The sequence below is a fragment of the Orcinus orca genome, chromosome 19 (genome assembly GCF_937001465.1).
Source record: "Orcinus orca chromosome 19, mOrcOrc1.1, whole genome shotgun sequence".
Lineage (NCBI taxonomy): Eukaryota > Metazoa > Chordata > Mammalia > Artiodactyla > Delphinidae > Orcinus > Orcinus orca.
In genome coordinates, this window is record NC_064577.1 from 52,060,414 (window position 1) to 52,201,572 (window position 141,159).

At 50.9% G+C, this 141,159-nt stretch overlaps 2 protein-coding genes across 5 annotated transcripts; both read left to right on the top strand.

The window, feature by feature from the left end:
• Window positions 1-6,309: 6,309 nt before the first annotated feature.
• Window positions 6,310-83,159, top strand: CUEDC1 (CUE domain containing 1). 4 transcript variants are annotated; one of them, XM_049701684.1, is made up of 11 exons: window positions 6,310-6,426; window positions 62,264-62,827; window positions 67,087-67,214; window positions 72,098-72,224; window positions 72,916-73,108; window positions 74,185-74,268; window positions 75,888-75,959; window positions 76,802-76,895; window positions 78,208-78,266; window positions 79,108-79,178; window positions 81,581-83,159. In XM_049701684.1, the coding sequence occupies exons 2-10, from the start codon at window positions 62,495-62,497 to the stop codon at window positions 79,173-79,175; spliced, it is 1,158 nt and encodes a 385-aa protein (XP_049557641.1). In that variant the 5' UTR covers window positions 6,310-6,426; window positions 62,264-62,494; the 3' UTR covers window positions 79,176-79,178; window positions 81,581-83,159. The 4 variants fall into 4 exon arrangements, with proteins under 4 accessions (XP_049557641.1, XP_049557643.1, XP_049557644.1 ...); XM_049701686.1 differs by lacking the exon at window positions 81,581-83,159 and adding an exon at window positions 81,235-81,574; XM_049701685.1 differs by lacking the exon at window positions 6,310-6,426 and adding an exon at window positions 59,648-60,093.
• Window positions 83,160-91,969: 8,810 nt separating this feature from the next.
• On the top strand, window positions 91,970-96,491 carry MRPS23 (mitochondrial ribosomal protein S23). The gene is made up of 5 exons (XM_004271785.4): window positions 91,970-92,135; window positions 92,976-93,146; window positions 95,250-95,327; window positions 95,633-95,759; window positions 96,112-96,491. The coding sequence occupies exons 1-5, from the start codon at window positions 92,092-92,094 to the stop codon at window positions 96,262-96,264; spliced, it is 573 nt and encodes a 190-aa protein (XP_004271833.1). The 5' UTR covers window positions 91,970-92,091; the 3' UTR covers window positions 96,265-96,491.
• Window positions 96,492-141,159: the final 44,668 nt, after the last annotated feature.

The window sequence follows — 141,159 nt, forward strand, 5'->3', positions numbered from 1 at the left end:
CAGACTTTGCAGCCAGACCACCTGAGTTCCTCTCCTGCCTCTGCGAAGAAACTTGGGCAAGTTACTTAATCTCTCTGTGCCTCAGTTTCCTAGTCTGTAAACAGGGCCTAATGGTAGTACCTAGCACAGGGCCGTTGAGGAGTAAATGAGTTAACAATGTAAATGTTAACTGGTATTATGGGTTTAATTTATAATTATTATAATTGTTATCTCCAGGAGTATAGTGAAGTGCATGGGCTCTGGAGTCACAGGCTGGGTCTGTGTCTTGGTTCCATCACTTATTGCTGGACCTTGGGAACACTTTTGACCTCCCTGTGTCTCAGTTTCCACATCTGTAAAATAGAAATGGTAATAACGCCTGCCCCTTGGTGTTTTTCTGAAGGCCAAATGAGCTAAAATGTGCAAAAATACTTAAAACAGGGCTAGACATTGTAAACGTTCAAGAAAATTTATCATTTATTATTATTATTTTTAACCTAGTGGGGAGAAAGGTGATATTCTTATCATCATTTTAGAGATGAGGGACTCAGAGAGGTTAAGTAATTCGCCCAAGGTCACCCAGCTTGTAAACGGATACAGCTGAGATTTATTTGTACCCTGGTCTGACTGGCACAAAGGTCTGGGCGCTTAGCCACTACGCTATACTTAGGAGGTTAGAGGGAGTTTAGGAGGAAGAAGGAATCTGCTGCTTCAAGCTGAGATTGAACATTTAACCTCTGTGAATGTTTAACTCCAGGCTGGCTTTCCCCAGGAGCTGGTCTGGTGCAGGACCAGGGGACCACTGCCTCAAACTCTTGGTATTGTCAAGAAAATAAAAATAAATGTTAATATTCTATTTTTAAATTCCAGCTTGTGCCTTCTCCGCAGATTCTTTAGTGTGGTGTTCCGGGCCATCCACTGTCACACCCTCCTCACCTTTCCAACTTCATTTTGCTACGTTACCCACCACCCACCCTGCAGTCTGGCCACAGTGGATATTTACCCACATCCAAATACGCCTCAACATTCCCTCCTCCATGCCTTTGCTTATGCTGTGCCCACAGATGGGAATGCCCTTATCCCCAGCTAAAATCTTTTTCATCTCCTGCCTCTTTTGCACAGCGAAAAAGCCAACTGTTCAAAGGTGCTCTCTCTGACCGGTCCTTCATGAGAATTAACCTTTTCCTTCCTGAGCAGCCCCAGAGCCCTCTGCTTACACCTTGATTTTAGTAAGTGTCACACTCTGCCTTGTATTATTTTGCTAGCTGCTCCATATCCACCTTGCCCTTAGATCTGGAGTGGGGGTGAAGAGGGGCTACATACTGTTCATCTTTGGGGTCTCAGTATGAGTACACGGGAAGTCAACAAAAATGGTCATGCAACTGGATTGAAATAGTCAAAGTTAGACAAAATTATGGAGGAAAGTTACTTATATTTCACTTTCCTCTTTGCAGTCATATATAATGATTTTTTTGGTGGGGGGGCACACTGCGCAGCACATGAGATCTGAGTTCCCTCACCAGGGATCGAACCTGTGCCCGCTGCAGTTGGAAGCGTGGAGTCTTAACCACTGGACTGCCAGGGAGGTCCCCATACATAATGATCTTGAAAGCTATATATATATATATATATATGTGTGTGTGTGTGTGTGTGTGTGTGTGTGTGTGTGTGTGTGCGTGTGTGTGTGCGTGTGTGTGTGTGTGTGTGTGTATGATTATAAAGGAATGTATGTTCGGTGTAGGAAGTTTGGAAAATCTAGGAAAATATGAAAAACACTAACAGTAAAAGTTACCTATAAAACCCTCATCCAACAGTTGTTAACATGTTGGCATGGTTTTTTCTATGTTTATAACTAACTAAATAAAAATTACTAAATAGCCTCACATTGCATATGCTGTTTTGTAGCCTTCCTTTCCCGTAACATATTTTGGATATTTTAACAGACATTTAATATTCTTTAAAAACAACTTTAATGGTTGCACAGAGTTCCATTTATCTACACCTAATCTCCACCCCACCACCTTGTACAGGACAAGCTGACAGCCTCTGAACAGAAAGGCAGGACACCTGGAGCCTTACAGTCAGTTACCAACGAAGGGAAGACACATGGTTTTTGTAAGGGCAAACCAGGCATGTCTCACCACCTGTCAGAAGTCAGTTCTTTGGCAAATATTTACTCACTCATGGGGCCAGCCAGGCCTTGGGCTGGGAGGTGTGGGCACTGAGACAGAAGACACCCCCTACCTCCCAGGAGCTCGTTCAGAGACCAGCTACAATACCATGTGCTTTATAGAGGCTGGCAGGATGGACAAAGGGACGGCATGGGAACAGTTTGTTACACAAGGGCAAGAGGGTTCAAAGGAGGTGCCACAGGCGTGACATTGGCTGGGGCGCTCTGGGAAAGGGTAAGCGTCCCAGGGAATCCTTCTCTCAGGTGGGAGCCAGACTGGCAATCCCACAGGCATCCATTTAGTTATTGTCCGAGAAGGGGGTCATTTACTCATTTTGGGGGGCCACTGTTTCCACGTTTCACCCATGTGTTCTTTCAAAACCCCGAAGTGAAATTACCAATTCTTTAAAAGTTTCCTCTGAGTTTCTTAGTCAAATCAGTGAAGATGGAGAAAGGGATAGGATGACGCAGATCATCTGGCTGTTTACCCCACTTTCTTTCCCACTTTGGGCCTTGTTAAGCTACCTTTGGTGGTTCGAGGAGGGGAGGGAGTCCCCTGATGGCTGGGACCATGTGGTTGCTTCCAAAACCTCAGCCACACGCTCTTGTCACCATTCAGGCCTGCCATTTGTCCTGGGCTGGGGAACTCCCCAAGGGAAACATCCTGTTGGGGGAAGGGCCTCCCTAAGGCATTTAAATTTCATTCTCCCAGCCCTGGGGACTCACCCACATCTTTTCAACAAAGCAGAGACATCACCAGTCTATGCTTTAGAAAATAATTGCAAGCATTGAGGACGACGGATTGAAAGGCAGGGGACCTGGTGGCCTGAGCAGTGGGAATGCAGAGGGGAAAGAGTCCAGAGAAATTCAGGAAGTAGTAAGCCCAAGTTTACTTAGGGGTGTGAACGTGGGAGAGGAGAAAGGCAGTGTGTGAAGTTGGTGGCTTGAGTGAATGGGATGTGCCTTCTCCCAGGACAGAGAATTCTGGCACAGGAGATGCAGAGATGAAGGGTTCCGGACCAGCCATGCTGAAGGTGAGGCAGTTGTGGTGCAGCCTGTCCAATCAGGAGTTCAAGAGAGGGGGCAGGTGTAGGAATGGGCCATCAACACACTCTTTATTATACCAATACCAGCACTCATTGAACATTTAAGGTGCAAGGCACTGTTCTGGGCACTTCACGTGTGAATTTGTTTAATTCTCAGTACAATCTTTTGAGGTAGGCACTGTAGTGAGCCCCAAATACAAATCAGGAAACAGGCACAGAGGGAGTTAAGTAACCTGCCCAGAGTCATGCGGCAGCAGGTGGCACGGTCAGGGCTTGGTACCCACTCTGCTCTCTTCCCTCCGTGAGAGCACCCTGGGAATTGCAGGATTTATGGAAAAGTGAAGAGGACTGTGCCCTGGCAAAGCCTCTGAGGCAGGCAGAGCTGAAGTAATGAAGGAGTTGGTTGGAGTTCCCTGGCGGTCCAGTGGTTAGGATTCTGCGCTCTCACTGCCGAGGGCCCGGGTTCAATCCCTGGTCAGGGAACTAAAATCCCACAAGCCGTGTGGCGTGGCCAAAAGGAGAAAACAATGAAGGAGTCTGTAGAAAAATCAAGAGGATAGGAGGCCTTGGGGGTGAGAGTCCCCTCAAGGAGGAGTTAACGGCATCCCAGGTGACAAGCGGGCCCAAGGGTGAGGTGGGGAGGAGGCCAGTGGGTTGAAATGACCGGGAGCCGCTGGTGCCTCCCATGGAAAGGTTATGATGGGGAAGAAAGCTGGATTTCGAGGATTGAATGGGGACTGAGGAAGCAGAGAGAGGATGTTAAGTCTCCTGATGAGTGGGCAAGAGAGAAATAGGGCAATGGCCTGAGGGTAGGGCAGGGTTGGGGTACGGGTGTCTTACCAGGGCACATTCTGTAGTGTTTGTGGGTATGAAGCGGGGCGGGCTGTGGGGGGAGGAGAGAAAGAACTGAAAGCAAAGGGACATCTCAAGCTCTGAGATGAGCAGAGACAAGAGGGGCCCAAACCAGGGTAAAGCCAGGGAAACAAAGGATGGGGAGAGTGAGGAGGAAGGAACAGGCCTCCATAACCAATAGACTGCAGGGGAAGGGACACTTCGGACTGAGGTTTCCAGCTGTGAAGCCAGGGTTGGGGTCGGGGGGGCTTGGGAAGGAAATGCTCTGGACCTCTTGCCTCCTTGCATTTGGGGTGTCCAAGGGACCTGCAGGTGGAAAGCCTCTGTAGGCAGCTGGGTGTGATGGGCTGGAGCCCAGGAGGGTGGGCTGGCCTGGGGTCCTGGGGAACATTCAGCTCAGATGCAGTGGTGGGAGCAAGCGAGGTTACCCAGTGGGGTGTGAGAGGCAGGGAAGGAGTCTGAGGAAAAGCTTCCAGGAAGACAGCCCGGAGAGGAAGAGTATGTTACCAACGCCTAAGAAGTGTTCTTCAAGGAAGAGCGTCCATTACGGTGATCGGTTTCATTTGATGACTATATGAGTAATACATGAAAAGATTTTGTGAGCACTGGCCTCCCAGTGTAAACAGCAAAATCTCCAAGTTTGCAGGTGCATTTTCCCAGCTCCAAAATGCCAAGGTGACAGGGAGAGGAACTGCAGAGGGATCTTGCAAGTAAGCAGAAAAGTGACATGAACTGCACTGTGGGCAAGTGTAACATAATCTAGTGAGTGAGCTCTCGGTTACCACTTTGGGAAAGGAGACAGGAGTCAGCACGGAGGCATGGGTCAGTCCCTCCAGATTAAGGGTCTTTAACCTGGGGTCTAGGGACCACCTCCTGGAGTTTCAAGGGCCCCCAAAACTGAATGTACCACCAAGTGAGGGGGCCTGGGGACAGGTGGGTGGGAGAGAGGAGATCCCCGGGAGGGGGTTGGGAAACTGGCCCTGGAGCTCAACTCCACACGCTAGTTACTGCTGGGCCTCCCCAGAGGGTGTGGTTCTGAGGTTTCTCCCTCTCCCAGGTTCCCAACCTGCTGAAGAAACTTACCCTCGACACGCAAATGATGGAAACACACGGGTGTCTGGGGCACTCTGGTTTGTGGTTTTTACCTTCAGATGTCTCTGTGGCTGAGCACGTTGATTTGTCTCAGCTGGCTAGGGGACTGCAAGCCCTCAGGGGAGGAGGGGAGAGGGAGCTGTTCCCTAAGATCTGTACCCAGATGGGCAAGTGGGTCTCTAAGGCACGCTTATCCAGGAGGAGGGTGCAGGCCTTGGCAAGCTGTCTGGGGGCAGTGCTGGACGTGCATTCTGGCCATTGTCAGCCTCAGATCCCTTCCTTAGGTAGCTCCTCTTCAAAGCTGGATGCTTGGCAGGTCACCCACCACCTGCCCCACCCTACCCACCCCCCAGTTGGAGTCTGAAACTAAACCATGTGGAAAAGAAGAGCCAAAGTTGATTTCCCATTTATTAAACAAGTTCTTCTGTGGGAGATCTCAGGGCTCAGACGCCCCTGAAGTGACCTGGTATGTTTGAGAGGAGATGGGGAGATGGCAGGTGACATCTGATGGTGTGATTGGGTACTACTTTGATTTCTTGACCTCCTCCCCACCATCTCCTTTGACCTCAGCCTTTTATTTTGTTTACTTTCCTGAGCCCTTACTCCCGGGGGGCCTCCCTCCCCTCCACCACAGGTGTCCCAGGTCCCAGATGCGTGTCCACATTCTGCACCCTCTCGGGCAGTCCGGCTCTTAGGTCTCCCCCGCCCCCAGCCGAGGTCTCTGGTCTCCCTCCCGGCGTCGCTCCCCGAGCAGGGTGGGGGCAGGACGCCCCGCACCCACTCTGCCCGGGACCGAGACTCCCCGCTCACGCCCTCCGGCCCGCCAGCCGGGAGTCCCCGCGGCTGCTGCGGGGGTCCGGCGGGGATCCGCCTCGTCTTGGCCTGGCAGCCCCCGGCCCCCGCGACTGCGTTACTAGCGGACCCCGATACCGCTTCCCTCCTCCCTCCGAGGGGTCTGCATCGGAGAGGGTCTGGGGGCCGCTGCCCGGCCCGCGCTCGGCCCGCAGTCCCGCTCCTCCCCGCGCAGCCCCACTTGTGGCCCCGCGGCGGCCGCGCAGGGACAGCTGCATTTCGCGCCGCCCGCCGCTAGGAAGCCGGCCGCGCCTCGCTTTCCCCGCCTCCCGCGCCCCAGCCGCGCCGCCGCACCCGGCCCGCCGCCGCCGCCGCCGCCGCCGCCGCCGCCGCCGCCGCCGCCGCCGCCGCCGCCGCCGCCGCCGCCGGTCGCGCCCCTCCCCCAGCCCCCGGCCTCTCCGGCCCGCGGGGAGCGGACGCGCGCGCGGCTGCTCGGTAAGACCTCCCTTCGCTCCCCGCCGGCGCCGCCCGGCCCGCGCGCGGCCCCGACCCGGCCAGGCCCCACCTTCCCGGGCCCGGTCTCCGAGGCGCCGCCGGGAGGGCCGGGCGGGCGCGAGTTTGATTCCCTGGGCGGCCGCCGCTGCTGCCGGGAGCCCGCGCAGCCTCAGCCTCGTGCGGCGGTTCGGCCCCGCATCCTTCCCGAGCCGCCGCCTCCTCCCGGGCCGCGGGCGCGCGGGGCGAGCGGGCACCTGGGGGCTGGGAGCGGGTCGCGCGGGGAGAGGGGTGGTCGCGGGCGGGCAGCGCGGGGAAAGCGAGCGAGGCCTCGGCGAGCCGGCGCCGCCCGGAGCCCCTTCCCCGGCTGCTCCCCCTTGTGTGTGTGGGCGCCCCTCCCCGCTTGGCCCGGGCCGGGTTGGGGGGGGCGCTGGCTGCTTGGCGACGGCTGGCGGGGGGGCGGGGCGGGGGGCGCCTGCCGGGGCCAGAGCTCCTTTTAGGAAAAGGGGAGGTTCGCTTCCTGTCCCCGCGGATGTCACAGGTCGGCTCAGCTTTTTCTGGTTCCACCCGGTCCCCTGGGAGCTGCATCTCTCGTGGCTCGGCCAGGGAAAGTTCACCAGGCACTGTCCCCGCCCCTGCTTCCCCCCCACCCCACCCCGTCCGGCCCTAAGTGCCCAGGGCTCTAAGCTCCAGGGGGTTGGTGTCGGCGCTAATTCTTTCTTTCCTCTTCATTTTCTGGTTGCATTGTTGTCTTACACCTAGCACGGGCTTGCCCGTTTCTTTTCCCGTTAAAAGAAGTTTTAGTTCCAAGAAATGAAATTCCGGGAGAGGAATTTGATTTAAGCGGAGGGAGGTTTTAGATTTTCCTTTTTGTGGTTAGAGTGGAGGGTGACTGGGAATTTATTAAGTTGTCCTAGAGGTGATAGAGGATACAAGACCTTCTCACTCCCCACCTGACCCTCCGGCAGGAGCATCGCTGAGCACGGGGAGGGTGCCTTCCTGTTAGTTACCCTGCAGTACCCTGAGCCGCCCTGCTCGGGAGAAGGGACTCAGGGAGGTGCTTGGGCCTCTCATTCCTTTTCTTTGCCAGGCATGCTCATCTTTACAGCCTGGGTGGAGCTGGCCAGGTGTGCCTGAAGGAGGTGAGGGACACCAGGAATTCTCTCATGAAGGAAGTTGTCTCACCATGAGATTTGGCCCCCTTGGGATCAAGTGTGAAATGGGTCCCTCTCTGTTGTTGGCAGTCGAGGCCTTTGGAACCTCAGTTTGAATGGAGGATGGCATCCCTGGGCTGGAGAGAGAAACCTGGCTCAGGTCACCAGGAAGCTGGAGGGTGTGTGAGGGACCCCACCCCAGCTCACGTTCTGCAGCTGGAAGGAGCAGGAGACAGGGGATCAGGAGTGGGGCCTCGGGCCTGGGCACATCCTTAAATAGGAGAGAGACCTTGGGCAGCTAGGATGGTCTAGGGATGATGATATGATGGGGCGGGGGGGAGGGACTTGGGGCCAGAGTTGGGGTTATGTGTCCCTTTGAGAATCCGGTGACAACTCTAACTCCCCCCTCCCTCCCTCTGACACGTGCATGTGTGTGAGGACACATTTTGTATGTAGTATCAGAAGGTCACTGTGCCCCTTGGAACTGGGGCCCCTGTTGAGACCCCTGATCTAGAGTCTGGTCCAGCCTAGGCCATTCAGAGCAGTTCTCTCCTTTGTGTCGGGTCAGTGAATAGTCCCAGGGTGCGGAGAGCAGACCTCTCAAGAGGGCTTTTCTCATGACCTTCCGATGCGACTTTGGGCCGTGGCCATAGAGACCTGGAAACCCTGGACCAGATCCCAGCTCCCTACAGCTAGCCAGAGGATGGGGGCTGATGTGGTGGCCCTTCTCCAGGGGCTGATTTTGCTGTCTATGTGGTGAGAAGGCTCTGGGCACTAACTGGGCCAGGGCCACAGAACTGTTGAATTAGAGGTAAATACAGGGACAGGGTGAGGGATGGATATTCTGGTGTTTCAACAGAATAGGAGCGAGGTACTTTAATAGCCCCAGCTCATTCTTGGGGCCACGGGGTTGAGGTGGGAGAAGGTGCTTCAGTGGAGAGTGTAAGCATGAAAGACAGTCCTCCTTTTGAGGAGGTCTTTGGGCAGAGTTGTTCAAGGCCAGGATCGAGGTATTTTAGGTTCCTTAGATCCTTCTGGACTAGGCAAGTCGGGGCCAGAGGGAATGGCTGTCACCATCCCCAGTGCACCCCCAAGGAGACCTGGCCTGCCTTTTCTTTCTTAGCCAAAGCTCACTGGGCCCTGGGCTGCTGCTCAGGTGTTGGTGGCATTTATACTTGGGGATCTGGAAGAGCCTTTAGGAGGGTCTGCTGTCTGTGACTTCTCTGCTTGGTACTGAGAAGCCCTTCTTAGGTTCAGGTGCCCCCAGACAATGGTAGTCCATGGAGACTTTTCTTTGCCTAGCAAGCAGTGTTGAGCATGTGGTAGCACTCAGACTAGTCTGTTCCTTCAGAGCTTCCTACATTTACTTTGCCCTATGGATTTCCCCGATCCTGGCAATAAGCAACATAGGCAGGTGTATTCTGGAGCCTTGGGGGGCAAGAAGCTGGGAGTCAGACAGGGATCACCTCTGACTATACAAGGTGGCCTGGAGGAGGTGATGTCTCTGTTTTGTTGGCTCTTAGACTTACAGGCAGTGAGAACCATAAAGGGCTTTGGAGACACTGTGGTCCAGTGGTCCCTGACTTGGAACTTGGAAGTTGTGTTGGTGGGATGTAAGGGTCCCGTTGTGGTGACTAGAGATTCGCATTCATCGGTGGCCAGGACTTGTCTGTCGGCCGCTACACCGGCTGCCACAGGTTGGTGAGTTTAGAATGCTGGTTATGTCGGCTCACTCAGTTCTTCTCTGATGCTCTCTGCTTTTAACCTCCCAGTAGGCATCTCTGATGTGTCAGAGTAATATAATGGACTCCTAATAATGCAGCTATGGCTCTTATCTTTAAAACAGGTCATAAATAATAAATAGAGTAACAATGCCTGTCAACATAAACTCCCTTTTCATAAAATGTGAAATGCACTGAGGAATGATTGGTGGGATGAAAACTTTCCAAATCCCTCTAACCTCCACCCCCAGGAGGCAATCCGGCCACTCTGTGCCCATTTCCATAATAGCTTAGTGGTTTAGAATGCAGGATCTGAAGTTACATACATATTCCCAGTTGCAATTCCAGCTCTCCATCTTACTCTATGACTTTGTAGATGCTTCAGTTTCTCAGCTTTAGAAAAAATGAAAGGAGATCTATGCCAGACAGAAGCTACTATTATTATTATTATTATTTCTTCACTTGGGTGCTAATGTTCTGAGGCTTCTTATTGCTAAGGAAGATCTTTGGTAAAAACTAGAGGCTGAGGCTGGCTTTTGGAGGGGTGGAATGGGATAGGATGAGGCTTAAATTTTGAGCAGAGGGGAGATGACGAGCTGAAATGTCAAGAGATGACAGAGAAACATAGTTGGGGGCAGAATGACCCGGCGTTCGTAGCCCTGCTGTGGAACCAACTCTTCTCCCTTCTCTTTGGAGGATTTGCCCTCTAAGCTGGTGGGGGTGGGGTTGGGGGGAGGATCATAATCAGTAAAAAGGGTTGAATGGTTTTCTATGTTAATGCTAATATTGGTCCTGGAGGAACTGGCAGAAGGGGCCTGGAGGAAGGGGGTCTAGTGGGGGGTGGGCAAGCCCAATGTCAGTCAGGAGTGGAAGCTGCCAGGGGCAGGTCAGGGGTTCTGTGAAGCAATAGGCTTGGTAAATAATAATTCCAGCTCTCACTGAGCACTTGCTGTGGGTCAGACCCTGTTCCAAGTGCTTCTCATGGATCAGCTCCTTTCATCCTCACAAGGTCCTATGAGATATTATATCTATTTTTCAGTGAAGAAACGGAGATATAAAGGGGTTAAGTAACTTGACCAAGGTCACATGGCTAGAGACTGGCAGAGCCAGGATTTGAACCCAAGAGGCCTGGCTATAGAGCTTACATCGTTAGGAAAATTCTCAGAGAGACCCCTGCTGAGCCAAGGGCTGAGAGGCAGGGATGCTGGGTGGGGGGATTGGAGGGGTTATGTGCTCCGGGTGAAGGGCTGATAATGCAACATTCAAGCATCATTGGGACGCGCCTGGAGGGTTCAGCCTAGCGCAGCCTACTGAGAACCACTAGCTAAGTGCCAGACACTCTCCTGGGGCCTGACCCTGAGTACAAAGGTCACTAAGACATGACCCCTGTCTGGGAGATGGCTATAGTCTAGTTGGGGGGATAAATACGTCAGCCTAGAACTCTAGCTGCCTTGGCAAATGCTGCACTGAGGCGAAGCGCTGAAGAAGGGGATGCTTTTCCAGCCAGAAGAGGAACTGGGACAGGGAGGGCTTCCTGCAGGAGGGGGCACTTGAGCTGAGTGAGGGTAAAGGTGGCTGCTGCCCCATGGGCTTTTTTTTTTTTTTTTTTTTTGCGTTACGCGGGCCTCTCACTGCTGTGGCCTCTCCCGTTGCGGAGCACAGGCTCCGGACATGCAGGCTCAGCGGCCATGGCTCACGGGCCCAGCCGCTCCGCGGCACGTGGGATCTTCCCGGCCGGGGGCACGAACCCGTGTCCCCTGCATTGGCAGGCGGATTCTCAGCCACTGCGCCACCAGGGAAGCCCCCCCATGGGCTTTTGATCTGACCACAGAGTATATCGCTCTTCCACTCTGTGAATTCTGAGTAGAACCGAGGGTCGAATTTTCTGGATCCTGCAACGCCCTTGCCTTATTTGGCTACCTTGATGCTTTTGTGGTTTTTAAAGTCACCTCCTATACTGCCTGCAGTGAGCATGCTGAAGAAGAAATAAAAATCTTGTAAGAGTTGTTGCTCAGAACACAGTGATTCACTCTTGTCTCTCCGTACTTAGAAGCAGAACCAGAGGCAAATGAATGTAAACTGCAGAGGAAGGACTCGAGTAAGGTCTGAGGACAGTGTTGCAGATAGGATGTGAGATGTGAGAACAAGTGACACAGGAGCGGAGGGGAACCGCCATCCCCGAAGGTCTTTAGAAATGGGAACAAGTTCCATTTGTCTCTGTGGTTTAAGAGGTTTCATCTGGAGACAGGAAGATGAAGTAGAGGCCCCTCGAGATCTGTGTCAGCTCAGCAACGGGAGGGGAAGAGGATCTGGAATTTTTGAGCTAGAATGTTGCTCACATCTGGCCTAACCCCTCCTTTTACCATTGAAGTGACTGAAGAGTGCCCATCACCGTAAGTGGCTCATTCATTAGTTAATGAGCCAAGACACAAACCACGTCTGCCCAGCAGCTGTGTGCTGCCCCGTGTCAATCCCTGTCAGAGGGGATGCATTCTGGGGGCACTCCGCAGCCCTACTGGGTGGAGTCCACGCCTCGTGAAGAGGGCTGCAGGAGACCTGCAAGTAGTTGACCGCTTGTCTGGCCGCTGGCACTAGAGAAAAGCTTCAGCTCCTAATCACAAGATGTTTCTGAGAATGGCCCAGTCGGAGCTAGCGGTCATCTTATTCACCCTTCTGGCCCAGCACCTAGATGAGCTTCAGGCATACCTACAGGGCCTTCAGTAAACCTTGTTGAATGAAGAGTAAATAGCAGACGATCCACAAGTTATTACTCTTCTACCAAACACTTGTTGGGCCAGTACATTTACCATTTCAATTCTGTTTTGCCCAAGCCGACAACTGAATCCTTACACGATGCCCCCAGCAACAGAGGAAGGCGTCCAAAAGCATGCTGGGGGCAAGAATGATGAACAGAACAGTTTGGGATTTTTCTCAGAATGTATAATTCTTTGAAAGGGTTTCAAGGGCAGACCTTATGTTCATTTATGATGACTTGCTCTCTTTGTTCGTTTGTTGTAGTTGTTGTTTTTGTTCCCAGCATGAAAGTAAAGGCTGCATTTTTCGAATTTAGGAAAAGCATGTGGTCTAGCCATCTAAGCTGCGTAGCAAGCAAGATGGCTGCAGAGATCTCCAAAGGGAGCAAGGCTTGCTCTCAGAAGAGAATCTGCTTAAGAATGAGCCAAACACGAACCGACGCTGGAAAAGGAATTTAAAATACTGGGTGGTGAACTTTACTTGCTGGGGTGAATTTAAATTAACTTGTGCAAATTAAAGAAAAGCAGCAGCAGCAGAAAACCCTGTGGAGGATCTCTTCCTTCCTCCTGCCTGTTCATTAAGGAAGCATCGGGTTTTAGCAGGCACCTGCAGAACTCTGTTTTTCCCGGCGACCAACACGCTAGATCTGGAGCTCTGCGGAGAAGATTCCTTGTGGTCGTGTAGGATGATCAGGCGTAGGAAATCGTTATTTCACTTCGTTCAGGTCTGAGATTAGTTTCGGTTTCAGGCTGTACCAGGAGCTGAGTGAGAGAGAGAGAGAGCACGCGCGGGGAGCTAGGGCGAGTGAGAGAAGTGAGCTGGGAGAGTCTCACCATTGGCTGCCACTAGTGGCAAGGTGGGTGGGCAGGGAACTCCTGTGGCTGAGCAGGGAGAGGAGGAAGATGAATCAGAGCCGGAGTCGGGGAAGGCGGCCATTGAGCATGTGTGTATCTATGGGCTGGGAGGCAGCGTAAGAAGGAAGATAGCAGCAGGTGTGCACAGGGCAAAACCCCGCACAGTTACAGGACTACTGAGCTGGGAGGTTGTAGGGAAGCTGTAAAACACGAATTACCTGGATGAGGTGGATTTTCCACGAGCAGGTGCAGAGCTGAGAGGAAAGCCAGGTGTCAGTGTGCCATGAGGCTTACACCCACCTTGTACCGGTATCCTTAAAACTTGCATCTTCTTGTGTTTGAGTTTCCTTAAAAAAAAAAAAAAAAGAGACAAATGAAGGTTTGAGAGCTGATAGTTGAGAACTTGCAGACCTTTGCAAGTTGGAGCATCTTCTAAGACGCTGTCTTCAAGCTGTCGTTCTTCCTGAGACAGTTTGGGGCCAGTCTGGTGGTTTCACAGGGCATCATTATCCTAGAAAATCAGCACTTTTCCTCCCCGGACCGGATGTGGGTGTGGCAGACACAGATGTTTCATCCCACCTTAGCAGTGCTAGAGCATCATTGCATTTTATTCCTCGAAGTCATAAATTCATTTTATTTCTAAAAGAATCACTGAATTTCAAAGCCAGAAAGGATTTTGAAGATTATCCAGACGGCTCCTATAGAGGAATTTGTGGTCCTGGGTCATTAAGCACCTTGAAAAGAACTATGGTATGTAGTTAAGAACTGCAAGTGAGACTGCCTGTGTTTGAATCCACCCTTGCTAGTTGCTGCTGTGTTCTTGGGGCAAGTTACTCAAGCTCTCGGAGTCTTAGTTTCCTGACCCATGCAATGGGAGTAGTAATATCCCCTATTGGTTGCTAATGAGGATCACTTATTAAGCCCTTAGCACGTGCTTGGCAAATCGTAAGTTCTCAATAAACGTTAGCTGCTGCTGCTGCTACTGCTGTTGTTATTATTATTGTTATTATCATCATTTCATGAAATCACGTGGCTAGTTAGTGGTAGAGCCAGGGCTCCAGTGCTAAACTCTTTTTACTCCTAGTTCTCTCCAGCATGGCCATAAGATGATTTCATCACAGTCTTGAAATACACAAAGAGCACTGATGAAAGTACTTGTGTAGAAATCTTCGAATGAATGAACATTCATAATAGAGCTGGAAGAAATGGGCTCAATCCATGTATTAGATATAGTTAGACTTCGGGCATGAGGGCATATGTTTCCCAAATAATCTGTGTCCACAAACATCCTTTACTCGTGTTCAGAGGTTTCCTAAATGCCAGAATGGTTACCTCTGCTGGAAAGGTTGGGGTGTTTCTCGATGTTTTTGTTGAGCTCTCCTCGAATTGGAAACATCCATTTCAATGCGTTGTGGTGGCAAGCAGGCTTTCGGGTGTGATGGAAATATTTCTGTAGCCTCGCTGCTATTTATCCAGGGTGAAGACAGTGCATGGTTTTAAAAACTACGGGCTTGGTGGAAGTCTACATGTCTTAGGCCAGGCCTGCACAAACGCCTTCCCAAATGATTTGCACTGACCTTTTTTGCAAATTGCTGACAGCCTGGGAGCCTCTCGAGGGAGCCTGAACTATTGCTGAGGTGGGTGTGATCCTTGGCCTTGAGGGGTCTTTTGACACCTTTGGTGAGGTGGTATAAGGCCGTTTTGGTATATTTTCTTGGAATATGAAAACAAATGGAAATTAATTTTGTTTGGCAAATCCTGCAACATTCCCTTGAGATACTGCCACTCTCTGGGGCTTATAGAATTGAAGTCTGTTTTTGATGCTTATCCATGGGACTTCTCAAATTTCCATGCCTGAGGAAGGGAGCGTGTTAAAGTGTGAAATTTCTGAGTGTGCGATTTGGAGTCCAAGATGAGAGATCCAGGCTGAGCTCTGCCATGTATGGACTGTGTCATCTGTGTTGTTCTGAGCAGATCACTTAATTTCTTAATTTGTACTTTTCTTGAGGTTAATCTATTATTGTACCCCGGCAACAAATGGCTTTTGAACACATCTGTTAACTAGAGCTGGTAATAATAATCCCTGTTGCACTAGATGGTTGTGATGGTCTAATAATTATAACATTTTTATTACGTATTTATTGCATGCCAGTCACCTTCCTGTGCATTTTAAGAGTATATATTTATTTACTCAGCCCCGTATGAGTATAGTATTATTTACCACTTTCCGTATGAGGAGACGGAGGCCCAGAGGGTTAAGTCAACGTGCCCAAGGTCACACAATTAGGTAACCGAGGAGCTGGGATCTGAACTCAGAAAGCCGGGCTGCTGAGTCTGTAGATGGTGTTTCCAAGAGGGCTTTGTTGTCGTGTTGTACTTCTTACTCCTTGACTGTTCCTCTTCTTCTTTGACAAGCTGAGGGAGGGATAAGCTGAGCCTGGAGGTAGATTAAGTGTACAGATCACAGTGTTGGAAAGAATGAGGAGATGGGGCATATGAGAGCTTTTTTTGGAGTTATAGGGAAACAGCTGTTTCTAAGTTTGGGACAGAGCTGAAGAGAGCCGACAGGGACAGAGAAGGACATTTTCTGGGTGGATTTTTACTCTCTGCCGTGAGGGGCTGCGCTGTGGATTTAAGGGCCATGTGTCTCTTTGCTCTCCTATCACTTTATTTGGATAGGGATCTCCTATCACTTTCCTATCATTTTATTTGGAAGCCTGTCTTTACATCCCAACTCAGCCCTCAGCTGTGACAGCTTCAGAAACTTAGAACTAACTGCTATGGATACAGATAGCAAATTCTTGACACATGAAAGGCAAGGTGAAGGATGGGCTTTTGAGTGGAAATTCTTCTTTGTTATTGCATCTCTCTGAAATGCATATGGGGGTGAGCCATGGAGTGGCTGGTGTTCAAAGGAGAGAGAATTGGGAACCTGGGTGACTTCCTTTCTTCTCATGAGTTGACTTAAGAGAGTGAATCATCCTATTAGCTTTCATCTTGGAAAAGAAGAAAGAAAAGAAAGGACGAGTGAGTGAGGTGGCATTTGACTGAAACCAGAGGCCTTCTGTTTGGGTATCCCAAGGTAGAGGCCAGGCCAACGCAGAGGGTCTTGGTGGCTCGAGCCAAGGGTGAGATACCCCCAGGGGATTTGGGAAGGGCTCCCAGCTTTGTGCCACTGCCACCTCCAGCCCTCTCCATCCCCGTGAGGCTCTGGGGAAGGAAAAAGCCTTAAGGGGAAATAAATTGGGGGGTGTGTGTCATTTTTAAATGGCAAACCACTGGTGAAATTCATACATAGCAGTGATAATTTTGAAGATAATAATATAAAATTCATCACATACAACTAGAGACACTGCAAACATAGTTTTTGACCTTTAGGGACGTGAATGGCCACTTGGACTCCACCCCATGAAGGGGGTGGGGCCCTCCCTGTGCTAACGCCTGACTCCCCTGGGACATCTTTGGGGACCTCTTGTTCTCTTTAGAACTCAGACAGGAGCCTTCCAGGTGTGAGTACTCCCTGCCTGCCCCGCCTCACCCAGAAGCCGCCCTGTGTGTCTCTGAGTTTGCGAGGAAGCTGGGGGGCGCATCCTTTTCTGAGCCACTCTTTGTGACCTTTCTGTGGACTGTCATTTGGATTGTGAGCCGAGGCTGGAGTCCCCAGAGGAATTCAAAGTCCACCTGGGAGGGAGGTATTGCAAGAAAACTCCCTCAGATCAGCCCCCCTGGAAGCCCAGTTTAGGAATGGTAATACGGCGGCCGTTTTCAGACACCCTCTGGCTTCATGGCGAACTTTCCCCAGAGCGGTTGCTTTTCTCTGCAAGGCCCCGCTGCCCCCATTTCGCCTCGTTTTCCTTCTTGCCGCAGCCATCAGCAGTAGCTACTGTTAACAGCTCCCATGTGTAAGAGGACTCACTCGTTTCAAGCATTTCACTTCAGTCATTTAATTTAGTCCTGTACCAAACTATGAGCCAGGGATTATTGTCTTTTTAGGTGTGGGAACCAAGGCTGAGGGCTAAGGGGTAAGGTAACATGCCTAAGTAATACAGCCACTTACTGAGTGGGATGTGGTTTTTTTTTTTTTTTAACTTTATTGTAAAAATTTTCAAATAGACTCCAAACTGAGAGAGGCTAGTACAGTACATTCCCACGGACCCATCACCAAACTTCTTCGCTTCTTGTGGAGAAGCCCCTGCTCCAGTGCTTCTGGGGCCACGGCATAGAGCAGACACCTGTGTGTGAATTAGAAGAAGGGACCCTTTCTCCAGGGTATGCAGCTTGGTAAGCAGAGCATAGGTTGGATTCCAGCCCCATTTGCCCCTTTGGATGGGCACCTTGTGCAGTGAACAGCCCGTACAACTCTATGTGGTGGCCCTACCTGCCTCACTTGTCTCCTCATCTAGCTTTTGGCAGAAAGAGACAGAGTGATGATTTCTCTGGTTGGCCCTCAACTACATGGGGTCAGGGGAAAAAAGCTCAGCTGTTGGGGACTTTGGGGGCTAAAATAAATTAAGCAGGAGTGTAATTCCCAGAGGAGATAACTCTTGCTGCAGAAGAGGGTGAGGGCAGATGAGCCGTGTCTTTTGCTGCTCCTGTGTTCTGCCAGCCACCTGCTCTCTTGATGACTCCTCCTTGATGCCCTCTCCCCTCTGTTCTGTGCCCAGGGCAAGGGAGGCACTTGTGTGTGGCCGCATGGCTGGCAGGAGGGGAGCTGGTACAGCCCAGGGTATGAAAACCCGGTGCGAACTCAGTCTTGGCTGCTACCCTCCCGGAGTTGCTGGGACAAGCTGTCTTTGCCTCCTGGAAGTTTACCTTTTCTTGGGCTCAGTTTAGCCAGTGGCTGGGTGGGAGGTCCTGCTTTCACACCTGTAGGACTGCTCCTTTTAGTGCCAATGTAGGGCCTGTGGGTCACCAGATAGGGCGCATCTTGAGGAGAGGGATTGGGTCTTTTTCACTACTGTGCTCTTGGCTGTATGGACACGTTACAGCATCTAGTCTTGATGTTCTAGAAATATTTGTTGAACAAATGAATGTTAGACAAACAAATACAGCGTCCTGCAGACCAGAGAAATGTGCTGAAGGGCCCCGGTTGAATGATTCGTGTGTTTCAGCCAGGAGAGAAGCTAGACTGTGCTGCAGTAATAATCAAACCCTGACATCCCAGTGGCTTGACACCATCTAGGGTTCATTTGTGCTCATGGAAAGTCTGACGTGGGTTAGACAGCCCTCCCCCACCTGTAGCCACACCATCTGGAATATGGGGCCATCACAGTTCCCCAGCCCCTGGCTTTTAACTGCCTTAGCAAGGAACTGACACCTGTTACTTCTGTGTGCATTTAATTTGTCAAGAACTGGTCACATGGCTCCAACCTAACTGCAAAGGAGGCTGGGAAATGTAGAGGAGCAAAGGGTTGTCTTCATGGTTTCAAAGGAGAGGATTTTGTATTTCTTGTCTCTGGCTTTAAACCACTGGAGTGCCTCCAGCCTAATCACTTATCCTCAGTTATAATTTTTTTTTTTTTTTTAAACACTAACAAGAAGGGAGCACCTGCCACTTTCTTTAATCCAGGGAAGGAGGCAAGAGATGGCACTGAAGGAGAGTCACTTCGCGGGGATTTTAACCTCTCCTTTACTACATTTTGGTCATGTGATATTCATTTGGTCACTCCACCTTTGTGAGCCTCTTTCCTCGTCTGCAAAAGGAGGATAATTATCCACCCATCTGTTAGTTCAGACTCTACTGACTGCAAGTAACAGAAGCCAGCTTGAGCTATTTGAAGCTACGGGGGAATGGAGGAATCAAGGGCAGGAAATACTGCTGGCCTCCCAAGTGCCTGGAACTGGAGGATGCCACTGCGTCTGTGGATGTGTGCCAGATGTCATGGGTCCTCAGCCCCCAAATATACCCATCCTCCTTCCAGTAACTATCAGACTGAATTGTGTCTCAGAACCTTGATTCAAATTCCTGAGGAAAGAGTCTGATTGTTCCTTTGTGTCAGCTGTCTCCTGCTGGTCCAAGCAGTGATGGTCAGGAACACATGGTCATATAGTACCACCTGGCTTGGGGGCTGTCCCCTGTGGATGGTGGTGGGGGCAGTCCTCAGAAAGGTGCTGGTGCTTACCTAGTTCAAGGGTTGTCGAGTTGATTGGATGATGTCTGTAAGAGCGCTTTGAGAACTATAAAGTGCTGCATAAATATGAGCTGGCAGGGTGGTGTGGGGTTTCTCGTTAGGAGTCTTGGAGATCGCACTGCCCTGGAGGGGGATGGGAGAGATTATAATGCTGTGGGAGAGGGTTTAAGTTTTGGTGGAGGCAGGCGAGCTGTTTGTTGGAAGGTCATGGAGCAGAGACTGGAGGGAGTGGACAGGACTAGCGTGGGGGCATTGCCAGGGGTCAAGCTTCGATTATAGGCCGTTAGACCGTAACGTTGTAAAAGAGGGAATACTTGGAGTGTGCTCTCACCTGCCTCGGTAGTTGACACTGTGATTGTGGAAAGGATGTTAGCCCAGATCATGGCATTTCAGTCCTCGTCCGACACTGCCCCGGTGGGCTGTGTGACTACGAGCAAGGCTCTTCACCTCTTCGGGCCGAGTTCTGCTCTCTGAGGATGCTGTGTGCAGCGTATGCTTGGGCCATGTAACATGGGCATTAAGGCTTGCAGTCTGCAGTGAGACAGCTGGGTGTGAATCCTTCACTTGCTAGCTATATGACCTGGGGACATTTCCTAACCTCCTCCAGTCTGTTTCCTCACTTGTGAAATGAGGATATTCATAGTACCTACCTCATTAGGTTATTGTGAGGGTTATATGACATGAAGGCTCAGTAAAACATCAGCTAACATGATTAACGGAAGCCAAAGCTGCCTGCTGCCAGGGACCTGTGGCCGCGTGGTAACACTGTGCTCCAGGCCTCTTGAGTCAGACTGAACATCAGGACTGTGGGGAGGGAGGGTGGGAAGCTGGGGGGCAGGGGCTGGACATGGCCCACTAGAGGCAGCCTAGGGGGCTGATGCTCAGGGCTTTCTAGTAATTCAGTTCCTCCCTGGAGGCCTGCGCCCTCCTCCCGACCTGCAACCGCTTCCCAGCCCTGGCGCTGGGTTGGCGGTTGGCTGGATTCTGGAAGTTCAGTGACCCCCTTCCCTGCAGTCCTGGGAGGCCCCGGGTCTCAAACCAGATCCACGTTTGGGATTAAAGTGCTTCCCGTGGTGAAACTGCAGATCCTGGAGAGTTAAAAAATAAATGAAGAAACCCTTCCGACCACAGAGCAATTTGAGGGCTGAATTATTCAGAGGCCCAGCTCCCTCTGGCTTCTCGGAGGGGGGCGGGGGGCGGGGGGAGGGACCGGGAGGAACGTGGGCCTGGCGAGGCTGGAGCTGCCCGGCTGCCGCCGTCAGGCCCGGGGTCCCGGCGGCCCGCGGCTTCAGGCCGAGGCCGAGCCCAAGCCGGCCGGTCCCGACCTCCCTGGCCGCTGGGCCCCGGGCACTGCGAGAATGAATGACAGAAAGAGGTCGTGCGGGTCCCTGTCCCCGTGAGCGGACGGCCGGGCGGGGAGGCAGGGCCCGGAGGGAGGCGCCTCCGGCCTGCTCCGGGGGAAGCCTTAATCCCCTTTCGTCCCTTTTAGGAGGATGTTTTCTGATTTGAGGAAAATCGGCGCTTCCAGCAGCTGCGGGGTGCAGGAGAGGGGTGTCGGGGGCCCGCGGGGCCCCGGGGAGGGGGTCAGGACGGGTGTCCCGGCGCTGCGCCGGCTCCGGGCTGCCGGGAGGACCGTGGCCATGGCAACCCCGGCCGGGCTGCGGTCAACACGGACTTTCAAAGGGGGCCTTGTTCCCTGTGGGAGCCCTTCAGTTGCAGCCAGAGGGCTTTTCAGACCCGGGGAGGAAAGGGGGGCAGCGGGGAGGGGGTGGCCTGTTGGTGAGGAAGTGTCACTCCGGGTCCCCTCCTCCCCCGCCCCAGGCTTGTTTCCTGGAGGCCCCAGTTTCCACAGATCCTGCTTCTGGAGAATGAAAAGAAACGTAAGCATGAGGAATGTGTTCAGTCTCCAGGCAACAGGGTGTGTGTGTCTGTGTGTAACTGAGGGGAGGGAAGGAAGCTTGGGAAAAAAAAAAATCCCTATCCTGCTGGCCTCCAAGAATGGAAGGCCTCGGTGTCCTAGACCAGCGGTCCCCAACCTTTTTGGCACCAGAGACCGGTTTCGCGGAAGGCAGTTTTTCCACAGACGGTTGGGGGGTTTGGGGCACGGTTCAGGCGGTTGTGCGTGCGATGGGGAGCCGCAGATGAAGCTCGGCTGTCTCGCCCGCCGCTCACTCGCCCGCAGCTCACCTCCTGCTGTGCCGCATGGTGCCTAACTGGCCGCGCGGGTGGCTACCGATCCGCGGCCCAGGGGTTGCGGACGCCTGCCCTAGACGGATTTTAGCAAGCTAGCCAGGGCCACCGAAGCAGATCTTTAAGACTCACGCATCCTTTGGGCAATGAATAGCAAATGAGAAAATACTAAGTCATTCGTTCAGTGTAATGTAACCAAATGGCAATTTACATTCTTATGTATTAGCCAGTGAAATTTAGTGAGAAAGCTGATCTTGGGAGCTTGAATAGCCTTTGCTGTCTTTGGGGGAGCTTGGCCGCTGGATTTCCCTCCCTTCATTTTGTCTTTAACTCAAGTATAAAAATTGGGAAGAATGGCATGTCTGCTCTCTAAGCACCTGTGTCACTTTTAAGGTAGTCTCTGTACATTTGTTAACGAATGTGTGAATGATGAATGCATTTCCACTTAGGGCGGCTAGGGGTTAATAGCCAGATCTTCTCCCTTGACACTCCATCCCTCTTTGGCCTTGTCCGAAGGGGTGGCCAGCAGGGGCAGCCTCAGGTGTGGGGAGATGGGGAGGCAGGACATGAACTTGACTACATCAGTTAACTGTTAACACTGGCCAGGCCTCTGTCAATCAGCTCTCCAGATCCCCCTGGGGATCCTCGAGCGAGGTGTGGGGAAAGATCCTAACCTTTCCAGCTCAGAAAGGAGCGGATTCTGGGCCTGCATTTATTTTCAGGTCACCGTCAGCCTGAGGAAAACAGCGTTCAATCAGGTAGACTGGAGTTTCTACTGCTGCTGCTGCCCCCATTCTGGTCAAGAAAAGTGGGGGGTCAATAAACTTGAGTATACATAGGTGGGTGTCTTGGCCATTTAGCAAATGGTCCTCAAACCCACAGGAGAGCATGAAGGGGGACTCATTCAGAGGTTGGACACTGAGACCCAAGTCAGGTGGCTGCATTCTCATCGGCCCCCATCTCCTCTGTCCCCTCCTGCTTTTGAGGTTTGGAGGTTGTAGATTCTTCTTGTCATCTACTGTTGCATCTGGGGGAGATGGTGCCATTTGAAGTGGCTTCTTCATTTGAAGTGGGGGTGGAGAGGGCTCAAGAACTTTCCAGACTCTTCTGATTAGCATAAAATAGGCACTGCATAGAGCACTGTCTGGAGCTTTGTGGAGAGAGGGAAATAAGAGATGTAGTTCATGCTTCTGGAGAGAGTCAGTCTAATGGATGAGTCAACCAGCACATTAAAGCAACATTAAGGGCCTGTAAAGTGACAGACATTCTTGTTTACGTATAGAATCATAGACCAGAATCAGAATGTGTGTGGGGTGGGACCCAGGCATGGGTGTTACTCATGCACAGCCAGGGTTTCCGGCCATCCCTCCAGTGCAGTGTTTGCAAATGGGGATGATTTTGTCCCCTAGGAGACATTGGCAGTGTCTGGGGACGTTTTTGGCTATCACAATTAGGGGTGGTAGTGCTACTGACATTGGTGAGAGCATCTTGTAGGGACATAGCACATGGCAGGGTTTGGAGGTAGGAGAATGTGGTTTGCTTTCGCAAAGAAGAAAGAGCCTCGTGGTTTCATGAGAGTCAGCTGAGATCCGGAGTTGGTTTTTCAGCCTGATTTTCCCCAGAGTTGTGTCTGTGTCTTGTCCAGACACTTTTGGTTTGGACGTCAAGCCCCTCTGTGTTTGCTGTGTGTGTCAGTAACCCTCAGGCCTTTCTGCGCCCTGTTGTGAGTCAAGTCAAGGAGCCCCTGTCAGGTACCATCGGCCTCAAGTGCCCAGCCCCACCCTCGGACTGACTTTCCCTAAGTCCATGCATATATGAAAGCTACTGTGCAGAAGCTCGCCTTCCCGCTGGCTCCAGGAAGATGCAGTGCCCCTTGCCTTAGTTAATGGCTTGGCTTCATGGCCCCTTCGGTCATTTATTCCCTACTTCTTAGAGAAGAGTGAGGAAGTGTCCCTCGTCTTTCGAGTCCATCATGGTACCTGACACATGGCAGTTACCCCATAAATAGTTTTGAATGAAACAGTGAACCCCTGAATGAGTGGGAGATCTGAGCCTTTTACTGTGAATTGCCCCTTTAATAAGTACATAGTCTTTCAGTCCTTGGGCCATAAGTTAAATTAGGAGAGACAGACTGGTAATAAGGAGGAAAGTCTCTACGGTCAAGAACTTCCAGGGAATAAGACAGGTAACCTGAAGGAAGTGGGAACCATTTCCCCTTGGAGTTTCCCTACTCGTGGCCCTTTCTGGCCACAGGAGTGGTCACTGAGGAGCCATTTCTGCCCTCCTGGGATGACCCAAACACACGTGTGTGGTAGTCCTCCCTGGGCATCACTGGCTGAGATCCAGCTGCAGGGTGGCATGAGCAGAGCTGAGGCAGGAGGCACAGTTTAATCAGAATACCTCCTCTTCTCGGGTCTGGTTATAGGGAGCAAATTCCTCAGAGCCGCTCTTCTCTGCCCTTAAGGCAGTTTCTCTGCAACTCAGGAAAAAAGGGCCCCTGGTGTCCCAGGCTCAGGTTGGGGTGGGAAAGGTGTGTTGCTAGAGCTGCCTGTGATAGGAACCCGGTCCCATGCAGGGCCTTCTGCCCCCTCACAGCCAGTGCCGGGGGGCGAGCCTGTTCTCGGGCCCTTTGCTGGGCTCTGGCTGGCTTTGTCCAGTGGAGTTTCTGGAACCAGCCTTATCTGCCCCTGTGTGATGTGCCGTTAGAAACTTGTTCCTCAAGTCGGGTCCCCAGACCAGCAGCACCCACGCCACCTGGTGAGAAATGGAGAGTCTTGGGCCCCACCTCGGGCTGCCCAAGTCAGTCTGCATCTTAACAAGAGGCCCAGGTGGTTTGCGGGCACGTAAAAGCCTGAGGAGTGCCTTGCTAGAAGACTGCTCGCTGAGGGGGGCAACTGCGGGAGTGGCCTCATTTGAGGGGCGTAGGTGCCCATCCTTGCAGAGCGCTTTAGGGCAGTGCTTCTCAAACTCTGAGGTGAAGGACAGGTGGTTTATTTCATTCTTCTGGGGACGGATATGTGGCCCGACGAGCATGACCCTCTGCACAAGTCTTAACTGGTCTATATGCTTTCCCTATTCAAAGAGGCAAGTCTCCCGTCGCATGCTTGAATGTGGTAGCAATATCAAATTGCTAGAAACGTCTCTAAATCCTTACTTACTCTCTTTTCCTGTGCTTATCTTGGATCCACGACTAACAGTTTCTGAATGGTCTGCAGACCTGCTTTAAGTGGCCCTGGTCTAGGGCCCCATCTTTGGGTCAGATAGACTTGGGCTTGAACCCTGGTTCTGTCACTTAACTTGCTGTGTGTTCTTGGGCAGCTGTTTAGCCTCTCTGAGTCTTAATTTTGTCATCTGTAAGTCAGAGATAATAACGCCTCTGCCTCCTAGGGTTGGAGTTAGGGTTAAATGAGGTAAGCGTGGGTGGAGCGCAGAATGCGTGCTCGATAATACTGGCTGTCAGTTGTGGGCAGCAGCAGCACTGTTACTGTTTGCTGTCTTGGAGCATCTGAAAATGAGGACAGTGGCTGCAGTTAAGGGAATACCATTGCTTTTAGATAGACAGCTGTCTTTAAAAGTGTAGAAAATTCGTTTGGAACAGAAACTTTCTTCCCCCTGTGAATTTCTGATAGTTTAGGGCTGCAGGTAATGTATTTTCCTCTGTGTGAATCCAAGCAAAACCAAGGATCAGGATTGGGACAATGTTGGAACTTGTTTTGCAGCGGTGGAAAGAAGTAAGAAGCAGTGGGTAGGAAATCCCTTTCACCCGCAGGGCCGGACTGTTAACTCTTCCCTCTCCTCCCCCACAGTGTATCTCTTGGATCCCCTCTCCCAAGCAGGCCGGGTGGTGGATTTTCAGTGCTAAGTTGCCTAATTCTAAACGGCCAGCGCATCATCTCTTTGCAGAGAAATTCAGCTTCCCGCTTGGATGTTTCATCAGAACGAGGAGATGAAGTGAAAGAGTAGGGGACTCAAGTTAGAAGGTCCGTGCTCTGGAGTCAACTTAGCAGGCATGGATTGGGCTGTCACCTCACTGGCCCATGTTCGTTAACCTCTTTTTGGGTTCCAGACCCCTCTGATAAGCTAAAGAGAACTTCGACACCCTCCTTCACCCTGAAGAGCGTATGCACACCCAAACACATTCAATTGTGCATTTGATGTCGTTGGGGGGAGATCCCTGGACCTCATCGAAACCTCAAGGACCCTTGGCTAAGAAGCTCCACAAGGCTTGTTACTAGTGTACTAGAATATCCAAGTGGCAGGTTGTGGAGTCAGAGTGCAGGGCTCTGGATCGTTCCTCTGCTGCTTGCTGGCTTGTTGAACTTGGGTGCATTAATTATCTCCTCTAAGCCTCAGTTTCCCCATCTATAAAGTCGGGACAAGGATAGTACTTACCTCATAGGGTAGTTGTGAAATTAGATGAGGTAATATTTGTCAAATGCCTACGTTGCATTATTACTGTTTAGCTTACAGAATGCCCATTGCCCTCTGGAGGAATCCCACCTTGGTAGCAAGAACTTGTGCTGTGCTGATTTGAGAGCAAACAGTATTTGGACTGAGACCATGAGGCTTTCCTTTGGATGGGTGTGGAGTGGCCCCCTGACATACCTCTGGGAAATTTGGAAAGTTGGACAGCTTTGGAGCAAGGCTTCTAGAAGCCCTCGCGGCCCAGCTGCTCCCGTTCAGTAATTTCCATGTGCCATTGTTGGTGTTGGCTCCAGGCTGAAGATCCCTGCCTCTGGAGCTTCCCTGAAACTAGACGCCCGACCCAGAGGAGCAGGGAGGAGGGGAAGGAAGAACAGAGAAGCAGACTTTTTTTCTCTCCTTAATTAACTCAGGCTCTTTTGCTCCCTGGGCTTTTGGGCTCTCGCAGCCCCAGCAATTAGTGGGAGTGTTAACTGGGGTCAGGGCAGAGGCCGGCCTTCAGGGAACTCCCGGGGAAAGTACTGGGGAGAAGGAAGTGCCTCTCAGGCAGGAATGAGGGCTTCGCCTCTGGCCGCCTGGGCCGCTGCCCCCTTTTAGCTGAGCCGCCCCCAGTTCCAGCCCCAAGTCCGGGCTCAGCTGTCCCGGGAGAATAGCGAGGAGCTAAAGGATTCCAAACCTCGGCCCCCACCTACCGGGCCTTAATTACATCAACGCACAAAGCCGGGGTGGCTGCTCAGCCTGTCCTGGTGAACAATCGCATCCTGTTCTCACGGCCTGTTTTCCCCCAGCTGCGCCTCTCTTTCATCTCGGCCTCTTTCCCAGGGACGCGGGGCTCGTTCCCAGGAGGCCAGAATCTGGGTTCTAACCTTCTTACTTCTTCCCTAGTCTCGCTGGTTTTGTTTACTCCTTTCTCCCTTTCCCTTTCCCCTCCGGTTCAGGAGCCCCATCCTATGTTCCTGAGGCTGCCCCATCCAGTCCTGTTTTAGAGTGTGTGGGTGAAGGGCTTGAAAAACAAGGCATGTGTCTGTTTTTGCTTCTAATTTGCATGTTGTCATGAGAGAGAAGCAAAATGCCCCCGCTTTATAATGACGCCCCGCTAGTCATAATGCCACCTTCCATTTGTTTAGCATCTGATAGTCTTAGAAATACCATCGCATGCATTTCTCGTGGATCTGCACACGTTTTGATGCAGTAGCGAGGATGGGTACCGCTTACACCTAATTTAGGGGAGTGAAGCGGCTTGGCACCAGCCCCATGGCTAGGAAGCCACAGAACAGGGACAAAACCCGGGTCTGGACCCGGGCGCTTCCTACCTCCTTGGCTTCCTGAGTGTGGGCCTTTTTCAGTCCACTCCAGGGTCTCAGCAGAAATGCCTTGGGCAGGAGGACGTCCAGGGCCCACCCCCCGCCCCCACGCCCCGTCAGTGATGGTGAACTTGAGCTCCTTGCCGTGATGAGCTGTGAGCTGCGAGTGAGGAGCCCCTGAGAACTGGCATTTCTGGTCTCTCCACTTGACTCTGCCCCTTCCCCAGCTTCAAGGGACAAGGACGTCAATTTTTTCCTATTTTACTGTTGCTATTCCAGATACTTAGGTCTTTAAAAGCTCCAGAGGGCTTCCCTGGTGGTGCAGTGGTTAAGAATCCTCCTGCCAACGCAGGGGACATGGGTTCGAGCCCTGGTGTGGGAAGATCCCACATGCCACGGAGCAGCTAAGCCTGTGTGCCACAACTACTGAGCCTGCACTCTAGAGCCCGCGAGCCACAACTACTGAGCCTGCACTCTAGAGCCCGCGAGCCACAACTACTGAGCCCACGAGCCACAACTACTGAGCCTGCGAGCCACAACTACTGAAGCCTGCACGCCTAGAGCCCGTGCTCTGCAACAAGAGAAGCCACCGCAATGAGAAGCCCGCCCACTGCAATGAAGAGTAACCCCTGCTCGCTGCAACTAGAGAAAGCCCGCGAGCAGCAACGAAGACCCAGTGCAGCCAAAAATTTAAAAAAAAAAAAAAAAAACTCCAGAGAAGGAGCTTCTCAAGTCCTGTCCACATTCCAGTGTCTCCTGGCCCTGGCCCGCAGCCCAGGCAACTGACCCTGTGATGGGGACGTCTCAGTAAGCAGGACCTGTGGAAGTTGCTTTCTGGACCTGGGCTTCCCTGCCCAGTTGGGTGACAGGCCTGCAGCCCATCCACAAGGCAGCAAAGCACAGGCGGCCGGGTGACTGCCGGGCCCCTGGGAGGATCTTTGCTTGCAGAGCCCGGCCTGGTGCAGGCGGCACAGCCCCTGTAATTAGTGTTGTTTTGGCGACAGCTGGTGCTGTTCCTTCACTTTAAACCTCTTCCCTCCTTCACATTTGCACAGGGCTTAGGGACCTGCCATTCCCCCTCCCGCCGGCATTCCCAGGAGGCTCCTGAGCCCCATATGGTGAAGCTCAGCTCTCTTCTGTCCTTGTGCTGGTGGGGCTTTGCAGCACAGGCAGGAATCCTCCTCGGCCGGGAGTCTCGAGGGACGCTGGAGCCTGCAGTGGCAGCTGTCTGCTGCCCCCAGCGTGGGGCAGAGCACCTGACTGCACTCTTTCAGTAGGCGCCTTTCAATAGAGTCCTTTAGAGCACTTTAAGGATTAAGGGGCTTTTTGTTATATTCCCTGGAGAATTCCAGCCCCTTGGGAAGGGTCCCCCACTGGCCCGCTGGCCCAGGTCTGAGCACCATAGTCCCGTGGCCTTGGACTGCAGATGTGCCTGTTCCATCTCATTGCTGTGAACTGTCTCGCCTGGGCTGTGCCCTGTCTGCAAGTCTTCATCCTGACTCCTCAGACACACGGACTTTAGTCAGAATGTGCTCCTCTTGTAAATCAACTGTCCTTCAATCAAAAAAAAAAAAAAAAAAGAATGTGCTCCTTTGACCCCTGTGTAGTTTACCTTCTACATTACATTCCAGAAAAACTGGAACATGCTTAATTTCCAACAAAAGTGATCATTCTGATCACTTAAATGGTGCCACCAATAACATTTGATTGTGTCTCCCTCTGTTCTTCATCTTTTTTTTTTTTTTGCGGTACGCGGGCCTCTCACTGTTGTGGCCTCTCCCGTTGCGGAGCACAGGCTCTGGACGCACAGGCTCAGTGGCCATGGCTCACGGGCCCAGCCACTCCGCGGCATGTGGGATCTTCCCGGACCGGGGCACGAACCCGTGTCCCCTGCATCGGCAGGTGGACTCGCAACCACTGCGCCACCAGGGAAGCCCTGTTCTTCATCTTAATGTGCATAGATTCTTAAACAATCAGTTGTAATCTTACTGATGACATACTTCTGCATGTAGCTTTTTCAGGTAACACTGTAGAATGAGCATTCTTAATGAAATGGTGTGGTTTTAAAACATTTTCAGTGGCTACACTGCTTCCTTGTGCATCCCCTGTTGTTGTTCCCCTCCATCTCCAGCTTGTCTGTATTTTAAGCCTCAGAACTTCACGGAGCTGGATGGTCAGGAGCCACTGTCGGGGTTGTATGGGTGTAATATTAATCCAGAGCTGCCAGGGTGCTGGGAGGAGGGGCCTGGGGCCAATGGGACAGAGGCTCCCAGCATGGCCTCTTTGGCCCTTGGTGCTGTAGTCCTTGAACGGCCCCTGGCTGTTTCAGGAAGCCTCCATGACTTATGCAGGGGTGAGGCGATGGGGCACAGTTTCAGGTTGGCCCTCAGGGCCCATGGGCACATTTCCAGCCTTGGGCCTGGCATGGTGGCCCGGGTGCTGGGAACATGCATCTGTGACTCAGCTCCGTCTCCTTCCTTGAGCTGTTGGGTTTTTGGACCCTAGCTGTATCCCACAGCTGGGCCTTCCCCTGAAGGCTCCTGTACTCACCCTGGAGTCGTCAGGTGCATTTCACCCTCCCCTCAAGGGCCTGGGGACCGCAGGGGTCTGGGCTTAGCCACCTGAACGTCAGGACAGACACCAACCGTTTCTCCCAGTATCTCTTAACTACACTTCTGATGAGGATAATGATTAATAACGAAGCCACTTTCAGTTCTGTTCATTTATACGCTTTTCCCTTTCTTGTGAAAGCGTAAGTTGAGGCATCGAGAGATTTTAAGTTTTGAGCTTGGCTTCCGATCCTGACTCTGTCCTCTGGAAGTTCCATTACTTATCCACTGAGCCTCAGTCTTCTCACCTGTACAATGAAAGCAGTGATGCCTGACTTGCAAAGTTGACGTGAGGATCCAATTAGAGTATTTCTGTAAAATGCTCTGGCACGTAATAGGTGCCCCGTCAGTGTTGGGTTGTTGATGTTGTTTAGGGTCACAAAATGCGCCACCCTCAAAGCCGGAGGGACTTGCCCGTCCAGCCCCTTCCCACCTCACGTTTCCCTGGAGTCCCTTCAACTGTGCACTTACCTAGCCAGCTCCAGGCAGGAAGCTTTCCTGCTTGGCTGATCAGAGGAGGCAGGCGGACCAGAGGCGCAGTTGTTTTCAGCTCCTTCTGGATGGGCCATGGTGCCAGGTCGGGCCATGCCCTCCTACACCCCGCCGATCTGAGCGAAAGTAACTAGGACCCTTTCCTTCTGGCTTTTGTCTTCGACGGTGTTGAGAGGGCAACTCCACAGGAATGCGGGGTGCGGTGTCATGATTAACTTGCTAGTGTGCCTTTGTGGCCACGCGTGTCTGCAGGGTCTTGCTAAGACCACCCCTCCCTGCCTCACCCACCACCGCCAAAAAACAACAACATGAAGCCGAAAAGAGAGTCATCTGAGGACAAGCTCTGGTTCTGGGTCCTTGTGCCCCAGTCTGAGGGCATATAGTTGGCTGTCTACTTCCAGGAGGCAGTGAGCTCTAGCCTGGCTAGACAGAGCCAGCCTTTGAGACTTCCAGAGAAGAATCTTATAAACTTGCCAGCCATCTGCCCAAGACCTTGAGTTTTGGGTGCCGTTCTTCCTGAGGCCATGAAGCAGTAGCACTGGCGTCACCTGGGGGCTAGTTGAAAATGCAGACTCTCAGGCCTCACGCTAACCCTGCTGAGTCAGAACTTGCATTTTAGCAAGGCCCCTAGGAGATTCGTGTGCACATTCAAGGTTGAGAAGCAAGGATTCAGAGCACAGTTCTCAATCACAGGTGCACATTAGAATCACCTGGAGAGCTGTAACAAATGTACTGATTCCCTCGGGCCTAACCCACACGACTGAATCAGAGTCACTGGGGATAAGGTCTGGGCACTGGTATTTTTTTAAAAGGAAAAAACTTTCCTTAGTTGATTCTAATGTGTGACAAGAGTGGAGAACTGATTTAGACAGACCCCTGTCTTTGGGTTGGATGGTCCTGAGTGAGATGATCATGATGGTAATAGTTGCTATTTACTGAGCTCCTACTCTGCATGAAAGGCTTTATTCTTATCTAGAATCTTCTTTTTAAACCCGAAAGGTGCCGGTTCTCTCACTGTCTCGCATATGAGAAAACTGAGGCTCGGAGAGGTGACGTTAGGTGCCTAAGGCCACGCAAGTATATTGGGGCTGGAGCTGCCTGCGCGGAGGCTTCTTTCGCCATTACTTCACTGTAGCTGAAGCTCATGATGGTTTCGAAGGGCCTGGTTCTCACTGGAAAATCTGCCAGGGGATTCTTTTCTGGCTCAGTTTCAATGATACCTTCAGACTGTGTGGTTTTAGGATCATTCAGTTTGAGGAAAAGCACAGCAGCTTTTAGTCTTCAGATTTGTGCATCTCTCAGAATGAGGGGACAAGTTGCAAAGGAATGATGGAAAAATCTTAAGGAAAAGGAGGTATTTCCGAAGGTCATAGAGAACCCGACCCAGCTCTATTTATTTTAAGCTAGCTTTGTGGGTTGGAGCGAGTGCCTTTATCCCTGTGGACCCAGACTCCACCCCTCCCCCGAGACAAGCTAGGGGAGGACTTGCTGCTCCTTCCGGTTCTGAGATAAAAGTGGGGAAACTAAGGCATCGGCCAGAGGGAGCCGAACTGTGGACCCTCAGAGCAGCTGGGAGGCAGCGCCGGGGCTGGGGCCATGTGTGGGGAGACATGGAAAGCACAGCAGAGGGGAGCATCTGTGCCCCAACACGGCATCCCCGAGTCCTGAGCCTGCAGAGAAACCCGGCGAGGAGCAAAGAGAATGGGCAAGATGCTGAGAAAGCCCTTTCTCTCTGTGTTTTGAACCACGTCCAAACCTAACTTGTAAGTTCGAATAAGGATTTGAAAATCAGCCTGGGGCTCCCACGGACTCTAAATCCAGGTTGCTGTGTGTCTTCCTTATAAAGTCATGGACTGCCTGTGTTTGGGGAATGGAATGAGTGAGGGGGAATGTTTCACTGCTTTCTTTCGTCGCTTTTCCTTTCAAGAAACACAGCACCCTGCCCTTCACACAGGCCTCTTGTGCATTTCGCTGCACGGTTGGTCCCTGCACCCATGCTGTGGGGCTTGGAAGGGTACGTGGGGCGACCCCCCTTTATAGTGGGGGAAACACAGGCCCACAGATGCCAAGTGAGAGCCCTGCTGTCCCGAGGCAAATTAGGGGCAGAGCCTGGCCTTGAATCCAGGTCTTATGACTACAAGCCCAGCAACCCTTTTCTTCTACCAACACTTCCCTAGGGACCCCCTTCCTGGCCTTCCGGGGAACTGTCATGCTTTTTATGAAAAATTGTGTAACCAATAAACAACTCCATTCTTTTTATTAAAAATTTCACATAATACAAATGGCCTGAGACTTCCCTGGTGGTCCAGAGGCTGAGACTCCATGCTCCCAAGGCGGGGGGCCCGGGATCGATCCCTGGTCAGGGAGCTAGATCCCACATGCTGCAACTAAGAGTCCGCATGCCGTAACTAAAGATCCTGCATGCCACAACTAAGACCCGGTGCCGCCAAATAAATAAATAAATATTAAAAACGAAAAATATAAACAAATAAAACAAATGGCCCCCCCTTCCACCACCCCTTCTCCCCATCCCATACCACTCCTCAGAGGTAACCACTGATGAGTGTTTGACGTGAGTCCTCCCAGCCCTTTTTAAAATACGCCTTTTGCATGTGTCACTGATGGATTATTGTAACCCTTAACCACCTTGCTTGCTTTACTTGCCAGCTGTGTGTGTGCACGTGTGGAGAAAGCAAACATTCTAATATTGCCTTCAGCAAGATAAAACCAGGTTGTAAATCAGCTGGACTGGTGATCTAGAGCAGGGATTCTCCAACAGGGATGTGCATGGGAATCAACCGCAGATTTTGCTAGAATGCAGATTCTGATTCAGTAGGTATGGAGTAGGCCCTGGGATCCTGCATTTCTAATAAGGTCCCAGTCGGTGCAGATGCTGCCAGTCGGAGGCCGCACTTTGAATAGGGAGGGTTTAGAGCACGGGCTCTGGAACTGAACAGACCCACTGGGCCTTTAACCTCTAGCCGACTGAGCTGGGCAAGTGTGTAAGCTTTCTGTGCTTATAAATAAGAATGACACCTTGCCGATAGGATGGATGTGAAGACAAAATGAACTGGGGCCTGTGAAGCACCTAGTCCAGTGCCTGGCACATAGTAAGTGCTCAGTAAATATCAGTTATTAGTACCATCTGGAGATAGAGGCCATCAGGTTGTCCAAGCCAAACAGAAAACACTTGCTGGTTGGCTACTATTTGGTGCTGTTTGTGCCGTGCACTTCTCTGTTATTCATTTAATGTTATCATCATCACATCAGGATTTTTTTTTTTTTTTTTTTTGGCTGTGTTGGGTCTTCGTTGCTGCGCGCAGGCCTTTCTCTAGTTGCGGAGAGCGGGGGCTACTCTTCGTTGTGGTGCGCGGGCTTCTCATTGCGGTGGCTTCTCTTGTTGCGGAGCACGGGCTCTAGGCGTGCGGGCTTCAGTAGTTGTGGCTCGCGGGCTGTAGGGCGCAGGCTCAGGAGGTGTGGCACACGGGCTTAGTTGCTCTGCAGCATGTGGGGTCTTCCCGGACCAGGGCTCGAACCCGTGTCCCCTGCATTGGCAGGTGGATTCTTAACCACTGCACCACCAGGGAAGCCCCACATCAGGATTTTTATTATGTTTCATATGGTATTATTCCCATTGGCTTATGGGGAAGCTGAGTCTCAGGGGGTCTGGGTGACTTAACCAGATCCACACAGCTAAGAAGTAGCAGAAATAAACTTGCACCCTGGGTCCAGGTCGAATGCTTGTCATATGCACTGCGGCTGCCTTCTCTTGAGAACCTATTACTCTCATGGCCCAGTGGGTGGTGTGGAAGCTACAGCCTCTGAGTGTGGCTCCAGGGAAGTAAAGACACAGGCTTCAAACTTTTTTTGCTCCCACACCTGCCAAAAGAATTTTGAAAAACTGTATCTCCTTACACACTTAAAACTTCACATATAAATTTTTTCCTCATAACTTTAAGCAGAGCGTATTTCCAGGCTTATTTTGTCAAAGCCTAGAACGGCAAACTCCGCCCACACAGTTATGGAAAATGTCTGCCGTAATTCCTAACTGGCAAAGCTGGACCTCGTTGTTAGACCGTCAGCCAAATCATGCTTTGTGTTGGAAAAACTCTGACTCCATTTTTTTATTCCAATAAATGTGTTAAACAGGTGTCCCTGTGTCAGCTTCCTTCCTTCCTAATTCTAAAATAAACAGATGGGTAGATAAGCTAGAGAAGGTCTTGGTAGAATAAGGCCAGCTCCCTTCTCAATGTCCATCCTCAGGAGACTCCTCCCAGGAGTGCTGCATTCTTGAGTTGTCCCTTTGTTTGGTGGCATTTACCAGGGCAAAGCACCAGAGTAAAGTTGGGTGGCTGGGGGAATGGGCCTTTCTTCGGGGAAGCGTTGAGGAGGGCCACCTCGAAAGAGAGCTGGTGGGCTCCGATGGTTCCCAGCACACTGGTATGTGGAAGGACACCACGGGGAAGTGGAGGTTTTGGAAATCGATTCCCTGAAGGCCAACCATGTCAGGAAGTCCCCGAGTTTCCCAGGTGTACCTTGGTGGGCAGACCATCGAACCAGATGCCTCCTGGAGATGCTGCCTAGGCTTTTGCTCTGTGAACATCACGTTGCTCAACCCAGAGCCTGTGGATCTCTGTGAATCTTTGGAGCTGGGACTGAGCCTGTTCCTCCCGTGGGCTCCCTGATGACAGCCCTGGACCTTGCCCCACGTTTCTTCCCAGTTCCTCTCTCTCAGCGAGGTAGTGGGGGACTCACACTATACTGATGAATGGCAGAGAGGTAAACTGAGGCCCAGACCCGGTGAGTGACTTAATGGCCACAGAGCAGTCCACGTACCCCACCAAGAAAGCTGGCTTGCCTTCCCAGGGGCGGTATCACAAGTCAAACAAGCCTTGGGTGTGTCAGGAGAGCTGGTCCTCAGAGTCCATCCCCTGCTTCAGTGCAACTCGCTTGCATTCTCTCCTCCTCGGCATCTCTGTCTGTGCAATGGGCTGATGCGGCAGGCATTTAGCCTAGTGTTCACAGGCTTTGAAGTTGGGCAGACTTGTATCTGAATCCTGGCTTTGCTACTCACTAGCTGCGTGACCTTGGGCAAGTTACTTACCTCTCTGTGCCTGTCTCCACATGGGTAAATGGGAATAAGAATAATGTCTCCCTCACGGGGTGGTTGAGGGGGTACAGGAGACAATGGCTTGTTCGCACGCTCAGGAAATATTCTTGCTGTTGCAACGCTTGTTTCTTGTTCCTCGTAGGAATTATGAAAAAGCCCGAGTGGAGTGAAGGCCTGGTTGAGACTCTCCAAGGGCAGGGCATCCCTCCCCAGGATGGCAAGCACATGCAAAGAGATGCTTCATAAATAAATGTCACCTGATAAAGGGTGACACCCCTGCCACCTGCTGAGCCTGCTGCTGGCCTCCTGCCTTCCTGCTGCCCCTTACTGCTCCCTGCTTTTCCTCGCAGCCTGATGGCTCTGGGGTCCACCCCGTGGGGACCTGTTGGAAACTCTGCTGCCCGCCTCCTGTGCTGTGCCCTTCCCGGGGGGGACGGGCCACAGGCACTCGCCTCTCTTGCCTCCTGTTTGAAAGCTGCCCTGGCTCGATTTCTCGAGGGCCTCTCCCGGCAAATGTTTTAGAAGCACGGTCTTGTCTCCACTCCTCCACGCCTTCCCCTTAGGAATTTTGTCATCTTTTCTAACAAACTTTCAGCTGCAAGTTACTCCCTTCTCCCCCTCTTCCTCTGGCCCACAGAAGTAAATAATGAAACAAAGCGAAGCTCCAGTCTACCTTGGGCTCTGGCCCTTTCAAGGAATCCCTTTGTCAAGCAAAGAATCCTTTTGTAAAGTCAATAATGATTCACTTTGGACTTTGGTTTTTTTTTTTTGTTCAGGGTCTTTCTCAAGAGTGGGGGCCAGGCTAATCTGTAGGCCTGGGGGCTGGTGGGGGGTGCTGCCTCGCTCTCTACCTACTGAAAGGGCTTCCGGTTTGTCTGCGGCTCTTCTGATTGCCTGTAATCCTTCCGATGTCCTCCTGTCAGGGCTCTGGCCTGACAACATGGGTCACACTGGCCCAGAAGGTGGTGACGGTTTGTGTTTATCGCTCTGTTTTGCTTCGCCCATCACGTCTCCATGGAAACAGGCGCAGCCTTTACGTTGCCTTTGCTTTGGGCAAATTGATGCCTGCCGGCTGGGGATTTTTCTTTGCTCTCCACCCTCTTCCCCTCTTTGGGATTCAAAGGGGAAGGTGGGGACCGCACAGGAAGACTTGCAGTGGCCTGGAGCTCCCAGGTTGGGGGAGCCATAGTCGGTCCTCCAGCTGGGGACCCGTGCCTGGGCTTGGCCTGTGTGGTGGAGCCTCGTGCGTCATGAGGCCATGGGTGGAGCGAGTGCGCCATGGTTTATAGACACTCAGCCCCCTCGCACCCACCCCCCCCCCACCCCCGCCCCATACTCACAGCACAGAGGCAGCTGCTGGCCACTTGGGGCGGGAAGCTGGTGGGAGAGCTGGGACCTGCTGATCCTCTGGCAGGAACTTTGCACGAGGCCTTTAACCTTTCCAGGCCTTGGTTTCTCCGGGGAGGGTGGAGAGGTTTTGAACCTCTTTGATACTGTGACCGCTTTTACCTTAAGGAAGCCCCACATCTGGGTAAACTGCAAAATCATTGTCATATGATTGTTCTATGGTAAATAGTAAATTCTGTGTTTGACTCAAACCAGTGAGTTGCCTGGTTTGAAATGAAACTTCAGAATTGGGAGCCTCTCTTTAGACTAGACTGAGCATTTTTGCATGTGATCCAGGCCCCCAGGTGCCCCCTCCTCCTGCCCAGGGTGTCCTGCATTCCCGGGCTGATCACGGCAGGTAGACTGCTGTTCCAGGTCAAGGCAAAAGTGTTGGCCCGAGCAGCCCAGGGCAACAGCAGATCTGCTCTGTGTCCTCACGGACCCCCAGCAGCTCAGTAGCAAGTACGCGAGGGTGGCCCATGCAGGACCGGGCTTCCTGAGCAGTTTTCTGCCTGAGCGGCTTGCCTGCCACACTTCCTGTGGTCATCTCGGTCGCTACTGGCTTGACAAGCTATGTTATCCAACAGGCGAAACAGTAGGCTTTTATCACTCAGTACCACGCTCGTGCCAGCTTTACTCGTTGATCAAATACTCCAGCTCCACGCTTCATTTCAGTATCGGAACTCTCCACCCATCTGCTTGTCAAATTTAGCAAAGGATGTGTTTAACCTCAGATTTGTGTTGTCCAAAAGCCTCCCTTGAGACTGGAGCTGGAGTCAAGATGTCTGAGGGGAACTCCGAGTGCGTCAGGTGATAGAGGTCAGGCGGTCCAGTCTCCTGCTGCAGAACAGGCACTTGCTGGAGTGATGCACTGTTCAGGGGTCTTTCCTGGGAAGTGCTCTTTCTAACACCTCTTTACAGTCAAGAAAGTTTCTTCTGGAGTCTCACCTAAATCCCATTTTATTTGGTCTGTCTTGAAGAAAGAGAACAAAGGGCAAGTAGCCTTAATGCTTTACCCAAAGACCCTTACATCTCTACTCAGCCTTGGCCAAACACACCTGATTTGGGAGCCTTGCCTCCCTGCTCTCTCTTGTTCCAGCAGAACAATGCCCGAGTTTCCTGTTGGTAAGACGAGGAGAGTGGCAGCTGCCTCACTGGGTTGGTGTGAAAATTAAATCCCGTGGGGACGCACGTCACCAAGTGCCTGGCGTATGGTCCATTTTCAATCATTCCGGTTAACTCTGAATGCATTTTCTCTCTGCCTACTTTTATGCCGCCCCGGGTCCCTGCTTTTCCTCATAGCCTCTCCTGAAGGAAGCCCCCTGGGCTGGTGGGACATCCTCTCACTGGCCCAGAGCAAAAAGGCCCTGGATGGCATCATCCCTGTCCCTGTTGCTAAACTGACCTCCGGGAGCTCCCAGTTGGGACTGCTAACTTCCGGGCTCTCCCAGGGGCTGCAGCAGGGTCCCTGGCACCTCACTGAGAGAGGCCTTCACCAATTGCTTCTGCTCCCGTGGGCAGCAGCCTGAATCTCTGCTTTGTCTGAAGGGTGACCCCCAAGCCACAGGAGCAAGGACTGCAGAGGGAGCTATTTTCTCCAGGTTTTACTCTTTTTTCTTTTCCCTTTGAACCACAGGTACCATGGCAGAGTGGTTGAGAGCAGCGACTCTGGAGCCAAACTGCCTGGATTCTCACCCAGCTCTGCCACCGTGGCCGCCCTTCCCTCCCTGTGTCTCAGGCTTCTCTGTGGCACATAGGCAGCGCTAAAGAAAATATTTGCTATAATTTCCCTAGAGTTTTGAAAAGTGTGCCGTTGTTTGATTTAAAATTTCCTCCCCTCCCTTTCTCCTGATCAGCATAAATATACAGGCAGACCTCAGAAATGTTGTAGGTTCGGTTCCAGACCGCCGCAGTAAAGTGAATATCGCAGCAAAGTGAGTCACACACGTTTTTTGGTTTCCTAATGCATATAAAAATTATGTTTACACTATACTGTGGTCTATTAAGTGTATAATAGCATTATGTCTTAAAAAAAAACAATGTACATGCCTTAATTAAAAAATACTTCACTGAGAAAAAAATGCCAGCCATCATCTGAGCCTTCAGCCAGTCGCAGTAGTAACATCAAAGATCACTGATCACAGAGCACCAGCTCAAATATAATAATAATGAAAAAGTTTGAAATATGGTGAGAATTACCAAAATGGGACACCGAGACACAAACTGAGCAAACGCTGTTGGAAAAATGGCACCAATAGACTTGCTCGATGCAGGGTTGCCACAAACCTTCAATTTGTAAAAAACTCAGCATCTGTGAAGTGCAGTAACGTGAATGGCAATGAACCGAGGTCTGCCTGTACATATTGCTTACCTGCTTTATGCTGGGCACTGAACTAGGCGTTGGGGACAGAGAGCTGAATGAGACCAAAAAATGCCTGCTCTGTCAGGGCCACCAGCCGGCACATTGGTAACTTTGATATCATGTGACTAGTGCTGCCATTTTGATGGTGCAGCAAGAATCTAACAGGCCCAGGCCATGTAGGGGAGAGCCAAGGAGTGCATCTGGGAAGGCTTCCTGGAGGAGGAGGTCTGTGTTCTGAATCGTAAAATTGCAGTTGGTCAGGGTGAGGCTGTTAGGGCCGAGGAGTTAAGAGCACGGGACTAGGGAAAAGTGCTAGGATGGTATGGTGGCCAGAGGAAGGAGCAGCCCAGGACTCGGCCACACGTGGCTGAAGCAGCAGGTCCCTGGAGGACTGGTCAACCTGTGCGAAGAGGAGGTTATCTCCTCTCCAGTACCAGATTTCTGGAGTGGGGAGCAGAAAGGAAGGGCACCTCAATATTGACATTCCTTCTCGCCTCCAGCTTGTCTCTGAGCTCCCTTGATGTTTTCCCTGCAGCCACTGTCCCTCCCTCCCCCTCTTTTAGATAATAATTTGCCATTCACCTCTGAGATAGTATATCCCAGATACACTGGGAGCGGCCCAGAATACCCCTGAGCCTCTTTTTTTTTTTTTTTTTTTGCGGTACGCGGGCCTCTCACTGTTGCGGCCTCTCCCGCTGCGGAGCACAGGCTCCGACGCGCAGGCTCAGCGGCTGTGGCTCACGGGCCCAGCCGCTCTGCGGCATGTGGGATCTTCCTGGACCGGGGCACGAACCCGCGTCCCCTGCATTGGCAGGCGGACTCTCAACCACTGTGCCACCAGGGAAGCCCCCCTGAGCCTCTTTGACTTGCTTGGGGTTTGGAGGACGAGGATTGTGTGCACCTTAGGAGATTCTGGTTCAGTAGAGGGCCCTGGACCTTTGCCTTTCAGAAGCTCCCGGAGATCCTGCTGCACCCCTCCACCTGAGAATCCTGGCTTCAGGGATGCCCGAGTACCTTTAGGGTTTCCACACTGAGGTGCTGATGGATCTTCCCTGCCCAATCTCCTTGTACTTCCTCTTACTTTTACAAAGTGGCATTGTTGTTGTTGTTGTTTTTGTGGTACGCGGGCCTCTCACTGTTGTGGCCTCTCCCGCTGCGGAGCACAGGCTCCGGACGCACAGGCTCAGCGGCCATGGCTCACGGGCCCAGCCGCTCCGCGGCATGTGGGATCTTCCCGGACCGGAGCACGAACCTGCGTCCCCTGCATCGGCAGGCGGACTCTCAACCACTGCGCCACCAGGGAGGCCCGTTGTTGTGTTTTTAATCTGTCCTTTTATTCTTCCGACGGTGATCTCTATCATCTTGTTTTTTGGCTTTACTTACTTTTTAAAAAGGTATTATTAGATAGTGAAACTGGGGCACAAGGAAGTAAACGTTGTCCAAGGTCATGGAGAAGCCAGAACCTGCCTTACAGAGTCCATGGTGTCTTCAGCCTGCTGAATGTCTTGCTGGGCAGAGAGGTTAAGGGTCCCGAGCCCCGGGTGTTCGAAGAAGCGGGGTAGGGGTCTGCTCCTCAGACACCGCAGTGTCTTCTTGCCTCCCTCCGCTGGGTTCCAGGCTGGCACAATCACGACCACTGTTCCCAGTTGCTCTGCCCGCCTGCCTGGACATCTGTTCTCCTAACAATATCTACCCATAAATCCTGTCCCCGACTCCAGGGTGGCTTAGCAGGGGGACAACGAAGCCTGTGACCGGCAGCCAAGCCTTTCCCATGGCTGCACAATGGCGCGTCCACACCTGTGTGTGCTTACTGGCAGCACCAACACCTGCCTCTCAGGCCACGGTTGTGTGTGCGCAGCGGTCTCTCGTGCTGCAGTTGGAAGGGCTCCTCACAGAGCCCTTTCTGCTATAACCCACGCTATTGTAATTCTTGTTCTTTGTGAAAAGAGATTTTTATCTTGTATATCCTGGCATACAGTAGGTCCTCCCTAAGTGTTTTTTGCCTGCCAGTGAATGAATGAGTGAATCATTAGAAGCCCGTGTGTGAATGTCGCTGGGGTGTCTGTGAATGAAACAGACCCAGTTTCCCTGGTACATGCAGAACACCCCCTGGGTGGCGTGGGGGCGTTGAAGAAGTGTCCCTCCCTGAGTCTGCCCTGAGGTCTGATAGAGGTCTGATAGAAGGAGGCAGCAAAGGATGACGTGCCACCTTGCCCGTCATCACGGCCACTCAGCGCTCTCTCCCCTCTTCGAGGCCACCAGACCGCTGAGTGCTGTGGCTGACCTGGAAGAGCAGAGGGGGATCAATATCGGCCGAAGTTTCCAGAGACTGCCTCTCGGAAGAGGGGAACCTGAGAGGGGCGTGAAAGCTGGACAGGCCTTGTTTATGAGGACAGAGGAGAGGTGCAGACGGCTGTGCTCTGTGGTCCCTGAACCAGTGGCATTGGGGGTGGAGCCCAGCAGTGTGTGTTTGACAAGCCCTGCAGGTGACCCTGATGCTCACGGAGTGTGGTGAGGGCTGATGCAGAAAAAGGAAGGGGTCTGATCTTTACACAAGAGACTGAGGGGCTGGGAAGCGACCTGGCATGTTTTAGATGAGTTCTTCTGCTGGCGGCACAGAGCAAAGACAGGAAGGAGACGGGCTGACCAGCCAGGAGGCATCAAGGGAAGCAGGCTCGGGATGCTGAAGATCCCAGCTGGATTGGTGGTGGCCGTGGGAGCAGAGAGCAAAGCCAAGTGGTCCTATGACAGGAGAGTAGACAAGCCCGGTGACACATTCGATCTCGTGCCACGCTTTCAGAGCGCTCTTTTCTTGAAAATGTTTAAAAATGATTTTTCCCCTATCACATTGTTATATGCTAATTGTGGAAAATACAAGAAAGAAAAAGGGGGGTACAGAATTCCACCAACATCCAGGACAACTATTGATAGATTGGAGTATTTCTTCTGCTCCATTTTCCTATGCATCTTTCCTTTATGTAGTTGAAAGCACACCATATGTATCCGTTTGCATCCTGCATCCTTTGCTTAACGTAATTTCATAAGCATTTCCTGATGTGCTTTGAGGCTGTCTCTTTTTGTTGTTGACAGGAGCGCCATAAGGTGGGCAGGGTGGCACTGGTAAGGAAGCAGTAACTAAGACTCAGGGAGAAAAGGAAACTTGTTCCATGAACTTCAGATAGTAGGGAAGTCTGGAGTTAAACAGCCTGGGTTGTTCAGCTCATAAATTACAAGGAACAAAAGGGGTGAAGGGGGAACCTGTAGATTAAAATAGACTTTAAAGACACTGTGCAAGACTTAAGTATAGTGTTCAGGCATATGCACATTTGAGGGTTAAGAAATGCAAGGAAGTGATTACCATGCAAACAGCTTGTGGCACGTGGAGAGGGTTTTGGAGCACCTGGCAGAGTTTCATTTCTTGACTTGAGTGGTTGAAAGGTGTTTGCCTTATGATGATTCATTAAACTTACATGTATTTTGTGCAGTTTTCTGTATCTGTTTTATTTTTGTAAAAAGGTTGAAAGGAAAAAGGAGCTTGCTCAAGGATCTGTGTGGCAGAGTCGGGACCGGAAGCCCTGTTCACCGGTCCTCCCTTGGGCTTCATTTCCAGCTGTTCCCACCCTTTGTGGGTTGTCTGCCCACCCACCTCCCAGCCCCTAGCCCCCAATCTGCAGCTTGCAGGAAAAACTTCAGATTTACAGCTCATTTTGGTTGACTTTCAGGGCCAAGCTGAGACGGCCTGCAGGGAGAACAGGGATTCCCCTTTGACTCAAATGGGGAAATTCTTGAGGAGATCAGTTAAGTCAGGAGTGAAGCTGTCTCAGCCATTTCTATCATTGTGTGCGGTGTGTGTGCTGCAGGGGCAGGAGCTGCCTTGACAGTTTCTTGAGATACAGGCTCAAGCACCCGGGCTTCTGTGTGCTTTCAGACTCCCTCTTCATTCATTTCCTTAGCCTGGTGCATTGGGTTCCTGGAAACAAATGGTTTTTTTCTTTAATAAGCAGTATGCCTCCCATACCCCATCAGCACACACCCTGCCTCAGCTGCCCTTTTCCTCTGACTCCTTCCCAGAAGCCCAAGGAGGCAATGCAAGGGCCACCATGGGGCACAGCCAGGAGAGGGGACAATGGATGATGCTAAGCACCTCCTTCGTCCTGGCAGGGCAAGCGGGAGACGCTTTTCTGAACCAGGTCCTTGAGCCCAGGGCCCTGCAGCTTCTGAAACCAGACTCGGGCTCCTAGCTGGATTCCTGCTTCTCCCTGCCTGGGTGTCAGGTTTCACCATGGGAACCGGGCCAAAGCTTTGATCTTGGTTGAGGCCAAGGACACCCGTGGGGAGTGGGCCTACTACTCACCCTAGCTCTGCCTGCCCAGGAGAAGGCGGTCTTTGCACTTACCTGCCCTTCCCAGAAGGTTGTGGAAGGGCTTTTCTGTTGGGGATCAATTGTCCACAGTCCTTGGTCCCCCCCCAGATCATTGTAACGAAGCCCCCCAATGATGGTACGCCGGGACATCATGCTGCTGAGGAGGAGGGCTCCCCTTAGGTTCTGGAACAGCACTGTCTCATAGAACTTCCTGTGATGTTGGAAATGTTCTAATACACGTGCCGTTCAATGTGATGGCCATCGAACACTTGAAATGTGGTTGCATGACCGAGGAACCGATTTTAAATTTTATTTAATTTTAAATAATTAAAATTTAAATTTATCTGGCCACACGTGACTAGTGGCTACCTTCTTGGGCAGTACAATTCTGGAAGGAGCGGGTGTCTGAGAAGGCTATACTGCCTGCTCCCCTCTTGCCTCTGCGCACACATACACACATTACAAGTTTCAGGAAGGCCCTGGATACGATGTCCTTTTTTTAAAAAAAAAATTAATTAATTAATTAATTTTTGGCTGCGTCGGGTCTTCTTTGCTGCGTGCAGGCTTTCTCCAGTTGCGGCGAGCGGGGGCTACTCTTTGTTGTGGTGCGCGGGCTTCTTATCGCGGTGGCTTCCGTTGTTGCGGAGCACGGGCTCTAGGCGCACGGGCTTCAGTAGTTGTGGCTCATGGGCTCTAGAGCACAGGCTCAGTAGTTGTGGCACACGGGCTTAGTAGCTCCGCGGCATGTGGGATCTTCCAGGACCAGGACTCGAACCCGTGTTCCCTGCATCGGCAGGCGGATTCTTAAGCACTGCGCCACCAGGGAAGTCCCAATGTCCTTTTATAACAAAGTTCGCTGTTTAAACATTCTTATCTCGAGTGAGGCAGAGCCGTCATTGACCGTAAATGTGCCCCCACACGTGGCTTCTCTGCGTCCTTGCACATGTGGAGGTAAGGGGTGTGAGACCTCAGGAAACTGTGCATGTGAGTCTGGATTCATCGGTCACAGGACGCAAACTCTGGTCTCCCGCCCTGGCGTGCCCGTGCTCCTCTCTGCTCCTGCCCTTTAGGAAGAAAGAATCCCGTAAGGGTGGATGCCTGGTAACTGGCGGACAGGCCCTCTCCTGGGAATAAGGCCCAGGCCCCGGGGGCGGCGGGGGGTTGGGGGGGAGCCCACGCTGGCAGTTTTGATCTTATTTCCTGTTCTGGATTGAACAGCTCAAGTAAGAGGGATTTTTGCCTTTTTCAAGAAGGTGGGGATGAGGAACAGCTTTTTTTTTTTTTTTTTTCTTTTGCGGTACGCGGGCCTCTCCCGTTGCGGAGCACAGGCTCCGGACGCTCAGGCTCAGTGGCCACGGCTCACGGGCCCAGCTGCTCAGCGGCATGTGGGATCTTCCCGGACCGGGGCATGAACCCGCGTCCCCTGCATCTGCAGGCGGACTCTCAACCACTGCGCCACCAGGGAAGCCCGAGGAACAGCTTTTAATTTCTTGTTTTATATATGGGTATATTTTTTGAGCAAGGTGGGTGGTGGGGTGAAGGTGCCTTAAGGTCGTCACCAGCTGAGTGGGTCCTCTTATCCCCCTCTCGCCCTCACTTTCCCACTGGCTAGCACCTGGGGGGGTGCTCTGTGATGTTTGTTCAATGAACGAGTGAAGAAGTGGTTTCTGCCTGCCAGAGCGCCTCCAGGACAGCCCTCTGCTGCTCCTCTCTCTCTCTCTCGTCCTCTTCCTTTCGCCCTGCAGGGCAGGCCAGCCATCTCTCCTCTCCCAGCTCCCGTCCGAGGCTCTCAAGATGTACGCTGCATGTTCTGACACACTAACCTTTTCTAATAGCTGTTTCCTAGTGTATCATAACTCAGCCATTACAAATGTCCCACAGAGTATCCCTGCACGGCCATCCCCGTGGCATGTGTGACTCTGCAGACCATATGAACATTCCTCGTCAACAGGGCTGTCGTTGTCCCCTGGCCTACTCCATGCAGATGGGGAAAGAGCCCCTCTGTGCAGGCAGGATTTCCTGTGTGCTGTTGGCCCTCTCTCTGCATAGCCCAAGGAGAGCCCCCTTCTGCCCGGTGAGTCGCAGTCTCTTCTACAACCCAGTGCCTCATCCTGCCTGATTTTGTCTTTTATTTTCATTGTGATAAAATGAACATGACATACCATTTTAACGATTTTTAAGTGGCAATTCAGTGACATTAAGTATACATACGGTGTTGTGCAGTCATTACCACTGTCCGTCTCCAGAACTTGTCTATCATCCCAAACAGGAACTCTGTGCCCGTTAAACAATCTCTCTCCATTCCCCCATCCCCTCAGTCCCTGGGAAACTCTGCTCTAATTTCTGTCTCTAAGAATTTGCCTATTCTAGGTACCTCATAAAAGTGGAATCATACCGTGTCTGTCCTTTTGTGTCCGGCTTAGCATGTTTTCAGGGTTCATCCATGTTATAGCATGTATCAGAATTTCATTCCTTTTTGGGGCTGAATAACAACATTCCATGGTTCCATATGTATAGATACATTTTGTTCATCCGTTCATCCGGTGACAGACACTTGGGTGCTTTCTACCTTTGGGCTATAGTGATAATGTTGCTATGAACACGGGTGTTCAAATATCTGCATCTCTGGGAGCGGAACTGCTGGATCGTATGGTAATTCTGTTTAACTTTTCGAGGAGCCACCAAACTGTTTTCCATAGCAGTGGTACATTTTATGTCGCAGTGTACCTTTTAAAATAATTCTTAACTTTCAACTAGAAAAACGATGCATGTTTGTTATAAAAACTTCAAAGGAGGGCTTCCCTGGTGGCGCAGTGGTTGAGAGTCCACCTGCCGATGCAGGGGACACAGGTTCGTGTCCCGGTCGGGGAAGATCCCACGTGCCGCGGAGCGGCTGGGCCCATGAGCCATGGCCGCTGAGCCTGCGCGTCCAGAGCCTGTGCTCTGCAACGGGAGAGGCCACAGCAGTGAGAGGCCCGCGTACCGCAAAAAAAAAAAACAACAAAGAAAACAAAACTTCAAAGGATGCAGAGGTACATGAAGTAACGATGCAACCCTCCCTTTTAGACAACTGCTACTTAGTGTTTGGTGTGTATCCACTTGGACCACTCCCTGTACCTCTCCAAATATACAAGCATACACTCAGACATTTCAACAAAAGTGGGACACCTGGCCCTGCCGCTTGGTTTTTTTCCATGTCATCCCATGTTGCACCTGAAGTTCTCGGCTGTGTGCCTCTCCGTTCTGTGGATGCACTTGTGTCATGTATCGGTTCCCGGGTAGTGAGAGACAATTCTCACAAACCCTATGCACTCACAGCTTTGCACACGTCGGCTGCCAGAGCTGACCTTGGCACTGGGGAGGCCATGTGGCCAAGAACTACCTTCCCCATCAGTCTCAGCTTTTCCCAAGTTGCTCTACGCTTGGGGTAGCTAAACTAGCTGAGCTGTGTTTTGTGAGGGAGGGCCACCCACCTGGCCTTATCCAGCTGCAGCCTGGCGTGGTACACCCTCCCCTCTGGGAATTCTGGGAGTCAGCCTCCTTTGAAGTGAGGAGGTAACTTAGAGCTGGGCAGAGAGGTGAGCTGCAGCTGGAGAGAGAGAGAGTCCAGACTCTCACAGCATGGGGCGGGCGGGGTTTCTCTTTGGGGCTCTGAGAAGGAGGCTGTGGGACCATCAAGGCGTGCTGTGCCCTCACACACTTGGACAGACCCAGCTTAGGCCTGGCAAAAGGCCACCTTTCAAGCCAAGGACCAGCCTATCTTTTGCCAGCACCTTTTTCTGCAGAGCCCCAGGCAGCTGGTGGGAGAGTACAAAGAGGCCTGGAAAATCCACAAACTGCATAATCAGCCCCTGCATCTTGGACGCTTGACTCTGTTTATTGCTTCCTGTCCCCGAAAGCCCTTTAAAAACAGAGGGGCTTTGAGGGGGGGGAGCTGGACCTGGTGGGTGGCCTGCCCCTGCCAGACGTCCCACAACTCTGGGAGCCGGCAGCTTCCCTAAACAAGTCCACTTTCCTTTCCACTTCCCTCTGCCACCCCCATAGAGAACAGGGGGTTGTCCAAGAGTGTGAGAGGGCCTAATTGACAAAGGACAAGGGTCTCATTTCTACCAATTTCCTTGAAGGCCTGGAGGTTAAGCTCTAATGAGGTGCAGGAGGGGAGCAGGGTAAAACCTTAGCCTCTGACTGACCCCTGCGAGGTGGGGAGGGGAGCAGGGGGTCTGTTCCCTGGGATCTAGGGACGGTCCTGTTCCAAGGGCCGTGGGACTCGCTCAAAGCTGTTTTACTCTTGTTTGTATTACATTTTTTTTTCTTTTGGCCATGCTGCGCGACTTGTGGGATCTTGGTTCCCCAACCAGGAACTGAACCCGCGTCGTTGGCAGTGAGAGTTCGGAGTCCTAACCACTGGCCCACCAGGGAATTCCCTGTATTACATTTTTTTAAAATAAATTTATTTATTTTTTATTTATTAATGTTTGGCTGTGCTGGTTCGTCGTTGCCGTGCGCGGGCTTTTTCTAGTTGCGGCGAGCGGGGGCTACTCTTCATTGCGGTGCGCGGGCTTCTCATTGCGGTGGCTTCTCTTGTTGTGGAGCACGGGCTCTAGGCGCGCGGGCTCAGTAGTTGTGGCTCACGGGCTCTAGAGCTCAGGCTCAGTAGTTGTGGCGCACGGGCTTAGTTGCTCCGCGGCATGTGGCATCTTCCCGGACCAGGGCTTGAACCTGTGTCCCCTGCCTTGGCAGGTGGATTCTCAACCACTGCACCACCAGGGAATCCCCTGTATTACATTTTTAAAAACAGGTTTCTCCTTGTTGACTGACTTTTCTCCCTTCCCTTCCTCTCACCTCCCCAACCTTCATCCACCCTGTCCCAGAATTAACTAATTCACGTCACAGCCTTTCCCACCACTGCCGGTGGCTGAGATGTGACTCTTTCAGGGAAGAGCTACAGCCCTGAAATGTTCACCTGGACACTCACAGCTGGGGGTGCCCGTGAGGGCTGTTTGCTGTGCTTTCCTTGCATCTGGGAGACATGGGCAGGGTGGATGTGGGGGGCACATGGTTGGAAGAGGGATGCTGTGTTTTGGGAAGAGGGGCATGTAGGAAGACAGTCACCCAGAGCTGGGGCTGCCCCTGCCAGCCAGACGTGGGGCGAACTGTCCCTCTCCGACCTGGGGCTCCCGCTGTGGTCAGGCGGGTGGGAGGCCTGAGTTCCCACCCTCCCTCTATGCCTGTCTGCATCCTCCCTTTGCTTGGCGTCCCTGACTTAGAAGCCGATTGACCACATGACCCTGATTTACCCCTGTTGAAAGGCCTCTCTGATTTAAAAAGCAGAGGGTATGAGTTGGCCTGTGCTCTCTGTGTGGACCCACCGTATGTGAGGGTCCGTGGGTCTGCTCGTACTTTTCCGCAGGGGCCGTCTAAGCAGACTTTCCACGTGGGACCTCTGTGTGTCTGAGCTTGTGCATTTGGTTGTGCAATTCTGATCCTGCCCCACCCTCCCAGCTCCTTCCTGAAAGTGAAATGCTACAGTCCTTGCTCAAGAACAAAGGCTTGAGCTCAGCCCTGCATGTTAATGATTTTCAAGTGTGGCCACTTCCTCCTGCTGGGCCCGACTCACTCAGCTGCTGCCCGCTGTGGTTGGGATGGAAACCCAGCTTGAAGAGCCCAGGGACGGACAGGGGGACCCTGCTGGGGGTGGGAGCCGGAGCCTGGCAGGGTCCTGTTGGCCCTGGGACCCCTGTAGCAGAGGAGGCATATGGCAGGACCGGCCTGCTCTGCTCTGAGCTGGACTGCACCCCCTTCTTTTCTATCTCCCTGCTCCTGGCCAATCCATGCAGCCGCTTCTCTCCTGCCCCAGGGTGACCCCACGTTCCCAACCCTTCTGGAGCCTCAGTTTCCCTCTGTGCCCCATACAGAGATCAGAGGCTCCTCATTATAAGTAGGGTGACAGTGCAGTGAGTGGTTGGGAACATGGGCTTGGGGGTAGAATCCTGACTTAGCCGCTTGGTATCTAATTCCTCTGTGCCTCAGCTTCCCCATCTGCAAGGTAACACCTCCTACCTCGTAGGGCTGTTGCTAGGATTCCATGGAGGTGAAGTGCCCAGCATGGTGCCAGCTGAGCCCCTGCTCTCGGGGAACAGCCCCAGCCTAGAGCCTGGCTTGTGGAACTCACCCCCAGCACTGGAAACTGTAAAGTGCTGTGCACATGTAAAGCACAATCATTTGGGGGCAGTCATCACGTTCAGAGTGAGAGAATGATCTATTTCAGGATTTTTAAACGGCTGGGATCAGCAGACCTTGGCTACAATTCACAGACGTTTCCCACTGTGGAAGCTGGGTTTTCACTCCTGCCTTTCCTGTTGGTCTTTCCTCTTTGTTATTTGGCACACGCACATGGGTTCCCCCCTTTGTGCCACACAAAGGGAGCATGAATCCGGATTCACCCCGTGTCTGTGGGCTGTGGGCCTGAAAACCACTACAGCTCCTCTGTCAAAGATTCATAAACCTTGAAGGATGAGTCAGTCGTGTTTGCCACCAGCAAGAAGTGCTTGAGCACTAGCTGAATACCTCGTGTTTTAACAGTGCTCCTCAAGGAGACACGGGACTAAGGAGTGTCCAGCTGCTTTGGAAAGGTCCCAGCAATTGCTGGACTGTCCTCATTGTCGCCTCATACCCCTTAAGTCTGGGTGACTTGCAACCCACTTGTAGGCTGGGGCCATTCCAGCTACACCCTCTCTCCGACCCAGCCCTCGTGCCCATCCCACACTGGAAGGAAGGGAGTGCAGGGTCCACACATCCCTGGCTGGCGGCTTCCCTGGGAGGGACAGAGCAGCTGCGAGTTTGGGCTTGTGGGGTGAAGTGGCAGAGCGTTTGTTTGATGACTGTGGATTAAGCCCAGGTGTGTGGGCCTAATGTTTACAGAATCCTGATTGGCTCAGGCTGGAATGAAAAAAATGGCTATTCAGGGGAGCAGGGAGGTGGCATGGATAATCCAAAAGCCATTTTTTCAGGGCTTGGAGCCAGAGATAAGGTATTTTTGCAGATCTCCGTAAATCGGCCAGATAGGAATTCTTTTTAATGTGTGCCTACAGTGTACCTCAGCTGCCCCAGTGACTGAACAGTCCACGAAACTCAGCTCAGACAGCTGTGGACCATCTGGGGACTCAGGGCACACACAGAGGATGCCAAGAATGAAAGGGACCTTGAAGATCATTTAGTCCTCCTTGCCCATTTTTCAGATGGGTACCTGAAGGCTCAGGCGGTGAAATGACTTGCTGAAGTTCCCTTGGCTGGTCAGTGATGGAGCTAAAGTCAGAATCTGGGGCCCCAAACCGCATCACTCTGTAAGGTAGTGGTCCTCACACTTTACTGCACATTCGAATGATCTGGGGAACTTGTTAACATACAGATTCCCAGGCTGTAGCCCCGGAAATTCTGATTTCATAGTGGGGTGAAGAATGTGTGTCCTTAGCAAACCCCTCAGAGGAGTCTGGTGAAGGCGGTCTCCACCATCCTCTCAGATACATTGCTATAACGCAAAGGGCATTTGCTTTTAGACTGATAGAAAAGCACATTTGCTCTTCCCAGAGCCTCGTGAGCAGGCCGGTAGCAGTGCGGGGAACAGGCAGAGATGCAAACAGCTCTGGTTAAACCTAGGCTTTAAAGCAGGTTGCAAGAAACTGGTGTGTCAGAAGACTTGACAGCACACTGGTTTCTTTCCTGTGAGGCCATGCGATTTGGATGTGGTGCAGCCCTGGACGACCTTTAGGTCACACATGACGACCCCTTGTCCCTATCTGTAAAATGGCTCTGATGGTGGTAGAAGGTAATAATCTGCGGTACTAGATTATCGTGAGGATTAACACAGTGCACGGGAAGCACAGCCCAGCACTCAGTAAATGGCAGGTTCTCTGATCGCTAATTGCTGGGGGAGGGAGGGGAGGGCAGGCCTCTGCTTTATGTCTTTATGGAATGGATGTCTGCTGAGGATGTCATTTGAGGACAAGGGTTCTGGTTCTGTAGCTAAAGAAAGGGTCCAGGTCCTTCCAGCCCTGGGGGACTGGGATGCAGCCACCCCCTTCTGCAGAGGTGTCACCATGGTTCGTACCTAGCTTGGTGGTGCCTTTCTCTGGCTCTGATCCGTCCCCCACCCCAACTCATGTCCTTGCATCTCTGGGAGGTTTCAGTGATGGGGAAGGTCAGACTGAACAGGGACTCCTTCTCTCCATTTTCTAGGGATGGAGACTGAGGCCCCCTGGAGGCAAAGCAGGCTGGTTCTGGGACCGCCAGGATCTCCTGCCCCTTCCCCTGACTGTCAGATTTGAGGGCCAGGGCTACCAGCCCCAGCGGGCCTGCAGCCCTCCTTCACTCCCATCTGGGAGTTGGTTTTGCAGGGAACCGGAAAGCTGATTTCTGGGCCAGGGTGTGCCACTTCCAGGTTCTGGTTCTGGCCAGATTTGCTGCAAATCAGGTCAGCCTGACCTCACCCCTCACCACTGATGCACCTGATGCTGTAAAAACCATTCTGGGCACATTTGGGGAAGAGAGAGAGGGACCAGGGCCTCATCTGGCCCTGCTGTCAGCCTAGCGAAGGGAGGGGTTGCAGGGTGGGCCGTGGGAAGGCTGAGGGGGCGGTTAGTGCACGTTAGCGTGTGTGTAGGACAGTCTGGCGGAAGAACACAGCTTCCAAGTTGGGTGAAGAGAGGAGTGGACTGAGTGCCTGGGCTGGGCGGGAGGGTTCAGGAAAATCTAAAGGAAGGGAGCGTGGCCCCTGGCTGTGAGGGCCTGAGGCATCTGTGGCACCCGCCTGTGCAGTGAAGGCTTGGAGGGAGCTGGTGTATGTGGCACAAGCAGACGCATGAGCTGTGCGTCGCTGCGCTGGGGTGCACGCCCACACGGGGACAGGGCGCTGGCCCGGGAGGCCACAATCTGGGTTCAGGTCCCAGCTCTGTGGCCACTGAGCTCTGACCTCAGGCAACACACACCATCTGGCAGGGAGAGCATGGGGTTTCTTCCTGAGGGCATGTGTGGGCATGTGGGTACTGGAGTTGAGCAGTGTGGGTGAGGGAGGGCCACAGGTGGGGAGGGATACCTAGCCCAGCGGTGGCAGAGGAGGGGTGCGGGAGAGCGAGCAGCCTGCGGTTGGGGAGAGTAGCACGGGCCTGGTAAGTGGCTCTGAACAATCCCATCTGCTGTCTGGGCGGGGCGGAATTTCTGATGGTGTCCCGGCTGCCTGCCTGCCAGGGGTGGTGGCCCTGGGCTGCAGCTGCCTCCTGCTGTTTGAAGCTGGGCCCCTCCCCAAGCCCCTGCTCCCCAGCCCGGGACCTGCATTCCCCAGCTGCTATAGGAAGCACTTCAGAGAAGGGCACTCTGTGTGCCTGTGCTCCTGCTGCCCAGCCCGGAGCCCCTTCCTGGGGGCAGGCCCCTGTCAAACCAGCCCAGCCCCCAGCAGCAGCGGGAGCTCCACGCAGGGGTCCCAGAGCACCCCAGCCTGAGGTCCTGGAGGCACCTGAGAAGAGCCTTAATGCTGCATACTCTCCCCGCTCAGGGCTGGATTCAAGATCATAACCCCAGGGGCTTCCCTGGTAGCACAGTGGTTAAGAATCCACCTGCCAATGCAGGGGACACGGGTTCGAGCCCTGGTCCAGGAAGATCCCACATGCTGCGGAGCAACTAAGCCCGTGCGCCACAACTACTGAGCCTGTGCTCTAGAGCCCGCGAGCCACAACTACTGAGCCCGCGCGCCTAGAGCCCGTGCTCCACAACAAGAGAAGCCACCGCAATGAGAAGCCCGCGCACCGCAATGAAGAGTAGCCCCCGCTCGCCGCAACTAGAGAAAGCCCACGCGCAGCAACAAAGACCCAACGCAGCCAAAAAAAAAAAAAGATCATAACCCCAGGCCTGACTCCTGGGCCAGGCTCTAGACACAGACAGTCCTACTGACGGCTGCCCCGACTGAGAGAACGTGATCCCCCTCAGGAACCTGTCTGAGGACATACAGGTGTCCCTGTTCTACACATGAGGAAACGCACTCAGAGATGTTCCACTCACCCAAGCAGCAGTGATCGGGATGGAAGCCGGGGTTAGCCCTGAGCTCAAGCCCATCCTTAACCGCTGCGCTCCTACCCCACACACAGTGCCGGTAAAAACCAGCTTGTGGTTTCCCCTCCACGGGGAGCTTCCTGGCTAGACCCCGCCCCACTGCGCTGCTCCGGTGGGCCCTCCACACTGTGGTCTGACCCCTGAAACAGCTGTGGCATCAGCCATCACCTTGCCCACCGGGAATCTCTGTGCACCCTGCAACCCCACCAGGAGATAGGTGGGGCCCTGGCCCTGAGGCTGAGGCTCTGGCCGGGGAGGGCTTGCCCAGATAGTCCGGGTAGGAGGGATGGAGTTGGGATTCGAAGGATTACAAAAGTTTTAAAGCCCTGGAGGCTCTGTGCTTTTAAGATTTTTTTCTGTCATCATTCAGTTGTTTTTGGTTTGGTTTGACTTGGTTTTTTTAAAATCAGAGAACAGTGTAAGACGGAGGTTGAGAAGAGCATGGACTCTGGGGACAGACTGTTTGCATTCACATTTTGGCTCTGTCACTGACTGTGTGACCCTACGTAAGTTCTTTACACTCTCTGAGTCTTAGTTTCCTCATCTGTAAAATGGGTATGATCATTGCTTTACTGTGGGGTGGCTTTGATGAGATGATGCATGCCACGTGTTTAGAAAGTGTGTGGCACACAGTATGTGCTCATAGATATTTGCTATGACTATTATTAAAAAGTAATTCATAAAAAAAAAAAAGTAATTCATGTCAATTGTAGATAATATGCATATGCAAAGAGAACACAGAAAATCATTGGCAGAGCTATCATTTTGATATTCTTTGTAGGTTATCTGCTTATTTTATAATTTTAAAATTAATGAACATGAATCAAAATTTAAAAGGTACCAAAGGATTTACAGAGAAAAGTTTTCTTGGTCTGTCTCTTATGACCTAATTCTCCCCAGTGGAAGCCTATAGTATCAGTTTCTTAGGAATCCTTTCAGAGCCCTTTCCCTCACCCTCTCCATATGTAGACATACACATACCACAATGCACTATAGTATAGAGACTATACTTACTTTTCTGTGCCTTGCATTGTTCCCCTAAGCAATCGGTCTTGGGCATAGAGACATACAGAGATGCCTTATTTTTGTTTACCATTGTACAGTGTTCCATTAAATGTGTTCTATGAATTCCACAGAAGTGGAATTCATGGATCAGCGGGTGGGTGCAAAGTGTGTGCTAGTGTGGGGTAAGGGGACAGGAGCTGGGACTTCAGTTCCCAGGACCCTCCTCTGCTCTGAGCACCCCTCCCTAATCTTGGTTCCTTGGCCTGGACTCCCTGGGCATGCTCAGATACTGAATTATGTGGCATCACTGACTGACCACCTGTCCCAGGGGCCCAGAGACATCTCCTGCCCAGACTTCAGAGCTCAGCACCAGACCATGCAGGCCCAGCCCGTGGAGGGGCCTTCAGCTTACCTGCCTGAAGGACATGCCCGGGGAGGGGCAGCTGGCCCCTCTTTCCCAAGGAGCTGGAACTGGGCCAGCAAGAGCTCATGCCTGGAGCCAGCCCAGCTTCACTGCCTTGCACCTGAGCTGCCAGTGCCCCCTTCTCCCAGTTTGGGCCATTGCACTTGGTCCCAGGTACAAACACATTCCTGCCAGCCCAGAGGCGCTCCCCAAGGCTGCAGTCCGTGGGTGGGGCAGCGGGGAGCAGCTTCCCCTCTGTCAGCTGAAGTCTGATCTCCTCCCAGGCGCCTGGGTTGAGTGTCTTGGCCGAGCTGGTAATGCTTGTTGATGGAGAGACGGATTGTTGTGGAAATAGTCCCAACCAGTTCAGGTAGAGATGGAAAACAGTTGGTTGCCCAGGCAACTTACAACCTTGGTGGAGTAGAGAAAAGGGATTTGTAAGGAAACTGCCATGGTTCTGTCTTTCCTTCTGGTAGGCTTTGCCTGGACTCCTTCCTCCTCCCTTCTTCCCTGGACATGAGCACCAGCTACCCCCAGCCTCTCCAGGGGCAACTCTGCCCCATTAGGAGTCAATTCAGTTCACAGTTACTGAGTTCTTGCTGTGTGCCTGACTCTGTGCTCAGCTTCGGGAATGCAGAAAGGGGGTCAGGCCTGACGGATTAAGAGTGCCAGGTCTGGAGTCAGATCAGTTTGGCCACTTAGCTGTGTGACCTTGAACAAATTCCTCGACTCCTCTGTGCCTCATTTTTCTATCTATAAAGTGGAAATAGCATTGGTAATATGTACCTCTTAGGGCTGTAGAGAGGATGAAAAGAGTTATTAACAGGCATAAGGCACTTGGAATAGTGGTTGGTACATAAAGAAGCAGGAGATAAGTGTTATGTTATCATTATTGCTATTATTACCGTCATTCTACCAAGATGAGCCGAACAAATGACATGTTACTCATGCCTGAGGAGCTTCATCTTGGATCTTTTCAACTGGAAGGCAGAGCTGACTTCTCAGCCCTTTTACAGCAACCAAGCCCAATGTCTGGGCCTCAGGAACAAAGATGAACAATGGTGTCCTTAGAACTGAAGCTCTGGGGCCAGTCCTTTCATAGGGTAGGGACCTTATTAACTTCCTTTGAAACCTCTTGCCCTAGTCCATACCCAACAGCCCCCATCAGCTATAGACCTGCCCACAGAAGTTGAAGCAAGGGAGAGAAAAATTAGGAAAGAAAACATCTTTTTTCGTTTTTTTTCTCCTATAGATTTTTAAAAGATATTACTGGGGTAGGTGGATTTCTTTCCTGCCCCAGCCTTAGATTGGGCTAATTGATGGGGGATGGCCCAGAGAGGTAAGTGGCTAACTCAAGGTCACACAGCTGGGCATGGCAGAACTGAGTCTGCCTCTCCCTCTCTTCCTCCTCCTCTTCTCTTAGGTCCAATAAGGCCTCCTTTTCCCGATGGCCATGCCCGAGGGTCCTCTCTGCCCTTCCTGACACCCCCTTCCCCGGGGGGTGGGCACAGGTGTGGCTGCCCAGCAGCTCCCGGTGCCTCGGGAATGAATGAGGCTGGCTTTGTTGCGGCCCCAGCAGCTGTGGCCGTTTGAGTTTCCATTAAGCCCTTTCCGCGCCTTGGTCTGGAGCAGGAGGCTCGGCATTTAAAGGTCACCGGGCGTTTGAAGCTGCAGTGACATTAATAGCTTGGGAAGAAAACAAGACTGTGCAGGGACCGGAGGACAAGGCGCCTCTGTCAGGGCTGCCCTCGCCCCCCCTCCCCCGCCGGGTGCTCACGCGCATACACACACACTTACACACTCGGACACACACACACACACACAAACCCTGACAGCCTCTCTCTGTCTCTTGTCCCGCCCTCCTTTCTCCCCTTTTGGGGCCTCTCTAGCTCAGAAGCCAAGAAGCTCAGGCAGACTTCCCTGTGCCCTGCCCCCATCACGTCTGAGGTGACAATTGGACAAGGATGCAGCTGCCCCAGGCCCAGCGGCTTCTCCATTAACACTGCCATTACCCACTTGAGGTTTCCCCAGGACTTAACCATGGTTACACAAGCATCCCAGGGGTCATATGACCTCATTCTGGCCCTGCTGGCTTTTGCAGCCCAGATTCCTAATGAGACAAAATAAGCCTGGGCCTGGGCTTCTCATACGGGAAATGAAAGGGCTGGCAAGCAGGGTGTATCTTGCTTGCCAGTTCTAATCACTTGGTAGTGACTTGCCCAGAGGGCTGAGTTGAAAAGGCTTCTGAGGCTGTGTGGGTTCCATAGGACAATACCTAGATGGATTAGTGATGTCTGCCAAGGACACAGGATATAAATAAGTGGCGTGTGCGCCTTGTATTTCGCACCTTGGGAATAAATTATTTTGAAACTCTTCCAGTCTTGGATTCTAAGATCCCTGGAGTGGCTGGGTGGCTCCTCTTCCTTTTAGTCAGCCCGAGAGTCGGGGGTGGGGCTGATTTTTGAGTTCTTGGAGAGAAGCTGATCTGTATGCCCTTTCCTGGGAGCAGCTGTGGCCTGAGCCCTGGGACACCACCTAGTGGCCTGGAATGGTAGTGCCATTGGGCTGGGCCCAGATCTTATGCAAGAAGGGACAGCGAGTCCCTCTGCAGGCTGTGATCACAGCAGTTACAGATAGATCACAAGATCCGGTCTGTCCCTGGGAGTTTTCGGAGGAGGGAGCCAGGGGTGTGCAGGGACACAGCTGGCCTCGGGTAGTCACTTCAGAAGAATGGGGAGGGGGGGGGCGTGCAGAAAAGTGTTGGCAACTGGGACCTCTGGCCTCCCAGCCCCATACCTCCTCCTGAGGCCTCCTCTTCTAATCCCCACCTTCTGGGGTTGAGTCCTGGTCCTCCTGGGAGGCAGCAGAGTATCAATTCAGGTGTTGGAGGGGGTCGATCTCCTGCCCGCTGGAGCTGTCGCTGGCTTGGAAAGAAGACCAACAGACCAGCCTTGTGTGCCAGGGCGGAGGCCCTCAGGCCAGGCGGCAGAGGGCTCAGGCACCTTGACCGTGTCACTGAGCAGCCTTGGCCTTGGTCGCTTCGTCTGTGAAGTGGGGTAATAACGCACACCCTGTATAAATGATAGGTTTGTTGTGAGGACTGAATGAGAATGCAGAGAAGACAGGGCTTTGGAAATGGAGAAAGCACCCCGTCCCCACCGTTGATATGAGCCGGAGAAGGAAGAGAGGGGAAGGGAACCCACAGTTGCTGCACTCCAACTCCTTTCCTTCCCTTCTTTACTCATCCACCTGATAAGTTACGTTGGAGCTGCTGTTGGACATCCATGTGGAGGCAGCGGGTCGGCTGTGCAAGTGTGGAGTTCAAGGGCGTGTTCCCGGGAGACCTCAGGGCGAGAGACATGTGGGAGCCAATATTCGGCGTGTAGACAGTATCAAAGCTGTGGGACTGGATAAGATCACTCACGGTTTGAGTACAGCTCAGGAAAAGGGCCAAGACCCGGGCCGGAGGTCACACCAACCTGTCTCGTTGGGTGCTTCCTATGCTGAGGCACCCGTATAAATTCTATCACGACACCCCTTCCACGTAGGTATGATCCCAACGTTGACAGACGAGGAAGCTGAGGTTCAGAGAAATGAAATAATTTCTCCAAGTCACACAGCCTTACCAGGCCCAGGCAGAATGGGAATCCATTCTGGCTCCTGGGCTCTCACATCCCCCATGTGGGCCCTACCTGGCCCTGCAGGAGACTGGCTGGGATGACCTTGGGCAAAGTCGGGAGAATGACTCTCCGACTCTCGGGCAGCTGGCCCACCTCCCTGGGCCAGGCCGGGAGTGACTCAGGCCTTGGCTGTCTACACACACTTGGAGGGAAGCTTGGCTGTCTGCCGCCCCTGCCAGGCCTGGATTCCTTTCTGAGGAGGCGGAAGGCCTGGCTCCCTGGGACCTGGGGGAGGACAGGTGTGGGGTTTCTGCTTCCCAATCCCCAGGTTGCTCACAACCTGTGAATTCAGGAGAGCCTCTGAGTCTGCCTCCAAGAGGTCTAATGGGCTCAGCAGGTTAGATTCACTTCCTTTTTCAGAAGTCAGGGGTTATCTCCCTCTGTTTCCCTGCCAGTGCCCAGCAGCCAGGGTTCAGAGAGGCGGAGGAGTGATTTCCCCAAGGTCACAGAGCCAGTTCTGGGGCAGAGCCAACAGACCCCCTCCCTGCCCTCCCTCCGCCAGTGCTGTCTGGGTCACATTTCCTCTGCTGGAATGTCAGCCAGGCTGTGCCGTCTCCTGAGCCTTTCTGAGGTTCCTCCGCTCCTAGCCCTGCAAGCCTGACTTGGCATTTTTGCCTCTTAGGAAATGGGTTCCTAGTTCTGGCTTCTCTACACACTAGCTGTGTGACTTTGTACAAGTTACCTCACTTCTCTGAACTGGTTTCCACAGCTATAAAGTGGGGACAATAACATCTGTCTCTGGAGTTGTAAAAAAAAAAAAAGATTAAATGTGAAAGCGCCTGGCACAAGCTCGTACACCTAAGCTGCCTACTTCATTTTTTCATGTGTTTAACATTTTTTTTCATTTGAGCTGTGCCGGTTGTAGAAGGCAGCCTGGCACGGATGACTCTGACCCTGAGGACAGTCCTTCTCCCTGCTCCCAGCCACGCTGGCCAAACCTCAGCCCTGGCCTCAGCCTCTGCACCTGAGCTCAGCGAGGGCTGGGGAGATGGTCCTCTGAGAAGTGGGGGCCCTCACAGCGACCCCTCCTGGTGTTAATTGTAGGCAGCCTGGCTTTGGGAGTCCGTGGGTCCTTGCAGAGTCCTATGAAAATAGCATTTCTCTACACGGAATCCTGTTTCCCATTACTGTTTCTGAGCCACTTTCTCCTCATCCACAGAAACGCTCTCTGACGGAAAAGTCAAGGCTTTGCCGCTCCTGCTCTGTGTCCTGGGCATCTCCTCTGGTCCTGGGTCTCGGCTCTTCATCTGTAATGTGCAGCAGGCTGTAGCGTTGTCGGCCGTTTTCATGTCGCGGCAGACACACAACGTGCTCTTTTTCAAGGCTTTGCACCTGGGGTAAATGGAAGCAGCTGCTGCGGCCCAGCCTCCCCTGGGGCTGTGAGGATCGGTATCTCCTTCCCGAGGGCTGACAGAATTTCGGGGGGTTGATATCCAGATGCTGGGGAAGGATCGCCTAGAATCCCCCGCCCCATCCACTCCAGGAGCAGCTTGGCTGGCACGCCAACGGCCCCTGGCTCTCTGCCGGCCTTGTGGGGCAGCGGCGACAACAGTCACGCAGCTAACCACGTTCCAGGCACCGTGCTGAGGATTATCCTGTTTAATTCTCATGGAAGCCCCATTCGTGTAGGTGAGGGATTGGGCACAGAGAGGACAGGGGACGGGTACCAGGTCCCACAGGTGGAGCGGCAGAGCGGGAGTTGCAGCCTGGGGCTGAATCAGGGCACTTACTTAAATGGTAGGAGGGCAAGAAGGTTTCTTGGGGGCTTCCCGACACTCAGGCCCAGAGCCCAAGGGACCTGTAAAGAGGGCTGTTAATGGGGAAAACGTGGACCCCATCATCTTCCTTCTTCCTCTGTCAGGGGGGGATCAGGTCCTGGCCTCTTTCTCCAAGGGGCTGCCCTTGGCAAAGTGAGAGCCAGGTCCCTCAATCTCTCTTATGAAATTACTCGAGGGGGAGGGCAAAGGTGGTGAAGGTGGCCGACTCCAGACACGTGAGCACAAGGCACGGACGCCCGTGTGTGACGACACCAGGACAGCAGATTGCAGCCCAGGGCACGGCTTCTGGGGCCTCCTGGCCCTGAGGCCCTTGTTAGAAGCCTCAGGGCAAGTTTCCAGAACTCAGGACAAAGGTAGACACCAGGGTGGAGCCCCGCTTTGGAGGGTGTTTTGGCAGCATCCTCTGACCTTACAGTGTGTCAGGGCGGGTGGAAGGTGTGGGTGAGGGGAGTTGGGGTGTCTAAAGCCAGCTGTGGGAGGCCACGTCACACGTGACTCCCCTCCTGTGTTCATCCTCATAACACATTTCTTGGACAGATCCTTTGAGGTCACTCCTCTGGGCTTCCTTGCGCAATGGCTTTGGCCTCTCTGAGCTGTGACTCGCTCGTCTGGGAAGCGATGGGGTGGAGGAGGTTGGATAATAAGTCATACTTCACCCAGTCATCAGAATACTACTCAGGCATTAAAGACCATGAAGGAGATCTCTATGTTCTGACATGAGAAGATGGCTACAATCAGTCATTAAGTGGAAAAAAGGAAGTTGCATAGTAGAATTTATGGTCTGATCACATTTCAGTAAAATGAATTCATACTTATGGCAGTATGTGCATAGAAAAATGTATCTGCATGTAGATATTCCAGTGTTAAGAGGTTTTCTCTGGCGGTGGGAGGGGATTATAGTTCTGTAACATCAGTGTCCGGAGGCTGCATGGGGCCCATGTGCTTCTAGTTTCCTGCTCTTGAACACAGCCCGCCTCCCTGGGACTAGGCAGACACCCACCCAGCAAGCCCCCGAGCATAAGCCCCGGACAATTTCCACGTCCCTCGAAGGAGGTGGAGGTTTGAAGGAGATAAGAATCTCAGCATGGTGGCCCTGGAAGGCACTGGGGGACAGTATGAAGCCCCATTTTTACCTGTGAGGGGACTAGCCTTTAGGGACAGAAGGAATCAGTGGTAGTGATGTGTCTTCCGGCCTCAGGGTGAGGGAGGGCGCTCCCACTGCACCTTCCACACGGTCTGGTCTGGTCTGGTCTTCCTTTCATCATCAGTTAACTGTGGAGATCATGGCAAGGAAGATCGTGCTGATTGGCTCACACCAGCTCTTCTCTATCATCTGTTAAGATGATGACCCCCAGTACTAGAAAAGGACTTAAGAATATCCTGTGCTGGAACAGTCCCTTAAAATAAAGCTGCCACTTTTCTACACTTAGCAAAACTACCGTACATCCTGGGATAAGCATGAGAAAGTCAGAACTTGATGTTTTTGGACACATTCAACTCTCAGTTACCTGCACTAGCAGAAGTGCTACCTTAGAAGTGATTTACAGGCCTGGTTCTGAGTGGGCTGCACTGCGTTCTGTTGCAGATTTACTGGAGCTCTGCACAAGTGGATGCCATGATGGTGGGGCCCTGAGGTGAGGGAGCTAAGGAAAGCAGAGACTGGATGGGCCGGAGACCAGAGGGGGAGGACATTGCCTATACAGAGCCCCTCCTGCCCCAGTCAAGTCTCTAGGAGTCCTTGGCAGTGTGTGTAGTGGTTGAGACCAGTGGCTCAGGGGCCATAGTGCTGGGTTCAAATCCCCGCCTCCTCCACTTTCTCAGGTCTGTGCCTCTGCATAAGGGGGATGATAGCACCTACCTCATAGTGGTGTCAGGATGTAAGCCCTTGCTAACTGGTAAAGAGCTGTGGCTGTTTACTGCAGCTGGAGAGAAAGCAGAAAGAAGCTGTTCTTCCGTGGGCTTGGCGGGGGTCGCCGAGTTCGTTGCATTCTGCCCCTGACTCTTGTCTCCCTCGGTTTCAGGTGGGATGGTCCGTGGAGCCGGACCCAGGATGCTCCCGGGGTGTGGATGACCAGCCGCCCAGCCCCGCACGGCCCAGGCCCGGATGCCGCGCCCTTGTCTCCTGACCCGGGGACCCCGCCCGTCGCGGGACTGAGCTTCCAGAAGCCGCCGAGCGAGCGGCGACGGCGCAGGGACCCGGGGGAGGGGGTTCGGCGCCGGCGGGAAACATTTTCCCCCAGCGGCTCGGCAAGATGACCAGCCTGTTCCGCCGGAGCGGCGGGGGCGGCGGCGGGGGCGGCGGCTCGGCGGCGGCGCGCGGGGCTGGGGGCAGCGCGGCCGCCTCGCAGGAGCTCAACAACAGCCGGCCCGCCCGCCAGGTGCGCCGCCTCGAGTTCAACCAGGCCATGGACGACTTCAAGACCATGTTCCCCAACATGGATTACGACATCATCGAGTGCGTGCTGCGTGCCAACAGCGGCGCCGTGGACGCCACCATCGACCAGCTGCTGCAGATGAACCTGGAGGCGGGTGGCGGCAGCGTCTACGAAGACAGCTCGGACTCGGAGGACAGCATCCCCCCGGAGGTAGGGGCACGGCCCCGATAATTACCAGGAGCTCCAACAACTGTTTGAACCTGTTAGAGGACTTGGGTTATACTCCTGTCTAGGTTCTATCTAGCAAGCAGCCTTATTTCTCCCAGGGAAACGTACCCAAGTCAGCCCGTGGCCTTATTTTATGGGCAAAATTCATGCGGTCACTAAACAAACACTGAGCACTACTCCGGGGCTGTGCCAGGCACGGTACGAGACCCTGGGTCAGGGGTCATCAGAATGAAGGAGCCTGTTCAAAATGTAGACACCTAGCCCCCACCCCAACGTCCCGAACCCCACTTCCGGGCTGGAGCTGTCTGGTCTGTATTTTCTGAACCTCCAGGTACCCGCTAAGGCCAAGTCAGAGTTTCTGTCCCCACAGAGTTCACAGTCCAGCGAGGACTAGAGGCAGGTGTCAGGCAATGGCAGCCCGGAGGGGTGAGTGCTAGGATGGGAGAAATGGAAGCAACAGAGAGGAGGGGATGGCTTCCCAGAGGAAGAGTGAAGAGTGAGGGAAAGGTGGGTGTGTGGGCAGAGGGCACAGCTTGTGCAAAGGCTTGGAGGTGAAATAGAGCAGGAGTGTTAGGGAACTGGCAGCAGGACCTTCTGTGAGGATCCTAGAGTGCGCAGAGACCAGGAGGCCTTGCGGTTGAGAAGGAGTGTGGTGTGTTCTGGAGCGTAGGGACCCGTGGAGGAGAGCTTGCAAGTTCAGTTCCTTTGACCGAGGCGCGCGATACCCAAGCAGTTCCCTCCTCTCTCCAGGAAGGTGGCTGAGGGCGAAGGGACCACCCCACTGCATCAAGGCCCACTTGCTGGGTGTGGCCAGTCCTCCTCGGCCCCTCCAAGAGCTCAGTAGATGTCTGAGCCCCTAGTCTCAGCAGGACGTGCAGTGCTGGGTGAAGAAGGGCACTCAGAGTCTTTCAACGAGAGGGTCACTGCCCACAGGGGCATCTGGGACATGCAGCCATGGATAGGACGGAAGGCTGCAGCAGATCGGATTCAGCTCTGCTCTTCACTGAGTCCCAGCCTGGGCCAGGCACCATCCTACATGCTTTAGGTGTATCATCTCTTCGAATCTCATAAACTTTGTGAAGTGGCGTTATTATTACCCCCGTTTACAGTGGGAAGCCTAGACCCAGATGTGGCCTCAGAGTCCTTCTCAACACAGCCCTGCAGGTGGCTCTTCTCCGTTCATCAGAGTCATCCTGTAGGGCAAAGCCCGCTTGCTCTTCCTCCTCTAGGGCTGCTGCCTGGGAGTTCTCTCTCCGGGTGGAGGAGAAGCCCTGTGGGCAACGGCATCTGGCTCATCCCTGTGTCACGCGCAGCACCCGGGAGTCACTGCACATAGCAGGCACTCGGGGAGTGTTTGTTGAATGAATGAATGTTGCTGCTGTCTTTGCACAGCTTTCTTTAGTCTCTTTCCCCGGGAGAGCACTCCTTGGCTCTGCCTGGATTAGCCAGTGGAGGGAGTTTTGGAAAAACCAGATCTTCTTTGTGAAAGGGAGGTGTGTGTATGTGTGTGCAGGTACATCCTTTAAGTGTGAGCTGGAAGGAAAGTTCTCTGCAAACGCTGACCCCCTCCCACAGTCTCATTTGTTCTGACAGTCAGGCAGGTAGGATCATATTTCCTTCTCTGTTCATGGCACCCACAGCCCTGTGACCCTCCGCAAAGCTTGCCTGATGCCCTAGATGGGCCGGCACTGTGTGCGCTTCTGTTTCCCAAGAATCTTGCCTTGCGGATTGAGCCCCTTCCCAGCACCCCTCCTTGGCTGTTTCCCCAGCCCCCCATCTTTGGAGCTCTGCGTGGGCCCAGCGGCAGGCGGTTCCTGAGCCAGCGGAAAGTGCTGCGGAAAATTTATGAGCAGCAGCTGGGATGACAATAACTGCTGACTGAAAAAGCCCCCTCTCTGGGGGCTGATGGATGGTGGGCTGGCCCGAGGGGTATCCTTGCCACAGAGAAATATCTCCTGTCAGATAAATGGCCCAGACCTTGGCCCCCAGAGCACCTGGCAGGCATCCATCACCCACATGGAGTTAAGCCAGGAAGCCACAGGACCAAAAACTTCAGCACCTTTAGAGCCAGAAGAACAGCCTCACTGTGGCTGGTGGGGGAGGGGAGGGGGCGGGGCGGGGCGGGGCGGGGGGCGGAGTCCAGAGACATGGCTGGGGTTTCTTCTCCCTGGAGACTGGGGATCAGCCTTTCCGGAGCGTGCCTGGCCTGCTGTCTGCCTCCTTGGTGTTTCCTCATTCTGCTCCAGGAGCCTCTGATGAGCGTCTGGCTCTTGTAGCCCCAGGAGGCCGCGCTGAGGCAGGAGCGGCTGAGAGGGGAGGAAGCCCCCCTGCGCGGCTGTGGAGGCCCGATCTCTCTGAGCCCGAGGGGCGGCTGCTATGGGCCCCAGTCAGAGGAACCCCAAGCGGCTTCCTTCTGGGAGCAACTCCTACTGAGGCTTCCCCTCCTCCTCGCCCGTCTCACCGGCTTCGGGGGGGACAGTCCAAGCCAGCCACTGAGTGGGAGGGGCTCGGCCTACAGGCCCCAGCGTGGAACCCTGTCCCTTAGAGCACTTGTGTGCCGGGCACTGGAGGTTGTGCAAGTGTGTGTCAGTGAGCAGGGCTGGAGTTGACAGTGTTCTCTCTCTCTTTTTCTTGTGGAAATTTGGGGTAAGGAGAGCAGTGGCCCGAAAAGCAGCTGCATTCTTCTTTCTCTGCAAAAGCATCTGTTTAAGTACTTTCTGCCTCAAAGGAAAGAACGTTAGTGCATTCCAGAGCAGGAGGCCTCCTTGGGTCAGGCTGGCTGTACGTGTACAAAGCGTGGCAGTGTGTGTGTGTGTGTGTGTGTGTGCGCGCGCGTGTGCGCGTGCACGCTCACTCACCCACCTGCCCACCCGCCGTGGTGTCCCTTTGAGACTGGGTGCCTGGGCATGGCTGGGCTCGGGCAGAGATGTGCAGAGGCATCTTAGCAGTGATTTCTGCAAATTCACTTGGGGTTCAAATTTTGGGCCAGTTGACAGCCTCTGAGCCCTTCCCACATTCTTTGGTCTTGGAGGAGATGGGCACAGAGCTGGAGAGGAGGACGCGGGGGTAGGGTTGTGTGACCTGGGCTCTCCAGGTTGATGGCTCCCTCCTGCTCCAGACTCCTTTGCAGAAGGGTTCAGGTCAGTCCATATGGCAGGAAGCCTGGCCCTTGCCCAGCCTTGGCTTCTCCTGCCCCTTTCTCTGGCTCCTGGATGAGGAGAGGAGGCCAAGAAAGAGCCTGGGCTCTCCCTTTGCTGCTATCTCCCTGAGAGTCCAACCTGGGTGTGCAGGCCTTGTGTCTGAAGGAGGCACTGTTGCTGTAGAGACCACATCTAAGTTAAAGACTCAGTTGTAGAAACAGTGTGTGGCTCTTGCCATGTTAACCGGTCAGCCTGGGCCTCAGTGTCCTCATCTGTAAAATGGGGGTAATGACCCACAGCCTACTTTGCCCAGTTGTTTGAGCTTCAGGTGACATAATCGATGTGGAAGTACTTCGAGAGAGTGTAGGAATGATGTTAAAGTTATCTACCAAAAGTAACACAGGGACGGAAGAGTCCACGAGCCACAAATATGCAGCTCGGTGAAGTTTCATCAGCACTTGGATCAAGAAACATCAACAGAGCCTGGAATCCCCCTTGTGCTTCTCAGCCTTCCCCACCCCCAGAGGTCACACTGCTCCAACTGCACTCCCTGTAAATTTGTTTTGCCTGTTTTTTACCCCCACGTGTTTATTTATTTATTTGGTTGCGCTGGGTCTTAGTCACGACGGGCGGGCTCCTTAGTTGCGGCTCACCGGCTCCTTAGTTGCGGCTCGCCGGCTCCTTAGTTGTTGCCTGCAAGCTCTTAGTTGTGGCATGCATGTGGGATCTAGATCAAACCCAGGCCCCCTGCATTGGGAGCGCGGAGTCCTGACCAGTGTGCCGCCAGGGAAGTCCCATGTTTTGCCTGGTTTTGAACCTTACTTGGATGGCTAATGCTGCATGGAGCTTCCCTCTGGGGAGAAGTGCTTTCACGTCTGCTGTGTATGTTGGAATCGTGGGCTCAGAAGTAGCCCATGTGCTGAGCGTTAGTACAGGAAGCCAAACGGTTTTGCAGAGTGCTGGTTATATCACTTTACACTCCCACTAGCAGCAGCAGAGTTCCCTTACTACACATCCTCGCCCACACTTGATTTTGTCTAAATGTTATTTAAATTCAAGGAAGGATTGTTAATATTTCTTTCTTTGTCGTCTCGGATACAGATTTTGGAAAGGACCTTGGAACCTGATAGCTCTGACGAGGAACCCCCGCCTGTGTACTCCCCTCCAGCCTACCACATGCACATGTTCGACAGGCCTTACCCTCTGGCTCCCCCCACTCCACCTCCCCGGTAAGAATCCATCTCCTCTCAGAACACAAGGCAATGGGGAAGGGGATCAGGGTTTGGGATTGAGTACAAACGCAGTGGGAAACTTGACTGGACCCTTCGGTATACTGTCCCACCAGGAACAGGCTTCTACTGCAGCAAGAGGCATTTTAGCTGGATACCGAAGAGAACTTTCAAGATTGCAAGAGCAGACATACACTAAATTCCTACTCCAGACTAGATGCTATGCTGAACACTGGACAGGACATAGAGATAAACGATGCTCAGCCTTTGCTTTCTGGAAGCTTATAGTCAAGGGAGATGCAGATTGGGGATGACAGACGCATGGAATGTGTACTGACACTTCCCCTCCTGAGCCCATGGCAAACATTACTAACTGATCACTGTGTTCTTTCCTGCTAAGTTGAGACAGAACCTGAGAATCCTCCTCAAAACAGCACTCCCAGACAGTCATCAGTAATGGATGGAATGGATATCTATTTGCTATCCCTGTTCTAGGGACGTTGTGGGGATTTTTTAAGCAATGGGAGCAAGTAAGTCTCTTTTTCTGGGGTAATTCGATAATTGGAAGCAGAAGAGTTAGGTCCCTGGAGACTTCATCCAGATCAGGGACTCTGTAATTTGGAAGTTTAAAATGAAGCTGGTTGCCAGCTGGGTCCCTGGGTCTCTGAAGTGCTTGTTTTTCTGGGCTCTGTGTTTGAAGAGGGCCGTTGGAGCCCAGGTGCCTCTTTGTCCTGGAGCTGCTGGTCCTGAGAATAACTCAGGCCTGGGGTGGGGAGGGGTGTGGGGACACGATAGGACAGGGAACTTGTTCCAGTGGATCTTCCCTTCTGGGGATCTTGGGAGCCCCAGACAGTGGTGGTGGAGAACTCTGTGATCATACAGGTATAGATAATAATAACACCTACCATTTACTAAGTGCCCTTCAAATGCCTGAAACTGACAAGGTTCTTTACCTACGCCATCGCATTCAAACCATCTGACAATTTGTGAGGTAGGCACTGTTGTCATCCTCATTTTACAGATGAGGAAACTGAGCCTCAGAGAGGTTTCATAACTTCCCTAAGACTACAGAGCTGGGATTTGAACCCAGGTCATTTCTGACTCCAAAGCCAACAAATGCTCTTCCCTGCTGTGTCCTGTCATCCCCCTAATGAGAAAAACCTCTGTGATTGCAGCTCAGGGAGCTGATAGAGGCCTAGAAAGTTATGGGGGGAGGAGGAAGCATTGTTTCGACTCAGGGACGGGAGCAGAGCTGAGGTCCTCCATCACGAGTGATACCAGAGGCTGTAATGGGGCAAAGCAGGGGGTAAGTGGATAGGTCTGGGTGAGATCTTGGCAGGACTTGCAGCCCAGGATGGGTCATGATGCCCAGGGCTAAATGATTTTCCTTTGACATTTTTTTAATATCCCAAGATGCTTTTGCAAAAAATTCAGTTTCTATTAGGCAGAATAGTTCTACCTATTTTTCAGAAGGTAAGACTGAGCCCATAAGAGACAGAATCCCATTGTAAACCTGGCATGGATATCCTGGCCGCATCCTCCCTCCCCTCCTCTGTGCATGGTGGGGTGAACTAGGGCAGGGGTAGTGTAGCCCAGTGATGGGAGCCCCAGTTGGGGGCAAAATGACCTCAGCCCTAGATCAAGGCTCAGGAGGTCTTGCTCATACCTTTGGACAAGTTACTGCCCTTGCCTCAGGTTCAGGGGCCTGACCCGGAAATGAAGGCTTTGCTGGCCTGGGGGTGGATCCAGGGAAGAGAACTTAGTTGTGAAGTCGGACAGAGGCCGAGTGTTCCCCCCACCCTGCCTCCTTTAGCTGCCTAACTGTGACTCTTGAGGTGCCTTGGGCTACTGCTTAACTTCTCTGAGCTTCATTTGCCTCATCTGTGAAATGGGAATACTAATCCCCGCCTCAGCACTCCTGTGAGGGTTGAATGAGGCATTGTGGGGGGGGCCCTTAGCACAGTGCCGGGTATGAACCAGACCTGTCACCAGTGCTTTACTGCTCCCTCCTGCCCCGGGCTGCACAGTGGGCCTCTGAGGTCAGCTCTGACAGTGAACAGTGAGACCGGGGGTAAGGCTGCCCTCAGAGGCCAGCGCTCCGAAGAGGCAGGGCCAACCTCTGAGCACGTGCCCCTTTGCCCCGGGTTGGCCCTGCTAGGCCCAGATCCACCCCCAGCCCATTTCCAGGGCCTCATTCCGTCTCTCCATCCAGGACGTGCATTTCCAGCATTATGGAGTCACCTGATACAGAGATGAATACAGCCCCGCCTTGACCTCCCAAGGAGATCAGGGTCTGGGGGAGGCAGAGACGTGCGGCAGGGTACAGGGAAGGCAGCCTAGAGGAACTGATGTCCCAGCAGTTAGCTGGTAAAGCGGAGGACAGTAGGGCGTTCCAGGCAGAGGAAACCACGTGCAAGGGCCTGGAGGCAGGAAAGGGGGCACCATCTGAGGGAACTCCAGGGAGTATGGAATGTCTGGGTGAGGCTGGAGGGGTGAGAAGATCGTGGAAGCCCTTGGGGGTCCTCCAAGGAGCTTTGACCTTATCCTCCAGCCAGGGGTTTAAGCTGGAGAGTGACGGGGTGAGGTTAGTGTTTTAGGAATCTCTCTCTGGCTGCTGGGGCCAATCAGATTTGAGTGGGGGGGGGTTGGGGGCAGGAATGGCCTGGCTCCCTTCTGCCACCTCCAGTCTCTGGGGTGCCTTTGAGAGTGAAGATGAAGAGGGTTTGGGAGCTGGCCCTGCTGGGGCACAGAGAGGCAGGCTGATCCCAGGGGAGCGTGCCTGGAATGCCAGGATTCCTGGGCCCAGGTTTTAGCAGGACGATCTGTGTGTTCCAGGACAGGCCTGACCCCATCAGGGCCTCAGTGTCTAGTCTTTACCAAAAATCTTGCCTGGAAGGCTTGTTGCTGAAATCCTTCTGGGCTCTGATATACTTTGGGTAGGCCTGGGGGTCTTATGGGGCATGCAGTTCTAGTTCTGGGGTCCAGAGAGCCCCCCCCCCAGCCTTCTCTCTCCTTCCCCTCGCCCAGCCTGTCCTTTCCTGAATGAATGACAGGCTCTGAAGCCTAGAGGCACCCCTCCTCACAGGCCACCTGCTGTTCTTCCATTGAAATTACAGCCTTGGAAGTTTTTTATTTGCCTCTCAGCTCACTTCTGACATTCCTTTCTGACCACAGTGGAGTTGCCTGGGCCGCCCGTGCTCAGCGTCCCCCTGGCTCTCACAGCTGTGGGCTGACCTCATCTCAGCCGGTGCCAGGGCAGGGGGCTGGGCCTGCCCCTCCTCCAGGACCGCGGGCCCAGCAGCGAGGGACACTCAGCCTTGTACTCCTCGTCCCCCCTCCCGACTTGGGTTCTCAGTAACAAATGGCTAGAGGGGTCCAGCTGCAACTCCGGGGCTCTCTCTCCACGGCTTTCCTGGATAGCTGTGGGTGTGATTGAGTTGGGGTGGGCACCCATGTCCCAGATGAAGACCCTGAAGCTGGAGGAAGGGCGCCGGGGTCGACCAAAGAAGGTCCTCGAGACCCAGAGGGATGGGGTATCCACCCCCTTGACTCTCTGGCCCTTGGAGAAAAATGAAGCCGCCAACAGCGATAGGAGTGGATGAGTGACGGAGAAGGAAAGGCGCCCAGGAATGGGAGTCCCGGGCCGTAAGGCAGGCTCTTCTCTGGACCATTCCCGCATCTGTACAGCGAGAGGGTGCCCGGGGTTCCTTGGCTCCTGTCTGAGTGCTGAGCTCCCACCAGGCATTTAGCGGCTTGTTATCCTGTCTGCTGCTGCCCCCGCCCTTCCCCCTGGGCCCGCCAGGCCACCCGCCCAAAATAGAAAAAGAAAGGAAGTTATTTCCATAGTCAGGGGCAGCCCGGAAAAGCTCCCCTCCAGTGAGGGGGCGGGCGGGATTCCTGGAGCTCGAGACCAAATCAGAGCCAGGCCCGAGAGAGAGTGGCTCCCGGCCCTCGCTGCCTTCTCTGTGTGTCATTTCCCTGATTCAGCAGAACACGTGTCCTGCGGTTGCCACGCTGCAGGCCGCCGAGGAGCTGTGGGGAGCTCCTGGCCAGGCCCCAGGCCGCCCTCAGGCCAGGACGGCAGGGCGGGAGGCTGGGGGTCAGGGAGGCCACGTGCCAGGGTCTCCTTCCTCTCCTCTCCGCCTCGCTGTTGGCCTCTGCCTTGGCCCAGGGGAGCGGTTCCCCAGCGCCACTTGGAACAAGGACCCTTCCAATCCCACACCTCCATGTGCCTTTTCAGCACGTTGTTCGAGACAGCCTCCCGAGGGGCTCCCACGCACCTGGGCAGGGAGACAGCAGCTTGTAGGAGACTGAGCCCCAGAGGGGACAGAGTCTCACCCAGGACCACGTGGCTGGCTTGTGGCTGCGCCAGAACTGGAGCCTAGATCCACTTACCCTCTAGGGATCCTGCTGTCCTCATGTCCCCCGACCCTAGCAAACCTGCACTGGGGCGGGCTGGGCTGCTGGCGGCTCTGTGTCTGTTCACTCGGAGCACGCCTGGCACTCAGCAGCCAGGAGGAGCTCGCGTCATGCTAGGTGCTAGGGATAGAAGCGTGAAGGGCCATGACTGCCACATCCATGTCAAAATCCACAACACGCGATATGTGCGCTGGCAACACAGAGCTCTCTAGGCCCAGAGGCCTTGAGGGCGCTGAGCAGTGGAACATCCAGTGCAGCGGAGCCCAGGCCCAGAGGCTGGGGGTCAGCCGAAGCCTGGTTGAGAAGGGGAGCTAGCGTGCTGGGCCTTTGTGCTAGAGGCAGCGGAGGCCACGGGAGGCTCTGGAGCAGCAGTGCCAGTCTGAGCAGGATCTTCGTGTGATGGGCCAGGACACCTGTGTTTGGGCCTGACTCTTCCCTCCTCCTCGTCACCTCTCACCCTGCAGCATCGACGTGCTGGGCTCCGCGCCCCCTTCCGGCCAGAGGCGCTATCGGAACTGGAACCCCCCACTGCTAGGCAACCTCCCCGAAGACTTTCTCCGCATCCTGCCCCAGCAGCTGGACAGCATACAGGTAACGGAGGATTCCCCCGCCCCTGGCCTGTGCAGCAGCTCTGCTTGCCCACACCGTTCATGCCAGCCAGTGTCACTCCCTGCTGTTTAAGCCCAGGCTGAGCTGTTTCTGTTGCCCTGGGTTTGTAGGGAAAGAACACTGAACCAAAAGCCTCATTTCCTGTCTGGGCCTGGAAGTTTCCTCTTCCGCCCAGGAAGGTGACAGCCCTGGGGACGCTCCCTGGCTGCGGCCATCACCCCAGGCTGGAGGGAGGTGGGCAGGGGCAGGGGGTGGGAGCTGTCAACGGCAGAGGACCAGAGTACCTCCCTTCCCTCCCCTGGGAGAGGGCCAGGGTGCTTCTCCCCAGAGGCTGGCCCTCTGCAAGGGGTCTCCCCTGAGACAGCTTAGACAGGGAGAGCTTTGAGTTTGGGGACCCTGAGCAGTTCGCAGATCACTCTTCCGGACTATTCAGGTTTTGATGAAGGAAGGTGGGGGGGGCGTCCAAGGTGGAGGAGGTGGGGAGTAGTTTTTAAGCCCTTGCTGCTTCCTCAGCAGAGAGGGCTCTGGCCTGTGAAGTTAGATAGGAGGTGCTGGCCACAGGGTGCGGCCACAGCATCCTGGGAAGGACACGTGTACCCCCAGGCGCGCGTGGATATCTGTGCAGCGTGCGTCCTTGTGAGTAGGCGGTCCACATGCTCGCTCCCCTCCTCAGGCTACCTCCGGGGGCTCCAAGCCTGCGATCACAGAGGGAGGCCGGCCCCTCACGGCCGGGCCCGGACCCCGGGACCAGGAGAACCGCTGGAAGCAATACCTGGAGGACGAGAGGATCGCGCTCTTCCTGCAGAACGAGGAGTTCATGAAGGAGCTGCAGCGCAACCGCGACTTCCTCCTTGCCCTGGAGAGAGGTGGTGCCCCGGGTGGGGCGCTGCGGCCGCTGCTCCATGCCTAAGGAGGGGCTGATGCTGGCTTTAGCCTTGGAGCTCGGGGTGGCCTCTGTGCTGTTGAGTTATTCTGGTGGGAGCCCCAGAAGTCTGCCAACAGGGACCTGAGTCACCAGCCACCGCTTCCCTCCTCTGGAACTCAGAGAGAGAGAGGGTACCCTTCCCTTGCTCCCCTGCCTGTCTGCTCTGTGCCAGGCACTGGCTTCGGCACCATATGTCTGGAGCTCCAGGAATAGAGTGATTGGGTCCGTGGGTGCCTCCCTGAGCAGAGGACATTAGAGCAGGGGCTCTTGAGTTTTTTGGGTGTTTGAGTTGTCCTTGGGCCCAGCACTCTACTGCCTCCAGCCTGGCTGCCTTCCCCCTTCAGGGTGGGAGTGTTTGATGGGGGTACAGCGAGGGGCCTGTGGGAGAGGGGTGTGTGTGTGTGCGCGTGTGTGTGTCTGACTGTGTTTTGGGGGAGGGAGCACGGTGTGCAGGGAGAAGCCTGGCCTGAGACAGAGGAGGCCCAAGGCTGGTCCCAGCTCTGCATTAAAGGTGCTGGGGGTCTCGGGGTCTTTCCTTTTTTTTTGCGGTACGCGGGCCTCTCACTGCTCTGGCCTCTCCCGTTGCGGAGCACAGGCTCCGGACATGCAGGCTCAGCGGCCATGGCTCACGGGCCCAGCCGCTCTGCGGCATGCGGGATCCTCCTGGACCGGGGCACGAACCCGCGTCCCCTGCATCAGCAGGCGGACTCTTAACCACTGCGCCACCAGGGAAGCCCGGGGTCTTTCCTTTTAAATGAAGGGCTGGACTGTCTGACTTCCCAGGGTCCTTCTCATTTTGACATTCTGACACTGCAGGCTGTCAGGGCAGTCGTTTCTGTATCTTTGAGAGTTCTGGTTCTTTGAGAGCCCGTAGGCGTCGTGTGTGCACATATCTCGTGTGTGCATGTGTGTGTGTGTGATTCTGGGGGTTTGGCCTCTAACAACCTCCTGCATCTCAGCGCAGGCTGCCCCTGGGTGGGAGCTAACTTCCCCGACCAGAATGTGGTCCTTTTCCAGATCGATTGAAATACGAGTCCCAGAAATCTACATCCAGCAGCGTAGCTGTGGGAAATGACTTTGACTTTCCCGCTCCTGTCCCAGGTAACCTTGCCTTCCTAAGAGAGAGGCCTGGAGGGTGTAGGGGGCTCACACCCCAGCTGTGGTTTGCGTATTTGGAGTTTGGGGGTAGGCTGAGGAGACAGGCTGGTGGGGAGGTGTCTCCCTCTTCTCCATGCTCGCCGAGAGGGAGATGGCCCCTCCACTCAGCAGCCCCGGGTTCTTACCAACCCAGCGGCTGCTGCAACCCACACCCGGGATTGGCCAACGGACTGGCTGAACTCCTTGGAGGTGCCTGGAGCACGGGCAAGAAGGGGACACACCACACCACGTAATGTCCCACGGGGTGTCGGGCTTGGGGTGGCCAGGGACTCAGAGACTGGGTCACTGCCCGGGGGGAGCTTATGGTTTTACTGGGAACAAACACTGGAGATGCATCCGAGAAACAGGCAGAAGAAGCAGCAAGGCTGAAGACACGCTTGTTAATTACGGCAAAAACATGTCGGCACGGAAGGGCAGGATCAATCTGGGAAGAGTTCATTCGTTCATTCATTCATTCAGTACCTGGGGAGTATCTGCCACAGGCCAGGCTCTGCCTTAGTGTTGGAGGAATAGAATTGGAAGCTTCACGTCCAAGGTGGTGAGAAGCAAGAATTGCCTCAGTGGCTGAAGGAGGGCCAGGGGTGGACAGCAGGCTGCTGGGCTGCACGGACGAGGGTCAGGCTGGAGCTGGGGACACCCTGAAGGTCCCGGTTCCATCCTCGACATCTGGACTCTGCCTGTGTGTGTGCACAGTGGCCCCTGGTCAGCCAGTGCCCACCACACACACACAGGCTGCCCGCCTCAGAGGAAGAATCCGCAGCTCTTGCCCGAAACAGAGCTTACCTCGCGTGGTAGAATGGGGGAGGGGGGCAGAAGGATGGGGAGCTCAGCTGATCCCAGCTTGAAGAGGGAAAATCCTGTCGAACTGATTCATAAGCGACAGGCTGGGAGCTTAGGTCCCACCAGATACGCATCTGGGGGTTTAACAGCAGCCTCTTGTCCTTGATCCCAAATTAACCATAGACACCGGGACCGCTGAGGTGGATCAGGATGACTCACAGGGACTTAGCAGGCAAGGTGACTCGGGATTAGCGTGGGAGCTTAGAAGGGCCTTGAGGGACCCAAGTGGGTGCCGAGTGAACGGGGAGACTCGGCGCACCACGTCAGGACGCAGGCAGGCTGGCCACGTGCTGGTGAATGTGTGACAGCCTGTCGGGGTGCAGGGGAAGCCCCAGTGCTTAGCATCTGGTAGCTTCCATGCTGTAAACACTCCCATCGTGGCTGATTTCAAGCTACCAAAGGGCCTTCACGGAATGCAGAGTGGTCAGAGGAACGGACCGTTGGGAGCCTGCGGGAGCCGGCCCTCCACACATACAGACCAGACCACTGACCCTTTTTACAGAAAAGGGGAGAGTGAGGCTTGGGTGGGGAAAGAAATGCTCCTTGAACCCCGGTGTCCTCCTTGCTATAAGCTCCCTCCTGGTTAGGGCAGAAGCCTGCTCTTTGCTCCCTTCCTCAAGTGGAAGGGTGGGGCTGAGCCCCTGTCCTGTGGGGACAGCCCTGACCCCCCTCCCCGGGCCTTGGGCAGCCACTGGCCCTCAGAGGTGTCTTCCCCCTTCCAGGAACCAGCGACAACAACCCCGCTGCGTCTGAAGATGCCTTATTCAGGGACAAGTTGAAACACATGGGAAAATGTGAGTCCAGCATACGCCCCCTCCCCAGCTCTTCTAAGGCAGGCCTGTGGCCTCCTGGGAGGGAGGGAGCCACCCGGAATTTTAATGCAGCTGACTCTTGGTGAACCAAAGTGACATTTTAATCACGGGCTGGCTCCCTCAGCTTTCCTGCCTCTCTTCCCTGTGCAACTGAGTCTGGATACAAATTAAGTTTTAAATCCTCTTGGGCCATCTGTCTGCAGAAAAATAATAATGTGCTGGACACCGCGCCCCCCTGCCCCCCGCCGTTTTAGAGTTCACGTTCTCTGTGGCTTGAGGGGGCTTGGCCAGGCTGGGCCTGAGTGGGGAGGCCCAAGCTAAGTCCACGTTCTGTGGGTGGGCGGTCCACCGGGTCAGTGACCCCTTCCCACAAAGTCCTGCCAGCCGGGTCCCGCCTTCCCCTCCACCCCACCCCCCAGACACACAACCATGCGTGAATGAGGCTGCCATCCTTTCAGGCTCCATTTCAGAGAAAATCTCGGATTAGTCATGGAAATCCCAGAACCAACCCTGGAGGTGGAGAGGGGAGAAGGGGAAGTGGCAGGAAGAAAGCCAAGATGTGAAGCCGTCTGTCACAGCTGGGGAAGGAGGAATACCCGGATCTCAGCTGCTGGCTGCGGTCCCTGGCCAAGCTCTCGGTGGCCTGTGCTGCCTCTGCCGGCCGACCCAGGATGGCAGCCTCACTCCGCCAGGGCACCAGCCTGACCCCGGTCTGCGATTGCTGTCACCTCTTCCCCTCTCCCACCAGCCTGCCACCTGCCCCAGTCCTGGGGGGCAGCTACCTGCTGCTCCCGCTGCCGGCTCACAGGTCTCTCTGCCCCTAGCCACCCGGAGGAAGCTGTTTGAACTGGCCAGGGCCTTCTCGGAGAAGACCAAGATGAGGAAGTCAAAGAGGAAACACTTGTTGAAGCATCAGTCGTATCCTTTCCAGCCTGGCACCGGGTGGCAGCGGTGGGTGCTAAGGGTGCTGAAAACCCTGGGCTGGACTCCCTGAGGCTGCACCCTCCCCCGGAGTGGGACCGGGCCACGTGACTCTCCCCTCTCCCACCCTGGGCCCTGCTGCCAGCCTGGTGCTGCCCTTTTTTTTTTTTTTTTTTTTTTCCCCCCGGTACGCGGGCCTCTCACTGTTGTGGCCTCTCCCGCTGCGGAGCAGAGGCTCCGGACGCGCAGGCTCAGCGGCCATGGCTCACGGGCCCAGCCGCTCCGCGGCATGTGGGATCTTCCCGGACCAGGGCACGAACCCATGTCCCCTGCATCAGCGGGCGGACTCTCAACCACTGCGCCACCAGGGAAGCCCTGACCTATCTATTGACACCAGTGTTGACTCCCATCACCAGGCATGGGGAACAGGCCAGTGTAGGCCCCTGTAGGCTCAGAAGCTGTCCTACCACTTTTTAACTTTTTGTCTGGGGTAATCTGCGTCTTGAGAGAAAACTTCGTCCTTCCATGGAAATAAGCAAACCTTTTCCTAATTTCCTTTTTTTTTTTTTAAAATTTATTTATTTTATTCATTTTTGGCTGCGTTGGGTCTTCATTGCTGCATGCAGGTTTTTCTCTAGTTGTGGAGAGCGGGGGCCACTCTTCGTTGCGGTGCGCGGGCTTCTCACTGCGGTGGCTTCTCTCGTTGCAGAGCACAGGCTCTAGGCGCACAGGCTTCAGTAGTCGTGGCTCGCGGGCTCCAGAGCGCAGGCTCAGCAGTTATGGTGCATGGGCTTAGCTGCCCCACGGCATGTGGGATCTTCCTGGACCAGGGCCCGAACCCGTGTCCCCTGCTTTGGCAGGCGGATTCTTAACCACTGCACCACCAGGGAAACCCCCCTAATTTCTTAAGTTGAATTGATCCACAGACCTTTCCACCTCCTCAATTCACGTGTTGGCCCTGCCTTCTCACTCTTAGTTCCTCCAGTAAAAATATGGTTTTCCACAATTTTACCCAGACTTCCATCCATGCTTGTCAAACAGGGCCCAGGATATTATTATAGAAGCTGAGCAGCCAAAGGAGAACAGGGAGAAAGTTCCTTCTCTGTTCCCAGAGATGGGAGCTGGGGGAGAGAGTGAGCACCTGGCTGCTCAGCTGACCCCAAGAAAAGGAGTCTGCAGGAGGTATTGGGGAGTTTGGGGGGATAAGGCTGGTGCGGTGAAGGCCTCCTGAGCTTGGGGCGGGGGTAGAAGTCCAGGGACAGGGAGTGCCCACCCATCCCTGGGACAGTTTTCCTGAATGGTCCGGCAGACTGGGGGCTGCGGCATCAACAGCCAATCTCCTGGACGACGTGGAGGGCCACACTTGTGGTGAGGCGGGGAGGGCAGGGAAGTCGGGGCTCTGAGTTGCCTGTGTTGGGTGGTCCTCCAAGAGGAGGGCCTGGGTGTTTCACAGGTGAACCCAGACTGTAAAGGAGGGGACACCGAACCTGGGGGACATATCAGGGTTGGTGGGCAGGCGACCCAAGGGAATGGGTCCCCCTCGTGACTTGGTCCATATCGCCTCTCCCTTCCACTCCTGAAAAGGGGCCCAGCCACATCTCCACCTAAATCTTTACCTGGAGCACAAAGCACCGAGTGCTGTTTCTGGGGAATATTCTCTGGGGTGTGAGGGGACAGACAGGCCCACCCACATGGAAGGGCCTCCCCTTGAGAGCCACGCGCTGGGCAGTTTCAGTGTCTGGGGCCCAGAGGCCTTCCAGCGTTCATTCAGTCCCTCCCAAAGGCGTGTGGGCCAGCAGACACTGCCTCAGACCTTCCAAGGCCCACAGCTGAACCCTGATCCTCAGGCCTCAGAGCAGAGGAGCCCTTTGGTGTCAGGAGACATCCAGAAACAAGGGCTAGAAGGGCCTTGGAGGTCATCTGGACAGTCCAACTTCCCCATCTCATTTTATAGATGAGGAAACTGAGGGAAGAACTTGTCCAAGGCCTCAGAGCTCATCGATAAGAGACAGAGCAGCAGACAGGGGTCCTAACCCCGCACTGTGCCCAGTTGCCCCTCACCAGACCCGCGCATCGCTCCCGGGGATCAGCGTGTGCCCTGGCAAACAAGGGTGGAGAGAGTTGGCTCAGCTGTCTTGCCCAGCCTGGGAGACGTGTCTGAGTGAGGCCGTGCAGGGTGGAGGGTGAGGTGCTTTCCTCTGCTTTTCAGACGAAGACTTCCGGGGAAGGCGACAGGAGGTGCCCAAGGTGGAGGAAGCACTAAGGGAAGGACAGTAAGAGGTAAGGTGCAGGACTGCCCTGCCCCACACCCCAGAGGGTGGTCTTCCCCGTGGTCCAGAGGCATCAGGCTCAGGCAACTAGATGGCGCAGGTCCGGGGTTTTTTCCCTTGTTACGGCGGGGGGCGTGCGCATGGGGGAACTAGTGTTTTGCGTTATTTATTCATTTGACAGAAGATAGTCACACCTATGCCAGATGCTAGGAACAGGAAGAGAAAAACCAGCTTTGACCTTGAATAGTTTACAACACAGTTGAGAAGAGAGTCCAGGATACACACAGCACACTAATTTAAGAAAAACTGAGATGGCCTCACCGGCCACGTCCACACAGAACTCTGCCATTGCCTCGGGTTTTGGTGGTTGGGAAGATGAGGGAACGGCCCCTCTCAAGACAGCTCTGTTTCTGGCTGGAGCCATGGGCCTCCAGGCTGCTTTTCCTCCTCTATCCCAGTGCATCCCTGGGGAAGAAACAGGGAATGTCAACACCTCCTCCAGGGCTCAGGGGAACCTGTCCCTCTTCCAGCCCCTCCCCCATCAGGAAGCTGCCTGCTCACCCTGCCCCCAGCCGCTGTCCTGGTCCCAGGGGTCAGCTATCTACAGGGCTTTTTTTTTTTGCGGTACGCGGGCCTCTCACTGTTGTGGCCTCTCCCGTTGCGGAGCACAGGCTCCGGACGTGCAGGCTCAGCGGCCATGGCTCATGGGCCCAGCCGCTCCGCGGCATGTGGGATCTTCCCGGACTGGGGCACGAACCCATGTTCCCTGCATCGGCAGGCAGACAGACTCTCAACCACTGCGCCACCAGGGAAGCCCTACAGGGCTTTCTTGAGCTCACGGTGTGGCAGGTGTGGCCCTGTTTCAGGCTATGGAGAAATACTTGCTACCCTCAGGGTAACTGTAGTGGAGGGGAGAAACCAGGGTGGGGAGGACACAGCCAGGAAGAGTACAGGCGCCCTCTCCCCTCAGCCTGGGCGGCTGGCCTTCACGTCACCTCTAGTTGACTCGCCACCCTCCACCAGGCCCTTCCAGACCTCTTCTGTTCTCTCAGGCTCTCCTCACCCATGTTGCTGCACCCAGGCTTCCCAGGTATCCGGAATGCTGAAATAAAGCCAGCCGAGGGGAGGACCCCCGCCTCCCGTGCAGTGTCGCTACCACTTCCTTCCCACTGGTCCCCCGGGAAACGTGCTGGCCCAAAGCCACCCTTATCAGGACCTTCCTCATAATTGCTTTCTTTCCTGAATCTTCCAGCTTTTCCCTTTCCTTCCTCAGGTCTACATCCTCCTCGTCCCATCTTAAAAACCAAGAGTCCTCAATATTTTCCATCATCACCCAGTTTGCAGAAACGTGCATCCTCCTTCACCCATTGCCAGCTGGCACCCCCACCCCCAGACTGACTCAGGGTCACCTGCCAGGTCCTGGGCCTTTTCCTGTTCTGCATCCTCTGGTGCTGTCTCTGCACGCCATGCCCATCGTGTCCCCTGAAACTGCCCTCCCTTGGCTCCTGTGGCCCCAGGAATCCTGGATCCCCTTTCTCTCTGCCTTTGATTCTCTGTGAGCTTTTGGGCTCCCGTGGCTCCTTCCACTCCCTCAATCCCAGCTCTCCCCGTAGCTCTGGGCTTGACCCTCTTCAAAGTCTCCTTACTCCCTCTCCCTAGCGGTGCCGCCAGCCTCTCTTACAGCATCAGCAATACTTCTGTGCAGTTGGTTCCCAAACCCGAATCTCCCTCTTAGTTCTCCAAATCCACTCCACGGCCCCAGCTGTGCCCACGATGGTCTTTCTAGCCCTGGCTGTCAACTCACTGAAAGCTAGACAGTCCCACTTCCGATTTCCCCGGTTCGTTTCTCTTCTTATTCCTCGCATCACTGCCCTGGCAGACTCTCATCGCCTGGCTAACAGCTGCTGGTCTCTTCACTGCCCCTGCTCTGTTTACCCATCACCAGGACACCACTACAGTTCCATTTCTCCCTTGCTCTCTGAACGGGTCTTCCACGCGAAGGCTCCTCAGCTTGGTGTGGGGGTCCCACCAAATTCTGATCCCATTTTACTTTTCTGCCCCTACAGGTGCCCTTGGTGTAGCTCAGCTGGGCTACCGCTGTATCACAGAACAGGCCAGGCACCCAAGCACACCTCTCAGCCCTTCACAGACAGCTGCTTCACCCCACCCGCCCCACTCCATCTCTAGCTGCCAGAGTCCCTGCTGTTTTGCAAGTTGGAATGTTTCTAGGAGCTTGGATTGGTGGGTGTGACCGCAGGCAGAGTTCCAAGGCTGACATAGAGTCCCCGGGGGAAGGAGAAGCCTCCTGTCTTTAGAAGCTTCTGCCCAGAACCATCTCTCCAGGAACCAGTGGTGAGGAAAGACCCCTGGGCTCCACTGAAAAAGACTTCTCCCATCCCTTTTTCCTGCCAGATGTAGCAGTTTCTCCTCGCCGGAGACCATCTGACCCGGTAGAGGCAGCCACAGAGCAAACCGGCCCTCCGCTGAAGAGCCCAGCTGCAGCCGGACTGATGGTGCTTGAGTTCTGAGGCCCAGTGGTTCTCCAGCCACAGTCCAGCCCAGCCACTGCCACTGCCACTTCCCAAGGGACTTAGAACTTCGGAGTTGCATGCTGTGATTGGAGGAAGGGCCTGAGGGTGGAGGCGGCAGCCAACCACAGTCCCTTTCGTAGCCAGGCTGTTCTGTGGGGAACGAGTGGAAATGTAGGATCTAACCCCTCTTCTTAAAAAAAAAAAAAAAACCACCCAGAAAACTGGCAAAGGTTGGAGTACCCAGAAGGGGAGGATGATCCTACCAGAGGCTCGTTGGCCTGAAGGTGGAGCCCCTGCCCCCCTCTTGTCCTGGTCTCTCCTGTCGGGCCACAGACACTGCCTGATCCCATACCCCCATCCGCAGCTCCCTTCTGGGCACCTAGGGTCCTTTATTCCCATGGCCTTCTGCATCTCAGTCTTTCCCCAGGGGTGCTGGTCCTTGGCACTCCCCTGCACGGAGCTCTGGGTGAGAAAGCCCTGGGCAGTCACTCGGGCCCGCTCTGAGGAGTGATGGGCCACTGCAGAGAGGTATCTGCTGAGTACCCTGCCTGGGCCCCTCGGGCTGCCTCTGTTAGGGGCTGGCAAGGGCCCCCAGCAGGGATGGGGAGGCTGGCCACCCCGGAGCTGGCGGATTCTAGCTAGGCAGGGGTAGTGTTTACTCTGACAGAAGACAAAAGTCAGTCCTGGATGGGATCCTGTAGTCCCACAACAGTGGGGGCTCCAGGGGCTCTGACTCCCCAGTTGGACTAGAAGTTCTGCTGTCATTAAGGGTGGGCAGCGGCCAGTTCTTTAGTAACCCTGAGAAGGTGCAGGACTGAGGGGCAAGAAGGAGAGGCTGCCAGCCGGGCCAGAGCCTCTGGGGCAGAAGGGCTTGCTGGGTGCCCCTTGCCAAGAGTGAGAAGGCAAATGGCCAGGAGGAAAACAAGGGTCCTACGAACCTGACCCGGCACCAACCACTGCCAACGGGAGGGAGGGAGGGAGTGAGGGAGGGGCAGCCGGGCTTCCGTGGCCCGGCTGGAGGCGGGAAGGCGCCGACCTCGGGAGAACCGGGGAGCCGGGCAGGCACGGGGCTAGGGCCCGAGCGGGGAGCCAGCCCAGCCGCACGGCGGTGGGGCGTTGGGAGCGGGCGCCAAGCCTGGCGGGGCTTGGAGGCCGTAAGCCACCTCGAGATAGTGAGGGCGTGGCGGGCTCCCCGCGGTGCCGGAGGGGGACCCTGGCCCGGCTCAGCCTCCCGAGCGAGTGCGGAAGTGCTGCCGCCCTCCAATCCCCACCGCCCCCCAAGGGCTCCTGATGACCGGGCACAGAAGAGGGGGAGCGCCAGTCGCCCCCCACCCCCAAACCCCCGTCCGTGTGTGTGGCTTTGTCAGTTTTTTTGTTTTTGTTTTTTCTCCTGCGTGTGGGTTTTATCTTGGAGCAGTTTCATAGGAATTCGTGTAATAAAGACTTGGTGTTCTCTTGGTGCTCTGACGTGGCGGCGCGTGGGCTGACCCTCCTCTTCGCCTCCCCCTGCCCCCGGCACCCCGCGCCCGTGGGCCGCCTGCCTGGCCCACCCGCAGTGCCCGCGGGGCCCCGGGGCTCGGCATCCCCGCAGCGCCCCTCAGGTGGCCCCTGTGCCGCACCGCAGCCTCGCCCACCTGCTGGCGCTGCCCGCCTTCCTGTTTGCCTGGGAAAGTAAGTAAACCGCTTGCTGGCAGGCCAGGGAAACACCAGTCTGTTGAGAGCGCTCCAGCCGGTCACCTTCCTAAATAAACAGAAAGCTGCCAGAATAACGTCTCGCCTGGAGCTGCGGGGATGTGTAGGGTCAGGCTTCAGAGGGCCCGCAGACGTCTTCCAGTTCAAACCCCTCTCGCTTTCCCTGCTCCCAGGCTTCGGTGAACTACCTCCCGCGCCAGGGAGCTCACTGCCAGAGGAGGAGGCTGGTGCCCTTTTCAGACAGGGCGGTTTTCAAGGTTAAAAAGTTCTTCCTGGTGTTGAGCTGTGGGCCTCCCTCTGGCTTCAACCCACACAACTTATTTCTGGGCTCCGAGTCACCCAGGCCAAGTCACTGCTTTTCCTCTGATGCCATGATTTTTTGTTTGTTTTTAATATTTATTTGTTTTTTATCATTTACTTGGCTGCACCGGGTCTTAGTCACGGCACGCGGGATCTTCGTGGTGGCATGAGGGATCTTTAGTTGCGGCATGTGAACTCTTAGTTGCAGCACGTGGGATCTAGTTCCCTGACCAGGGATCGAAGCTGGGCCCCTTGCATTGGGAGCATGGAGTCTTAGCCACTGGACCGCCAGGGAAGTCCCCCCGTCCCCATGCCATGTTTGAGTTCAGTGGCCTTTCTCCTGGATAAACAATGCAGGTTCTTCCTGCCTCCCCCACAAAAATGTTCTGCCCCCACCCTGCCCTGCCCCTAGACCAGGTAGACCCAGGTGGGCTTGTAAATTGACGTACCTGGACAGCTGGCGATGCTCCAGACCCGGTGTCTGGACCTCAGCAACCCAAGATTATCCTCTCATCCCTGCTCTGTGCATTCTTTACTGATAGCTGTTGATCAGTGTAAATCCCCCCGCCGCCAGCATAGCACCAGCACCCGGGACCTTGTTAGAAATGCCAATTCTCAATCCCACCCCAAACTGAGTCAGAAACTCTGGGGGTGCAGCCCAGCAGTCTGTGCTTCTGATATGCACTAACGTTTGGGAGCCATGGTGTTAGGTCGGTACCTAGTACTGGCTGCAGAGTAGAGTTACCAGAGTAGTTTAAAAACTCTTGATGCTCAGTACCCTACACCAAGTAAATCAGCAGCTATAGGTTGGTTTCTTTGAAAGCGCCTCAGGTAATTCAAGTTCACACTCAAGTTTGCGGACCAGCACGCTAAGCAGTCTGTTAGGTGTTTCATATTAGCCCAGTTAATCTTGCCCAATAATGGCCACTTTACAGATGATGCAATGACAATTCAGAAAGGTTAAGTAACTTACCTAAGAGCTAGCAAGGTGCGAAGTAAGAAAAGGGGCCAGGGCTGCCTGACTTCAAAACCTGTGCTCCGCCCTCCATCCAGACCTCCTGAATCCGAACTTGGGGTGTATTTGAACAAGGCTTCCAGATGATTCTGATACGTTTGAGAACCACAGTTCTACTACCTTGCTACTCAAAGTCTGGTCTGCAGACCAGCAGCATCTATATCATCCGGGAGCTTGTTAGAATTCCCAGCTCTGCTCCAGACCTACTGAACCAGAATGTGCATTTTAAAAAACTCCTCAGTTGTCTTCTGTGCACAGTAAGGCTTGAGACACACTGGTTCTCAAACTTGCTGCCCACTGGGATCATCTCTGTTGTTTGGTCCCATTCCCAGAGATTCTGGTTTCATTGATTCGGGATTTAGCCTGGGAATCAGATTGTACAAGCTCCTGGGTGATTCTAATGTGCGGCAAAGTTTGAGCACACTCACTATTACGCCTATTAGTGTAGATGAGGCTGAAGGTGATTGGAGCCAGAGAGGGGGGTGTAGGGAAAGAAGGCAAAGAAAGCTTACCAGGTCCAACAGGAGTGCAGAAGAGGAAGCCCCTGCTCCATGATGAGTCCCTCCCAGTTGATCAGTGTGTAGAGGACCCAGGGAGGAGTCAGGCTGGGTCAGGTGACTGCCTCAGCCACCCAGCCTCACACCATGCTCATCTGCAAGTCCTGGGCTCTTGGTATCCACAACGTGATACTTGTAGATTTATCTTCTGCAAAAATGCTCAGCTGGGCTATCTGGAGTCTGGTCCAGCCAATGCCCCTCCCCCTTTGTATGCTTTCGTGTCCTCAGGGCTCAGTCCCAGCTTGCGAGGAGCTCATGGGGCTGGGGAATGCTGTGCCCGGAAGAACTGGCCTGGTTATTACCATGCTGGGGTCTCAACCCTCCCTCTGTTCTCCTGAAGCAACTGGTAAGGGGTTGAGGTTGGAGGAAACACAGGAGAACTTGGTTTGAAGCCGGCAGGTAAGGTGTGGGACGATGATGCTGAGAGCTGCTTATCAGTGCCTACTGTATGTCAGTCATTTTTCTGGGGTGCTTTACAAAAATTATTTTATCCCACAACTATTATATGAAATCAGTATTTATACTCCCATTTCCCAGATCAGGAAACTGAGGCCCAGAGATGTTAAGGTCCTTAGTATCACCGTCAGTAAGTGGTAGTGCCTGAATTTGAACCCAGGCAGCTGAACTCCAGAGCTGGTGCCTAAACACTAAGCTATATATTGGGGTGGCGGGAACAGGTGATAAGACTTAGAACCCCTGCATAAATGCAATTTGTAGAGCACGGAAAGGTCCACCTGCTTAAAAACATCTTCAACAGCACGCCGGGAAGTCACCTATTAGCATTCTTTATCTGATTTTTAAAACAATCTTACCATTTCCATTAAATGGCAAATATGCTGCTGAGAGCCACACATGAACCTCTTTTGCCCATTATCACAGCATAGATTAATATTCATTGGATTAATTGGCTAGACCAGCTGGAGAAAGATTTGGAAGTTTCTGGAGTTGATGGTGGGGTGAGGGGGTGGGTTGGGGTGTTGAAGGGGGCTGTGTAGATCTACTGCCACCTGGTGGTGATCTCTCAGAAGCGGCAGTTGCTGGTCACCGAGGGGCCCAAACACCATGTTCCCAGAAGGAAGACCCGAGCACCTGTGTGGCCTGAAGCCAGACGAGGAAGTTTACTCTGTTCACATGGTTTTCTGTTTGGTAAAATTTGCAAAGCAAGGATATTTTTGTACCATTTTCTTAAAAGGGCCATTGAGATCACATAAGCTTCGGGCCCCACAAAACCAGCATCTACCTGGCCTGTCATTTCTATAAAGAGTCACAATCCTTTATCAGGCCAGGAGGATTATTCCAGGGACTCTGCAGGGAGGAGTTGTGAAGCTCAGTACAAACTCAGCACGAGCCTGTCTTGCTCTGACCTTGCCATTCAAAGCGTGGTCTGTGGATACGGTAACCAACTGTTCTGGTTTTCCAGGACTGAGTGGCTTCCTCGGATGTGGGGATGTGGAACTTTCAATGCTAAAACCAGGAAAGTCCGTGGCAAACTTGGGTGAGTTGATTACTGTATCTGCAGACCAGCAGTATTGGCGTCAGCCTGGAAGTTTTTTTAGAAATGCAGTTTCAGGCCTCACCCCAGAACTACTGGGTCAGAATCTGCATTTTCCAAGAACCCCATGACCTTCAGGTACACATTAAAGATGGAGGGCTCTGCCTCCCCCAAGAAAAGAGGGGCCTACCCCAGCCCCGAAATGTGTGCCTGCAAGGGTCTCATCTTCTGCTGGGAAAACTCCACAGCGTGGTTCCCACTGGACTTTAATTCTGATAACAAAAGGCCAGACCTAGCTGGCTCCTGTTTCCACGGTGATACAGACCACCCAGGGCAGGTAGGCACAAAGTGCTTCTCTCTCCTCTGCCTGAACTGGATTCTCCTTGGGGGCAAGGCTGCTGTTTGCTGAAGAAATGAATGGGCAGCCATGTGAAAATGCCTTGAGGGAATTCCCTGGTTGTCCAGTGGATAGGTCTCCACATTTTCGCTGCTGAGGGCCTGCGTTCAATCCCTGAAAAAAGAAAGAAAGAAAGAAAGGGAAGGAAGGAAGAAAGAAAGAAACAAAATGCCTTGAAAATTGTTAGATGAGATTTAATTGTAAGTGTGATTGAATACATTGTGATCTGTTGCTCTTGGGCATGGAATGGTCAGAAATTGTTATTCCTATTTATTGAGCAATTACTATACACCAGGCACAGTTTTGAGCACTCTACAAGTATTAACCCACTGGTAATAACTACACTGGTTAACCCACTGGTTAACTATAGGTGTTAACAAGGCTATGTGGTGGGTGCTATGATGATGCGCATTTCACAGAAGACAAGCTGAGGCTCAGAGGTTTATAAAAGGGATCTATCCTATCAGTGAGGCACAGAGGACAGCCAGGACGGGAAGTGACCAGGGGCCTGACAGGCTGGAGGATTGCTTCCATTCAACCACAGCTTTCTCCCTATGGGTGTATCCAGGGAAGGCCTCCAGGAAGGAGGGCAGCAAAGGAGGGCTGAGGTCACTGCATCCTCATTTGCTCTAACTTGGTTTTATTTCTCTGTGCTGTTCAACTGGAAAATTCTTTCTATGAGCCAGCTCTGGGCCAAGCACCAGGCTGGGCGTGGGGAGGCAGAGATAAGAGTCCTGGTTGCTGCCTCAAAGAGGCCCAGCTAGACAGACTCAGACAAGCAGACAGTTACAACGCCAGGCCCGCAAAGTGAGAGAGAGAAGGTGAGGGAGCAAGCAGGTCCCCGGGGCACATCCATGCGGTCTGGCTGAGTGTGTGCTGGGGCTGAAGCGCCTTCCCGCCTGACTGTTGAAAGGAAGTGGAGGTGTGGGCCTCCAAGGAGGGAGGGTCTGGGCCAGGAGACAAACAGCATGGAGGTGAGAGGGGGCACTCCTGCCTCTTCCTTGAAGACCCCCCCTCCATGCCCTTCCTTTTCCTGGGCCCTGTCCTGTGGATTGAATATATATTACTGCTTTCCTCCCCTTTTAAAGCAACATCTAACTGCTCTCTGGTCCTGGCTCTCTGCAGTATTCATGATTTCATCAGCATGCTGGGGGGTTCACTTGCCAAAGCTCTTCTGCTATTGGAGATGCACTTGTTCTTTTTGTCAGACAAACTCCTGGGCGCTAATTACAAAGATGTGGGCAGACTGTAGGGAAGCCGCAAGGGATGGCCTAGACCCTACGGGTGGTACAGAGGGGCACAGTTGGCCGTCTCTAGGCCTGAAGAGAAGGGAGGAGACTGGAACCTGGGGAGAGAGCTGGGTGTGAAGAGGCCGCCCTGCGGATCTAAGACTTTACGGTCCTGGATTGTATAGGGAGGAGGGGTGGGAATGACTTCTGTCTCCTCTTTCTTCCCAGTCCCTGGCCGATGCCTCCCATTGGTGAAACAGAGGGCAAGGGGCTGGAGGATGCAGTCCTAGAAGTCAGCCTCCGGGGGGGGGAAGCAGAGCTGGGTGAAGAAGGGCACAGAGTGGGTGTGGCTCTGGGCAGGCAAATGGAAGCTATTCAGTGCCGGTCCTTGTTGATCAGTGTTGTGGGCTGAATGGTGTCCCTCCAAAATTCATACACTGAGGTCCTAACCCCCAGTACCTCAGGATGTGGCTGTGTTTGGAGATAGCATCTTTAAAGAGGTATTTAAGTAAAAATGAGGTCATTAGTTTGGGCCTGAATCCAATATGACTGGAGTCATAAGAAGAAGACATGGACACACACAGAGAGGGAAGACCGTGTGAAGACACAGGGAGAAGACAGCCATCTACAAACCGGGGAGAGAGGCCTCTGAAGAAATAGCCCTGCCAACACCTTGATCTCTGTCTGACTTCCAGTCTCCAGAACTGTGAGACAATAGATTTCTGTTGTTTAAGCCATTCAGTCTGTGGTATTTTGTTATGGCAGCCCTAGCTACCCAATAGTCAATAAGCTATTCAGCACATAACTTATCAATTATGCATTTGCCTCTCTGTCTCCCCCTCTGGACAGCCAGCTTCTCCAGGACTCCGCACAGGGTCAGGTGGGCGCCAAAATGTTTGTGGGATGAATGGATCATTTAACAAGAAAATCAAACATTAAGGCGATCTATGGAATATCATCAAAATGTTGCAGTCTCAGGGGGCAATCAGTGGATGACAGGACACAACAGCAGAAGTGATGCTGTAACAGCCACTAGACTTGCCTGTTACAAGCACTTACTATGTATAGGCACCGTGATGCGTGCTTTACACGAATGATCGCTTTTACTCTGGCAATGAGCGGACACCGCCAAATGTTACATGGGGAAAGAGAGGCTTGAAAAGTTATGTAAGTGCCCAAGATGACAGGATTAATGGGCACATCTACAGTGTGATGCAGCGGGACAAAATGGGGCCAAGCGGTATTGTGGAAGGAATATGACCTTCTGGAGAGATTACAAGCTCTATTCCTTTATCTGTAAGATTATCAGGACATGATCTATGGCCTCAGGTAGTTGAACTATTGAAGGAGATAATCCAGGTCCCTGGTGTGGTGCATGGCATGAGTGCGTCAGCTTCTTGCAGCTTTGAGAGGCCCGGGTGAGAAGACAGAAAACCTCTACTGTCCATTCTGCCCGCCCCCAGCTCCCTCCTACGTGATGAATGAATGCTCCCTGGGATGCAACTTCCTGTTGCAGGTTCAGAGGGTTCCCAATGCATCTTTGCTCCCACATCTCCATGGTTCCTTACACTACCCACCAACATTCCGTTCTCAGTCACAGAAGCATGAAATAGGATGCTGGAGGGGAAACTTGAAAGGCTCAGAAGAGGAAGGGACTTCCCCAAGAAGATCTAGAGAGAAAACTGCCACCTTGCAATTCCTCCCCCATCGAGCGTTTGGGTCTTTGGCTCCCCTCCCTGAACTTGCAATAAGCCCTTCTAATTCTTTAGCAGCGGTAACTGGGTAACAGCAGTGGCCTACAGGGCAGTCCCGAGTATGAGAAGGGAAGTGTGTCTGTGGTCTGGCCTGGCAGCTAGTTCTTACTTGGATGGAATTAGAAACTTGTTTTGAAGCCTGGGAAGACTATATTTAGCTGCGAGTATGTTTGCTCTCCCTAGAGCAAAGTCTTGTAGACCTGCCTAGGACTCCATGCTTGGCCCAGCGGCCAGAGCTGTGCTCTCTCTTCCCTGCTCCAGAGGGTCCTGAGGCAGCAGTGAAACCCACCTCTCGGCCCTCGGCCTCAGATCACCCTGTCCCCTGCCCCTGGCACCAGTTTTGCCTGAGTTCTCAGCCCATCAGTCTCCAGCCGGAGGCATGGCTAAGGAGGCATTGTGGGGTCCTAGAAAGTGCCTAGGTGGGGCTGGAAGCCTGGCTCTGTCAGTTACCTATCAGACAAGTTACTTAACTCCCTGTGGCCTCACATTCTCATTTATGATGGGGATAACAACAGCCAGTTGTGGGTAGGTGTGTGGATTCGGTGAGAGAACACAAGCAAGTATTAACTGCTCATCAGACATCCCCCTCCACCTCACCAGCCTCCCAGAGAGCAGGGAGGACTCTGGGATGACTTGTCACTTTCTTGATGACAAAGATAATGGGCTCCCCGGAGATATTGTGTGTGTATGTGATTCAGAACATTTCACTGGCTTAAAAAGTTCAAAAATGAATACAAACTCTTCACAGGTCAAACTCTGAAGAATACATAAAGAAAAAAAATTCTCCCTTCCCCTCCTGCAATCTCACTGGAGATAATCAATGTTCACAGCCATAGGTGCCTTTCCACATAGTTTCTATCCTCATACAAACACGTCTAAAAGATTTCTTTTTTCTTTTGATTAAAGACCTTCTCTGCAATTTCCTTTTTCATTTAACAATAAGTCGTGGGCATTCATCTAGGTCAATACGTATGGATCTAGCTCGTTCATTTCAATAGCTGCATAGGACTCCATAGATTATATGAAGCATAATTTTCCAGCCATCTCCCATTCGATGGTTGGGAGGGTGCATTACAAACAATGCTGCAATGACGATCTCTGCACAAATATCCTCGTGAAATTGTGTTTTAATTTCTATGGGGTACTTTACCCAAAGTATGACTGTTGGGACAAAAGGTTATGCTGAGAGGATACTTCCCCAGATTTTTGAGTTTCCTTCTCGGAATTTGTTTGTTCCGGACACTTTCACTTTTCAAGCTCTAAGGAACAGCTAGCTAGCGACGCCTCCCGGGGAGAAAACCCTAGCTGCCCGCAGCATCCCTATTAGAGCGCGTGCAGGTGGCGCTCCAGGGCCAAAGGGTTTAGTGGGGAGCGCTAAACAGTAGGAGACGGAGGACGGAGGCTTGGGCTCTAGGGTGACCCTGGGCGGGTGACGTTCCTCCCCGGGCCTCGGTTTCCTTCCGCGCAGTCTTTGAGTCCAACCAAAATTAGGTGCAGCCCGTACCTAGAGCTGGTGACCTCTTATCTCTGCCTTACGAATTCCTAGACTAGTTGGCTCTCCCAGGACCTAGGCTGCGCCTCCCTCCTCCCTCCCCATCATCTTCCCTCCGCACGGCCCGGTCTTCTTGGGCGGAGTTGGCTCAATAAGGCCAGGGAGGGTAAAGCAACCACCACAATTAACCCCTCCCCTGGATCGGTCATTTATTGCTTCTGCCGGGCTTTGGCTCGCTCCCTCCCTGGTGGCTCGGCTATCGAGTGCTCCTGTCTGAACCTGGCGTGTAGCCGATGGCGTGCCGATGCGGCCATCCTTTGCTTCTGCCTGGCTCCGCCCTCCCGTTGGGGCCGGGGCGGTAGCCCAGAGATCCGCGGCTCGGCCCGCGACTTACAGTCACTTTGCCTGCTGCGGGCGCTTCCGGTTCCGGTACGAGGAACCGCACGGGATCCGAGGCGGCGGGCATGGCGGGGAGCCGCCTGGAAACCGTGGGGAGCATTTTCTCGCGGTGCGTGCTCGGAGCCGGGGTGGGCCGAGGGCGCCTCCGCCTTTTACGCCCTTTCTTGGGTGGGTCTGAGCCCGGCCAGGCCTCTCTTGTGCTCTCTCCTGTTTCTGAAGAATTGTGCTTGACTACGTCACCCCTTGAATTTCTTAGCTCTCACGTTCAAGATCGCACCTGTCCGCTCCCCGAGTGGAGGTCTCTAGGAAGAGGAAGGGAGGAAGGGGCTGATGGGCCTGGCGGGACCGTCTTTGCATTTTCCTTGACGGGACGGGGATGGGGCGAGGTGGGTGGGACGCACATAAGGAGGTGGAAGATTAGCTCCCGAGCACTGTTAGGTTGGTTTGGAATATGGAAACATCTTACCTGTAGGTAGGGGACTTCCTGCTCTGCCCTCCTTCCGGGTGTCTTCCGGACTCTGTGACCCCCGCCGGTGTCCCGGGCTGCGGCTACACTGATTCACTGACTGACCTTGGTTTTAAATTAATTAATTAATTTTTGGCTGCAGTGGGTCTTCTTGCTGTGCGCTGGATTTTTTCTAGTTGCGGCGAGCAGAGGCTACTCTTCGTTGTGGTGCGCGGGCTTCTCATTGCGGCGGCTTCTCTTGTTGCGGAGCATGGGCTCTAGGCGCCCGGGCTTCAGTAGTGTGGCACGTGGGCTCAGTACTTGTGGCTCGCAGGCTCTAGAGCGCAGGCTCAGTAGTTGTGGCATACGGGCTTAGTTGCTCCGTGCATGTGGGATCTTCCGGGACCAGGGCTCGAACCCGTGTCCCCTGCATTGGTAGGCGTATTCTTAACCACTGTGCCACCAGGGAAGTCCTCTGACCTTCGTTCTTTACCCTTCCTTCAGGACGCGGGACCTGATGCGGGCTGGTGTGTTGAAGGAGAAGCCCCTCTGGTTTGACATATATAATGCCTTCCCGCCACTGAGGGAGCCGGTCTTCCGAAGGCCCCACTTGCGATACGGCAAAGCGAAAGCTCACATCCAGGACATCTTCTACCACGAGGATCGGATTAGAGCGTGAGTGCCGGGCCCGTATGGTGGACAGGAGGCTGCAGAACTTTAGAAGGAAAGGTTTAGCCAGCAGTCTGACAACTTAAATAGGAATTGAGTCTGGGCTTGCTCTGTGGAGCCGGTCTTGTCTATCTAGCCGGATTAGGGAATCAGAGGCCCTCACCCATGTGAGAGAAGCAGAAGTTCAGAGAAGTAGAATCTGGAGCCCAACAACTGACTGATCATTGCAATGATAGCTGCCTGTTTCTGCACATCTGTTTGGTGGCTGGCACCGTGTTAAGCCCTTAACCAGCGTTATCTCATTTAGGTCTTACTTCAACCCTGCAGGGTCGGTCGGTATCCTTGTCTCCATTTTAGTCATGAGAACAATGAGGCTCAAGGTCAGCTTACTGGGAATTCACTGACAAAGCCCTTTCCCTCGAATACGGATGTCAGTTTTTAGTATCCAGAGTGTGTACAGTTTCTTTTGTCTTTAAATGTTAAGATCAGAGATTGTGCCTAATTGAAATTAATACATATACCTTATTCTTATCCCTATTTCTGGATGTAAGAAAACAATTTATAAAGTCATTTTCTCTATTGAGGTCCAGGCACCTTTCACTTGACGAATCTTTTTTTTTTTTTCTCCCACGACACTCCTTTGAGGTAGGAGAACAAGTATGTTCTGGCTCTGCTTGTAAATTTTCAGAGATCTTTGGGGCATTAAATACTTCTTCAGTAGTTTTCTGCTCAGGTCCATTGCATGCTCTCGGTCAGGATGCTTTCAAGGTCATTTACATATTAAAATCATTTGTGCTTCTGTGTGCGTAGCAGTGGAACTGGGTGATGGTCACTGGAGAATGTGGAATATTTTACTGCTTCCTCTTTTATTGCCGTTAAGGCCAAAATAATAACACCTTATACTTAAATCGTTTTTTGAACCTTTATCTTTTTGGCCTTTTTTTTTTTTTTTGGTGTTTTTGATATTTTTAAGAACTTAAAACAACAAAATAAATTTCAGGTTTATCAAAACCTAAATGTAATAAGTGAAGTCCTAAAAGTTCTAGAAGAAACTATGGGGTAATTTAAAAAATAATCTCTGTGATAAAAGCCTACCTAAGCATGATAAAAAAACCCAGAAGCCATAGATGAAAATATTAAAATTTCTGCACACAAAAACTACCATAAGCAAAATCAAAAGTCAGGTGACATACTGGGAAAAAATTTTGCAACATGGTATGACAGAGGGCTAATTCCTGTTTATATTGCTATAAAGTTTGCTTATGAGTCAAGAGAAAGACCAAGAGGAAAAATAGGCAAAGAACGTGGACAGGTCACAGAAAAGGAAATTCATTTGCTTTTAAACATGAAAAGATGTTCAACCTGTTTCGTAAGAAAAGCAAAACTACAATGAATTATAATATTTCACCTGTCAGATGGACAAAGGTCAAAACGTCAGGAGATACAATTAGGTGCGGGTGTATAGAAATAGGCGGTCTCCTGCCTTCCCGGTGTGGGTGTAAGTTGGCACAGCCCCTTTGGCAAGCATTCTGGCAGTTTGCAAGGCCAAATTACAAAGGCACATACCTTGACCCAGCAATACCATTTTTATGAAATTATTCCACAGGCTTATTTGCACGGTACACTAAGAAATATAGATAAAGGTAATCATTGCAACACTGTCTAAAGTAGCAAAGGACTAGAAACAATCTACGTGCCCTGATTTGAAATGATCTCTGAGAAATATTAAGTAAAAAGGAAACATGTGTTTACTATCCTTGGGGTTAAACAGCGTGGCTGGGGACAGGGAATGATAGATGCATGTATGGTTGTATAGTGGTAGAACATTCCTGGGTGGATACACAAGAAACGGGTTAGCGCGTTGCTTAAGGGGAGGGGAACTGGGAGTTTAGGGTGCAGAGGTGAGGAGGAGTGTTACTTTTCACTGGATACCTTTCTGTAACATTTGATGTATTTACCATGTGCCTGCATTGCTTATTTAAAACGAACAAAAAAGGTCTGTAGGTCATGTTGTACTCGCTTCCTCAGGGCCCAGCAGTTATTCTTTCCTCCATTCTTGGCCATGATCTATAACTGGAGATTTATATTGTATTGTTTTGTACTTTCTAGGAAATTTTATTCAACCTATGGATCTGGTCCAAAAGCTTTTGATCTGTTCAATCCAAACTTCAAGTCTACCTGTCAACGGTAAGCCATTCCATAAGTCTTTGGTTACCTTTCTTTTTTTAGGATTTAGTTGTCAATTTGAGGGGTTTTGTTGCATTCCACTTGAGGAAAAAGATGTTCCTATAGGAAGATCTCTTTTTTTTTTAATTAACTCTTTTTTTAAACCATAGGTCCTTGTTGGTTATCTGTTTTAAATAGAGCAGTGTGTACGTGTCAAGCCCAAACTCCCTAGGAAGTTCTCTTAAGGGAATACTCAGGACTGTGTAATAGCATGTCTTGACAACTCTCAATATACAGACTGAAGATGTGACTGCTTGGAATTCTAGGTTTGTGGAGAAGTACATTGAGCTACAGAAACTTGGAGAAACAGATGAAGAGAAGTTATTTGTGGAAGCAGGGAAGGCTTTATTGGCAGAAGGTGTCATTTTAAGACGAGTAGGAGAGGCAAGGACTGTGAGTATTTTGTTCGCAAAACTATTACTAGGATTGGTTGTCTGTTTGTCAGAGGTTAAAGGAAGGCTTGGTTTTCTTTCCCCAACCGTGGCTCCAGGTCAAATACTGTTAGATTGAATAGATTTTTGTGGTAAGGACTGCGGCTTGGAACAAGTGAGTTGTCACGAGGGCTTTTAAAATTGTGGTTCTGTAGAGACTTTTATCGTGTTTATTATTTGTTGTAATCAAATTTGACCTGAGATATTAATGTTAGATTTTTGAGTCAGTGATAGAATGTGCTAGTCATATAGCTTCAGCTGATTGAGTGAAAGTCATAACATCTGTGTGACGTACTTATATCTGGTCTTCTAAGCAACAGGATGGTAGTCACATTTCCTGGAAATCTGAACCCATGGGTGTCGAGCCCCAGACTGCGTTGGAGGAGAACCAGTCTCTGAAAGAAGATCCACAGGCCCAGCATTTGGGGGCACCTGGAGAGCAGTCGACAGGCCTCCCACCTCCCTGAAGAACTTGTATGCTGTGTATACTGACATCCAAACTGGATTCACTGCGTGAATGTTGTACTGTTTTTAACAGTTGAACTGTGTAAATGTTTCTTGATCTCTAAGGCATCACGTTTGCCTTCTCTTGGTTTCCACTTCTAGGTTGTCATAAAGCTCTGTATCATGGTTTGAAGAAGCAGTTATGTGAACTTTTATGTTAGGGCGGTATTAAACAAAGAATTCCTCGGTGCTTATAAAGTAAATTTACTTTAAAACTGTAAATAGCGTGAGGAAACCTTTGTAAGTATTGTTTGAATGGGACTCATTCTTAGTAGGTTTGCTTGGGGTTTTGTGTTCACATTTGATTCTCTGGTATGTTTCTCTTCTCTTTTTTTTTTTTTTTTTTTTTTGCGCACCTTGCACATGGTGCTCAGGTAATGGAAGGTCGATGAGTACATGAGGCAAAAGCCATTCTCAGCCATGCTGCTTCTCCCCCACACCTTTATCACTGTTGTACAATTCCTCTTGTTTAGGGAATGCTTTACATTTAGATGGGGAAGTAAATTACATCCATTCGACATTAGGCAACCATTGGGTGCCAGATACCGGGCCTGGCCTTGGGAGGAAGACTGCGGCAGGTGGAGCAGTTGGTTCTGTTCTCAGAAGAGCGATCGTGGCTCCCTCATGCTCAGAAACCTTATCTTTCTGGGATTTAAAAGGTGGTTTCTTTTTTTTAAATTTTTATTTATTTATTTTTTTGCGGTACGCGGGCCTCTCACTGCTGTGGCCTCTCCCGTTGCGGAGCACAGGCTCCGGACGCGCAGGCTCAGCGGCCATGGCTCACGGGCCCAGCTGCTCCGCGGCATGCAGGATCCTCCCGGACCGGGGCACGAACCCGTGTCCCCGGCATCGGCAGGCGGACTCTCAACCACTGCGCCACCAGGGAAGCCCAAGGTGGTTTCTTTGTCACAGAAATGAAGACGTTTAAAAAAATTATTTGTTGCGTAATTAAACAAAAAGTTATACATGCTCATGGTTCAAAACTTGAAGGTGAAAAGTCAATCTTTCCACTCCTGTTCCCTGGCCCTCCCATTTTCCCTTCCCTGCGGCCACCACTATCACCTTTCTTTCCAGAAATAATTTTGAGTGTGTACAGGGGGACACAATGTATACTGTTCTGTACCTTGTTTTCCACTTAATGTCTCAGAGATCCTTCGTATGGACGCGTAGCAAACCTTTAGGTTGAACCTCAGTGATCAAAACACAGTCAAAGGGAATGTCATTGTGAGCGGCTGGGTGGCGGCTGCCAGTTCCCACAGAGCCGGGTTGGGTTGCACGATATGAGGAGAGGTCTGCGTGCTGCGGGGCTGGGTTGGGAGCGTGCTCCCGCCTTCCTTGTCCCCCACCCCGAGCCAGAGAGAGAACCCAGGAGCCCCAGCGCCCCAAACAGAAGGATCCCTGAACAGCCACCCCCCTCCCCACTGGCAGCTGCTAGGGGCATGGGTGACCAAAGTCTAGGCTTCTGAGAAAGCCAGGATGGGAAACCTTTAAAAAAAAAAAAAAAACATTGTCAAAGGTGTGAAGCTTCCTTGGGGAATTCAGAACTCTTCCCATGGTCAGTGTGGGCAAAAGCCATCACCAGGTCCCTATAGTGTTTGGAGAGAATGGAAGTATGACCTCATTCTCGGCCTTCTTTAAGGAGCTTAAAATCTAGTTGGGAAGATAAGAGTGACTTTCAAAACAAGATGAACAGGAATCGTTTTAAATTACGGAAGTGTAGAGAGTCGGGGAGAGGGATGAGCCCTGGACTAGTCTAGGACCACTGCCTGGAGAGCCTTGAAGGGCAGGTGGGACGTGAAGTGTGTGTGCTGTTTCTTTTGCCAGGAGCACCTCCCTGCCACCGCAGTGTTTAGAAACCATACCTTCACAGCCCTTTCAAAAGCTATCTCTGCTCGCAAGGTTTACCAACATCCAAACCGAGTCTCAAGTCCCTGTCGAGACACTTCCAGGCTGCGCTCACTGCATTCGCACCCTGGGTCCGCTCTTTGTACTCCTGCCTGGTTGACCCTGGTCTTCCATGCCAGAGGTAACTGTCCTCTCCCTGTTGAGAGTGTGAACAACAGCAGAAAGTCTTGTTTGTATGCACTACATCGTTAAATCAGGAGTAGACCCTCCATGTGGGTTCGCTGAGCTGAAGCCAAGGAAGGCACGTGTCCAGGTTACAGGGAAGTTTGCACCAGACAAGTCTGAAGGTCTGGGTTCTAGTTCTGGTTGTTCCAGTTTTTACTGGTGTGACCTTGTGCCTGTCACCATCTCTCTGACTACAAAATAGGGATGACGTTGGCCTCTTTGGCTTCCAGTTAGTACTGTGAGAATCACTTGAGATAATGAATGCAAAACTCACTTGTAGCATGTGTGACAGGTGCCTTTATTACTCTCTTGAGCAGTGGAAAACAGGTTTGAGCAGATAGGATGGGATCAGATCATGGTGGCCTCGATAACTACACAGAGGGCTTGAGTGGGTATAAGGAAGTTTGAGCAAGGAAGTAACGCATTATGAAAACTGTCAGGTCGGAGGAAGGTTCACCCAGATGTGACATAAAGAATAGGGTTGCGGGAGTTGGCAGGGAGGGAGGGAAGAAGAGACATGTCAGAAAGACTTTGGTCTCTGTAGCCATCCCACTTGAAGGCAGGGATTTCAAGCTTGCAAACCTGAGTGACCAGAAGAATAACGATATCACTAACAGACAGCAAGGTGGGGAAGAGAACTTCAGTTCTCAACATGCTGTGTTAGAGGTCATGGCTCAATGTTCAAGTGGCAGACAGAGATCGGTTGGGTGTCTGGGAGATGCGGAGGAAACCTTAGCACAGGTAAGGGTTGGAGCCAGGAGAATGAATGAGCTCTCCAGGGGGAGGGTAGAGAGACACAGGGTGTGGGGACCGAGCCAGGACGGGGGAACAAGAAAGTCAGCAGATGAAACAGGTCCTGCATCGTCCATCATTTGAATAGAGAGGCTTGTTTAAGTGGTCCCAGATTCACCAGGTTTTACAGAGTTCTCCTTTGCTTTTGTTGGGTAGAACCGATCCTTGATTGTGTGTCCTTAAAAGGCAAGCACAAGTCTTTTGTAATTTTGTGTAGTCTTCCTCAACTTACGATGGGGTTAAGTCCCAATAAACACGTCATAAGTTGAAAATATCATAAGTTAAAAATGCATTTAATACACCTAAGCTACTGAACATAAGAGCTTAGCCCAACCTACCTTAAACATGCTCAGAACACTTCCATTAGCCTACACTTGGGCAAAATCATCCAACACAAAGCCTATTTTTATATAAAGTGTCAAATATCTCATGTAATTTGTTAAGTACTCTACTGAAAGTGAAAGACGGAATGGTTGTCAGTGTATCAGTTGTTTACCCTCGTGATTTCATGGTTGACTGGGAGCTGCCCTGCCCAGCGTCACAAAAGAGTATCACAGTGCAGGACTTCCCTGGTGGCGCAGTGGTTGGGAGTCCGCCTGCCGATGCAGGGGACACGGGTTCGTGCCCCGGTCCGGGAAGATCCCACATGCCGCGGAGCGGCTGGGCCCGTGAGCCATGGCCGCTGAGCCTGCGCGTCCGGAGCCTGTGCTCCGCAACGAGAGAGGCCACAGCAGTGAGAGGCCCTAGTACCGAAAAAAAAAAAAAAAAAAGAAAAGAAAAGAGTATCACAGTGCATATTGCTAGGTTGGGAGAAGATCAAAATTCAAAAATCAAAGTGCGGTGTCTACTGAATGCGTAGTTTTGCACCATTGTAAAGTGTAAAAATTGTCAGTCAAACCATCGTAAGTCGGGGACTGTCTATATAATATTTAATGTCCTGTTTTCCTGATAGTGAAAGTGGAATTACAGAAAACCTGTGCCTCCAAAGGAGTCCTGATTTTGTTAGAATGATAACCCTTCCCCCTAAATAAATGATGGCTTGCCACTTGAAAACATTCAACAGATTCTTTCGTCATTCAGGTGGGATGATGAGATTTTCTCTGAGGCTAGCACTGGTGCCTGCCTCTGTTCTTGGGCACCCAGATGAGGTACGCTAGCCTTGTGCGGCCTTATGCATCCTTCTAGGCTCTCAGCTCTGACCAAGCCTTGCTCAGAACCAGGCGGTCTGTTTCCCTGACTACCTGGGACCTGGGGCATGTGACATGGTGTGGCTCCGATAATGGAAGCAGGCTGGCACCGTGGAGCTAGGAACAAGGAAAGGTGAGTCGTGTGTGTTTGGGGGGTGGGGGTGGGTGGGGGCAAGGTTATTACTTTGTTCCTGGTCCCTGTGTTCCTGCATTCTATTCCAGAACAGCCAAAAGGTGGAGGACCGGCTGGCTGGGTTAATCGTGTGTTTTGAGCCTTTGATGGTGCTCGACGAGATGGATGCCTGAGCATGTTCAGTGAGCAGCTTGGTTGAGGTCACCTTAGCTGATGGAGGAAGGGCACCTGCCCTCCTGTGGAAAAGGCAGGAAATGGTTTTCCTGTCACTCCTAGGGTAGCGCTCAGTGTGGCAAGTGGGTCTCCGATTGGATGAGCCCAGCACTGGAGCAGTTTCTGTGGAGACGCTGAACCAGACAAGTGTTTATTGCTGCAGCATGAAAATGAAAAGGTTGCTAGGGGAAGGCAAAGGAGGCCGGAAGTTAAGTGCTATGTTCCCTACAAATGCCGCCTCCATGGCTCACCCCCTACCCCCCACCATCGGGGCAGATTACAGAGAAGGGATTTTCGTTAAATGTTAGCTGACAATGAAATTACATCGGGGGGATAGTTTTACCCTCGATTGATGCTTTTCCTGGACTGGAACTTAAATGTCAGTCACCTGACCTTCTAGTTGCTCAGTTCTTTTAATTAAAAGATGATTCTAAGTAACAGCCAGGAGTGGTCTATTTATTATTTATCAAGCATTTTCTTTCCAGCAGTTAGTGAAAGGTCAGTCGCTTCAATGGATGCTTTGTTTTTGGTGAGCAGCTTAGATGAAAAGACATACAATCAATCTCTGCTCCCTCCTGTTTGCTTATGGGCAGGACACTGTTTAATAGTCATTGTGGCATTTAGGATCGCAGACCTCTTGAAACATGCAGAAAAGTGCACTTGCATCCCTTGCTGCTGAACATTTCTCCAAAAGTAAACATCAGGTTGTGATTATGGTTAATAATGAGATATCGATTGTTTGAAAATGTCACCGCCTGGGACCTTGGCCCCAGCACCGCTAGATGGCGCTGCACTCTCATGCTGATCGGCCACAATCATTTTTATTTCCTTGCCTCGGGGTACCTTGCCTTTCAAGGTTGGAGAGTGTCCTCGTAAAATGGTGTTCTGCCTGAGATTTAGGAAGCTGAGGTCCTGGGGTGCCTGGGATAGGGTAGAGATGGGAGCGGATGGGCCTCAGGGCAGATGACAAAGACTTACCGGGTAGGGGGCGGGGAACCCAGCACTGTCTGCATCATAATAGGAGCAGAAGGGGAAGGACCCTAACTGGTGCTGAGCCCCTGGGGACCCTGCCCAGAGCAGTGTTCTCTAACCTTCTCCAGTCAGTGACACATCTGCGAATTTGCTCCGGAGGATGGAGGGAGAAAACGCTGCAGGCAGGGGAGCAGCGCGGAGTAGTGGAAAAAACCTGGGCCTTTGCAGAGACAGACCTGGGTTTGAAACCCAGATAGATGGCTTTGTCTTGTGACATTAGGGGAGTGAGTGAATGAATACCTTGTGCCTCAACTTCCTTATCTGTAAAACAGGAATACTCACATCTACCTCTTGGAGTTGTGAGCAAATGAGCGTGAACAAATCGGATGTGTCTTTGCTCTCCCTGCTTGAAGGCCTCAGCAACTGTTGATTCCCACTGGGTGGAGACGAATGTGCTTTAGATCAAAATGCAGAAGAAACCAAACAGTGGTGTCAAGTACCTTTTCACCAGCCGCTTGTTTAACCATTTATCTTTTCTCAACCCTTCCCCCCTAATAGTTACCATCTCCTTTATCTTCTTCCAGCCTTCTAGCACCCAATCAATCAATCAGTCAATCAATCAATCAAAAAAGACAAAGGAGGAAACCAAACACCAGCCTGCAAACTTGTCCACTATTGGAACTTGCCCATCGCTGGTAGGTTGCACTGAAAAACTGCTTTTCTTTAGTTATTGCTTAGGCAGATAGTGTGTGTGTACGTGTGTGTGTGTTTGTGTGTGTGTGTAGAAACCAGTGTCTTAATGGCATTCCTTCTGTCCCTTCTTTCCTTCCTCATTGTTGCTCCCCTGCCCTCCTTATGTTAAATTTTCTCCTTTCTTTCTCCCCCCTACACCCCAGATTGTGGAGGGAAGCCAGAGGGTCACAACCTAGAGGCCCAGCAGAAGAAGACCTCAGAGACATTGTTTCTGGGACCTGGGGCTGCTCAGCAGTTGGGGCAGGAGTTTCTGGAACTCCCTCTGGTCCTCCTCCCAGTGAAGGGCAGGAGGTCGTGGGTACCAGGGCTGAAATGGTGGGTCGGATGGGAGTGTGGTCCGGAGAGCCAGAAAGATCTGTTCATTGTCCTTCCCCCTGTCCAGTGCCCCTCTCCCTCCATTTGTCCCTGGCTGGTCTGCAGGTGGGTCGTGGGACCCCTCTGCCTCTGGTCACCCGGGATGCTAGGTCAGAGGAGCACAAGGCTTAGGGTGCCACCCGAGTGCGTTGGGAGGAAGAGCTCTCCGCCTTCTTTCCTCTCGAGGCCTCAGTCAAAAGAATTGTGTTCAAATCCTGATGCTCCCTGTGTGACTGCGGCTTTGGGCAGGTCACTTAACCCTTCTAAGCCACACTCAGTCCCAGCACAGGGTCTGGAGCCTAATAGGTCCTTGAAAGTGTATTTGTTGATACACAGTGAATGAACAAAGGAATGCTCCCCCATCTATATCGTGGGGATAATCGTATTGGCACCAAGGATGCTTTGGGGGGCAGGATGCCACCAAGATGCTGGTGTGGCAGAACTTCGTAAACTCTCAAGCCTTCTACAGTTACGTGAAATAAAGGTGTGGGAAGATGGAAATGGGTGTGGAGCTGCAGGGCTGGGCTTCTCCCAGGAGAGCAGAGCCGGAGACTGGCCTCAGGAGAGGTGCAGAACAGCAGGAGAGGATGCTGGTCCCGTCTCTCCTGCTAAAGAATTCTGCAGGAAATGCCCACTGTTCCTCAAACCCCCTCCTGGCGTGCTCAGTTGAAACTCTAGACATGCTCAGGATTATGTCTAGAATATTAAACACGGGGAGACAGGAGGACCCTGAGCTTTAGTACCAGCTTCCCCTGGCTCCTGCCAAGTGAGGTGAAATGGCCCCGCTCCAGCTCATGGCAGGGTCATGGCCTCCTCGCCCTCCTGGAGCGCATCCTCTTCCCAAGGCCTGGCTTCCTGCTGGAATCCATCCCCCTGCCGTGGCCTATGTGTCACTTTGGCTCCCTTCCAGCCCCCTGAGGGTATAATTCAAGGAACAATAGGCTTGTGCTGTCACTGCTGCCAGCCTTGGGCTGTCACCTCTCACAGCGAGGCAGGGTCTCCAGTTCAGACCGGGCAGAGGAAGGGTCCAAGCCCAGGGCCTGGCTTACCTCAGTGACTGTGCCTGAGCCCTGGCTCCCGGTTTCGCTGTCCAGCCACACTCCTGGGGCCCCTGAGGTTAGAACAAGAGGCTTAATGTCAGAAAAATTCCACATTAAATCCTAAGAAGGCAAACTTGTCTTTGGCAACATCGCCCCATCCCTCACTTTCCCAATTTTGGATGTGTGAGAAGAGGAAGGGGCCCTGGGAGACAGGCCAGGTGAGTAGGAACGGTCTGGTAACCTGAGCTCCAGGCAGATAAAGGGCACCAGAACATTCCACAGTCCTACAGCATTCCAGCCGGGTCTCTCCTGGCCTGGGCAACCTAACCTCCAATCCAGCATGTTCTTAAGGTTGGACCTGTTTATTCCTTCCCTTTTGATTGCTGAAGTAATCAAAATCAAATTCAGACTGGCTTCTGAAAAGAACCACCTTGAATACCTGTAAAGTCAGGAAGGTCGAATTTAGGAAACTCTCACCCACAGGACTTTGTTCCCCTGAGCTGCTGGCCACCTATAATTAATATTAATGAAGGATAGATGACAGATGCTTACTGCTCAACTGGCATGCGTTGCCAAACCCCAAAGGGGTTACTTTAAGATCTAAAGGGCTTGAATGTACTTTACTGTCACGTGGAAGAGAGTAAAACTTTCAGGGTATAGTCAAAATTTCGTACGTATGAGAACTCATAGGCGATGTCTGCCTTAACAACACAACACAAGAAGAAACAAAAAAACAACCGAGTGTGCTGCCACTTCTTACTGACATTTAAAAATAGCTCCCTTAAGCCCAAAACCGACGCAGGAGAAGAAGACTTGAGACAGTAGATGGAGCACCGGCTGAGGCTCCTGGAGACCCTGGCCCGGCCCCAGCTCATCCACGAATTGGCTGTGACTTTGGAAAGTCGTTAAACCTTTTCAGCCATTTGTAAAACAAGGGGTTGAACTGCAAAACCTCAGAAGGCCTATTCTTTGGGTCTGTGGGTCCCAGAAGAGCCACAAAGATGGGGCGAGCGAGCACGTTCCAAGACTTACTAAATACTTATTTAAAATCTTTTCACTTTTTCAATTTTGATTATGGAAGCCCTCGTAAAGGAAGAGAAAATAGTGTAATGATCCTCCATACGTTCATCGTGTAGACTTAACCCTTATTAATATTTTGCCATATTTGCTCGCCTGTATTTTTTCTGAAGTATTTTAAAGCAAGTCCAGACATGACCTCCCTCACCCAAGGCTTCAGCCTGCTTCTCTGAAAAAAAAGACCTTTTCTTACATCAACACAATACCATCATTAAGCCTAATAAGATGGTAATTAAAAGTAATTTAGGGACTTCCCTGGTGGTTCAGTGGTTAAGACTCTGCGCTTCCACTGGAGGTGGTGCGGGTTCGATCCCTGGTTGGGGAACTAAGATCCCGCATGTCGCGCAGTGCAGCCAAAAAAATGAATTTAATATCGCCTAATACCCAGTCCATATTCAGATGTCCCCAGAGTTCCCTGAACAGGCTCTTAGACTCCTCCTACCCCAGGTCTGTCTCTGGGGTCAACCACTGTTAAATACTTCCGGTTTTAGCGCCTCTGGTGATTACTTTCCCAGAAATCATAGTTTATACCACCACCTCTTGTTTACCCACCGCAGTCACAGTGTCTGGGCTTCCTGCTATGATAGATGAGGGTTGAGCTAACTTAGATTCTCTCTTCCTTCCATTGGGGTGTATTTCCACCTAGTTCTTCTGTATAGTAACACCTACTAAGGTTCTGCTTTGGGTTGAATTGTGTTCCCCCCCAAAAGGTACGTTGAAGTCCTAATTTCCGGTGCCTGTGAATGTGACCTTATTTGGCAATAAGGTCTTTGCAGATGTAATCAGATTCACATGCGGTTATACTGCGTTAGCGGGAGCCCTAAATCCAATGGCTGGCACCCTTGTAAGGAGAGGGATATTTGGAAACAGACACACACAAAGAGGGAAGACAGCCACGCGAGGACGGAGGCAGAGATTGGAGAGATGCAACCACAAGCCAAAGAGTGCTGAGTTTTGCTGGCAACCACCAGGCGCTGGAAGAGGCAAGGAGGGATTCTCCCTTCCAGCCCCCAGAGGGAGCACGGCCTGCAGGCAACTTGATCTCAGACTCCGGCCTCCAGAACTGTGAAAGAATAAATTCCTGGTGTTCTAGGCCACTCAGTTAGTGGCAGTTACGGCAGCCCTAGGAAACTAATATGGTTCCTCTATCTTTGGAGCGTTACTGTAGGGGAAAAACTCAGTCTTCCACATTCCTCTGTAGGGGAAAACCCAGTTCTTCCCTCCTGGGTGTTTCTTCTTGTCAGTTACCTTCACCACTCACATCAAACACTTCACTTCTGGTCACCAAATAGGTGGAGGTTTCCCCCTACAACAAGTAATTCTCTGAGACACCAGCCGAGTATCCTACAATTTAATTCGGTTCTGACACTATCAACCCAGAGATAGCATCAGATCCCACAGGTTAAGAGCCCAGCCTCCCAGTCTTATAAGACTGCCCACCCTCACCCCGCATACACACACACATACTTCAGATGCCGGCAGGTCACAAGCCCAGGTCGTCATCTGTGCTTCGGACCAAACAGACGTAGATCGGAGCTTCCAACGACCCCCCTCCTTGGGTTTCATTCATTTGCTAGGGAGACTCACAGAACTCAGGGAAACACTTACTTAACGTTTACCAGTTTATACGTGACCAAGGATCAGATGAACGGCCAGATGCAGGAGACGCCTAGGACAAGGTATGGGGAAGGGACGTGGAGCTTCCAAGGCGCCACATGTTCACCAACCTGGAAGCATTCCGAACACCATACTTTTGGGATTTTACGGAAGCTTCGTCATATAGGCATTATCAATCATTACCTCCATTTTCAGCTCTTCTCCCTCCTCAAGAGAATGGGGGGCGGGGCTAAAAAGTCCAAGCTTCTAATCGTGGCTTGGGCTTTCTGGTGACCAGCCCTCATCCAGCAGCTATCTAAGAGCCCACCTAGAGTCACCTCGTTGGAACAAAAAACACTCCTATCACCCTGGAAATTACAGGGGTTTCAAGAGCCCTGTGTCAGGAGCCGGGGGCAGAGACCAATACATATTTCTTGTTACAAATCACAATCACGATTACATAACATGCTTATGGCTGTATTTCTTGTTCCGTCAACTCCCTCGATTCTCTACTTTGTGAAATGGGGATAAGAACCAAAGGTTTCAACAGACAGCTGAATGGACCCAGGGTCCGAGAAGTCAGAGGGACCATGAGCTGAGCCAGGCGAAGGGCGGATGCTTCTGATCCAGGGCCATAGCTGCTCCAGCTCGAAGGCTGTAGAGGGTCCCAGCCGGCAGCAGGAGCGTGAGGGAGGGCCCTGCCCAGGGTTGATGTTATCTCTTGTGCCTCCAGGCACCAGCCCCCAGAGTCTGTCTGCTTCCCTCTTGCTTATCACAGACCTGTTCCTCTGGAAGGGTTCCAGACGCCGGCTATGAAGATGGGTCCTCACAGAGCAGCTTCCTCTGAGTCCTGTTTTGACATGAAGCACCGGCACGCGTGGGGGGATGCTAGCAAAATTGCACGATGCTCCGCCCCTTTTTCCTGTAGGAATGTCATTAACCATCTTGCCAAATTGCTCTTCTAGAACAGCTGTGCTGAGTAGGCGAGTGTGCCCATTTCTCCCACCCTGGCCCATTCTTGGAGGTGTTTTGTGTACTACTTTTGCTTAAACTTTGCTTGATCTTTCTTTCCCTTTGTCCAAATGTCCCCATCTACTCATTTTTATCCTCGTATACTTTCTGTAAGCATTCTTTTGTCCATTCGGCCTCCTTTTTTTCTTTTTTCTTTTTTTTTTTTTTTGCGGTACGCATGCCTCTCACTGTTGTGGCCTCTCCTGTTGTGGAGCACAGGCTCCGGATGCACAGGCTCAGCGGCCATGGCTCACGGGCCCAGCCGCTCCGCGCCATATGGGATCCTCCCGGACCGGGGCACGAACTCGTGTCCCTTGCATCGGCAGGCGGACTCTCAACCACTGCGCCACCAGGGAAGCCCCCGCCCTCCTTTTCTCTTTGGAATGAAGCAGGATCTAAATACATAAGAATTAGACAGGGCCCCACAGAATGGAGATCACAGTACACAGGGGCTGCCCGCTACCCCAGCCCTGGTCCTGCAGGTGTCCTGGCTCTCGGGATTTGTTAAGGTTGCTATCAGTCGTGGCTAATATATGTTCAGTGCTCAGGACATAATAGGTGCCCTGGTTACATTATCTTGTTCAATCACATAGCAACCCCATGAAATACAGCCATTATTCCCAGAACCTTGATTCAAAGGAGGCAGTGATGCCAGAGTCTCTGCTCTTAACCAAGGCCTCCAACAGGGCTGCTGCGTGGGGTGGCTCAGGCTGCACGTTGCACAACCCCAGGGCACACCATTTGCACAGACTGCCTTGTGAACGGCGCCCCCTGGGGTTGTGCAGTGCAGTGGCCCTGGCCTTCTACTAAGTAAGAGCTTAAGGAAAATACTTTCTACCTATTTGACAGGCTTAGGAGGGTCGATCTCACTACCCACTGAGGGGCTTTTCTGTTTTGGATTTATAGGACTTTCTTAAGGTCATGGTTCTTCATGTTTTAAAAGCCTATTGGTGTGGAAGCCCTCCCACCTACATAAACATTTGTTTAGGAAGGGAGTGCCCAGCGTGGGCCCCGTGCACTGACACCAACCATGTAAGGGCATGGACTCGGCCGCTGTTTGTGGCTTCCCCCCTTGGCCACCGCAGACTTATTGAGCAATATATTATGAGCGTGCCTCACTTTGATGATGTGTTATAGATAAATCATTAAGGAGGCAGCTCACCGCGGTGATGTATTGGTGTAATAGATCATCAGAGTGAAGTCTTCTGCCGACATACGGCCTGGCTCAAAGGGTGGTGTCATTCAGGGAAGAATTAGCCCAGCAGCAGATCTGGCTTAATTACAGGATAAAAGGTTTGTGAATGATGGGTTGAAGTCTACAGCACCAGCATTTTGATTCTTGACGTAAAAATATAATTGGGCTTCCTGAGAGAATTTCTGATTATTTTCCAACAGCCCTCTGCTTTATCACAACAGCACAACTTACCACGTGGCTGCAGGGGTACCTTTTATTGGGGGGAATCTCCAGGCCCTTTCCACATCTGAGTTACTGTGGTCCTTTCAATGTGTAGGCCACAGAATGAGTTAAGGGGAGATAAAATCCAGGAGGCCTGCCTTTAAGGCCTTCAGAATGACGTTCTTAGCAAGCAGACCGTTGGAACTGAGTGATGTATTCAAATCATCATCAACTAAGGCAGTGGTTCTCGACTCAGTCTGTGTGCACGTGTGGGGAAGACGGCAGTCTGGCGAGTATGTGCGTGCATGTGTCTGAGAACATTAGCACCTCAGGGATAATAATAATCATCATCTTTATCGGACACTTAACATTGTGCTAAAGGCTTTGCATGTGTTATTTGATCTCATGTAATCCATAGGACAACATTGTGAGACAGGCATTCTTCTTCTTCTTCTCATTTTCCAGATGAGGAAACCAGCCAAGAGCTGGCATTACCAGCCAAGGTTGCACAGCTGCTCGGGGGCAGAGCCGGCGGGCCTGGTGCTGCAGGTGACTCTTACCATCTCCCCTCCCACCTCTAGATGCCCCCCTTCCTTTGAGAACCCTAAACCAGCGCTCCGTGGACCACAGACCTCAGTGAGCACAATTCAAGATGCGTTTGTTGGAAAATTAATTTTTTTTTTTTTAGATGTTTGGGGTAGGAGTTTATTAATTAATTTATTTTGCTGTGTTGCGTCTTCGTTTCTGTGCAAGGGCTTTCTCTAGTTGTGGCAAGCGGGGGCCACTCTTCATCGCGGTGCGCGGGCCTCTCACTGTCGCGGCCTCTCCTGTTGCGGAGCACAGGCTCCAGACACGCAGGCTCAGTAGTTGTGGCTCACGGGCCCAGTTGCTCTGCGGCATGTGGGATCCTCCCAGACCAGGGCTCGAACCTGTGTCCCCTGCATTAGCAGGCAGATTCTCAACCACTGCACCACCAGGGAAGCCCTGGAAAAGTAATTATTTTATTTTAAGACACATAAATCAAACATTCGGTATTAGTAGGGCCTCAAATTTGGTTTGAGTTGGTTATTTCTTGAAAAGCTTGTAGGATGAGACTTCTAGCAATAGTAGGTGAAACTATTTGGCCCAGCTCTCCCGGGAGACAACTACAATAGATGCATAAAATATTTTTTGAAATATTCTTAAATAGTATTAAATTGCTGATAGGAAAGTAAGAATGACTAGGTTGACAGGGATGGAAGAATAGGAACCAGAGAGGTGAATGAGCACAGAGGCTGCCTTCACCCTGAGGGTTACTGATCCTGATGGCCCTACAGCTACCGGAAGAGAGAGGGCGATGGAGGCCGGAAGGCAGCCCTCTCCACAGTATGTGGGGAGCCCCAGGGCTATACCCCTGGGAGAGGCGACCTGGAAGTGGAGCAACTTTCATGCAGAATTACAACCCAGGTTCCAATTACCCAGATTGTCCAGGTCCAGGAAATCTCAGCCTTGGATGTGATTTAAGGTGAGCCCTTGGGACTTCCCTGGATGTCCAGGGGTTAAGACTTCACCTTCCAATGCAGGAGGTGCAGGTTCAATCCCTGGTCGGGGAGCTAAGATCCCACATGCCTCGTGGCCAAAAGAAAAAATACCAAAAACATAAAAAACAGAAGTAATATTGTAACAGATTCAATAAAGACAAAAAAAAATAAAAGGTCCACATCAAAAAAAAAAAGGTGGGTCCAGACTGGCATGGCTCCAGCACATTACAGAAGCAGATCTCTGGACATCTGGCCTCATATCACTCCTATAAATAATTTTAAAAATACTGGACTATGGTCGATGAGAACCAGGTACACAAGGAAACTCGACCCCGTGAGAACCAGCAAAAACAGGCAATAGAAACAGGTCTATAAAGACTTTAGTTATTGAAACCAACAGACTACAGACAATAAATGACTTTTCTTCCTTATTATGTTTAAATAAATAAAACATGAGCTAGAAGATCTCTTAGAGAACAGAAGACAATAAATGAGAGGTTGTTATAGGACAAATATGAAGCTGTCTATCCACCGCTCTCCCCTCCCATTCCACCCTCAACCCTCGTCCCTCAAAGAAGGAAGAAATTCTGGGCAGCACGATTCAGTATGGAAATCTCACTTAGCTTGGTACCAGGAAAGCTAGGAAGGACATTGTCTTATTCTCAGTATGTTTATTTTCAATAAAGAATGTCAAATATAGAACTTCCTTATTTGGCTCTTATGTGTGACTTAAAAAAATATAATTTGAATTTTTATTTGTTTGGAAGTAAGAAATACTTACAGACAAATTGATTGAAAAATCTTGAAAATAGACAACAAACAATATACCACAGCCCTCTCCCACAATAAAGGGGGGTACACAACCTCACCTTTTCAAATCATCATAGAAAATATATTATTAAATTTGATGTGTAAGTGTTAAAATCTGAAATGTAAGTGGCTATGATGCTATGATGTATAGATGACATTGCTAAAAATCCTTAGGAATCAGAGTTAAAAACATGGGCTCCACCTCAGACAGACTGGGTTGAAACTCCAGTTCTGACAATTAACAGCATTTTGTAATCTTGGGCAAATTAGTTAATTTCCCAGAGCCTCAGTTTGCTCATCTGCAAGATGGGGATAATAATAGCACTGCATCTGCTTCAAGGTGTTGAAAGAGTCAAAAGAGATCCAGGATGGAAAGAGCTTTGCACTCTGCTGACCCAGGAAACTTGCCATTGTGACTTTAACTTCCTGGAATAGCACTACCACACCAGGGGAAGCTGGCATTTGCATTTTGCTTGCATTTAAATCTAGGAAGGCTTTACATAAAGAGACTGATCCATATGTGTAACTACTCAGAAAAACTCTCTTACCATGGGGCTTCCCTGGTGGCGCAGTGGTTGAGAGTCCGCCTGCCAATGCAGGGGACACGGGTTCGTGCCCCGGTCCGGGAAGATCCCACATGCCGCGGAGCAGCTGGGCCCGTGAGCCATGGCCACGGAGCCTGCGCGTCCGGAGCCTGCGCGTCCGGAGCCTGTGCTCCGCAACGGGAGAGGCCACAACAGTGAGGGGCCCGCGTACCGCAGAAACAAACAAACAAACAAAAACCTCTCTTACCATGAAAAGCTGATGAGACTTGGCTCCTGGGGACCGGCTCAGGGCTGCTCAGGCTTGGCCCTTTACAGGGAACCTTTTGATAAAGAAGACACTTATTCTGGCCTCTAAAATCAAGGCCATCTCCTTGTGAAGGGTAGAAATCCAGGTGAGATAAGATTGATAATCCTGCATTGCAGAAATTTATTAAAGATGTCCGGATTAAAAATTGAGTTGTTTGTCAATCAATCATCCTGTTTTCTACCTTTTTCTCTGTCATTTACCAAAAATATTCCTGTATGGCACTGAACCCCCTGTAGACATCCTAAATGCTAATCTCCCTTCCCTTGCCTTTGGAAGGACAAGCTTGGTTGTGTTCCTTGACAGAGGTCCCTGGGTTTGTCCTTGTCTTGTTGAAGGCTTTACTATTATTAGTTAAATTTTTCCCGAGTCATATGATTTCAAGTGAGGAAGAAGGGCACAGCAGTGGAAGTTACCAATAAAGTGGGGTTCAGGCTGCATTCCCCTATTTTTGATAATTTCCTTAAATCCCAGCGAGAGGGGACAGGTTGCAAACAACCAACCTAAAGATTGATCCAAGGCTTCACTATTGATCAGTAGGTCGCTGTGAAACTGTTGGGGTTCCTTGTTTCAAAGAGCTAAGTCAGCATCATTTGAGTTTTCCAATATCTCAGCATGCACTTGCGGGATGTCTTAGGTTGGGTCCCCTGTAAGCAGACTCTGAGATGGAGAGCTGCATGCAAAATTTTAGTTAGGCGTGTTCTCAGGAGATATACCTATAAGGGGGCAAGGCAGGCAGGACCAGGCCCCCATTGTGGTTGCCTTAGAGACCTCAGCTAATTGTATGGGGAGCGCTGCAAATGAGATGGTCCTTCAGAGTTGTCCCTAGGGAAGGGGGCTGGGCCTTTGCTTCCCCCCATCAGCCAGTCATTGGCCAGGGCCATCCCAGGGAGAGGATGTACCTTGGGTAAAGCAATTTCCAATGATGGAGGAAGCTCCGAGCCATAAGCAGCCCATATTCTCAGCAGCTGGGAGATGGGTGGGTGGCCCTGAAGAGGGGCATCTGGGCAGACAGTATTCGTGACAGATCATCCATTGAGCTGCTCAGACCCACTTGCTTTTCATAGTAAGTTTGCCCCATCTCTGATGGTTTCTCTAGGACTGTGCGTTGTTTCGTAGGGAAACTGACAAGAGAAGGCTTAATGGGGCAACCTGCAGCCCCTGATACTGCATTTGATCTCAAGACTCTAACTGATACTCAGATGCCCCCTTCTCCACCACCTGTACTAGATTCTTCTTACTCTTGGCCAGCATCTCTGCTGGTCTAAGCGGCTTGCTTGGTGGGGTGACCCAGACCCTCGTTCCTGAGGTCTCTGAGGGGCTTTGGTTGCCACTCTCATTTCAGCCGTCGCTGCCATTTATCATTACAATTGGGTATAACACCAAGAAATGCCCTGGTGGATCACCTGGGTGTCAGACGTACCCTTCTCTGCCTCCACTGAGGACCAGCAGCCGTGGTTCACACTGACATGTACTGAGCTGACCCACGTATGCACTTGGCTCGGCTTTTCTCCTCCTCTGTCAGCTGGCCATACAGGACCCCCGTGCAGCCTTAGGCCCGGAGCTGGGGCAACACTGGTGCACGACATGGGGTCTGGGCCACCTGTTCCTGAAGCTCACTCACGCTGATCCTGAGCGTACCACTTCCATCTTATGATGGATTGCTGCTGGGCCTGCCTGTGACTGGGTGGATCCGACAAAACCGAGTCCATGATGGGCATCTTTGGTTGCCCGTGTGATCACTTGGTGTCACTTGGTCGGAACGTCATCTCTCCCAGGTTCTGTAGCATCTGGTGTGTAGTTCTTCCTGCAGATGTCCTGTCTTGCTTCAGAACCGTAGGCATCTATACTTTTTTTTTTCAGTACGCGGGGCTCTCACTGTTGTGGCCTCTCCCATTGCGGAGCACAGGCTCCAGATGCGCAGGCTCAGCGGCCATGGCTCACGGGCCCAGCCGCTCCGCGGCATGTGGGATCTTCCCGGACCGGGGCACGAACCCATGTCCCCTGCATCGGCAGGCGGACTCTCAACCACTGCACCACCAGGGAAGCCCATATACTATTATTCTCTTCCTGGGGCTTGCCAGAAACTCCACGTGGCATCTTTTCCTACCGCAGATCCTCTGGTTCCATGGAGCCTGCCGTGTTGTACAGCGCAAGAGGCAGGGTTGCCTGAACTTGATCAGAGCCATTTCCTGCCCTAGTTCCCACTCTAAGCTGGCAGACTTCTGTGTTACCTGGTGAAGCATGGGCTATGGTATCTCCAGAACCTGATGAGGCCTACCAGGCCTTATGCTCCCTGCTAGGCGGTGGGAACTGAGGCTCCGCAGCTGGGATAGTTCTTCAGGAACAAGGAGGCAGTGCTCACATCCCTGCCTCAGCCGATCCTTGGCCACAGGCTGCCCCCTGGAAGGGATGTAATTTTTTTTTTTTTAATTTTTATTGGACTATAGTTGCTTTACAATATTGTCTTAGTTTCTACTGTACAGCAAAGTGAATCAGCTATGCGTATATATATCAGCTATACATTTATCCCCTGGGATGTAATTTTTTTTTTTTTTTTTTTTTGCGGTACGCGGGCCTCTCACTGTTGGGGCCCCTCCCGTTGCGGAGCACAGGCTCCGGATGCGCAGGCTCAGCAGCCAGGGCTCACGGGCCCAGCCGCTCCGCGGCATGTGGGATCCTCCCGGACCGGGGCACAAACCCGTGTCCCCTGCATCGGCAGGCAGACTCTCAACCACTGCGCCACCAGGGAAGCCCTGGGATGTAATTCTGAGCAAGGCCGCTCTGTGTGGCCAGAGGAATTCCCAGTGAGGGATACAGCTGTGAGCCCTCATCACCTGATAGCTCCAACTGCTGGGATGTGAGCATGGGGGTTCTGGGCAGAGGACCACAGTATCCACCACAGGAATCAAATTCCAGGGCTGGCACTAGGGTGAGGCAAGTGGGGCACATGGGGCCCAAACTTGAGCCACTCACTCTCAAAATTATACAAGCGCAGATCTGGTGCTTGCCTTACCCTAGTTCTGGCCTGTCAAATGCCCATGGAAATCTAATATCAGGAAATGGTAAAAATTTCAGGTTGATCAGAATAAAATTCCCAGTCACCATGGAGTCAGCCTCTTTCTGGAACTGGTGGAACGTTGGACAACATAATTCTAGAATATTTCCTTTCTACTTCTCGGCAGGGGACAGGGAAGGGTGGACACTAGGTGAAGGTGTTACCTGTAATTACTGTTAAAAAATTCAGAGAACCTTTCCAACGTGCCAATTATCCTATGACTTTATTTGTCTAAGCCCACAGTCATTACCCCATGATCTCTGCATTATGGAAACGAAGTCAAAGGAAGGAAGAACTGAACATTTCAGTTTCCTTCTGTTATTATGACATTGATGGCATTGTCTAATCCTGACCCTACAGGCCAGCTTCAGTGGGTGGGACCACTCACCTGCAAGAGAATGCAGATTATAGAACGACCATAACATGCTAGGAGAACAAGAGGTGGTTGGAAGCCCAGAGAAACACATAACTCATATACAAGTAGAAATCAGAGTTGGAGCCCAACAGGAAAAAAAGCAAGAGCAGGCTGAGTGGAAGAGGACATGGCTATGGGGCAGGATCGTTCTGGGACTGATACTGAAGCTGCTGGATTCCAGCCATGGCATCCTGGGAATGTGTGGGCCTCGACGGATAGTTTTTGTTTTTCTCTTTTACCCAAAGCATCTTAGAGCATCCTTCCCAATCATATAGTTAAGGCAACTCTAATCAGGTACCATTGCAGTTTTTATTATTAACTTAACAACTTGAAAATAAAGTTCATCAGGAAGGATAAATGCATGAGAATAGCCAATGAAATATGAAATATAAGAATGTGATATACCTACTAACTATCAAATGTATTATAGGGCAACAATAATTAAAACAGCATGATACAGGTGTAAATAAGCAATCAGACCAAGGGAGTACAACAGAGTTCAGAAAAAAACCCTGTGTATGGGTATTAAGTATATGACAAAGCATTTCACATCAATGAGAAAAGGGTGAATTATTAGATAGGCAGTGTTGGGAATAGGTTGTGAATTTCAGGGGAAATTTTAATTTAGTTGTCTATCTGGCACCATACCCAAAAATGATCCCACACGAATTAAAAATCTAAAAATAAAAATCAAAACTATAAAAGTACTAGAAGAAAATATAGGGCCTTTTTGAACATGACATGAAATTCAGCAGACAAAAGGGAAAGAGTGACAGTTCTGACTACATAAAATAAACAGTGACAACAACTTCTGTAAGGTGAAAAATACCACAAACAAAAGTTAAAGGATGGGGCTTCCCTGGTGGCGCAGTGGTTGAGAGTCCACCTGCCGATGCAGAGGACGCGGGTTCGTGCCCCGGTCCGGGAAGATCCCACATGCCGCGGAGCAGCTGGGCCCATGAGCCATGGCCGCTGAGCCTGCGCGTCCGGAGCCTGTGCTCCGCAACGGGAGAAGCCACAGCAGTGAGAGGCCTGCGTACCGCAAAACAAACAAACAAACAAAAAAAAAAACATTAAAGGATGGAAGAAAATATTTTAAACATATACGCTAGACAGAAGGTTAACATCTATCATATACAAAGAGCTACTACAAATCAGTAAGAGAGAGAAATACCATGGACAAATGAACTAGCACTGTGAACTGCCAATTCACTGAAGGAATACATGAGGCACATAAAGAAAAAATGCCCCACCTAAGAAACAATGAAAACAACACAAATCAAAGCAAAATAAGGTCTATTTTCCCTGTCAGAATTGGCAAAAGTTAACGAGATTGCTAACACTCTGTGTTAGCAAGACAGGATACAGATAAAAAGGCAGTTGAAACTGAAACTTGCTAAAACTTCCCCCCACCCCCCACAATAAACATGGAAGTGCTTATGTCTCTTCAATGACCTATTTTCATTTCCTTTGGATAAATAACCAGAGGTGGGATTCCTAGATCTTACATTAGTTCTATTTTTAATTTTTTTGAGGACCATCCCTATTGTTTTCCATAATGACTGAACAAATTTACATTCCTACCAACAGTGTACAAAGGTTCCCTTTTCTCCACATCCTTGCCAACAATTGTTATTTTTTTTGTCTTCTTGAAGATAACCATTCTGACAGATGTGAGGTGATATCTCATTGTAGTTTTGATTTGTATTTCCCTGAAGATTAGTGATGTTGAGCACCTTTTCTTGTACCATTTGATGTCTCCTCTAGAAGAATGTCTATTTAGTTCCTCTGCTCATTTTAAAACCAGATTTTTTTTTAATGTATTTATTTACTTGGCTGTGTCAGGTCTTAGTTTAGGAATGTGGAATCTTTTGTTGTGACGCATGGGCTCTTCGTTGCCACGTGTGGGCTTCTCTCTAGTTGTGGCGCTCAGGCTGTAGAGTGGGCGGGCACAGTAGTTGCAGCACGTGGGCTTAGTTGCCCCATGGCATGTGGGATCTGAGTTCCCCAACCAGGGATCGAACCCACGTCTCCTGCATTGGAAGGCGGATTCTTAACCACTGGACCACCAAGGAAGTCCCAGACTGTTTGTTTTTGTGTTATTGAGTAGTATGAGTTCTTTATAGATTTTTGGATATTAACACCTTATCTGATACTTGGTTTGCAAAATTTTGCCCACATTCTGTAGGTTACTTTTTCCCTTTGCTGATCATTTCTTTTGCTGTGCAGAGCGTTTACATTTGATATAGTCTTACTTGTCGATTTTTGCTGATGTAACATTTTTAAAGAAGCAGTTGGCAATATCAGTCAAATATAAAATACATTTGCCCTTTGACCCAGAAACTACACTTTTAGAAATTTATCATAAGGAAACCCTCCTTCAAGAGAGACAAGATATATGGCTAAGTAGGTTCACTTAGCATTAATTGTTATAGAAAAACACTGCAAATAACCCTTCAGGGTAAGAGAGGTTAGATAAATTGTGGAATATCCATACAATGGAAAACTACTAAGAAGAATAAGGCTGATCTATGTTGTATAGATTTGGAGTAATGTCCACAACAAGTTATTAGTTAAAGGAAAAAACAAATTGAAAATTATTACATAAAGTATGAATCCATTTTTAAAATAGTTAAAAAGTAAAAGAATAGTTTAAAATTTAAGCTGTTACTGTAGAAATTTTCAAGCACATAAAAAGAAGAGTGTAATGAACGCCTCTAGTCCCAAAGCATTGTTGCAACAATTTTCAACTCTTGGTTATTCCTTTTCCATCCCATTCACTTGCCTCCCCAACCCGTGGGTTATTTGAAGCAAATCCCAAATATCCTATCACTGTATCCATAAGTATTGGGTGGGCCAAAAAGTTCGTTCGGGTTTAAACCCGAACGAAATTTTTGGTCCACCCAGTACATCACGTCCACATTCACATTCAAAGGATGGTGCAGGCAGGGAAGAAAGGAGACACACTAACTTGATGTCAGTGGTCATCCTTGAGGAGTAGGCTTCATGGGGGTGGATTTTTATTTCTAACATTTCAGTAGTGTATAATTTGTTTTTACATTATTATGGTAAAAGAAACCTCAGTAAAGATTTTTAAGAGAGTAAGAGAGAAACCTCAACCATCCTTTTTATCTCTACAAAACCCCCTTATAAAAGTTTAAAAAGCGACTGAAATCATTGTTACTTGATTTAAAAGAGCCACCTCCAATCTTTGATGGAATGGTTTGGGATTAATACATCAATAAAGATATTAAAATTGGAATACATAATTAATACTTATTACCATCAGAATATCCAGTTTAGGTCAAATTTTTGATAGTTGAGTTATAGCCTTTAAGTGCTGCATGAACTGTATGTATATTATAATATAGCGAAGCTCTTATAAAAATCAAGGTTGCTGGGACTTTCCTGGTGGCGCAGTGGTTAAGAATCTGCCTGCCAATGCAGGGGACATGGGTTCAAGCCCTGGCCGGGGAAGATCCCACATGCCGCAGAGCAACCTAGCCCGTGCACTGAAACTACTGAGCCTGTGCTCTAGAGCCCGTGTGCCACAACTACTGAAGCACATGTGCCTAGAGCCCATACTCCACAACAAAGAGAAGCCACTGCAATGAGAAGGCCACGCACCGCAACAAAGAGTAGCCCCCGCTTACCACAACTAGAGAAATCCTGCATGCATCAACGAAGACCCAACGCAGCCCAAAAAAAAAAAAAAAAAAAAATCAAGGTTGCTATAGACTGAAAAAAGTTTGTGTCCCCCCAGATTCATCCGGTGAAATCCTAATCCCCAAAATGGTGCTATTTGGAGGCAGGAAGTTTGGGAGGTGACTAGGTCATGAGGGTAGAGACCTCCTGGATGGGATTAGTACCCTCATAAAAGAGACCCCAGAGAGCACCCTTGCCCCTTCTGCCATGTGAGGCAGAAGATGGCAGTGAACCAGGAAGCGGGTCTCACCGGACACCAAATCTACCAACACCTTGATCTTGGACTTCCCAGCCTCTAGAACTGTGAGAAATAAGTTTCTGTTGTTTATATGCCACCGGTCTATGGTGTTCTGTTATAGTGCTCAAAGGGAGTGAGACAGATGTATACATGTATGACCATTTTATGGAACTGAAGAGGTCCAATTGCAAAATTTCCAGCGGGAGACTGTGATTGGCCCACGTTGGGTCAGCTGTCCCCTCATGGCCCAATCAGCTGTAACTAGGAGGGTGGAGCTGTACATGCCAGGGTGGGTGGGCTGAGCAGACATCTCATCTCCACTCAGCCAGCTTTTCTATTTCTCCTCCAAGTTTCTTTCCCTTGCGTTTCTTGACCTAACTGCCTTGTGCAGCCCGCAAGTGTGTGGAGAGGGGAGCATGGTGGAGACATAGAATAAGGGGCTTTGAAGGCAGACAGTCTGGGTTTGGATGGACAAACCGTGATTCTGAGTAAAACCCTCTTCTCTGAGGCTGGCTCCTCACTTTAGTTAAGGGCTGTGAAGGAGAAAATGCCTTATGGATGAAGAGGACCAGGTCCATACCTGGCACGCCTTCCACGCCCCTTTATCATGAAGCATTGTGAGCTTGGGCTTCTCATTCAAGAACCCTCCCCTGGAACATTCTGGAGTGGGGCTTGGAGATGCTGCAGCACAGCCCCTGTCACTGCAGAGTCATCGCAGGGGCCTCCCCAGCTGGGCCGACAGAGCCAGGCACAGCTCCAGCCCACGAAGCACTGTTTTCACAACCAGGGGCCCCTCCCCTCTTCCCCTTGACCTTGGAGTGCAGCCCCCAGGGCATCTCCTCACAGGCCCAGTCTTCCCACCGAGGCCCATCTCTCCTCACCGCAGGCCTCTCCGCACACCCACTCGGATATGCGCTAATGCCATTATCTTCCCGAAATTAAAATCAAGCCTCAACCTATAATGTTTCGTGGAGAGGGAATTGGGGTTATATATTCCTGCGTCGAGCGATATTCTATTTCAGTCATAGCATTTAATTATGATTGGTATGTTAGTGCCCACCGGAGCATAACAAATTGTCATTATGTTATTCTGCTGAGTCTAATTTAATTGGCAAGTTGTCACAAAAGCAATTATCCGTCGTTTATTTTGTTGCCATAACCACATCTAGAAGAGCACCTGCTGTCTGCGAGGGGAAATGCGCCACCGTCTCTCAGCCCTGGATCCAGGCCACTTATCTGACACAAAGGCATTGCTTCCCCTTCTGATTTAAAAATATGTTCCTCATTTCCTGCTGCGGTCTCATGAATCCTCCTGGGGAAGCCTCAAAGTGCCAGAGGAAATTCATAGCCTGGGAAGTGGCCTGGGGCCCACCTGAGGCTGGAGATCGGCCGCTCTGTTGGGGTGCGGGTTGGGGGCAGTGGGAGGAAGCGGCCCCGGGGAGGGTCTGGGACCCCGGGCTTTGCTCTGTCCGCTGTTTCAGCAGCCACTTCAGTGATGGATTTATAAACATTTGTTGCTCTTTCCTCCCAGGGCATGTGCTTACTCCCTGGAAAGCAGGATCATCTGGCCATTTCACAGAGAGGCAACCTGAGGCCCAAAGTCACGAGGGGAGTCTGGGGAGGGGCCGAGACTACAAAGGAGATCTCCAGACTCCAAAGGTTTTTTCCATTCTCTGGATCAAGCACATGCAGGCAAAACCAAGGTACTTTTGGGCCTGACACAGTCCCAGCCTGTGGCTCTGGTGCAGTTGGACAGTCATCTGCCCTCCAGGCTTCAAGGGCCCTATTTCACATGGACACACCAGAGATAGCAGCCGAGTGGGGTGTAAAGAGCAGAGGGCGAACAGAAAAGGGAGGGGAGAGCCACCAGAGCCTGAGACAGGAATGGCCCCCTTCCCGGGAGCCTCTGATTCTAGACTCTCTAGGAGGCCTTGGTGGCCCCACCCCTCCCTGGTGGCCTCCCCAGGCTTGAATGCTATCCCCACACCCAAGCCCAGGAAGACTTTTGTGGGTGAGGAAGCAGAGGCAAGTAAAGTTTGGTCTACGGGATGTTTTTTCTTCCCTAAAGCTGGGAGATAGTCATTCCTAAAGGAAGATGCAGCCTGCAGGTCTGTCCCTGTCCTGTGGATGGAAGTGGGTGGAAAAATGACTAAGCTTGTTCTTGCTTCCCCGATGCTTTTATTAGCATAGTCAACAAAAGACTTGTTAAAAACAAAATCAAACCCCAAACACAACACCCAGTAGGTTGCAAAGGGGAAAAAAGAACCAGACCTTTAAATCAACTAGCTTCTCCCTCTGGGTCAGTCAGCTGCAATTCCCAGGCTACCTATTTGGGGACATTGGAAAATTACCAGCTTTCCAAACACAGGCAGATCATTCTTGTAACTCTTAAAAAAATCTTTTGTTGTCATTGCTGACTAAAAATAAGCTAAGGATGTGTCCAGTTCCTCCCTCCTGGACCAGCATTATCCCTAAGGAGTGTTTCTCACGGCTGCTGAGAAGTCACTCTTGCCACCGTAGCAAAATGGCCAAGATCTCTGCTCAGTGTGGGAGGCCCCCCTGAGTCTCTGGGGCAAGAACTTATACAGTTGATATCAGAGCAGGAACAAGTTTAACATGCAGGTAGGAGGCTGTGCATGAGGGCCCCGCTGGGTCCAGTTGTGGTAGAGGGTGGTGTTTAATTACAATTGGACGTGTAAATTAGCTCGAACTCTCTGGAAATTAAGTTGGTTAAAAATGGGTCAGGAGCCATAAAAAATGTCCATCATCTGACTCAGGAATTCTGCTTAGGATAAGCAAATTATTTCAAAACAGAAGAGAGATGTTTGCTCTGGTGTTATTTATAATAGCAAAAACAAAATCTGTGCTGAGGAACAAATGGACTTAGAGCAAGTGGCTCTAAGTGGGTGTTGTTGATAGAGTTTGCTTTGTGTTTTCTGGGAGGGACAGAAGTCAGGCGTCAGGAGGAATTCTTTATGCAGTTGCATTAAGTAAGTATTTTTTGGGCACCACAGAAAACAGAGCCAGGTTATGTGTGTATGTAAATACAGATAAGACATGGTCCCCCTCGAGTTAGTTTCCTATTGCTGCTGCAACAAATTATCTCCAACTTAGTGGCTTAAACGATACGTATTTTTTATCTTACAGTTCTGGAGCGGGAAGTCTGGGACGGGTCTCACTGAGTAGAATCAAGATGTCGGTAGGGTCGCGTTTCTTTCTGGGAGCGCTAGGGAGTGTTGGTTTCCTTTCCTTTTCCACCTCAGGGAGCCTGCCCTCCTTCCTCCACCTTCAAAGCCGGCAACAGTGGGCTGAATCCTTCTCACCTGGTGTCTCTCTGACCTTCATCCGTGGTCCCAGCTCCTTCTGACCCTCCTCTCCTGCCTCCCTGGACCTCTTCTAAGGACTCATGTGATAATCCCTGTTTCAAGGTCAGTGGATTAGCGGATATTCTCCCTGTTTCAAGGTCAGCGGATGAGCAGCCTTAATTCCATCTGCCGCCTCAATTCGCCTTTGCCGGGTGATGCACCATATTCATAGGTTTGGGGTCTAGGACAGGGACATCTTTTGGTGGGGGGCCATTATTCTGCAAACCACGGTCCAAACCAGGAGCTTACCATTTAGTGAGAGAGACACGTGACCACATCTTTAGAGTACATGGCAGAGAGCCATGTACAGCCAGCAAGACTGGGGGAGGCGGCATGCGTATTCATAATAATCCAGAAATTCCTTTCTGGGAAGCTAGATACTATCCTACTTGTCTTCCTCCTCCTCCCAGCACAAACTCTCTGCCCTGGTCACTTTAGCGTCTGCACTGTTTCATAATCACCAAGTGCACTTTCCCAGTTTACACCTTTGCCCATTGCTGCCCCTACCTGGTGGCCCTTGTTTCTTCTTACTCCCTACCCCAATCACCCCAACCCGTCAAAATCCAGAAAAGTGCCAGGTCCTCCCTGACTCTTCCCTGCACCCTCTCATCCCAGCCCAGGGCTTCTAAAACACTTATAGTCTCAATGACACAATGTTCCACCTAAGTGTGATCACTTTCATGTGCTATTATCTCAATTTTAGTGTGTTCTTATGTCTCAGCTAGATTTCAGTCACTCTGAGATCAGGGATCATGTGTTATAATTCTTCTGTCACTCGCATAGCACCTGGAATGGTGGTAGTGAAGAAAATTTGCTAAGTTTGTTCAAGCCATTCTTTGAACAAATGGAGCACTCACAAAGGTACCAGACCCTGGGGATGGACATGAGCTCCAAAGGGAGTCCTGCTCTAAAGGGGCCCTCAGTCTAGAGGGGGAGATTGACGGGTTATGATGTGGTCCGACAAGAGCTGGAACAGAATGGAACACATAGGAGGGGCTTCTGGGTCAGCTTGTGGGTGGATCAAGGAAGGCTTTTCAGAGGAGGTGATGTCTGGGTGGAGTTTTGAAGGATGAGTAGGAGTGAGCTAGATAAAGGGATCTGGAAAAGGGTCCTATTCTAAGAGAAGGAGGAATATTTAAAGCAGAACAGAAATTTATTGAATTCTGGAAAAACTACTCATCTCTCTATCTCTACCAGATGTGAGTATTATAGATGCTAAATGTTGTCCAGCTTGGTTTCCCCAGCCTCCCAGCACAGGCTCACTGCTCTGGTCACTTGAGTCTCCTATCTGGTCTGTAGTCATGACATGCTTTTTCCTAGTCCCACACCTTTGCCCGTGAGCTTGGAAAAAATGGTAAAAGCTGACATTCACAAGTGAAAGTGACAAGGAAGGGACAAAAATAATCGTCTCACTAAGTCAAAAGGCTAATAATAATACCTATGACAGACAATAAATAATATCCTTAATACATACCTGATAAGGTAAAGACAAAACTTAAAAAAAATGGACAAAGGACAGGAGCAAGCATTTACAGATGAGAGAACACCAATGGCTGATAAACATTTGAAAATATGCTCCACTTGTAGTTGGGGAAATGTACAAGATTGTTACTATATTTATAGTAACAAAACCTGGATAAAATCAGAATTGTCCATCAATAGGTGAATGTTGAATAAATTATAGTATTATAGAAAATTATAGGACAGACTAGTATAGAATATTATGGAGGTAGTGAAGAATGAATTAGATCCATATATTTGACCTGGAGGAATCCCCATGATACCGTGATATAAGGTTAAGCGGCAGGAACAGTGAGTGTTACAGCCTGTGGGGGAGTTGGGGAGACAATGGGGAATGGCTGTGTCTGTTTAAATCATCGCCAGGAAAGGTATGGAAGCCTCCTTACAATGAGCACATACTCTTTTCGTAATTGCAAATATTAATAACATTTTTTTTTTAAGTACTGAGGAGAGAGTTCAGCAGGGTCTCTGTTAAGGGGGTGAGGAATGATTCATGCAGGCAGGTTCCTGAGTGCGGGCCTATTTGTTCCTCCTTGGCTTCTCTTCTATTCAAATGAGCTAATTTAACAAAAGTGAGATAGCTTTCATTTCCTTGGTTAAGTGCGTTTAGATCCTGGGATTAAAAACAGCATCATTTACATATGTAGTGACCCTCTCTTTGTACCAGTGAACTCCAATGATAAATTAATTAGAACCATTCAGTCCCAGCCCCGCTTCCCTGAGGATGCCTTCCTTTGAGTGCACACATCTGTCTGAAGTAGGCTCTGGACAATGTGTATTGCTAACTCGTCTACCCCTGGGTAGCAGGGTGAGCCCAGCGTCAGCTCAGGTACCTCTGTAGTTGTTTGAGCACTTTCCTCAGGTCTCCAAGGCTAAACTCGTTAAATCTCTGTCCCAATTGATCAAGGAGAATGCCATTTGCATCTCAGCTCCCTGCTTCTTAGTAAAGCCGGCAGAAGCCCTTTCTTGTGAATCTGAGCTACTCCGGAGGTCACTGGCCTACAGTCACCATGGCAACTCCCTTCAGTGTACCACGGAGAGGGTTAAGGAAAAGAGTCAGAAACTTACCAGGGGGCCCCAGGAGAAAGCCACTTTCACTGAGAGGGATTTCAGTCTCAATTATTGGGTTGCTACACCGGGCACTGCTTTATATAGGATACATTTTTTCCCTAAAAGTTGCTCTAGGTCAATTTTTTGGTAAAATTTTGTAATTTATTTTAAACACACAAGTGGAATTCCCTATATTTAGAACTCCACTGTGAATTCTTCTATAAAGGGAATAAAACCCCCTACGATTCTTTTAGTACAAGCATAGCTGTCAGATGTCAAGTTGTTTTGAAGTTCAGCACACCAGTTTTTTGGGTTTTGTAAGGTGGGGGTTAGTAGTGTGGGTGAGAGCTGGTTGGGGGGAACTTACTTCGAGTAATGCTTTGGGTGGCATTTGCATGCTGTCTTCGGTTGGGTTCTACTAAAAGAAGACCCTGAGCCACAGATTTGGGTGCAAGTGATTTATAAAGGGACTGCTCTCAGGAGAAATCTGTAGGGGAACAGGAGAAGCAGAATAGGAAAGGGGAGGAAACCAAGTGAAAGTCAGATTTCGGGTCCCAAACTCAGCCTGATCCCATGGGGAACTCAGAGCTTACCACCTTGAATCAAAAGACCGAGCTTTTATTTATTTATTTATTTATTTTTAAATTTATGTATTTATTTGGGCTTCCCTGGTGGCACAGTGGTTGAGAGTCCGCCTGCCAATGCAGGGGACATGGGTTCGTGCCCTGGTCCGGGAGGATCCCACATGCCGCGGAGCGGCTAGGCCCGTGAGGCATGGCCACTGAGCCTGCGCGTCCAGAGCCTGTGCTCCGCAACGGGAGAGACCACAACAGTGAGAGTCCCGCGTACCGCAAAAAAAAAAAAAAAAAAAATTATGTATTTAATTTATTTATTTTTGGCTGCATTGGGTCTTCGTTGCTGTGCGTGGGCTTTCTCTAGTTGCAGCGAGCGGCGGCTACTCTTTGTTGAGGTGCACAGGCTTCTCATTGCAGTGGCTTCTCTTGTTGCGGAGCACAGGCTCTAGGCGCACAGGCTTCAGTAGCTGTGGCACGTGGGTTCAGTAGTTGTGGCTTGTGGGCTGTAGAGCACAGGCTCAGTAGTTGTGGTGCATGGGCTTAGTTGCTCCGTGGCATATGGGATCTTCCTGGAGCAGGGCTTGAACCCGTTGTCCCCTCCATTGGCAGGCAGATTCTTAACCACTGCGCCACCAGGGAAGCCCAAGAGCTGGACTTTTATGTTCTCTGATCAGTTAGCTATTGGCTAGAGGCTGCCCAGGGGAAAATGTAAAATTCCCAGAATGAAGTTGCTTTAGTGCCCAAGGTCAATCTTCTGAAATTCAACAGTGCAAGCCGTTTGCAGCAAAGTACACAGAGGGGGCTGTGGGCATGCGGACCTGGTGAAAGGTATCGGTTTCAATGGAGTCCGTAACAGATGCCAACAAGTATGGTTCGCAAATGGCTCTCTCAAGGCACAACCTTAACAAAAAATCAGTGAAATGAATTAGCTTCCCACAACAAGGTATTTAGAATGGTGTTGGAGAAACAAGGTGATAGTACACTTGAGTGGACGCAGTGTTGGTTGAAGAAACATTTCAGAAGAGTATGGAATGAATGGCTGATGGTTGGAGGACTAGCTCTAGGGGCAGACCGCAGGGCTCCACCTGGAGCCTGTGTTGTGAAACATTTATATCTACATTTTAGAGGCAAATGGTGAGCTTATCCAAGTAAATCTGTGGGTTACCCTAAACTGAGAGGAAAGGCAATAGAACAAAGGGGAAAGAGTTGGAAAGGACATTCCAATGAATGGATAGCTATAAGATTAAAATCAAAGAGATTAATGTAAGTGTAATGTGAAGTAAATTTCATTATGGTCATCCATATGGAATATTATACAGCTGCTAAAAATAACATTGAAGAATAATAATGATATAGAAAAATGTTCATGATTATTTGGTTATAAAAAGATATTATCATATTCATGGAAAATGTATTGAAAAATGTTCTAAAATGATCATGTTCTTTATCTCTCTAGACGTGGGGTTATGCTTGATTTTGATTCTTCTCTGTTTTTACTCAGTTCTATGACTATTTATTTAAAAATTGGAATTGATGAAAATGTGACAACTATTTTTGGTTATTGTTTTTTGTTTTTTGCTTTAGCTGTATGGGGAAAACATAGTTTAAAAACAGAAGACATTGGGGCTTCCCTGGTGGCGCAGTTGTTGAGAGTCCGCCTGCCGATGCAGGGGACACGGGTTCGTGCCCCGGTCCGGGAAGATCCCACATGCTGCGGAGCAGCTGGGCCCGTGAGCCATGGCCGCTGGGCCTGCACGTCCGGAGCCTGTGCTCCGCAACGGGAAAGGCCACAACAGTGAGAGGCCCGTGTACAGCAAAAAAACAAAAAAACAAAAAAACCAAAAAAAACAGAAGACATTAACAATTCTAAATCTGAAGGCATCTAATAACAGTTTCAAAATATATGCACCAAAGACTTACAGAACTAATAATTAGTAATGATAAGTAGTTGATAGAAAAAATAGAAAATCAGTAACGCTCTAGAAACTTGAGCAACACTGCCAACCACTGTCAATTCATATTTATAGAACACTGTCCTGAACAATGGCAGAACGGATCATCTTTTCAGGTGCACAGGGATCTTCACCAAGATAGACCATATACTGGGCCATAAATAAGAATCAATAACCTTAAAGGGATTGACATGATGTAGAATGTGTTCTCCGACCACAGTGGAATTAAAACAGATTTCAATAATACAGAGATATCTAAAATATCACCCCAATATTTGATAATTAAACAACAACTAGATAATTTTTAGGTCAAAGAAGAAATCACATATATTTTGAAGTGAATGATAATGAAAGCAATGTAGAATATCTGGAATGCAATTGTAACAAAGCTTAGAGAAAAACTTAGAGTTTTAAAGGCTTATATTAGAAAAGAAGAAAGGTTTAAAATGAATGATTTAAGTCTCCACTTTAAGAAGAAGAAAAAGAAAAGCAAAATAAACTCAAAATAAGTGGAAGGAAGAAATTATAAAGATGAGTGCAGAAATATGCAATAGAAAATAAATTGGTAGAGAAAATGAATGGAAATAAAAGCTATTTCAAAAAATAATGAATAAAAGTGGTAAACCTCGGGCTTCCCTGGTGGCACAGTGGTTCAGAGTCCGCCTGCCGATGCAGGGGACGCGGGTTCATGCCCCGGTCCGGGAAGATCCCACATGCCACGGAGCGGCTAGGCCCGTGAGCCCTGGCCGCTGAGCCTGCGCATCCGGAGCCTGTGCTCTGCAGTGGGAGAGGCCACAGCAGTGAGAGGCCCACGTATCGCAAAAAAAAAAAAAAAAAAAAAAGTGGTAAACCTCTAGCTAGAATGATCAAGAAAAAAACTGAGAAGACACAAGTTACTGATACCAAGAATGAAAGAGGGGACATCACTATACAGCCTAGAGACAGTAAAGGATAAAAAGGAAATAATACAAACAGATTTACACCAAGAAATTCAACAACAAAAGAGAGATTTACAAGCTTCTTGAAAGACGCAAGTTACCAAAACTGACTCAAAAAGAAGTAGAAAATCCAAATAACCTTATTTCTATTAAAGAAATTTAAGTTATAATTTGAGAAACCTTTCTATAAAGAGAACTCAAGGCCCACATGGCTCAATTGGTGAATTATATCAAACAGTAAGGAAGAACTAATACCAATGTTATACAATTCTCCCCCAAAATAGAGAAGACTTCATAACTCATCTTATAAAGATAGCACCTGATACCCAAACCAAAGACATTACAAGGAAGGAAAACTATAGAACAGTATCCCTCATGAATATTGATGCAAAACTTCTTAACAAAACAAAAACGTTAAGAAATCAAATTCAGAAACATATAAAAAGGATAAAAAGGATAATACATCACGACCTACTGGGGTTTATCCCAGGGACTCATGGTTGGTTTAACATTTTAAAATCAATTAATGTAATTAACCTTATTAACAGAGTAAAGGAGAAAAACTATACAATCATCTCAATAGAAAAATGCATTTGACAAAAATTCCCCATTTATGACAGATATTCTTAGGAAACTATGAATAGGCAGGAGGGATAAAATAGAGTTTGGGATTAACAAATACACGCTGCTATATATAAAATAAAAAGGACCTACTGTATAGCACAGGGAACAATATTCAATATCTTGTAATAACTTATAATGGAAAAGAAACTGAAAAAGAATACACACATACACAGTTTATATATATAAAAGTGAATCACTTTGCTGCACACCTGAAACTAACACAACATTGTAAATCATCTATACTTCAATTAAAAAAAAAGTCTAGAACAAGCCAAGGCCTGTCTAGATTAGCCAACAGGCAACTACTCCCAAGTGTGTGAATAAGCTTCACTAAGACCAGCAGGGTTGCCTAGCTGGCCTCCATCTGACCCCACACAGGTAAGCAATGAGCATTGTTGTATATCACTGAGGTTCTGTGGTTCCTTGTTACACAGCATTATTGTAGCAATAAACAATTGATACCGTTAAAAGAAAAAGAAAGGAACTATGAATAGAAGGAAACTTCCTCAACCTGGTAAAGGGAACCTAAGAAAAACCTATAGCTAACATCATACTTAATGGTAAAATATTGAATACTTTCTCCCTAATATAGGGAAAAAGGCAAGGATGAATTCTCTCACCACATCTGTTCAACATTGTACTGGAGGTTCTAGCATGTGCAATAAGGGGAACCAAACAAACAAAAAGAAAAACATGCATACAGATGGAAAGGTCGAAATAAAGCCATCTTTGCTCACAGATGACCTGATTTTTTATATAAAAAATCCTAAGAAAAGCTCTGAGAACTACTAAGTGAATTTAGGAAGGTTTCAGGATACAAGGTCTATTATATAAAAAAATATTATAAATTGTATGGGTTTTTTTGTCTGCAGTGTGCAACTTGCAGGATTTTAGTTCCCCAACCAGGGATTGCACCTAGGGCCACGGCAGTAAAAGTGTCGAGTCCTATCCACTGGACTGCCAGGGAATTCCCAAAGTGTATGTTTGTATACTAGCAACAAACAATTGGAAACTGAAATCTTTAAAAACATAATCTATATAATAGCATCAAAACTATTAAATACATAGGGATATATTTAACGAAAGATGTGCAGACACTGAAAAAATTTTTAAATTGTTGAGAGAGATCAAAGAAGAATTAAATAAATGGAAGATATATGATGTTTGCTATGGACTAAATTGTTCCCCCCACCCGCCCTCCAAATCCATATGTTGAAGCTCTAACCCCCAATGTGACTGTATTTGTAGATGGGACCTCCTAGGAGGTTGTCAAGATTAAATGAGGTCATAAGCTTAGAGAGCCCTGATCTGATAGGATTAGTGTCCATATGAGAAGAGACACCAGAGTGCTCTCACTCTCTCTCTCTGGTATATGCAGAAAGAAGTCATGTAAGCACATAGCCAGATGGCAGCTGTCTATAAGCTAAGAGAAAAGGCCTCAGAATGAAACTACCTAATTGGCACCTTGGGCTTCCCAGCCTCCAGAACTGTGAGAAATTTCTGTTGTTTAAGCCACCCAGTGTATGGTGTTTTGTTATGGCAGCCCGAGTTCATGGATCAGAAGACTCAATATTGTTGAGATGTTAATTCAACCCAGAATGATCGATAGATTCAACACAATCCCAATTAAAATCCCAGAAGACATTTTTATAGAAATTGGCAAGCTGTTTCTAAAATTTATATGAAAATTCAAAGGACCTAAAACAGCCACAACAAATTTGAAAAAGAATGAAGTTGTAAAACTAATACTATCTGATTTCACACCTTAGTATATAGCCACCAGAATCAAGGCAGTGTAGTACTGGTATCAAGACAGCTATGTAGATCAGTGCAACATAATGGAAAGTTCAGAACTGGACCAACACATGTTGGACCAGTTGATTGTCAACAAAGCTGTCAAAGCACATTAAGATTAAGAACTTTTATTCACGGGGCTTCGCTGGTGGCGCAGTGGTTGAGAGTCTGCCTGCCAATGCAGGAGACACGGGTTCGAGCCCTGGTCTGGGAAGATCCCACGTACCACGGAGCAACTGGGCCCGTGAGCCACAAATACTGAGCTCTGTGCGTCTGGAGCCTGTGCTCCGCAGCAAGAGAGGCCGCGACAGTGAGAGGCCCGCGCACCACGATGAAGAGTGGCCCCCGCTTGCCACAACTAGAGAAAGCCCTCGCACAGAAACGAAGACCCAACACAGCCAAAAATAAATAAATGAATAAATAAATTAAAAAAAAAAAAAAACTTTTATTCACCAAATGCTATCATCAAGAGAGTGTAAGTCAGAATCCAGTCAGGAGACAAATTATACCAACAATATGAACAGGAAAATTTAATGTAAAAATATAATATATAGAAAAGGAAAAGTGTGGTTCACTATTTTAAAAGGTAAGGAGAGGGACTTCCCTGGTGGCGCAGTGGTTGAGAATCTGCCTGTTAATGCAGGGGACACGGGTTCAAGCCCTGGTCTGGGAGGATCCCACATGCCGCGGAGCAACTAGGCCCGTGAGCCACAGCTACTGAGCCTGCGCGTCTGGAGCCTGTGCTCCACAACAAGAGAGGCCGCGGTGAGAGGCCCGCGCACCGCGTTGAAGAGTGGCCCCCGCTTGCCGCAACTAGAGAAAGCCCTCGCACAGAAACGAAGACCCAACACAGCAAAAACAAATAAATTAATTAATAAAAGGTAAGGAGAATGCTAAGATATAATAAAGGTAGTAACTACAGGAAGCAGCTACTAACCCGGGTCTAAGGGAAAAGTGAAAAAGAAAAGAGCTTAAAACTTAGAAGGGGAGCCCTGACAGGGTGAGATCCAGACCTCTGAGGAGGAGGTATGGCAGCCATGGGAATGCCCTGTCTGCTACAGCAGCAGCAAAGGAAATGGCTGGAGAGTACTTGTCCCTGAACTACAAGGGCAGCCCACTGCTGTGGTTAACTGCCGGGACCCACGTACACTGCTCCATTTGCAGCTCCATGTGAAAATAGAACAACAGAAGGTATAAAGTACCTCTTCTTCCAGCCTTGCAACAAGCCTCCAGTCTCTTCCACTGACAAAGCATATCATCAAGCCAGCTGTCAAAGGAGAAATACCATCTTCAGAGTTCAGGTCCAGAATCAAAAAGCAAAGCAAAAAGATGTAGTAAATTTACAACTGGACCAAAAGTGAAAAGGCAAACCACAGAGAGTGGAAGAAAATATTTGCCATATGTATATCTATCAAAGGACTCATATACATATGGAGAATACATAAGGAACTCCTACAAATCAATAAAGAAAAAAGACAGACAACCCAGTAGAAAAATGGGCACAGGACTTGTACAGGAAATTTCTGAAGAGTCAATAAATATATTAAAATGTCACCCTGGGGCTTCCCTGGTGGCGCAGTGGTTGAGAGTCCGCCTGCCGATGCAGGGGACACGGGTTCGTGCCCCAGTCCGGAAAGATGCCACACGCCGCGGAGTGCCTAGGCCCGTGAGCCCTGGCCGTTGAGCCTGCGCGTCCGGAGCCTGTGCTCCGCAACAGGAGAGGCCACAACAGTGAGAGGCCCGTATACTGAAAAAAAAAAAAAAGTCACCCTGGAAATGCAAATTAAAACTACAATGTGATACCACTATACACCCATCAGAATGGCTAAAGTAGAAAAGATTGTATATTGATCCTTTATTCAGTGACTTCGGTAAATTGTTTATTAATTTTAATACTGCTCTATATATTTTTGGATTTTCTATGTACCCAATTATGTTGCCTGTGAATAATGACATTATGCTTCATGTGTCTTGAAGATGTTATTTGGTGTATAAATATGGGGTTGGTCAAAAAGTTCATTCGGATTTTTCATGTTCCTGAAAAGCCCGAACGAACTTTTTGGCCAATACAATATTTTATGAATATTATGTTCTCTTGATGAATTTACTCCTTTATTATTATAAAATGATGCTTCTCTTATCCCTGTAAATATTCTTGCTCTGAAATACAGTTTGATATTTTTATGGCAACTCCTGCTTTCTTTTGCTTAGTGTTAGCAAAGTTTGACCTGGGTCTTTTTAAAAAAAATTTTCCATGTCCATCCTTATCATGATCATGTTTTCATCTACCTTCTTGAACATATTGAGGAATAGCTATTTGAGCACGCTGTCTACTACTTCTATCATCTGTGTCATTTCTGGATCTGTTTCTGGTACTTGGTTTTGCTCTTCCCTATGGATTGCATGTTCTTGCTTCTTTTCATGCTCAGTGATTTCTGAATTCTTCCCTCTACTGTGCCCAAATCTGGTTTCCCAACAGTTCATCTGTTGATCTTAATTCTGTCCTTTAGAATTATTTAAATTCCAAGTTACTGGTGCCTGTAGGACCTTTCCTCATAGCCCTTCTCAACCTTTTAAACACCACATTTGACCAAGGTCTGGTGCAGATTCTAGAAATGATCATAGCCACCATTGTATCCTAGGGGAGTACACAGGCCTGGTACACCTGAGGTCCTTGATAAATGTTTGTTGAATGAGTTAATGAATGAACGCTTGGCTTTGACGACTGGCACCCGTTAAGAACGTCATCTGCTACCTGTCCCAAATTTGGATTTTGTGGTTTCAGAGTTCAGAATTCAGCTCTTGTCTTGAGACATGACAGTCAGTCACAATTATAAGGACCTTATTTGGATCCTGATTCAAACGGACAAAAAAAGTGTGATATAATCAGGAAAAATTAAACACTGCCTTGACTATTTGATGAACTTGAGGAATTATTGTTAACTTTTTTAGGTTGAGCATGGTGTAGTGACAATGGTTTTGAAAAGACTTTATCTTTTAGAGATGAACTCTTTTTTTTTTTTTTTTTTTTGCGGTACGCAGGCCTCTCACTGTTGTGGCCTCTCCTGTTGCAGAGCACAGGCTCCGGACGCGCGGGCTCAGCGGCCATGGCTCACGGGCCCAGCCGCCCCGCGGCATGTGGGAACTTCCCGGACCGGGGCACGAACCCGTGTCCCCTGCATTGGCAGGTGGACTCTCAACCACTGCGCCACCAGGGAAGCCCTAGAGATGAACTCCTTATGGATGAAATGATGTCACGTTTCGAATTTGCTTCAAAATAATTGATGGAGAAGGAGGGAATGGTGGGAGTGCAGATGAAATAAGGTTGGCCATGAGTTGATAACTATTGAATCCGGGAAAAGGGTACATAGGGTTGATTATACTCTGAAATGTTTCCTTATAAGTTTGTTTTTAAAAAAATTCCAGCTCTTTGATTGGCTGAACAAAAGGTACATGAACAGAGGTAGGGTGGGTGTTCAGGATGGGAGGGATGTGGGCAGGGAGAAAGTCAGAGGGTTCAGAGACCCAGGACCCTCCAAGCCACGTGGAAGTTGCCAAACCAGGGGTGATTCTGACAAAGTGAGGGCCTTTTGGGGGTGGCATCCTTTTTCTTTATTTCCTTATGCATTTATTAACAAGTTCCTTTCACTTTCACAAATAGGACAGTCATAATTAAGAGGCAAGTCTTACAGGCTATCTCAAGCAGGATGCAAAAACGTGCCCTTTAAGCAACAATCCCCCCTGCCAGTAGCCCACTCACCCCGGGGCCCCTGGGTGACTTGATGATTCTTCTTTGACCGAGGGTATCAGCCTCGGTCCTGTTCCAAACAGGAACTCAGAGCAGGGGCTCACGTGGCACCGCTGGGGCTCCCTGTCTCATAACGGCCTAGTGATTCCCTGCCAGCCTCTCAGTGTCTTTAGGATTCAAGGTGGTGAGTGCCAGACTTTCCTGATTGTGTTTCTCTTTTCTGCAGCAGCTGCTGGGAGGGGTCTTCTGAGTAATGTTGGGGGCCCCTGCTGCTCCTGGTACACAGGTCTTGGACCGTTTCCACAGGCCTGAAGGGAATGATTTCTCATACTCAGACCCTCCTCCTTCTCCATTTCTGCCACTCCCCCCTAGCTGCAGGTAAGCAGGTCTATATTTCACTGTGTACACCATAATTGCTTCTGCCCCACCCACTATCTTCCCTGCTTGGAGGTGGAAGGTAAGGCAATGTGGGCATTTTGAGGGAGTAAAGATGCGTTAATATGCCTGGAGTGGCAGAATTTAACACCACTAACGATGGAATGAAAAAGATTCTGAAAAGATGGCTTCCACGTGAAGCTTTTCATTTAGATGGTAAGGCAAAAACTCTTGATAGGTTTTCTCACTTGAAGACCAATAATTATTTTCCCTTTTAAAATGAAACACTCCTTTAAAAACTCTTGGGGAAAAAAACAGACAAAAAATAAAAAATCTAGTCATGGTCCCATAACCAAATCACAAGCATAAATACATTTTTGTCTATCTTATTCCACTAGTTTTTTTAAAAATTCCACAGTCCCCATCATTTTGTGATGATGGTCGGAAGTCTAGTCTACACAATTTCCTATGTAACTGTCATTTCCAACCTTGTTATAAAATGCTTCCATGTTACCATGTGCTTTTCATAAGAGGCACGCTGCCAGATGGTTCCTCCAGAAGATTTCTCTCACTCTTCCCCTATAAATGGGCAGACGGGATGCTTCCGTTTCTGCTGTTTTGTTTTTGCTATTATAAATAACCCCATAGCAAACATCTTTTTTTTTTTTTTTCTGTATTTGGACCAATTTCCTTAGGATCCAGCCCCAGAAATGGGATTTCTGAGTCCAAGATGTTGAATATTTTTATGGCTCTTGAATCATTTAGCCAATTTGCTTTTCAAAGATTTTGCATGAAGAAAAAGAAGACTTTGCATGAATTTACACTCCCACAGGAGTCCTGATTTGAGTCTTTAAATCTGGAGTGACTTTGTCCCATATACCACACCTTCTAGAATAAATATTTCCCTGCTCAGATATAAACTTTAAAGGTTCTGACACCCGTGACAATATCCCTGCCTATTTTAAGCCTTCTGGTTCTTTCTGAAAGATGCTGTGAAGCAGCCTCGTGTTGCATGTATGCTTGTAGTCTGTCCTTGTCCTTCTCCCAGTCTCATCTTAGGCACCAATGGTCATCCTGCCCTTTCCTCCTGGGGGCAATTCCCTTATGTAAAGTTCCTGCAGCAATTTAGAAACCACCTGCCCATGCTGGACCCTGCCCGGTCCTTACTTCAGTCTGTGTCCATGCTGGTGATTCCCTAGTTTGTGTTTCTTCTAATGCTTCTCAGAGTCTATGGAGCAGGGGGAAGGGGTTAAGAGCTCACTCTAATTCCCTGGTCAGCTAATTCACCACTCCTATCCCCCAAGGATAGGAAATGAAGTTGTTTTCAGGTTTTGCCAACTTCAACTCCACCCGGAAGAAGAAAAACTTCCCCTCACCACCCCCTGCTTCTTTTGATACGAAGAGAGAAAGAAAAAGGAGAGATTAAAATATTTACAAGTATCTGATCTTCCCCCTCTTTTGGAAGGCACATAACAGAGGAAAACAGACAGACATCTGTGAGCATTTAGACAGCAGAAAAGCAAACAGGCAGGTTTCAACCGGAGCCGTCAGGTGGTTGGCAGCACCCGCCTGCCCGCCTGTCCGGGGTATGAAGTTTCCGTCCTGATTATATTGTTTTGTTCTGCCCAAGGGAGAAGGAGAGTGGCCGTGGCTGCAGAATGAAGGGAATGCGGTGGGGCCGAGGGAGGGATCCTTAACTTCAATTCAACTTACTTTGAGAATGAGTGAAAGTTGTGGCAAAAAGTTTCTCCAGGACAGAAATTTGGGCGTCTTGAAAATGCCAGAAAAATGAAGCTGGAAAAAGATGCTAGACTGTGCATCGGTCTAGAGAAGAAGGTCCAAGAACATAGTGACGGCTCCTTGAGGTAGAAAAGAGCACAGTGGTTCAGGGCAGGAGGTTGGGAAACCAGCGACGGCGATGCTGTTTCTGCTGTTGACAGTGATGTTGGATGGCAATGGTAACGATGATGATGGCGACTGTCGCTAACATTCCCTGAGCGCTCATTATGTCCCAGATCTTTCCAAACCCTTTACGTGGATTAACTGTTTATGCCTCACTACAAACTTACGTGGAAATGACTATTATTGTGCCCATTTATGGATGAGGAAACTGAGGTACAGAATGGGTATGTGATGAGGCTTATAGGTTGGGTCTGTGCATAAACTGAAGACAATTAAATGGAGCCTGAAGGTGTGGGAGAGAAAGGAGGAAGGGCTGCCACACCATCTTTCTGGGTGTCCAGTCATCCAGGCCCCAAACCTGGAAGCCTCCCTGGGCTCGCGTCTCTGCCTCCCCTCCCGTTACTCTTGTGATCTCTCTTCTGTCCGGTCCCTCCCGCAGCAGCAGCTCCGCCTCCCACCCCTGCCCTGCCCGTGGCTTGTCTGCACTATTGCATTGACTTCCCAACTGATGAGCCACTTCAGCCCCCATCCCGATCCACCTTTTATATCACCCGCTTCCCCAGCCCACACCCCCATCCCCCGCCCAGTAATCTTCCTCTAGGCCTCCTTGCACCTTGTAAAGCTCTATATTTAGTGTTTCACACATTAATGGTAATTGTCTTTTATATAGTTGTCTGTATGGCCACATGTTTGTTGAATGAAAGAATAAGGTCAAAGCCAAGGAGAGGAATTAAAGTTGAAGCTGGAGAAGGTAAGCCAGTTGGCATTATCCAAAATGTTCATTTCTTTGAGTGTATCATTGGGACAATGAATGACAGAGACTGATGACATGATACAGCAGAAGAAAATCTGGGGTGGATTATTTCACACGTTTGTCCCTGTTCTTAGGATGGAAAAAAAAATGAAATCTAATTGACCAACCCAGAAGTGAAAGAGGCCATATTGTCTTAGAATCTTCGAGCCTTACATAATCAATATGTTTGAGACTGAGAAGACCAAGGTGTTATTGCTCCTGTTCTAGATTAAAGCCTCTCTAGTAGGTTACTGGTGACAGACGAAGCCCAGGGCCGTGAATCTATCTCTGGAATCAGGACTGAGGTTAACCTTGGGTCTTTTGCCTCCTAATCACAGGGAGGGGTAGCTGGTGTGGACGAATTCATTTCTGCAGTCAACACATATTTACTGAGCAGCTATTATGTGCCAGCCACTGAACTAGGAAGTGGGGATATAGCAGTGAACAAAACAAAGTCCTTGCTCCATGGAGCTAGCATCTAGTTGGAGGAAACAGAAAAGAGCTATTAGATTTATATGTCAAGTGGTGATAAAGGCAACGAATACATCAAAGTAAGGAGGAAGGGGTTGGTGGGGTTTCTGTCCTGTTTAGAGTCATCGGGGAAGGCCTCTCTGCTAAGATGAGCAGGGGCTGAGTGAAGTGAGGGAAGGAGCTCTGTGGTGGCCTGGGGTCAGAGCATTCCAGGGAGAGAGAACAAACAGTAAATGTAAAGGCCTTGAGGCAGAACCATGCTCCTCATACCCCAGCAATAGCCAAGTGCGGTCCAAGTGAAGTGAACCCCGGGAAGGAAATGAAGTCAGAAGAGAAGCCAGGGGCATGGTCACGTGCAGCCCTGCCGACCATTGTATTCTATTCTTAGTGAGGAGGGAGAACTTTGGAGAGTTTTCAAGCAAAGGAGTGACATGATTTAACTTTTGTTATAAAAGACTCTGTCCTCTGCTATGTGGAAATATTTGGAGTAGAAACTGGGAGACCAGCCAGGAGATGATTGTGGCTTGGAATGGAGGTAGCAGGGGAGAATTCAAGAAGGGGTCAGGGCTTCCCTGGTGGCGCAGTGGTTGGGAGTCCGCCTGCCAATGCAGGGGACACGGGTCCGTGCCCCGGTCCAGGAAGATCTCACATGCCGCAGAGCGGCTGGGTCCGTGAGCCATGGCCGCTGAGCCTGCGTGTCCGGAGCCTGTGCTTCGCAACGGGAGAGGCCGCAACAGTGAGAGGCCCGCGTACCGCAAAAAAAAAAAAAAAAAAAAGAAGGGGTCAGATTCTGGATACATCTGGATACATTCAGAGGTGAAACGGACTGTATTTGCTGATGGGTGAAAGAGAGACCACAAGGATGGCCAGAGTGTTTCTCCTGAGCAACTAAAAGCATGAAGTTGCCATTTATTCAGATGGGAAAGAGGGAGAAGCGGAGATCAAGAGCTCTACTTGGACATGGCGAGTTAGGTGACCACAGGACCTCCAAGTGGAGATGGTGAAGAGACAACCGGCTGTGCAGATCTGGAGTTCAGGGAGAGGGAACAAAAAGGTGGGCATCACCAGTGTATAGTAGTTAACGCAAGGGGCTGGTAGCTGTCCCCTAGAGAGTAAGTGTAAATAAAGACATTGAGCCCAGGAAGTCCCAACATTTAGAGGCTGAGAAGATGAGCTTCCAGCCAAAGACAACTGAGAAGTACTGGCCAGGGAGGTAGGAGAAGCAGGGGTGGTGGAAGGAAGGAAGGAAGTGTTCCAAGGGGCAGGGAGTGGTCCATCAACTATGACGATGTTACTAATGGGCAGAGTGATAAGGATGGGCCACCTGTTGAGCCGTATGAGGGTCACTGGTGACCAGGACAAGGGCAGATAAAGTGGAGAGAGTGGTGGGCACAACACCTGATTGAGTGGGTTCAAGGCTAACAGAAGGAGAGGAAGTACAGCCCCTGAGCGCACTTCCAGAAGTTCGTCTATATCGGGAAGGAAAAATTTGGCGGGGGGCTGGCTTTGGGGGGGATGTGGAGTCAGGTTTTTTTTTCTCTGTGGGAGATGTTTTAGCATGTTTGTAGTTAGTGGATATAATCCAGCCAGGAGGAAAAAACTGACAATGCAGGCCAGAGCCTCCCCATACATAACTTTTTTCCTGTTTCTTTATTGCACAGCTTGGAGCGTTGATCAATGTGTTTAGTAATCGTTTGTGGTTGATGTTCCTGCGAATGTCTCTGGCATTTATGTCCCCTTTAGGCAAAGTTGTTTCCCTCAAATGTGCCCATGGAGCTAGATCAGATCCATGTAATGATGCAAATGCTTTGAAAAGAACAAAACAAAACAAAAAAACCCCAATCCCCTGGCTTTTGTCCATGGGATCTTGTCAGTTATTCTCTTATCACGCAGTTGTAGAGGTGTCAGCTGAATCAATAATAATAGTTACGGTTATTGAAAGCTCACTATGTGCTTTACATTAATTATCTCCTTAAACATCTCTGTGATATGCATACTATTGATTTTCTCAGTTTAATGATGAAGGAACTGAAGCTTTAGAGGTTAAACCACATGTCCAGGGTCGGCAGGCAGTGCGTTGCCGCACCAGGCTCTGAACCAGATCCCATACTCTTAATCACGCTGTCCTAGAGAACTGCCGCCCAAGAGGGGCTGGTCCAGGCCTTGGCCGCTACAGGCGGACGTCGGTACAAAAAGCTGGCATCCTCCTTCTGCCAGGCCTGCTGTGTAGTTCCCTGGATGACCCGCTCTGCCCAGATGCAGCCCTTCTCGGTGCTAACGCGCTCCGGGCTGTGCGACACCGGCTGGGCTCGGGCAGCAGGGGGCGCTCTCCCGTCACAAGAGGTGAACAAAACGGGCCACCGCTCCAGACTGCGGAGATGCGGAGAAGAAAGCCCACCGTCCCCGACCAGACGGGCTTTCCTCCTCCGCGGCTCCTTCACCGCTGCTGCTATAAGCCATTTCACAGGATCAGGAAGAACCTGTTTGGGGAGATTCTTGAAAAACCTCTGCCCCGGTGAAGGGTCCTGGGGCAGGGATGGGATGGAGGTGGGAGGGGCTGG

Coding starts and splice junctions, on each gene's coding strand:
- CUEDC1 (XM_049701684.1), top strand. CDS start 62,495: ATGACCAGCCTGTTCCGCCGGAGCGGCGGGGGCGGCGGCGGGGGCGGC. Junction 73,109..74,184: donor CCTCCTTGCCCTGGAGAGAG/GTGGTGCCCCGG, acceptor GTCCTTTTCCAG/ATCGATTGAAATACGAGTCC. Junction 74,269..75,887: donor CTTTCCCGCTCCTGTCCCAG/GTAACCTTGCCT, acceptor TCCCCCTTCCAG/GAACCAGCGACAACAACCCC.
- MRPS23 (XM_004271785.4), top strand. CDS start 92,092: ATGGCGGGGAGCCGCCTGGAAACCGTGGGGAGCATTTTCTCGCG. Junction 92,136..92,975: donor GTGGGGAGCATTTTCTCGCG/GTGCGTGCTCGG, acceptor CCCTTCCTTCAG/GACGCGGGACCTGATGCGGG. Junction 95,760..96,111: donor GAGTAGGAGAGGCAAGGACT/GTGAGTATTTTG, acceptor TGGTCTTCTAAG/CAACAGGATGGTAGTCACAT.